The sequence below is a fragment of the Erinaceus europaeus genome, chromosome 14, assembly GCF_950295315.1.
Source record: "Erinaceus europaeus chromosome 14, mEriEur2.1, whole genome shotgun sequence".
Lineage (NCBI taxonomy): Eukaryota > Metazoa > Chordata > Mammalia > Eulipotyphla > Erinaceidae > Erinaceus > Erinaceus europaeus.
The window spans coordinates 60,746,415-60,890,593 of NC_080175.1; positions in this window are offsets into that span (position 1 = coordinate 60,746,415).

Consider the following 144,179-nt stretch of genomic DNA (forward strand, 5'->3'; position numbering starts at 1 on the left):
AACCACAGTTCCCCTCATCTGCAGGAGAACTTCATATGTGATGAAGCAGAACTGCAGGTGTCTCTCTGTCTCTCTACTTCTCCCTCACCTCTCAATTCTCTGTCTCTATCCCACAATAAAATATTTATTTGATTATTTTTAGAGACAGCCAGAAATCAAATAGGAAGGGGTAATAGGGAGAGAGACAGAGAGGCACCTGCAGCACTGCTTCACCACTCACAAAGTTTTCCCCTGTAGGTGGGGACCGGGGCCTTGAACCTGAGTCCTCTCACATTGTAATACGTGTTATCAACCAGGTGCACCACCACCCAGGCCACAAAATAAAAATATTTAAGAAAACAGCTTTGAAACACAGAGCTTTATTGCAGTGTTAACAAGCACCCTTACTCTAATAGAATGAAAAGGCTCACTCCTCAGAAAGGAGACGAGCCCTGAAGTACATGACAGAGTGTGCTTTCAAGTAAAACTTTAGGAGGATTTTTTTTTTTTTTTGAGATTATGTTAGTAACTGACAAGTTGGGGCTTGTATTGTCAACAATAAACTGTGTATGTGCTTACCAGTAATGCGTACAGAAAAACCCATGGGGATGGAGCAAAAACCACGAGGCTTATTTATTGAAATATTAGAGTAAAGAAAGATCGATAGCCTTCTGCCACCTCTTTTCTCTGACCCAGCTCCACCTGTGGTATTGACAAGTGGGTTTCATTCCATATCAACATGCCAGGTGACTTTTACTTATGCCTTGTTTTTTCCTAAGTATGACAGGTATGAGACAAAATAGGCGTTCTTGGCAGGACATACCCCACCATGAGTTGTGCCAACTCACATTTTGTTCCTATGGGCAGTTTCAACCTAGCTGGGCTAATTGAAGATGGTAGCATTTTTCTCTTTGTTAGATGAATTTGGAAAACCCGTCTAATTTTCACTAAAAGAATCAGTAATTGTCCTGCCTACTGGCCTAATGTAACACAAGTATGACTTGGATACTGACAAGTACAGGGATTTTATATGAAATTATTTTCATGAGAGGAAACGTACAGAAAATATTAAGTAAAGTTAAATAAATCCCATTATGCAAAAGAGAAAGATATTCAAATAGCAGTTGAATCACAATATTTTTATTTCAACATTCTATTTCCATTTGAAAATATAGTATTTTCTATGTTTACTTGAAATACATGTTAGGCTAAGTATGAGGCTTATTCTTGTACATTGATTATAAAACAGCAGCCAAAAATCTCAGAAAAATATTATCTCCACAGAAGATAAAGGAGGGAAATAGAAAAGTAAATTACTCTGATAATGTCTAATTAAAAGAACAATTACTTTCTATTTTAAATGTGAAGACAAATAAGAATCCATGATTTTACCACTTGTACCAATGTCTTTGGAAAGCGTCAATGAGCTAGACTGATGATTTGGTTCATTGGCAGTATAAGCTTTCCCAGAGTCCCCTCCCCCCCCAAAGATGGAAATATGGATGGACCTGTCAACACCCATGTTCAGAAGCCAGATCTCCCACCTTTTGCACCCCATAATGACCCTGGGTCCATACTCCCAGAGGGATAAAGAATAGGAAAGCTAACAGGGAGGGGATGAGATAGGGAGTTCTGTTGGTGGGAATTGTGTGGAACTGTACCTCTCTTATCCTATGGTCTTGTCAGTGTTTCCATTTTATAAATAAAAATCATTAAAAAAAGAATTAAAACCATACTAGGTTTTTCTAATATTTGTATGCATAAATATGTTTAAGATCACTTGAATAATTTTTCTCATGATTTTTATGTACTGTATGACTGAAGCAATCCTAAGTCATCAACAAAACTAATACTCTTGATGAAATTTTAGAAAATAACTGTCACCCTGTCATTTTTATTCTTCTATTATTACTCTTAGCACAAGTTATTTTCAATTTTCCAGCTGTTTCTATTCATTAACTATGAATTTTTGGGTCAGTTTATACATATACTTATAGGCATTTGATCCCTTAATCAATACTCATGTTTTCTTGTTACAAATCTGGATTGATGGAGTTGGGTGGTAGCACAGTGGGTTAAGCACATATGGCTCAATGAGTAAGGACCACTGTAAGGATCCCTGTTCCAGCCTCTGGCTCCCCACCTGCAGGAGAGTTGCTTCACAGGCAGTGAAGCAGATCTGCAGGTGTCTATCTTTCTTTCCCCCTCTCTGTCTTCCCCTCCTCTCTCCATTTCTCTCTGTCCTATACAACAACGACAACATCAATAACAACAACAATAATAACTACAACAACAATGAAAAACAAAAAGGGCAGCAAAAGGGAAAATAAATTTTCAAAAATCTGGAATGAATAATTTATCTATATTAGTGTATTGACACTTCTTATTAGGTAACTACTAAAAGGGAATAACTTTAAGTCCTGTATTTTCATTATGAGATCAATTTTATTTATTTACTTTTTCAAAATGGCGGGGTACTATGCTCAAAACTGAGTCTCACATTTGGTAAAGCAAAGCATGAATTAACAGAAAATTGGTTTTACATTTGTTTCTCATGAGATTTTTGAAATATCTTAATACATTTTGTGCTCAAAAACTGAAGTATTCAAATGAATAAAATAGCATTATATTTTTCCGCTTTTTTGGAGTGTTAATGAATTACAATACAATTGTTGACACATGAATACAGTTTCTCAGCTCCCTATATTAGGTGTCTGAAAAACCCTTTTACCTCAACTTAGGTCCTTTTCTACCATCATGTACCAGGACCCCAGCCCCCACTTCCCCAGGCTCCTTCCTTCTACTTTTCTCCCATCGCCCCATGCTTTGATGCAATACAACAAATCCAGTGCAATTTTTACTTTATGTGTTCCCTTTCTGTTCTTATTTCTTAAGTTTCACCTATGAATGAGATCATCTTCATTTTGGATGATCTTACTTCATGTGGTTCATTCAAACTCCATCAAAAATGAGTCAAAAGTAGCACCAAATTTAAAGTAATTGAGGACTGAAAAGCAACTCACCAATTAGGACATCTGTCTTGTCAGGCCCATAATCCAGGTTTCAGTCCTGGCACCATATGGGAGCTGTTGCCCTAGGAGATGCTGTTATGGTGTTTTTCCATGTATGTTTCTCTTTGTGTGTGGCTCTCTCTATATATATACATATACATACACGTACACAAACACATACATTCGTGTGTGTGTGTGTGTGTGTGTGTGTGTGTAGAATGAAAGAAAAGCAATATGGCAGCATAAATTATTCATGTGATTTCTAAGAATATTTTCTGGAAGAATACACTTAGAATTTTCATAGGTATGTACAATTTTTCTAAATTGTGCCATGTTATTATGAATAACCAACTGCTCTGTTGTGAATTTATGACTCTGTCTAAGAAGACTCAAAAGAATGTTGTATTAGCTCTTGAGTGTTTTATACACATTTTGGCTGTTTTACTTACTGAATTACTAATAAGAAACATGATTGATACATTTTCAAAAGTATTTGTTGAATCAAAAGTTTCAGTCAAAATCATGTGTTTGGAATGTACAGGCACCACAGGAAAAAAAATAAAAGATTCTAATCTATCCTAGATAGTCATTAGCAGATTTTTCTCAATTTTATTATCACCATAAATGTCAAGTGCTAATTATCTTGATTTATAGTGGGCAGAACACAATGTACTGGCATTAATAAAATTTGGAAAATCAAATGAAAAATTGAATCCATTTTAAAAATTAAATGATATTTTTGTATAATACACTATTGTAAGCCTTGATATGAGTGAGATATGCACTGAATGCTTAGTGGTGACCTGACTTTGAAATTTTATTTATTCAGAAATATAATTTCCCTTTACAGTGATCAGTAACCGTTGTAACTCTATAGTAACTGGAAAACATTTTAAACAAGAACTATAACCATGACAGTAACAAAAATAAATTAATTTACCTTGATGTTTGTACTAAATATTACTAAATAATATTTTAAATATGAAAATAATACATATACACTTTTAAAACATATAAAATGACAGGGAAATGACAACTGATGTTTTTCTTCTTTAGAAAAACCCATTTTACTTGGCTTCCAATAAGTTAAATGTGTGTATGTGTGTTTAATTGTAACTTCATTGCTTGGATGTCCCTCCTAGTTCTTTCTTGATGACTTTTTCTTATATTCCTGACTTCACAATACCCAAATGATCCAAGAGGCAGTTTGTTAACCCTTCTTATTTCTATTAGTATTCACTTTTTAATGACTTTGCCTAATTTAAAAGCTTTAATTATTGTCTATTCATTGACTGTTCCCAAACTTTCCTCAATTTTCTTTAACTTGTATATTTCAGTTGCTATCAATAACTCCATTTCGACAAATGATAGACAACTCAGAAAGAAAATATCACTTTCTCATAAAGATTATTTCTCTTCTCATAGTTTTCATCATCTCAGTTCATCAAAATTATTTTTTTAGGTTCTTAGGTCAAAATTTTAATCATCATTGATTCATAAACTTTATCTAAAATGCAAAGGTTATATAAATTATTATGGTTATGAGACATCATATGCTAAAATAAGTATAATTACTCAGCAGTTTAAAAAGATGACATTGTGTCTATTTGAACAAAATGGGTGAAACTGGAGGTGATTGTGCTCAGGGAAGTAAGGAAGTGAAGGAGAACTACTAGATGATTTCAGAAATACATTCAATATAGAGAACTGAATTAGAGGAATTCGAAACAATATTTAGTTAAACCCATATCTAAGACCATGGGAATACTGTGGTGATTATTGTTGGGGGATTGAAGGATCTAGTACTTTTCATATGAGAATTTTGTGGAACTATAATTATAACATCTAATAAATTTGTAAGTCAATAATAAAATCAAATTAAATAACAAAACCAATTTTTTTTCAAAAATATAAAAAAACTCTAATTGTATTTTTTTATTTTTGAAAAAATATATACTCATCCAAAACTTTATTTAGTGAAGTTCTACCACCTAATAAAACTCTGAGACTTAGGGTCTTTATAGAAATAGGTAATGTGGGATGATATCATAAGCATGAGATCTTGTTTTAATAAAAACTTCTTAGACATATACCCTCTAGAATTGGTGAAAAAATATATTAGCCTCAAGGTCTGTAATATTTGGCTATGGATACACTCAATAGATAATACACTAGTTTTTACAGAATTTCTTTAGCTTATTATCTCTTTGTTTCAAGCCTGCTCAGAATTACATTTCTTGCTCATCTATATCTTTGCAAATAAGTCACATTTCTTACTTCCTTCTCTTTTTCTATTTCAAAAATCTTTGCATAGAATGCACAGTGAGTGAGAATCATTCCTTCTTATAGTTCTCTTATTTTCAAAGCAGAGTACAAGCCAAAGTGTGTACACTAAATTTGATCACCACTTATTTCTTAGAACTCATATATCCCTATTATTATTTTTATCAGTTACACAATTTTGTAACTCTGAAATCACAATAAATTATTGAGTATGACAGCTCTTTTCTTACATCAACGTTCTCTTATGCTGGGAAATTTTCAGAAGACATTTGTACCAATTTGCCTCTAATCTGCTTTACGCAAACTATGTTTTCTCTACATTTTTTTGCCTGCATTCTGCCTTGTGGACATGCTCTGTCTATGTAACCTTGCTCTACTCAATAACTCCATTCACCTTTGTCCTGATTTTGTTTTTCTTCAGGGCACTTATTCTCACCTAAATTACTGTATGTAATACTTATTTGCTTCTTTTTGTAGATTTTTGAGATCAAAAGTCCAGGTATAACATACGTCAGCTGGGTTCTTTGTGTACAGTCTTACAAGGGTGAGATCTGTGTATCAGTAGGGCTGAATTTCTTTTTGGGAACTCTAGGTATGACTCTGTTTCTAAATACATTAAGTTGTTGAGTTCAGTGTCCTACATTTGTCAAGTTAGAGTCTTTTGCTTTGTTGATTGTCAGTAAGCAAAGATTCACTGTTTCTGACAGCCACCCCAATACTCTGGTTCATAGTCATGTTCATTTTCAATGCTAGCAATGTTCATCATGCTTCTAGTCATTCTGACCTCTCCTTCTGCCTCTTATCTCCTACTTCCAGTGAGAGAAAATTCTCTTATTTCAGAGTTCATGTCACTAGATTAAGCCCATCCTACTGATCCAGTGTAATCTCCTTATTTTAAAGCCCATAAACTTAATCACATCTGCAAAATTACCTCTGGCATATAATTAACATATGCAGATCTTGGAATCAAGTTCTGGACATGTCTAGGAGACATTCTTCTATCTCATACCTTATGAAATTGTGCTTTTTCCCCCCACATAGGCTTCTGTTGCTATGAATATAAACTAATATTATTTAAGCATTTTGAGTATTCAACTTTAGAATGTTTTTAGATGTATACTGAGACATCTATTTAAAACATTTTGGTACTGCCTAAAATAACACTGAAAATTAAATAGTCACATTCTAACTTACTGCACACATATTTTAATGCTATTATTTGTCTTAGAAATCCTCAGAATTATAATCAAATATAGTGCTCAGTACTACTACCAAAGAATTTATAACTACGTAAGGCATAAAATTAACTATAAAGCAATAGTGATGTGATATAATATGAAAGGATTAATTCCTCTTGGGTATTAGAAGAAAAAGTAACCACAGTGGAATGAATAGTTAGGAAAAGTGACCTGCAGAATTAAAATAATTTCAAGAAAATATGATGTCTGGAAACTATTCTTAGAACAAAGTACTTCAAAGATGTCAAAGTTCTGGGATTATTTTAGGAAGAACAAAAATGATCTGAAATTGAATATATGTATACAAACACACACACACACACACACACACACACATATATATATATATGGAATAAACATACAAGCATATGTTGATTATATATAATATACAGAATATATTATATATATATCACATATGGAATGATAGAGATAGAGATGAACCTGCCAACAGTAGCACTGATCATATCAATTTGTTGGCCATTTATGAAGATTATACACTTTTCAAAAGGTATACAGTAAAGGCAAAAAACAAAGTTACAATGAATAAACACAAAACCAGATGTAAATAGATAAATCATTAGTTGATGACATTCTACCCATTGTACAGAAAATAAGGTCAATACAAAAGCTTGGGATTGTCAGAAGGGTCATCCTGACTGGCATAAAGCAGTAAGAGAAGGCCTTTGAATAGAAAACAAGTAAAGCTATCTAAAGAAATGTGATGCACTGAGTCAAACTTATCTTTGAAGGAATATTTTGTAGGAAATGAAAGAAAATGTTTGAGAATATACCAAGAGTTTAAAGATGGAGAGAAGAATGATTAGAGTTGCAGCCATGAATCCCTTTGCCGCCTTGTTATGAAGGACTGTTACAGTGAGTCACTACTAAGTCACATAGAAATAATTTTGAGGCCAGCATTACCATGCATAAGAAAATGGATTCAAAGGGAGTCAGACGGTAGCGCAGCGGGTTAAGTGCACGTGGCGCAAAGCACAAGGACCGGCTAAGGATCCCGGTTCAAGCCCCTGGCTCCCCACCTACAGGGGCATCGCTTCACAGGCGGTGAAGCAGGTCTGTAGGTATCTATCTTTCTCTCCTTCTCTCTGTCTTCCCCATCTCTCTCCATTTCTCTCTGTCCTATCCAACAACGACGACAACAATAATAACTACAACAATAAAACAACTAGGGCAACAAAAGGGAATAAATAAATATTTTTAAAAAAGAAAATGGATTCAAGCCCCCATTTCTCACCTGCAGAGGGGAAGCTTCAGGAATGGTGAAGCCATTCTGCAGTTGTCTATTTTTCTCTTTTCCGCTGTCCCTCACCCCTCTCCATTTTTCTGTCCTATCAAATAAAACAAAATAGAAGGTAAAATGACTATCAGGAGTGGTGGATTCATCATGCAGGAAGAGAGAGAGGTAGAGGGAGGACTTGGAAGCAGGTGTCTATTTTTCTCTCTTCCTCTCTCCCTCACCTCTCTCCTTTTTCTTCTTTTTTTTTCTGTCCCATCAAATAAAACAAACAGAAAGTAAAATGATCATCAGGAGTGCTGGATTCATCATTCAGGAGGAAAGAAAGAAAGCGACAGAGGGAGGACTTGGAACTCCTTCTCCTCTTGCACCTCCTCCTCCTCCTCTTCCTCCTCCTTCTTCTCTAAGGACAACTGGAGTCAGATAGATAGTTTAACATGCTGGACCACAATACTTTTCATAACTGAAAGCCCAGATTTAATCTTTTATACCACCATAAGTCAGAGCTGAGTAGTGCTATAGTCTTTCTCTCTTTCTTGTTCATGAAAATAAATAAGTGATCCTTAAAATATGGGCAGAAACAATATGAAGTATGAAGTCAAACTGGAAGGAACTAGAATTAGGAGACTATTGTGATATTCAGACGGAGAAGCAAAACTCCTACATTTTCTTTATATATTTATTTTTTCTTGTCATTATTTATTTACTGGATACGGTTAGAAATCAAGAGAAGATGAGGAGAGAGAGAGAGAGAGAGAGAGAAAGAGAGAGACTTGCAGCCTGCTTCTCCACTCATGAAGCTTTCCTCCTGCAGGTGGGGATTGGAGGCCTGACCTGGGTCCTTGTGCATGTTAATAACCTCTACATTTTCTGAGGTAGGGATGATGCTGAAGCTGAACAGGAAGTAAGACATTATAAAATGAGAGTTGAGGGGAGATTTTATCTTAGAAGAAGCAGGAAAGAAAACAAATTTTCTAAACTTAAGTAAATGGATATGTTAGGATATAACATACACTTAGGGGAAATAAAGTATACTTTGACTAAATGTATCTTATGGAGCACTAAGAGGTGATGTACCTGGTGGGGCACATCTGTTACCATGCCTAAGGAACCAGGTTCAAGCCCTCAATCCACACCTGCAGGGAGAAAGATTCATGAGTGATAAAACAGTACTACAGCTGTCTCATTTTCTCTCTGTCTCCCTCTCCCCTCTCAACATCTCTTTGTCTCTATGCAATCAACAAACAAACTTTTAAAATGAATGAAAATTATATTTTATGTAAACTGCTGTTTGGTTACTATATCTGACACCATGTAATAGATACCCCAGATTCTTCTTGCCTATAATGACATTGTCCTGGGTGAAATGTACATCGAATCAGATGCAGCAGCTTGCTCATTTTGTCAGAATTCCACTGTTTTAACAGTTATTCCAAGTCCCCAGTTTGAGTGGAGAGTTTCAATCATCTACTTTTTTTTATTTAGTGATTAAAAAGTAAATCAATCACTACCCCAATTTTATGTCATAGTGATTGAGTGGCCAGGCTTAACAGTGAACAGAACAGACTATCCCCCAAAGCAACAAATATCTACAACTATAGAACAAATATCTATAGAATGTAACAAACTTCATCAACTACAACCAGGACATCCACAGAAGCAATGCAGGCTCACATGATTGTGTCTGCATGCATGGTTAGTATGATAAGGGGTGTAGAATAAAAAAAGAACACGCTGAAGAGCTCCAGAAGAGGATGGCACTATTTTCTCAATACTCAATACACAGTCCTGGTTGTGAGAGAGGGGAGCCTCTGAGCTTTTTAATCCATGACCTTGGGTGTGTTAGCCTACTGAACTACTGGCAAGGACACAGGGCATTTCTGACCAAAAGCAATTTGGTCTGCCTCCAAATTAATGTAGACATACATAAAGGAAATTTACTGCAGCTGCCCTGTTTCTCTGAACATAGCAGCTGCCTCAAAGCAAACCCCTGGCACTTGGCTTTCAAATGAAAGCATACAGAAAAATTATATATACATGCCACACTTAGTACAAAATAGCTCAATGTACCAAGAAGACACAGTCCCCAACCCTCACCACCCACCATATAAACAAAGACCAGTGGTCACAACACTAGCACAATAAATCCACAAACAAAATGGAAAAAAAAAACTTCTCTGAAATTATTTCCAAGATATATATATATATTTTTTTTCCTGTATCAGTTTTACATCAGTGACATTGGGAAGCATATAGTACAATAACCTCAACCACATTTTCTCAACAAATGCAACTGCTTTTTTTTTTACAATGATTTTTCACAGGTCATTAGGAAAATAGGAGATTGTAACACAAAAGTAAATCCAGACAAACTTGACAGATTAAGTCAAGTTAAGATGAAGAAAGACTGAAGTTGAGGATGAGAGGATTTTGCAGATAGCTATCATGGGAAGAAGTACAATTGTACCCATATGTCAACAACTCTACTATAAACCATTAAATTCCCAATTAAATGATAAAGAAAAAAAAAAGGGGAGGCTGGGTGATGACACATCTGTTTAAGTGCACATCTTACAATGTACAAGGACCCATTACTCGGGTGAGACCTTTCTTATTCTTTATCCCTCTGGGAGTGTGGACCCAGGGTCATGCCCTCAATGTGGATCAACAATGGTAGAGAATGTTCCATCTTCTGTAGCGTGGGTTAGATAACATACTCTATCTACCACCTGAAGAAGATGGTTCCTGAAATTAGTGCAATTCTGAATGTTCCTATTCATGAACACAGAATGCAAGTTTGAACCTGTAGGAATGTAGAGGTTACATAGGCTCCTATGCTGAATGTGGCCCCAGAGCAAATTAATGGGGTACAGTCAATAAAACTTATATACTTTTCCCATATTTGAGAGCCACTCTCTTCCCTGATCCAGCTCTCTAGCCCTTTTTTTCAGCATGTCATCATCTCCTTTAATTTTTAAAGTGTGTAAAATATGATCCTTTACTATTTTCAGGATGTCTGTATAAGTAACTAATCAAGTCTTCATTCTCTCTGAACAAAGAAAAGTAAATTTTAAGTTTCTGATTACCTATACATTTCACTTATCATGTATGAAGCTACATGTATGAATATTTATCTATCATTCATCATGTATCTACCATCTGTTAATTCTCTATAGACAAAATTCAAAAATAATAAAGATAGGTATGATAGGAAAAATATGGATTCTTGAGTTAAACAAAATCAGTCAGTTATATCCTCTTGACCACATGAGAATAGTCACTTAATTGGAAAGAAAATATAAATACAACCACTCTTTAGAATTTTTACTTGCAAAAGAAATTCTGGAGAATCAAAAAAGAAACAAACTTTTGAGCTTATGGCAAAAAACATTAAAACTAAAATTAAAATGAGAAATAAGCTAGGTATTTTCATCCTGGGGGAGAGACAACCTGGGACTACTTGGATATAGATCATTAGAACATGTTTTATCTGTGGAAAATGTTACTTCACAGGATAACTTCATGTAACTTGACATTATATTTTTCTACCAGATTAAGATCTGTTAATGCTCCCCAGAACATTGATGAGAGTCATTCCAGCTGTCATTATGTAGATAACACATTTTTAACAATCCAGTAACACAATTTTTCACAATAACTAAATTAAGTGTTGATGTATTAGAACAAAGGCACCGTTGAAGAAAATGTCTAGGCATTAATGTCAAGCTGAATTGTATGGTGGCAAAATCCTTCCCCAAATAAGTCATTGCTTCCATTCAATTTTGTATTTTTAATTTTTACTTTAAAGTCTCTATCCTTCATTAGTCAAAACATTGAATTTATGTTTAAAAAATGGTAAAACATCTCAAAGAGAAAATACTGAGCTTTTCTGTTCAAATCACACAGAAGAGTTTACAAGAAATTTAGCATTACTTGTACATTCAGAGTACGAAATGAAATTTTGAGTTCATACTTCTAATGTAACCTCCATCCCAAAATAGATAGTAATAGTGGACTGAAAAAGAAGCATATCAGTTTGGAAATCATAATTAATATCCTTCAAAATAAGAAATAAAGGTTAGGAGCTTAGCATACTGGCCTGCTGGATATGTGGTTCAGAGATTTCTCTAATTTGATATTTTTTAGTTAGTAAGATTACAGTTAGTCTGGAATTATGATCTTAAAGAAAGCATGCCTTCTCAAATTAAACTACAAAAATAAATTAAGATCTTGATTTTATAAGAATAGTTATGACTATTAATAAGACAATGTTGAACTTCACAGTGATAAAAGACATACTAAAATAAATTTCAATACACAAACAGTAAGAAATGTAAGAACCACACCATTTGACAGAATAAATACAAAGGAAAGTATATCAGCAAGAAGCACAATGAACCAATAGCAAGTAATTATAGAGAAAGAAAAACATAGAAATGAATAAAGTAATTGTTAATCTTGCTAGTTTGTATTTGCAGATGTGAGAGATATTTAAGGAAATGGATTTTTAGTCAGAAAAACAAGACTGATAATGTAAAGTGACAATGAATTTGTCAGTTTGGAAGACAGAGGCTGAATATTATTGGCTATCTGTCCTACACAGTTAAGTATAATAGTAGCAGCCATGGGGTGACATATTCAGACACCAATGAAAAATAATAGACCAAAAAGTCTATGCCCAACATGATAATAGCAGTAGCCATATTGATCTATTATAATTTGCTTATTTCACTAGAATGAAATAATTCCTACTATAAGAATGCTATAAACTTACATGCTAGTTGTAATTCTACTTTGGATTTTCTGTCAGGGTAATGGTAAATTCATTTTTATTTTTTAAATTATATTATATTTATTTATTTATTGGATAGAGATAGCCAGAAATTGAGAGGGGAAGGAGTGATAGGGGAAAAGACACCTGCAGCACTGCTTCACCACTTTCAAAATTTTCCCCCTTCAAGTGGGGACCGGGGGTTAGAACCTGGGCATTGTGCATTGTAAGATGTATACTTAACCAGATGTGTCATCACCCAGCCTCCCCTTTTTTTTTTCTTTATCATTTCATTGGGAATTTAATGGTTTACAGTAGAGTTGTTGACATATGGGTACAATTGTACTTCTTCCCATGATAGCTATCTGCAAAATCCTCTCATCCTCAACTTCAGTCTTTCTTCATCATAACTTGACTTAATCTGTCAAGTTTGTCTGGATTTACTTTTTCCTAATGACCTGTGAAAAATCATTGTAAAAAAAAAAAAGCAGTTGCATTTGTTGAGAAAATGTGGTGAAGGTTATTGTACTATATGCTTCCCAATGTCACTGATGTAAAACTGATACAGGAAAAAATATATATATGTTGGAAATAATCCCGGAGAAGTTTTTTTTTTCCATTTTGTTTGTGGATTTATTTTGCTTGTTATTTATGGCCATCAGGGGGTGCTAGTGTTGTGACCACTGGTCTTTGTTTATATGGTGGGTGGTGAGGGTTGGGGACTGGGGTTATGTGTCTCTTGGTACATTGAGCTATTTTGTACTAAGTGTGGTATGTATATATAATTTTTCTGTATGCTTTCATTTGAAAGCCAAGTGTCAGGGGTTTGCTTTGAGGCAGCTACTATGTTCAAAGAAACAGGGCAGCTACAGTAAATTTTCTTTATGTATGTCTACATTAATTTGGAGGCAGACCTCTCTGGACATATTCTGAAGTGAAGCATTCTGAGGTGATACTCGTTGTTTTGATTAGGTTGGGATCAGCAGATGCAGTATAATTTGGTATGAATTTAGAGAGGCTTCAGGAAAGTGAGCCCCTCCACCAGAAATCCAGGACTGGGGGAAATATAGGCTCTATAGAGGAAGCAGGAGGTCCCTGCTGTCTTAGGGTTTAAGAAGGCAGTGGATAGTTATTGTAATCAAATTATTTGGGAATTGTGTTAACTTTGAAAATCCCTTTATTAGGATTTGCTGTATCATACACAACATCACCATAATTTATGTCCTTTGGCATTTTTTGTGTATAGCTGTGTCTTATAGAGTAATGCCACTGATTTTTTTCTTTTCTCCCTGGTCTAAGATTTTAAGAGGGTCAACATTTTGAAGTGAGTTAAAAAGTTTGAGACTTTCAATCAATTTTTACCCTCCCATATTAATTAACTAGTGATTTATATGACTACAAGTTAAGAGGAGTGTACATAAACACCGTTCCCACCACCAAAAGACTGTGCCCCATTCCACCCCCACCCCACCCCCAACTCCCCCACCCCCTGTGAAGCTGAACATCTACCCTCACCCTCCACCTAGAGATTTTTACTTTGGTGCCCTACTCCAAACATAGTCAAATACTGCTTTTAGCTTGGTTCACTTCCTAACAAACTCCCAAAACCTAGAGATAGACCAGGTCCCAGGAGATAGGGCATATGTTCATATGTATCCATAAATTAGCTAAAAGCAAAAGTGCACAATAGTCTGCAGTGAGTCAGTATATGCAGCAAGCAAGTAGAAAGACCTAAAAAATACCATAAAGTTCATAATGAAATAATGTCTACTTAGACTTAGTCTCCTTCAGGTACTTCCCATTATACTTCCTTCACTCACTCCAAAGCTAACCTTATCAAAGTAAAGACTAAAAAAGTTCAATAAGGGCAAAAAACTGGCATATTTTAATGATGACTCTTTAGTCACTATCAGGCCACCCCATCAGCTGGGGCCCTAGTTAGGGAGACCTGAGATTCCCACACAGTCCATGATGGGCCTAGACCTGGAATAGAACCCTCTCTCCATTGTTACTGGTCATCTATATCAGGAACAACACAATAGAGCCCTTTGTGGGCCCCCATATGACCTTGCCCCCAACGTTGATCAACAACAATAGAGAATGTGCCATCCTCCGAAGGGAGGCTGAACAACATATTCTTATGTTCCTCCTGAGGAAGGTGGGTCCTGAAATTGGGGCAGCTTGGAACCTTCCTACTCATGACCACAGAATGTGAGCTCAGATCTGTAGGGATGCAGAGGTCACATAGGCTCCTAAGCTGAATATGGGCCCCAGATCAGATCAAATTGATGGGGTTTACAGTCAACAAAATTTATACACCTTTCCCATGTTTGGGAGCTACTCTCCTTCCTAAGCCAGCTTTCTAGCCATTTTTCCAGGCATGACATCATCTCCCCAGACAATAGCTTGGGTCCATCTGCATATCAGATGTCAGGCTCAGGAAAAAAAAAAAAAGAAAAGAAAAGAAAAGAAAAGAAAAGAAAAGAAAAACAAAACTAGTATAGATTCTTTGGAAAATAAGTAAAATAGGACTACTAACTACAAAATGGAGACTCCCAAACTCTTCATCTGAACTATTCCATCCTTTAGGTTCATGATTAGTCAACAATTTGTTTGGTTCTATATGTTAACACTTTTTTTTAGCCACCAGGTTCCAGATGCTAACATGATGCCAACCAAACTTCCCTGGGCAGATGACCCTACCAATGTGTCCTGGAGATCCTCCTCCCAGGTCCCTGCCACACTAGATAAAGATAGAGACAGGCTGGGAGTATGGATCTACCTGCCCATGTTCAGCTGGGAAGAAATTACAGAAGCCAGACCTTCCACCTTCTGCACCCCATAATTATCCTGTGTTCATTTCCCCAGAAGGATAAAGTATAGGAAAGCTATCAGGCGAGTGGATGGGATACAGATTTCTGGTGGTGGAAATTATGTGGAGTTGTACCCTTCTTATCCTATGGCTTTGTCAGGGTTTCCTTTTTATAAATAAAAATTAAAAAAGAATAACAATAAAGTAAAAGGGATAAAAGTTTCAAGAAAAAAGGATGGGATGGGGAGAAAAATAAAATATAAAATATAACAATGAAAAAAAAGAATAGAAAGCTATCAGGGGAGGAGGTGGGTTGGGATATGGAGCTCTTATGATGGGAATTGTACCCTTCTTATCCTACGGTCTTGCCAGTGTTTCCACTTTATAAATAAATTAAAAATAAAAATAAACTTAAAGAAGTTCTCACATTGTTTTTTTTTTGTCTGTTTTTATCACATTCCTTCATTTAATACAGCTCTACCTAAAACAGATCTAGAACATCTTTTCTTTTAAATTAGATCAAATGCATCAGCCTCTTTGCAGATTCAGCAGGATTTGCAGCATTTACCACACTCTGCTTATGAGCTTCACATAGATCCTTTATATTTTGGAAGATTTCCAATATCACTACTTACCTGAATGACATTTGAGGTGGTGGCACTTAATGAGGTACATGCAGTAGAGTACTTACCTCAAGACATCTACCAGGCAGAAATACTTTATTAGCTGATCCTGTCCTATGAATATAAATTGATTTTTCCCCCATGGTTAAGAAAATTGGCTCCTCCACTATACTTAAAGATAGAGTTAACTGGGTCCATCTAGTAAATTAGAGTAGGTTTCCTTGCATAAATGATGGCATAAATGGGAAAGGGTACTTAAGTCTAGTGATCTTTGTCCCAAGGCATCATGCTTATCGATTGCCCTACATTTAGGTCAGGAAGAAGGGTTTTACCTTACAGTTTGTAGAGACCTTGGAGTTTAATCACTTTGCTACAGAGCATTAGGTAATTCTTTCTTGTTTGAATAATAAATTTCTTAACTATTAAAGTGTTAGTATTAATGGCTAGGAAACTGAAGAATGATTCTTTCCCCCAGATTATTTTTTTTCTTTCTAAATCCATACTTTTAAAAAAATCTCTAAACCAATATATTATTATTATTATCATCATCATCACTATATTTGCTATTATCATTTGGGTGAAGGATTATGTTGCTTAACATGGAGATGGTGAAAAAATATTATTTTGCTCTCTGTATTTTAAAATATTCCAAAAAGGAAAACAATAGAGAAAGAAGTAGAGGTGAAGCAAAAGAGTAGAGAGAGAAAAAAATAGAAGAAAAGATAAGGAGGGTGAGAAGAGACAAGAACTGAAAGCCAGAGAAGAGAGAAAAGGAAATAATAAATCCAGATAATTAAGATTCTTCTTAATGTTACAAAGAATAATCTCAATAAAAGGATCAATGTCTGTATTATAAATATTATACATTAATAGAAGAAATTGAATTTGAACACATTGTTTAGTAACATGTTGGATTTATTTAATTGGAGAGGAAATAAAACATGCCTAATTTTTACAGTGTTTAAGTGAGCTTTCTGAGACATAAAAAAGAAAGAATTAATGAACAGAAATGAAAGTTACCAGTCTGATGTGGAAGTAAGATAGGGTACTGCTAAGTTGTTAATTGTCAAATGTATTATGCGCCAGTTTTAACTTCATTACACTGAACAATGTAAACTGTATTTCAGATGCAGAATAGTGAGTTGGATCTAAAATTATGGTGTATAGTGAAAGAAAATAAATGAAGTGATCGTTGTAAAACCCATTTTTAAATTATATTACCAAATTGTTCTGCACATTCAATTTTATTTACAATGTGAATAACTTTCCCAGAAAGACAAAAATAAGAAGAAATATATAACTTGCCTTTTACTATATGAAGTACTGTCATTTAAGAAAAAGATTGGGGTGTGGTGTAAATGACAAAGAGCAAAGTCTAAACAAGTAGAAACAAATGACATGCAATGTGGAGTTGTGGTCTAACAAAATAAATAATATTTCACATAGAACTAAATATTAGAAATAGCATAATTATAAGGAAATAATATCCCACTACTTAATGTATTTCAAATGCAACTAATGATTTTTAGGCAATGAGTACTATAAACGTAGCATGTATATTCTACATAGCAGCTAGATTATCATCCCTAAAACACTGAATATTGGGCTGGCAACTAGCTCACTTAGATAGTGAACTGCTTTGGCATGTGTGAGACCTGAGTAAAAGCCTGGTTCCATACATACTGAAGAAAGATTCTGTGTTGTGGTTTCTTTCCTTTCTCCCCCTCTGCTTCTTGGTTTCTCTGTCTCTATCTAAGCAAATTTAATATTTTTATAAGTGAAGTTTCTGTATTAAGTAATGTGAAATTTTAGAAGTCTGGAGAACACATACTGAAAATTTTAGTTTTGCTGCTATTGTCACTAGGGAAAGAATCTTAGCTTGAAGGATACAGAGTGGTTTCAGTGGTTTAGTGGATTTTAATTCAGTAATAATGTAAGATAAGAAACAAAACATCCTGTGGGTATTTTTATTAAATTATCTGAAATACATATTATTGTTTACTTTCAGTTATGAAGTATATCGCTTTAGTGTAGAAGAGTGTAAATGATCATAAAATAACATCTCAATACTGTTTACTAGTAAACTATATTGCCCACTAAATATCTCTCTATATCTATCTATTAATGTCAGAAGGAATATATATCTCTTTGGAAGAAAAAAAACCTCAAGGGCCAGGTAGTAGCTCAGTGGGTTAATCATAAGATAAAAGGGGTACAATTCCACACATTTCCCACCACTAGAGTTCCATATCCCATCCCTTTCCTTGAAAGCTTCCCTGTTCTTTATCCCTCTGGGAGTATGGACCCAGGGTCATTATGGGGTGCAGAAGGTGGAAGGTCTGGCTTCTGTAATTGCTTCCCCACTGAACATGGGCATTGGCAAGTCAATACAGCTTGGAATGCTCTAGGCTGCATTCATGTCAGGGAAAGTCTTCCTCAAGTGGTGGAGTAGGCTGATTCAGCCTCCCTTTGGAGAGTGGGGCAATCTCTACCATTACTATTATATAAGGAGAACAAGTTCTTCCAGGACATTACTTCCTCCATTTTTGCTTATGCAGAATTTATGTTCATAAGCAAAACTCGAGCCAAAAAAAAGGGAGACAATTCTCAAAAGTCTAGCACATAGATAAGTGCACAGTGATTGAAATCAAGGACCAACCTGGTTTTCCAAGGTGCTGAATAAATATGTACCCCCAGACCAAGTGAGCCATCTGTGTATGCTTGCCACAGGTCAGCCCTTCTGTGAGTGATGAGCTAGCAGATGCAGCCCAGTGAAAGGGCACTCCAAAGGCACAGTCTGGCTGGCACAATGCATGCGGGACAGCTTTCAGCAGTGAGACCTCCTCTGGGGAGGCAGCCTCATGAAGCAGCCAAGGTTGCTGTAAATTAGAAACCAGGGAGCTGTCGCGTCATTGTTGAAAGCACAAGAACAACACTCACTTGTCACTTGTAACAAAATTTTCTAAGATCTCCATACTATTTACTTTGCTTTTTAGGCATCTTATCAGCATCATCTGTCTTCAAAAATGTTCTTTCTTTCTTAGGCTCACATGTTCAGTATTAGTGTGAGTTCTGTGATATTTTCCATTGTGATTGCAATATACCTCATGAAAACATGACAAGGACTGAAGCAAGACACAATAATGTATACTCCCTTTAAGCTATTTAAGAATATCAACAACAACAAAAACTTTTTTTATCATCCTCCCTCACATCTCATCAGACAGAAAATGATAGCCTGATCATTCATAGTACTGTTACCTTTAAGAAAATAGTGCTACCAAGATAATCTTAAATAGATTTGCCCTTGTAGCATGTGTGTAATGCAGATATTGGAATGAATTTAGTCTTTTCCAGTAAGATAGAAAAAAAAGGTGCTACAGAAAAATATGATGGTAGTTAATCTCTTATAAGTAGACAGGAGAGAGAGAATTTTTTAATTCTATAATTGCAAATAGTTTCTTGCTGAGTCAAAATCTTTGAATTAAAAATACAAGAATTATGAAACAGAACAACACTTAAACTTATTGCTGCTATAATCAAAGCAATTTGCTTTGGTAAATGAAACTAAAAATAAACATACTGCAATGGACGCATGCTTTTGCCTTCTTTTTGGATGTTAGTAGGAAAACAATTCCACAATTCTTTAAGTATTGCATATATGAAAATATTTATTGGGGTCGGGAAGATTGTGAAACAGTAGCACATAGTATTGCATGCAAGAGGTCACAAATTAAATATCTGGCATTAATACCACAGTTATTTCCAGTCTAAAACACACACACACACACACACTACAAATATATACATTAATTGCCATTTCATTATCAAATGGTCAACTATCTTACATATCTATTTCTAGTTGGCAGTGGATCTTTGAAAAATAAATTGCAATTGACTAAAATGCATATATTTAAAACAATGAGATATGATATACCACAGCACATGCTTTTATATGAGATTTGTACATTTCAAATTATAGAACTTGAAAAATAGGGAAACGTTTCCTTGCTTATTGGAGATATGATATGCTCAAGCTATTAAGAAAAATAGAAATTTGATCTACTCTTATTTAATGTGTCTTTCAGTGTGAGCAAACTCATGGATTTTAAGGAATTTATGTCAGTCATTAGTGTTTACTTTTATGCTACTACTCAATATAATTTATGGCTATATAATTTTGACTATATAAATTTTAACTACAGATTATAAGTTTTTAAATAGGATATAAAATTTGTTTAATGCAGATTGTCCTATCATTGTTTCTGAATGACAAGTGAACTCCCTTTGTTTATATATTTAGTGTTTAATAGCCTCACACACTTTATACTAGTCTATTAAGCTTGAATTTATCTTGTCTGTATATTTTTTGAATTCATAACTATGTCATACTTCACATATTCCATGTCTATAACTTTCATATTCTATGAATATTGCTCTAGATATTTAGTTTTATATGTTAAGCTTCCTTATCAAGAGTGATCTAGAAAATTTTTAAACTTTGGGGTAGCTACTAATTACTAAATTTTGCTTTTAAAAAATGAGCATTAATTTTCTTTTTTTTCATCTGGGAACATTGTAGGATATCATCATTTCAGAAGTAGTTTCCCTTCAGAAATTGGGGCTGTCCCTACCATTGCTAGTTTGTAATGAGAGTATGGTCATAAAGAAGCTGCCAGAAAGACATTCTTGGTGGAAATGATCAGTGATGGAGGAGAGATGGGGTCTATTAGAGGTCTAGAACCATTGAATCTAATTTTTTAAAAAAATTAAAAATAATGCTTTTTTAAAAATTAATATGTTTTTATGTGAATAAATCAGATAATCTGAGCTAGGCTTTTTTTTTTTTTTTTTTTTGAGACCAATTAAGAGAGGGGAAGTGGAAGACAGAAAAGAAGCAACACTGTTTCACTGCTCTGCTTCCACCCTGTAGGTAGAAGCTTGAATTTGGAATCTGGAATCTGGAATCTGGAATCTGGAATCTGGAATCTGGAATCTGGAATGCAGGCATTTACTCACAGTTAACAGTTAACTTTCTAGGTGTGCTCTAGCAAGCACACAAAGACTGAATTTAACTTCTTTCTATCCAAAATTTTCTATTTTCTCTTTTAGTTTGTTTTCTAGTGATAAACCATAGTATTGTTTATATATTATTTTAACATTTGTTTTAACTCTTCTTACTTTTTGCACCTATTTGTTTATATCACTCTTTAAAATTTGTATGGATGATTTAATATTGAATTACAAAATTATAAAATAACAAGCATACAGTTCTACACCCTTTTACCACCACCAGAGTTTTGTGTCCCCATTCTCTCCACTGGAAACTGCAATAGTTCTCCCAAGGTTGCATATAATAAGCTTGACTAATTATATATATATATATATTCATTTTTCTATTACCCTGCCTTCTCTTCCTAAGTCACACCTATTATTTCTAAATGTAATTTTTTTTCTTTTTTCTCATCTGGGAACATTCTAGGCTATAATCATTTCAGAACTAGTTGCCCTTCAGAAATTGGGGCTGTCCCTACCATTGCTAGTTTGTAATGAGGGTATGGTCATAAAGAAGCTGCCAGGATGACATTCTTGGTGGAAGTGATCAGTGATGGTGGAGAGAGGGTTCTATTAGAGGTCTAGGACCACTGAATATAAAATGTTCAACCAATTTGAAATATAACTGTTTTTGTTGTTGTTTTTAATACTAGGTTTCCTACAACTTTAGACAAGATGGACCAGGATCATTTGGTCCTGTAACTATCTAAGATGTTGTTTTAGTAGATATTATAAAATAACATAAATCACGTGAGATCAAGTATAGAAAGTTCAATCCCAACCATGAGATTTTTGAAGAAAAATGAGCTCCCAATTAACTTGGTTATAGTAATAATTATCTATTGACTTTTATATGTCCTAAGACTACAAGGAAACATCCTCATTCTCTTTAAAATCTGAATTTCTCCCAGTCCTGGAACCTCTAGGACTTTACTTATATTTTATTTGATGCCTCTCCTCTTGACCCCTTATCCTGTTATACAACGTCTGTTAACTTCAACTAAGTCAGTGAAACTAGTGCCACCATGCCATGTTACGCCACTACTACCTTCTGCTTTGGACTGTATCCAGAGATACCTAAGCCAGAGTTGTCAACCTTCCAATCCAAATTATCTGGTGAGACCTTTCCTAACACATGGAACTGCCTAGTTACACTTCAGATGGTGCTTTCGCTAGCAAATATTTATCAACTAAAGGACAATTATTATTTTTTCATCTAGTTCTCTATGATATACTGGTCATTTATTTCAAAGATATTTTTCTTTTTTCTTTTACTTTTTTATTTTTTTATAATTATTTTTTAATTTATAAAAAGGAAATATTGACACAAAACACAGGTTAAGAAAGGTACAACTTCACACAATTCCCACCACCAGGACTCCTTATCCCATCCCCTCCTTTGATAGCTTTCCTGTTCTTTAACCCTCAGGGAATATGGACCCAGGATCATTATGGGGTGCAGAAGGTGGAAGGTCTGGCTTCTGTAATTGCTTTCCCACTGAACATGGGAGTTGGCAGGTTGATCCATACTCCCAGGCTGTCTCTTCCTTTTCCCTAGTGGGGTGGGCCTCAGGGGAAGCAGGGCTCCAGGACACATTGGTGGAGTCCACTGTTCTGGAAAGTCCGATTGGCAACATTGTAGAATCTGGAACCTGGTGGCTGAAAGAAGAGTTAACATAAAAAGCCAAACAAAATTTTGACTAGTCATGAAGGCTAGAATAGTGCAGATGAAGATTGGGGGGGGGGGGGGTCTCTGTTTAGTAGATAGTTAGTAGACCTATTTTAGTCATATTCCAAAGGGCCCATGACTATACTAGTTTTCTTTTCTTTTTTCTTCTTTCTTCCTTTTTTTTTTTTTTTTGTGATCCTGACATGATATGCAAATGGACAGAAGTTATTGTCTGGGGAGATGATGTCATGGCTGGAGAAAGGACTAGAATGCTGGATCAGGGAAGAAAGTAGCTTCCAAATATGGGAAAAGTGTATAAATATTGCTGACTATAACCCTCATTGATCTGATGTGATCTGGGACCCCAAAGGACAATTATTGTCTCAAGGTTATCTTAGACCACACTAACATTCGAGATGCATTTCCTTCCTAATTTAGAATAGGGCCTATAATCTTAATGCCAGTTTGGACACAACCGGTGACACTCAGTGCTTTACTATTTTGAGAAAGCCTAAACCTGTCAGGTAAAGAAGGGACTACAAAATCTGGAAGAGTCAAGAGATGGGCTCTCTTAATGATGGCCTTCTTGGTTACTGATATTTTCCTCTTGGGTAACAAAGCCATGGTATTTAATTGGGTAATGTTTGTATATACAGTATTTTTGATAAATTATATAAGTTAAGTATTAGTTGCCTATAGATAGCTTAAAAATCTTTCCATAGAATTATTGCTGATGGTATTTCCGTTTTGAAACTATTTCAATTATTCTAATAGGTAGTTACTCTAATTCTCTACCACTTCAACAAATTTGGCAAGTTAAATATTCTGAGATGTTATTTATGAATGTAATAATCTTTTAGAAAAATATATATCATTTTCTTTTATATTACATTCATTTTTAATATCAAAACCTTCTATGTAGTCATTCTAAAAGCTTTGTCTTTATGAATTATATTGCCTACTTTTTTCCATTTCACTTTTGAAGTCTATTGGAACAAAATGTTTCATTCTTCCTATTTTTTTTCAGAGAGAGAAAGAGAATGAAAGAAACTGAGAGGGGAAAGAGGAAGATAAAAAAGAAAAACACCATAGCACCACCCAAATATCCAAAGAGGTCCTCCCAATGTTGTCCATGTTACTCTCATGTAGTTCTTGGGTCAAATCTGAAGTCTTAAACATGTTATGTCACTCACCATACCAAATTAAATATCTCCTATTTCATATATTAGTTGGACTTTTTGTCTTATAGACATTATTTTACTATTTCATTTGAAAATCTGGTGTTTACAGTATGTGGTGGGCATTGTATTAATCACGGTAAATCCAAAATAAGCAATGAGATATCTTTTGCTTTGGATAATAATCACAACACTTTATAGGAGAATTAAATTTATAGCAGGAGGAGTAAGCTTTAAAAATTCAATATTATAGATATACTAGTTCTCTCTCTGCAAGTGATAATGAATTTCATTGTCACTAGAAAATAACCCTTACTAATGTAACTGGGTGGTACACAAGCATGTCTAACTTCAGTCTAGCTTACCTAGAGTCTCAGATGATGCTCTAAGAGTGTTATCTCTATGTGTTCTGATAAATTTCATTTATTTTTTTCAATTAGCAGTCCTGCTTTTAAATGAAAGAAAATATTTCCATTCTAAAAATATCACTTGCCACAGTCAAGTCACACAACTTCATATCAATTTATTCAAATGCTACCTCTGAAAGAATGTTCCAAGGAAAATTTATAAATACATGCCTTAGGTTGGATGACCATCAGTGATGCAATGATATGTCTAAGTACATAACAATTTACATGAAATGTTGATAAATTTTCTATAATTCACCACAACATGCACATTGGTACAGAGCAATCTCAAAAGGGAATAATCTCAAAGGAGAAACATTTCTTGTGAAATAAGGAACATTTCAGAAAACATAAGATTAAAACTATCATTAAGATTTATGATATATTAAAAATATAATGATGTCAGGCATGGTGTTGGACACTTGCTATCTCCACCAAAAGTTTCCCAGTTTGAATCCTGGTATTATATGTGGCAGAGTGATATGCTAACTTCTCTCTCTTACATAAAATTCTCTCTGCCTCTTCATAAATACAAAAATACATAAATACAAAATATTTAAAGGAATTATAGTATTTTCTTAGAAATAGATTAATGAAACAGACTTGTTTGCTGATTCTTAATTGAATGTTTTATGTCTGTGGGTTATGTGAACTTTGAAAATATCAACTTTCAAAAGGTAATCAAGGAATGTGAGTACATACTTGACTTCTATTTATGTTTGACAACATAGAGGCTATTTTGGATCATCTTTTTGAACTAATAAATGAATTCTATGGAAAAATTAGAAAATTCTATAAAAAGTTCCCTAATCAACACTTTCATCTAACTTTGATTTGATAATATTACATTTTGCTAATGAGATGAAATACCACAGTATTTTAGCTTTTCTTTTGACACTAGGGTTGTCACTGGAGCTTTCTGCCTAGCACTAAGATTCTACCAGTCCTGGTGGTTTTATTTGTTTATTTATTTATATTTTTATTTTTTTTTTGTAATATTATTTATTTTTATTGGTAATTTCTTCCTCTAGCGTTTGCCCTTCTTCCGTAGCCAGTCAACAGCGTCAGGTTGAGCCTGATGTAAAGTTTCGAGACCTCCTTTGAATCTGGAGAGGTGGCAGTCGTTGACTATGTGGGTCATAGTCTGTCTGGAGCCGCAGGGGCAGTTCGGGTCGTCTCTGGCTCCCCAGCGATGGAACATAGCGGCGCACTGGCCATGCATGGCCTGTTCGATAGCAATTGAGGAGGGCCCAATCATAACGTGCTAGGTCAAAGCCGGGTTGATGCTTGCAGGGGTCTGTGATGAGGTGTTTGTTCTTTACCTCAACTGACTGCCAACTCTGTTTCCAAGAGTCTGGAACAGAGAAGTTCAGTGTAGGTGTAGGAGACCAGATTGGATGACGAGACGTCAAGCATTGGACAGGGTGAGCGAAGATATCCGAGTATATTGGCAGGTCCAGTCGAGCGTAGACGTGGGAAATGAACTTAGATGATGCCGCATCCCGACGAATATCTGGTGGGGCGATGTTGCTAAGAACTGGCAGCCATGGAACCGGGGTGGAACGGATGGTTCCAGAAATTATCCTCATGGAGGAATATAATTTGGAATTGACCAAGTGGACATGGGGGTTACAGAACCATACTGGGGCACAGTATTCTGCAGTGGAATAGCATAATGCCAGAGATGATGATCATAGTGTGGAAGCGCTCGCGCCCCATGAGGAGCTGCCCAGTCTTGCAATGATGTTATTCCTCGCGCCCACCTTTGCTGCAGTTTTTATGAGATGTTTGTGAAATGACAGAGTGCGATCCAGAGTAACGCCAAGATAGACTGGCTGGGCTTCATGCCGGATTCTCGTACCACCAAGGTGCACATTAAGCTCACGCGAGGCCGAGGCATGGTGTAGATGGAAAACAGATGATACCGTTTTTGTAGTGCTAGGGATTAGTCGCCATTTTTTACAGTAATCAGATATCAGAGACATGTCTTTCGTGAGTGTTTCCTCGAGGATGTCGAACTTGGATGCCTGAGTTGCACAGCAGATGTCATCGGCATAGATGAACTTCGTTGAAGAAGTTTCTGGAAGGTCATTGATGTAAATATTAAATAGCATAGGAGCCAGAACAGAGCCCTGGGGGAGGCCACTTGAGACAGGTCTCCATCTGCTAGACTTGTCACCCAGATGCACCTGGAATCTTCTGTTTTGGAGAAGAAACGATATAGTGTTGGCCACCCATGGAGGCAGGCATCTTGAGATCTTGACTAGTAGACCACGGTGCCAGACCGTGTCATAGGCTGCTGTGAGATCAACAAAGACAGCACCCGTCTTTAAATTCTTCTGGAATCCATTTTCAATGTAAGTTGAGAGGGCCAGGGCTTGTTCGCAAATAATTAATAGTGAGTTACAAGATTATAAGATTCCAGGGTATCCCCATCTCCCTTAAAATGACCTCCATATTTCTTACAATCTCACAGTCTCAGAAACAGTGTGCTTCTTTTTTTTTCCCTCTCATTTTTTAGGGTTTTGTTTGCAAGTACATGTGTGTCAGTTCTCTAGATTTCACATATGAGTGAAACCATCTGGTAGTCTTTTATCTCTACTTATTTCATTAAACATAATCACCTCTTGTTCTATCCACTTTGTTCTTTTTTTGTATTTTGTACAATTTTGTATTTATGTATTTTTGTATTCATGAAGAGGCAGAGAGAATTTTATGTAAGAGAGAGAAGTTAGCATATCACTCTGTCACGTATAATACCAAGATTAAAACTGGGAAACTTTTGGTGGAGATAGCGGTGCCCAACACCATGCCCGACATCATTATATTTTAATATAATATAAATCTTAATGATAGTTTTAATCTTATGTTTTCTGAAATGTTTCTTACTTCACAAGAGAGACATACTAAGAGAGAGAAAAATGTACACCTGTAGACCTACTTCACTGCTCTTAAAGTGTCCCTGCTGTGCGTGGGGAGTAGGGGTGCAACCCAGTTCTTTGTGTATAGTATTGTATGTACTCAGCTGGGCACCACCAGCAGACCTTGTAGCTGCACTTTCTGTAGAAATGTAAACTAATTAGCAATGGAAAGAAATATCCAGTTATATTTTTATTTTAACTAAGGAACTTGATGGATATATGTTGAGAATTTATACCATACCAATAAACACTTATATTTAAAATCACAAAGCTAAACATATATATGAAAACATATGGAAGTTTCTTTTACAGTTTTATATTCTTTAATTACATTTTCACCATATGTACTAAAACGTCATACTGAGATTGTTGGCAATTTAGCTTTACAATTATGGGTTGTAAAATGACATCTAGTTTGCACTGAGGTTCCAAGTGGCTGAAGAGAAAATGAGGAATAAATGGATTCTTACATTGTTAGGCTATCATGGTAATTCTATTTAAATTGTCATAAAATAACAAAAGTCAGAAATCAAACTAAATTTTGGAATAGACATGTCAAATTTGATTTGGGATATAGGCTACAACACAAAAGTATCTCATACAGGTGAATATATGTAATTATGATAATATGTAGAATATAAAGAATTTTTATTCACATTACATTCTCAATTTTTGCTATTGCAATTTGCAATCTTTATGAATATAGCTATATTTTTCTTTTATATTTCAATATTTGTCTTTAATTTATAATTTGATCTTTCTATTATATTTCAAAGCATGCATATGTATATTTCATATAGTTGTCATTCATGCAACATAATATTTCCTAGTTCTTTCAAACATTAAAAATAGAGCAGAAAAGTAAGTTCTTTTTGCAATTATTTCCTTGCTATATTATCTATTCACACTAGTTAGTTCTTACTAATTGATTTCTATTTACCATATACTCACAAAGCACAAAGTTTGAGAATTTTAATGATTAGAGTACAATGTAGTATAGAATTCCTTAAATGACAGCCTAGAGTATTGTTCTTTATTGAAATGTTTATTCGAGCCTGATATACATATTTTTGACTGGAAGTCTTTGTTGAAGTTGTTCTTTACTCACAGGGAAACCAACAGAATAATTATGTCTATACGGTTCATTATGCTCTATTCTGCTGGTTCCCCTGTGAATAGAGATCAATTATTGTCATTTCCAGATAATTATGGTTTAGGAAATGAAGAATGGAGGCTAGATAGCATAATGGTTACGAAAAGAAACTCTCATACCTGCGGTTTCAAGGTCTCATGTTCAATTTCCCCACAATACCATAAGCCAGAGCTGAGTAGAGCAGTGATGAAAGAAAATGAGAAAGAAAGAAAGGAAGGAAGGAAGGAAGGAAGGAAGGAAGGAAGGAAGGAAGGGAGAGAGAGAGAGAGAGAGAGAGAGAGAGAGAGGGAAAGAAAGAAAGAAAGAAAGAAAGAAAGAAAGAAAGAAAGAAAGAAAGAAAGAAAAGAAAGGGGGAAAGAAATAAAAAGAAGAAAGAGGAAAAAGGTAGGGAGGGAGAGAGAAAGAATGAAGGAGAGAAAGAAGGAAAGAAAAAGAAAGAGATAGGATAACAGTGTTCCATGTCTATTTCAGTATTTGGTTTCTATCTGGTTCAATAATCCATAATTTATTTTCCTTAAAATTATCATTTTGGGTATGCTAAAGAGATAGGTCTCACAATTAGAAGACCAAATTGTATGCCCCACCATACATGTCCTAGGTCCAGTCACTATGCCACCTATGCCAGAGTAAAGCAATTTTCCAGTCCCCCCCTTCTCCTCTCTCTCCACTCCCTCTTAATCAGTTTCCATTTTTCTTAATAAACACATCTTTATAAAAATGCCATTTAGGGGAGTTGGGCTGTAGCACAGTGGGTTAAGCGCAGGTGGCGCAAAGCACAAGGACCGGCATAAGGATCCCGGTTCGAACCCAGCTCCCCACCTGCAGGGGAGTCGCTTCACAGGCGGTGAAGCAGGTGTCTATCTTTCTCTCCTCCTCTCTGTCTTCCCCTCCTCTCTCCATTTCTCTCTGTCCTATCCAACAATGACAATAACAATAATAACTACAACAATAAAACAACAAGGGGACCAAAAGGGAACAACAAGGGCAACAAAAGGGAATAAATAAATAAAATAAATATTTTTTAAAAATGCCATTTTAATGTGTCATAAAAGAACATGAGATAATTATCAATACTCTCTGATATTGAAAGTGTCATTGTATACATAATCAAACTCAAGCAAAATGTCAAGCCCAAACAAATAATTTTTTTGCGGTATTATACTATCACTTCTTAGTATTTTATTTGTCCCTTAGGGAAAGAATGAAAAAATGACTTCCAGATTGTTTTATTTAAATCAAATTAGAATATAATTATAGTTTTAAAATATTGAATTTGTTGTTATGGAATTATAGAAAAATGTTAGAAGACAATAGTAATCACTTCCTTTACTGAACATCATTTATGTGAAATAAAGCAAGCATTATATGAAATTGTGTATTTTCTCTCAAACAAGAACAAAGAGTGATAAGTTTACAGTGAGGAAAACACTAAAAAACAAAGGCTGCTCCAATTCTCTACCACTGTATATACATGCTTGGATGTTGAAGCTTATAACACTAATCCAATACATAATGGATCAAGCATCATATACTTTACAGATTCTTTGTAACCAGAATATACACATTAATTCTTCAGTGAAATAAATTACTATGAGTAAGTATACACACATATACACACATATACTTGTTTAAGAAATGGATCTGTGAACAGAACATTCACTACAGAAGATATACAAAAGGCTAACAAACATATGAAAAATTGCTCCAGGTCACTCATTGTCAGAGAAATGCAAATAAAGGCAACATTGAGATAGATACCACCTCACTCCTGTGAGAATGGCATACATCAAAAAGGACAGCAGCAACAAATGTTGGAGAGGCTGTGGGGACAGAGGAACTCTTCTGCACTGCTGGTGGGAATGTAATTTGATTGGTCCAACCTCTAGGGAAAGCAGTCTGGAGAACTCTCACAAGGCTAGACATGGACTTTCCATATGATCCAGTAATTCCTCTCCAGGGGATATAGCCCAAGGACTCCATAACACCCAATCAAAAAGATATGGGTAAACCTATGTTCATAGCACAATTTTTAATAGCTAAAACCTGAAAGCAACTCAGGTGCCCAATAACAGATGAGTGACTGAGAAAGCTGTGGTACATATACACAACGGAATACTATGCAGCTATTCAGAATAACGAACCCACCTTCTCTGACCCATCTTGTATGGAGCTAGAAGGAATTATGTTAAGTGAGCTAAGTCAGAAGGGTAAAGATGAGTATGGGATGATCCCACTCATCAACAGAAGTGGAGAAAGAATAACAGAAAGGTAAACTCAAAGCAGGATCTGACTAAATTTGGAGTAGGGCACCAAAGTAAAAACCCTGGGTAGAGGGTCAAGGTGGATGTTCAGCTTCATGGGGTGGAGTGGAGGGGGGGAGGATGGGATTGAACACAGTCTTTTGGTGATGGGAATGGTATTTATGTACACTCCTAACAATTTGTAGACATATAAATCATTATTTAAGTAATGTGAGAGGGGAAACATTTATTGAATGTCTCAAAAATTTTAAAGCACAAACTGAGTCTTTTTAATACATAGGCTGAGTCATTGATATGTTGACCCTCTTAAAAGCTTAGTCCAGGGAGAACAGAAGCAACGGTGGCATAGGTATATACAAATAATGTCAAAGGACATTAAATATGGTAATGGTGTATATGATACAGCAAATCCTAACAAAGGGATTTTTTCAGAGTTAACCCAATTTCCAAACAATGTGATTATAGCAATAACTATCTGTTGTCTTCTTAGACCCTAAGACAGCAGGAACATCCTGCTTCCTCTATAAAGCCTGTATTTCCCCCAGTCCTGGAATCCCTGGGGTAGGGCTCAAATTCCTGCATGCTTCATTCAAGTCATACAAAATGTTACTGCATCGCTGATCCCAACCTAATCAATGCCCTGAGTACCATCTCAGCATGCTTCACTTCAGACTGTGTCCAGAGACATCAGCTGTGGAATGTCAATGCTTCACCCTGATTAATCGGGTGAAACCTTTCCTTTGATGGTATTCTCTAATTCCATTCCAGTAGGTTCACTTCCTAACAAAGCCCCAAAACCTATATATAGACCATATCCTGTGAGCTAAAACATAGGTTCACATGTATCCATAAATTAGGGCAAAATATATACATGAAAGCAAAAATACACAATAGTCTGTAGTGAGCCAGTATCAAGTTCATAATGAAATAGTGTCCACTTAGAATTAGATACCCTCCTCACCTACTTCCTATTACAGTTCTCTCACTCACTCCAAAGCTAATGTTATTAAAGCAAGGACTGCAAAAGCTGAGAAAGGGCAAGAGACTTGCATACTTTAACCATGACTCTGTAGTCACTATCAGGCCACCCCATCATCTGGGGCCCTAGTCAAGGAGTCCTGAGATTCTCAAACAGACATTATGGGTGTAGACCTAGAATAAATCCCTCTCTCCATTATTACCAGTGATTTCTATCAGGAACAACAAAAAAAGACCCCTTTGTGGGCCCCATAGGACCTTGTCCTAACTTGGCTCAACAACAGTAGAGAATGTCCCATCCTCTAAAGGGAGGATGGACAACAAATTCTATGCTACACCTGAGGAAAATGAGTCAATACTGGGGAAGCATGGAATTTTCCTACTCATGACGACAGAATGTGAGTTCAAATCTAGAGTGATGTAGAGCTCACATAGGCTCCTAAGCTGATTATGGGCCCCAGATCACATCAAATTGATGGGGTTCACAGTCAACAATATTTCTACCCCTTCCCCATATTAGGGAACTACTGATCAAGCTTTCTGGTCCTTTTTCGAGGCATGGCATCATCTCCTCAGACAATAACTTGGATTCACATGCATATCAGGTTTCAGGCTCAGGGACAAAAAGAAAAAAGGAAAAAAAAAACTAGTATAGCCACAGGCACTTTGGAAATTAAGTAAAATATGCCTACTAGCTATCTACAAAATAGAGACCCCCCCCAAACTCTTCATCTGCACTACTCCAGCCCTTAGGTCCATGATTGGCCAACAATTTGTTTGGCTTTGTATGTCAACTCTCTTTTCAGCCACCAGGTTCCAGATGCTAGCATGATGCCACCAGACTTCCCTGGAGAGACAACCCCGCCAATGTGTCCTGGAGCTCTGATTCCCCAGAGCCTTTCCCCACTAGGGAAAGAGAGAAGCAGGCTGGGGATATGGATCAACCTGTCAATGCCCATGTTCAGCGGAGAAGCAATTACAGAAGCCAGACCTTCCATCTTGTGTTTCCCACAATGACCTTGGGTCCATACTCCCAGAGGGTTAAAGAATAGGAAAGCTACAGGGGAGGGGATGGAATACAGACCTCTGGTGGTGAGAATTGTATGGCGTTGTACCCCTCTTATCCTATGGTTTTGTCAATCTTTCCGTTTTATGAATAAAAATAAAAAATAAAATAAAATAAATGGACCTGTGAATGAACTATTGGAAACCTCCACATTTTTCTTTTTATTAAATACTATTTACTACAATTTTTTTCTTCTACCTGAATAAATATTTATTCACATCTTAGCTGAATGTTTGCAGAAGTTGAATGACATGAAAGTGAGGTTTCAGAATGGCTATTTAGTACTGCAATTATCATGGAGTTGAGTTATCAGTTTGGATTTTAATTACATAGATTTATATTTGTGTATTTGTACAGATACACACTCTGTCTCCCTAGAGTATATGAAATTAGCCACAACATAATAGTACTGACTCTACCTGCTACCCATATCTTAACTTCTTACACCACTTTCTATTAAAGGGAAAGTTCCTGAGGAAACGATTGATTCACAGCCTATATAAGTATCTGAAGATGCTATTAAAAATATTTTGTACCAGAAAACAAGAACAGATTAAAATAAATGGATGAAAATTTAGGAGAATGTATAAACTACTTGAAAAGTTTACCTCTGTTCACACTGAAGACTTCAGTTTTGAGATAACTGCTGTCATAAATTATAACCCCAATAATATTATATAAAGCAATGTGCCCATGAAGAATGGAAGGAAGGATAGAAAAAAGACATGATGTGAGGGAGGGAAGAAGGAAGGGAAGAGAAGGAAACTTTCATGAGAAAAATGATATTTGCATAATTTGAACTATTCTTACATAAAAAAAATATTATTAAGATCTAGTAACAGTGCTAAACTGAGAGGGTGCCAGCTTTGTTATTCATATAATCTAGGTTCAAATACAGCCTCCACCACACTGGAAATACCTTTTTCCAAAACAGAGACTGAAAATCTTCATCTGCAATAGTCTTGCCTTTAGATTCATGACTAGTCAACAATTTGTTCTACTTTATATATTAACTCTTTTTCAGCCACCAGGTTACAGGTGCTACCACGATGCCAACCTGACTTCCCTGGACAGAGAATCCTACCAATGTGTCTGGAGCCCCGCGGGCTTCCCAGAGGCCTGCCCCACTAGGGAAAGAGTGAAACAGATCTGGAGTATGAATTGACCTGCCAATGCCCACATTCAGTGGGGGAGCAATTACAGAAGCAAGACCTTCCACCTTCTGCACCCCATAATGACCCTGAGTCCATGCTTCCAGAGAGATAAAGAATAGGAAGATACCAAGGGAGGGGACTTGATACAGAGTTATGGTGGTGTGGAATTGTATCCCTCTTATCCTATAGTCTTATCAATATTTCCATTTTATAAATGAAAATTAAAAATAACACAGAAAGAAACTTTAGTAAGTGCTATTATGTCTTTTCCTTTTTCTTTCTGTCTAGTTATTTTACTGTTTGAAAAAGAAAGACTGAGACAGTGAAGATCCACAAACAATGCAAAATTATTATTATAAATTGACAAAGGGAATAGCAACTCTATACAGAAAAATGATGAGAGACATTTGAAAGTAAGTTGGAGATTTGGTATCTTGAATATATCATTAGGAATTTGCATGCCAAAGTATATGTTCCTATGTATGTGAACATATATGCTATATGATTAGCAAAGACAAAAATGTAATCCTAATTAGCTTGACTGTTCTCACAATAATATCTGAATATCAAAAGAACCCGATTTTAAATCTTGTCACTGCATTGCTTTCATTCTTTGGTATATAAGAATTCCTTAAACTAACCTTGGTGTTCATTATTTTCAATCTCTTAGTTTGTTTTGGTAGAATATTCCTTAAGTACTTTTTTGTGAGTGATTTCACACAAAAAATCTTTGTATGGTTATCCCAGAAGTAGCGCTGGATTCATTTGTGTATGTTATGTTTTATAGTATATATTCTGTTATTGAAGTTATTTACTCAAATCACTGGGTTATGAAAAGGTGATATGTACAAAAATATTAGTAATTCATTAAGTAGCTTGAAACAGATAGTTAGAATGTCAAAGTAGCTCACTTGGACAGCTGTACTGCTTTGCCATGTGTGCCCCCACTTTACTGAAGGAAGCTTCTGTGCCGGGATCTCGAAAAAAAGTTGGAACTTGACCATAAAGAGTATATTATATTAGCAAGAAAACAAACCATTAGAAAAATTGCAATTAGAAAAACTCTATATATACACAATGGTATATATACACAATGGAATACTATGCAGCTATCAAGAACAATGAACCCACCTTCTCTGACCCATCTTGGACAGAGCTAGAAGGAATTATGTTAAGTGAACTAAGTCAGAAAGATAAAGATGAGTATGGGATGATCCCACTCATCAACAGAAGCTGACTAAGAAGATCTGAAAGGGAAACTAAAAGCAGAACCTGATCAAATTGTAAGTAGGGCACCAAAGTAAAAACCCAGTGGTGAGGGGTAGACATGTAGCTTCCTGGGCCAGTGGGGGGTGGGAGTGGGCGGGAGGGATGGGTCACAGTCCTTTGGTGGTGGGAATGGTGTTTATGTACACTCCTAGCAAAATGTAGACATATAAATCAGTAGTTAATTAATATGAGAGGGGAAAATCAATTGTATGCCTCAAAGTTTCTCAAAACACAAACTGAATCTTTTTAATATATAGGCTATGTATTTGATATGCGGACTCTCTCAAAAGCCTAGACCAAGTAGATTAGAAGCATCCAATAACACAGCTATATACAAGATACTGGGTACTGTACAGCAAACCATAACAAATGGACTTTTCAAAGTTAACCCAATTAACAAATAATGTGATGATAATATTAACTATTGATTGTCTTTTTGAACCCTAAGATAGCAGGAACCTCACATCTTCACTATAGAGCCCCTACTTCCCCCAGTCCTGAAACCCTTGGATAGGGCCCACTTTCCCGTATGCATCTCCCAATCCAAACCAAATAATATTGCATCCGCCGATCACAACCTAACCAAAGCAATGATTGCCACCTCAACATGCTTCACCTCAGACTGTATCCAGAGACTTCACGTGTGGAATGACAACCCTTCAACTTCATTACTCAGGTGAGACCTTTCCTTTTATAGTACACTCTAATTTCATCTCAGGTAGTTCACTTTCTAACAAAGTCCCATAATCTAGATATACACCAGTTTCTGTGAGAGAGAGCTTATGTGCACACGTATCCATAAACTACTGCAAAATATATACCTGAAAGCAGAAGTACACTAGAGTTTGCAGTGAGTACCTCCCTAACACTTCCTCTCCACTATTCCCAGCTTGGGATCCATGATTGCTCAACAAATTGTTTGGCTTCATATGTTAACTCTCTTTTCAATCACCAGGTTCCAGATGCCACCAGGATGCTGGCTAGGCTTCCCTGGATTGAAGACCCCACCAATGTGTCCTGGAGCTCAGCTTCCCCAGAGACACACCTTACTAGGGAAAGAGAGAGGCAGACTGGGAGTATGGACTGACCAGTCAACACCCATGTTCAGCGGGAAGCAATTACAGAAGCCAGACCTTCTACCTTCTGCAACCCTCAACGACCCTTGGTCCATGCTCCCAGAGGGCTAGAGAATGGGAAAGCTACCATGGGAGGGGGTGGGTTATGGGGATTGGGTGGTGGGAATTGTGTGGAGTTGTACCCCTCCTAACTTATGTTTTTGTTCACTAATCCTTTCTTCAATAAAGAATTAAAAAAAAAAGAAAAACTCTAGAGATAATATTGCAAATAAAATTTTAGAGTATACAGTTGAACAAAATCTGAACATTCTGTGCTAGACACAAGATATGATCTATCTCCAAATGTAGAAAACAGACTGAATTGGAAAGAACACTGATTCATCAAAAATATTAGAGATGCTTAGAAATAATAGAACATCATCAACTGTAATGTGTGCACTTAACCTTGTGTGCCATCTCATGCCCCTATAAAATGACAACTGTAAAATAAAATTATTTCCTTAAGTCAAGGAGTTTCCATGTTGCTGAAAGCTTTGACATAGTTTATCCCATGAAAATAGAAGTTAAAGATAAATTTGCTAAACGGAAATTTTATTTTGCTGCTAAGAGCTACAACTGCTTCAAGACTGAGTCATAAAGATATTTTTCTTAATACAAGTCTACCTCGAGGAGGGAAAATGATGGAACTGTATCAATTAAAAGATTGATATTTAACTTTTTTCTAGTCTTTAATAGCTCAATAAAAACGTTTCTAAAAATCTTATTTAGATTTTTACATATCACATCATTTTTATCACTTTATAAACTTAAAATGTAACTGTTCATTTGTTTTTCCTAATTCACTTAGGAAGGAATTTTTTTTCTTTATAAAGTTCCATTCTTACAAAACTTTAAATAAACAAACTATTTAAACAAGTTTTACAACTTACTAGGTTATGGATGCTTATTTCATTCAGCTGAGTTATTTACCTCAATACTTAAATTTGAGACATTCTTTATCTTACTCATAGCAATGGCTATGTAGTCTAGACAGTAGCCTTGATTGATTTGATTTTCTTTGACTGAATGATTGGGAGTAACCTATTATAAGTTCTCAAAATCAAGTAAACAAATCATAGGCCAATGCAGAGACCTCCCATCAACTAGGAATAAAAATATGAGGTGGAGGGGAGGTAATATGGCGACGGCCTGAGAAGTCGCTAACAGCGAGTGCTCTGATAGCATCGTCGGCAAAGGTAGGATTTTCTGCCTTTAGCAGGCCAGTCAATAAGGGGGGGGGGCACCAAGGAAGTTATTACAGTTTAATTTGGGTTAACAATTAGAGCAAAGGTGACACGGACTAGCGGGGCGCCAGAATTCCCAGGCGGCGCCAGGCAAGGCGAGTGCGCCGGGCATTGTCCTCCGCCCGCCCGGGAAGGCGGCTCCTCCACCGGTTGCAGAGCGCGGCGGGCAGAGGACCCGGAGAGAGCACTTTAGCTCGGGGGCTGCCTTTTGGGAGTTGCCAGGGTCCACCTCGACCCTGAGGGTGGATCCAAAGACTTCTTGAGTATAGCTCTCATTGGATCAAAGGACTTGGAGCTAGTTTTCATTTTTGAGAAATCCTTTAAAAAAGTCTGGAGGGCGGGGTTTCCCGGAAAATGGCGCCCGGAGAAGCAGAAGCGGCCAGCCTTTGAGCTCCGGACACATCTCGTGTAAACAATAGGATTTTCTGCCTTTAGCAGGCCATCCAATAAGGGGCCATAACGGTCATACCAAGGATGTTTCTATAACTTAATTTGGGTTAAGAATTAGAGTTGGGGGAAAAAATTCTTTTTTCTTCCTTTTAATTTTCAAGCATACATCCTTCCCGCCGCCCCCCCTCCCCCCATAAGCAGTGCCTGGGACCAGCTACTAGCAGGATACCCCATACCACCAAACAGGGTTTTTTTTTTTTTTTTTTTTTTTTTTTTTTTGTTAATTCACTGATACACATTTGGGAAGTTCCTCGCACTGCTCTTTAATTACAACTCTTCTTCCTATCTTCTCCCTTTTCTCTCTCTTATCTCTCTCAATCTCTCTCTCTTTTTTTTTTTTAATCTTGTCATACACTTCTTTCTTCTTTGCCTTTCTGAATTTGTGAACTACTTTGGGGAAGAAATCTGACCCAGAGTGGACTCTCTATGTGTGTATCTCTGCTCTAGTTCCCTTTACACTCTTGTTACCCTTAGAATATACACTGGATAGTAAATTTGCATAACTGTCTATTCTTGCTATCCTCTCTTCCTTTTCTCTTTCTTCACTGGGATTTGGTTACTATTTTTTCACGGACTGGAGAAATTGTTTGGCTAACTGGTAACGATTAAACTCCTTCAATACTTACTTCAGTTGCTACGGTTATTCCGGAGGTTGGTGAGTGCAATTGTCATAAAGGTATTTAGTACAGTGTTACTTGTGCTCAAAACACAACAACTGAGGAACAACAGAACATTAAAAAAAAAAAACAGAGAGAAACACATAAATTAAAAAAAAATGGGTAGATTAAAAACAAATAAAACTGCTACCCCAATGAATGAAGACAAGAGCCCAGAAGAAACCACAAATCAGTCAGAAGTAACCATAGATAAGAAAAGTATGCAAGCAATAATAAACTTATTAATCACAGAAATGAAAACAACATTGGAGGAAAGAAATGGCAGTATTAGGGAAACAACAGTTGAGACCCCCAAGGAAAATACTGATTATCTTGAGACAATTAGAGAACTGAAAGCTGAAATAGCTGTAATGAAGAAAGAAGCTGAGGCAAGGGAAAGCAGACTAACAGAAGCAGAAAACAGAATTAGTCAGACAGAGGATGAGTTAGAGAAAACTAAGAAAGAGGTGAAAGAGCTTAAAAAGAGATTGAGAGACACTGAAAACAACAACAGAGACATATGGGATGATCTCAAAAGAAGTAACATTCGTATAATTGGCCTGCCAGAGGAAGAAAGAGAGGAAGGGGAAGCAAACATCCTAGAGGAAATAATACAAGAAAATTTCCCAGACCTGAATAACAGAAAGGATATCAAGGTGCAAGAGGCCCAGAGAGTACCAAACAGAATCAACCCAGACCTGAAAACACCAAGACACATCATAGTCACAATGAGAAGAAGTAAGGATAAAGAAAGGATCCTAAAGGCTGCAAGAGAGAAACAAAAAGTCACATACAGGGGAAAACCCATAAGACTTTCTGCAGATTTTTCAACTCAAACTCTAAAAGCCAGAAGGGAGTGGCAAGATATCTATCGAGCCCTGAATGAAAAAGGGTTTCAACCAAGGATTATATATCCTGCTAGACTTTCATTCAAGCTAGATGGAGGGATCAAAACCTTCTTAGACAAACAACAGTTAAAGGAGGCAACTATCACCAAGCCGGCCCTGAAAGAGGTATTAAAAGACCTCTTATAAACAAGAACATCACTATAATACTTGTAATATATCAGAGCAAACAAATTGTTTTTTAGAACAATGGCACTACAATACATTAAATCCATAATATCAATAAATGTCAATGGCTTAAACTCACCCATCAAAAGGCACAGGGTGGGGGGATGGATCAGAAAACATAACCCAACCATATGCTGCTTGCAAGAATCCCATCTGTCACAACAAGATAAACACAGACTTAAAGTGAAAGGATGGAAAACTATCATACAGGCTAACGGTCCACAAAAAAGGGCAGGAACAGCCATTCTCATCTCAGACACGATAGATTTTAAATTAAATAAAGTAATAAAAGATAGGCAAGGACATTACATAATGATTAGAGGATCAATCAGCCAAGAAGACTTAACAATTATTAACATCTATGCACCCAACGAGGGACCATCTAAATACATTAAACACCTATTGAAAGAATTTCAAAAATACATCAATAGTAATACAATAATAGTGGGAGACTTCAATACCCCACTCTCACACTTAGACAGATCAACAAAGCACAGAACCAATAAAGATACAAGAGAATTGAATGAAGAGATTGACAGACTAGACCTCTTGGACATTTTCAGACTCCTCCACCCCAAAAAACTGGAATACACCTTCTTTTCAAATCCACACAACACATACTCAAGGATAGACCACATGTTAGGCCACAAAGACAGCATCAATAAATTCAAGAGCATTGAAATCATCCCAAGTATCTTCTCAGACCACAGTGGAGTAAAACTAACTTTTAACAACAAACGGAAAATTATTAAAAGACATAGAATTTGGAAACTAAACAACATGCTCCTTAAGAACCACTGGGTCAGACACTCACTCAAACAGGAAATTCAAATATTCCTGGAAACTAATGAAAATGAAGACACAACCTATCAAAATATTTGGGACACAGCTAAAGCAGTACTGAGAGGGAAACTTATAGCTATACAATCACATATTAAACACCAAGAAGAAGCCCAAATGAACGAACTTACTACACACCTCAAGGACTTAGAGGAAGAGGAATAAAGGAACCCTAAAGCAACCAGAAGGACAGAAATCACTAAAGTTAGAGCAGAAATAAACAACATCGAAAATAAAAGAACCATACAAAAGATCAATGAAGCCAAATGTTGGTTCTTTGAAAGATTAAACAAAATTGACAAACCCCTAGCCAGACTCACCAAACAAAAAAGAGAGAAGACTCAAATTAATAGAATTGTCAACGATACAGGAGATATCACAACTGACACCACAGAAATCCAGAGAATTCTGCGAAACTTCTATAAAGAACTATATGCCACCAAGCTAGAGAATCTGGAAGAAATGGAACAATTCCTAGAAACCTATGCACTTCCAAAACTGAACCAAGAAGAACTACAAAATCTAAATGCACCAATCACAGACAAAGAAATTGAAACCGTTATTAAGAATCTCCCCAACAACAAAAGTCCTGGACCAGATGGCTTCACAAACGAATTCTACAAAACTTTCAGGAAACAGTTAATACCCATACTTCTTAAGCTATTCCATAAGATTGAAGAAACAGGAATACTCCCTTCCACCTTTTATGAAGCCAACATCACCCTGATACCAAAAGCTGATAGGGACAGAACAAAAAAGGAAAACTACAGACCAATATCTCTGATGAACATAGATGCCAAAATATTAAACAAGATCTTGGCCAACCGGATACAGCAACACATCAAAAAGATTGTTCATCATGACCAAGTGGGATTCATCCGAGGAATGCAAGGCTGGTTCAACATCCGTAAATCAATCAATGTCATTCATCACATCAATAAAAGCAAAGCCAAAAACCACATGATTATCTCAATAGATGCAGAGAAAGCCTTTGACAAAATCCACACCCATTCATGCTCAAAACTCTACAAAAAATGGGAATAGATGGGAAATTCCTCAAGATAGTGGAGTCTATATATAGCAAACCTACAGCCAACATCATACTCAATGGAGAGAAGCTGAAAGCATTCCCCCTCAGATCAGGGACTAGACAGGGCTGCCCACTGTCACCGTTACTCTTCAACATAGTATTGGAAGTTCTTGCCATAGCAATCAGGCAAGAGAAAGAAATCAAAGGGATACAGATTGGAAGGGAAGAAGTCAAGCTCTCACTATTTGCAGATGATATGATAGTATACATAGAAAGACCTAAAGAATCCAGTAGAAAATTACTGGAAGTTGTTAGGCAATATAGCAAGGTATCAGGCTACAAAATCAATGTACAAAAATCAGTGGCATTTCTTTATGCAAACACTAAATCTGAAGAAGAAGACATCCAGAAATCACTCCCATTCACTGTTTCAGCAAAATCAATCAAATACCTAGGAATAAAGTTGACCAAAGAAGTGAAAGACTTGTATGCTGAAAACTATGAGTCGCTACTCAAGGAGATAGAAACTGATACCAAGAAATGGAAAGATATCCCATGCTCATGGATTGGAAGAATAAATATCATCAAAATGAACATTCTCCCCAGATCCATATACAAATTTAATGCAATACCCATCAAAGTTCCACCAAGCTTCTTTAAGAGAATAGAACAAACACTACAATCATTTATCTGGAACCTGAAAACACCTAGAATTGCCAAAACCATCTTGAGGAAAAGAAACAGAAATGGAGGCATCACACTCCCAGACCTTAAACTATATTATAAAGCCATCATCATCAAAACAGCATGGTACTGGAACAAAAATAGGCACACAGACCAGTGGAACAGAATTGAAAGCCCAGAAGTAAATCCCAACACCTATGGGCATCTAATCTTTGATAAGGGGGCCCAAAGGATTAAATGGAAGAAGGAGGCTCTCTTCAATAAATGGTGCTGGGAAAACTGGGTTGAAACATGCAGAAGAATGAAATTGAACCACTTTATGTCACCAGAAACAAAAATCAACTCCAAATGGATCAAAGACCTAGATGTCAGACCAGAAACAATCAAATACTTAGAGGAAAACATTGGTAAAACACTTTCCCATCTACACCTCAAGGATATCTTTGATGAATCAAACCCAATTGCAAGGAAGACCAAAGTAGAAACAAACCAATGGGACTACATCAAATTGAAAAGCTTCTGCACATCCAAAGAAACAATTAAACAAACAGAGAGACCCCTCACAGAATGGGAGAAGATCTTCACATGCCAGACATCAGACAAGAAACTAATCACCAAAATATATAAAGAGCTCAGCAAACTTAGCCGCAAAAAAGCAAATGACCCCATCCAAAAATGGGCAGAGGAAATGAACAAAACACTCACCACAGAGGAGATCCAAAAGGCTAACAAACATATGAAAAACTGCTCTAGGTCACTGATTGTCAGAGAAATGCAAATTAAGACAACACTAAGATACCACCTCACTCCTGTAAGAATGGCATACATCAAAAAGGACAGCAGCAACAAATGCTGGAGAGGATGTGGGGACAGAGGAACCCTTTTACATTGCTGGTGGGAATGTAAATTGGTACAGCCTCTGTGGAGAGCAGTCTGGAAAACCCTCAGAAGGCTAGACATGGACCTTCCATATGACCCAATAATTCCTCTCCTGGGGTTATACCCCAAGGACTCCATAACACCCAACCAAAAAGAGGTGTGTACTCCTATGTTCATAGCAGCACAATTCATAATAGCTAAAACCTGGAAGCAACCCAGGTGCCCAACAACAGATGAATGGCTGAGAAAGCTGTGGTATATATACACAATGGAATACTATGCAGCTATCAAGAACAATGAACCCACCTTCTCTGACCCATCTTGGACAGAGCTAGAAGGAATTATGTTAAGTGAACTGAGTCAGAAAGTTAAAGATGAGTATGGGATGATCCCACTCATCAACAGAAGCTGACTTAGAAGATCTGAAAGGGAAACTAAAAGCAGGACCTGATCAAATTGTAAGTAGGGCACCAAAGAAAAAACCCAGTGGTGAGGGGTAGACATGTAGCTTTCTGGGCCAGTGGGGGGTGGGAATGGGCGGGAGGGATGGGTCACGGTCCTTTGGTGATGGGAATGGTGTTTATGTACACTCCTAGCAAAATGTAGACATATAAATCAGTAGTTAATTAATATGAGAGGGGGAAATCAATTGTATGTCTCAAAGGTTCTCAGGAGACAAACTGAATCTTTTTAATAGATAGGCTACGTATTTGATATGCGGACTCTCTCAAAAGCCTAGACCAAGTAGATTGGAGGCTTCCAATAGCACAGCTATATACAAGATACTGGGTACTGTACAGCAAACCATAACAAAGGGACTTTTCAAAGTTAACCCAATTAACAAATAATGTGATGATAATATTAACTATTGATTGTCTTTTTGAACCCTAAGACAGCAGGAACCTCACATCTTCACTATAGAGCCCCTACTTCCCCCAGTCCTGGCACCCATGGATAGGGCTCACTTTCCCGTATGCTTCTCCCAATCCATACCAAATAATATTGCATCCGCCGATCACAACCTAACCAAAGCAACGATTGCCATCACAACATGCTTCACCTCAGAGTGTATCCAGAGACTTCACGTGTGGAATGACAACCCTTCAGCTTCATTACTCGGGTGAGACCTTTCCTTTTTATAGTACACTCTAATTTCATCTCAGGTAGTTCACTTTCTAACAAAGTCCCATAACCTAGACATACACCAGTTTCTGTGAGAGAGAGCGTATGCGCACACGTATCCATAAACTACTGCAAAATATATACCTGAAAGCAGGATTACACTAGAGTTTGCAGTGAGTACCTCCCCAACACTTCCTCTCCACTATTCCAATCTTGGGATCCATGTTTGCTCAACAAATTGTTTGGCTTTGTATGTTAACTCTCTTTTCAATCACCAGGTTCCAGATGCCACCAGGATGCTGGCTAGGCTTCCCTGGATTGAAGACCCCACCAATGTGTCCTGGAGCTCAGCTTCCCCAGAGACACACCTTACTAGGGAAAGAGAGAGGCAGACTGGGAGTATGGACCGACCAGTCAACGCCCATGTTCAGCGGGGAAGCAATTACAGAAGCCAGACCCTCTACCTTCTGCAACCCTCAACGACCCTGGGTCCATGCTCCCAGAGGGCTAGAGAATGGGAAGGCTATCATGGGAGAGGGTGGGTTATGGGGATTGGGTGGTGGGAATTGTGTGGAGTTGTACCCCTCCTACCTTATGCTTTTGTTCACTAATCCTTTCTTAAATTAAAAATTTAAATAAAAAAAAAAAAGGGAAAAAAAAAATATGAGGTGGTTGAAACACAAGCTATTATAACAAATTATTTACTTCACCTTATAAGCAGTGGTATTTAATTTAAGTTTTTTTAGTTTAGTTTTTTTTTTTTGGTTTATTTGATTATCTGTTAAATTCCCGAGCTTCATTATATTATAGATGATAAATCCAGTTCTTGGTTTATCAGTGCAGAGGTATTAATTCTCTATGATAAGAATTTAAAAAGTTTATCTCCTTTATAAAGATTTATGTAGACTTTCCCTTAATTTCCCTATATATTACATTAATCTTTTATATGAAATAATGTTTTCCCTCTTTCAATCAATTGTAAGCAATAAACTTAAATTTTTAAAAATGTAATGAAGATATTTGCACTTTTTTTCCCATGGGGTTATTGATGTCTGTATAATGAAGAAACCCAAATTCCCCATGATTTCTCTTTTCTTCCTTTCTCCTTCACTCCCTTCCTTTCTCTCTCTCTCTCTGTCTCTTATTGCTATAAGATAGAAATAAAATAGGAGAAAGAAGAGAGGGAGAATGCTGCAACAATGCTCACCCTCTTCTTTTAAATTCACAAATTTCACTTTTGTAATGAATTTAGAGGGGACAGGTGATGGTGGCTTACAAGGTTATGCACACATAATATGAAGGGTCCCTGGTTCCAGCCCCTGCTTCCCACGTGCAGGGTGTGAGGGGTCACTTCACAAGTGGTGAAGCAGATCTTCAGGTGTCTCTCTTCCTCTCCACCTCCCCTCCCCTCCCCTCCCCTATCCTCTCATTTTCTTCCTGTCCTATCCAATTAAAATGGCATAAAAGGTGGAGAGAGGGATCTACTAGGGGTCTAGCTTCATCATCGTATCTACGTGGGAATCCACATATTCCCTGGCTAGAGCTCCAGATAATGAGGTGGCCTGGTATTCACCAAAAAGGCCATCATTAAGTGAACCAGGCTCTTGCCGTTATTCAGCTTTTATGGTTCTTTATTTGCCTGACAAGGTCAGACTTTCTTCCACTTGTTAAATACTTGAATGTCATTTTTTGTCTCTGAACCTGTATTGTATTTATGGGGTCTGGCCTCAAGTTATGGAGGGAATAGACACTGTTTGAAGGTTCTAATAGAAGTTTTCATAGGACAATAATTGTTCTTTTAAAAAATTTTTATTATCTTTATTTATTTATTGGATAGAGACAGCCAGAAATCAAGAGGGGAGGGGGGATAGAGAGGAAAAGAGACAGAGAGACACCTGCAGCACTGCTTTACCACTCGAGAAGCTTTCCCCCTGCAAGTGGGGACCGGGAACTCAAACATGGATTGTAATATATGCATTGTAATATATGCTTTGTAATATGTGCGCTCAGCCAGGTGTGCCACCTCCCGGCCCCACAATATTTGTTCTTTAGTTGATATATAAGGTTCTTCATATATATATATATATATATATATATATATATATATATATATATATATTTGGCTGGTTGTATACAATGTTTCTTCTAAAGGTTATTCAGGGAGTAACATTAATGCTTGTTGCTGTCAGAATCACTTAGGAGACATCTCTTACTTTCTTTTGTGTAGTTAATTGAGTAGATGCATTGACTGAGGGAAGTGACATAGCATATAATAGAGGAAAGTATCTAAGCCTAAGTAGAAAATATTTGATTAGACATTTTATGGTGTTTTCTTTAGGTCTTTCTACTTGTTCTCTAAGCTTATTAAGTCAAACTACTTAGCAGACTACTAAGCACTTTTATTTTGAAGTATATAGTTGACCCTAATTTATGGATACATGTGCACATGTACCATGTCACCTAGCTCCTGGAGTGAATATGCCATTTGAAATGGAACTAGGTAGTCCCATGTGTCAGGAAAGGTATCACCAGATAATTGGAGCTGGAAAGTTGACATCTCAGGTTTGGCTTCTCTGGATACAGGTCAAAGTGAAATGTGGCATGGTGGTACTGGTTGCATTGATTTAGTTGAGGTCAGCAAAGGCAGTAGTATTACAGGGTAGGGGATGAAGAGGAGAAGCATCAAGAAATACTATCAAAATCCCAGATGTTCTAGGACTGGGAAAAATATGGATTTTTTAAAAATTTATTTTATTTATTTATTCCCTTTTATTGCCCTTGTTGTTTTATTGTTGTGGTTATTATTGTTGCTGTCGTTGTTGGATAGGACAGAGAGAAATGGAGAGAGGAGGGGAAGACAGAGAGGAGGAGAGAAAGATAGACACCTGCAGACCTGCTTCACCGCCTGTGAAGCGACTCCCCTGCAGGTGGGGAGCCGGGCTTCAAACCGGGATCCTTATGCCGGTCCTTGTGCTTTGCGCCACCTGCGCTTAACCCGCTGCGCTACAGCCCAACTCCCAAAATATGGATTTTTAAGAAAATGAGAGGGCATAATGGTTATACAAAGAGACTTTCATGCCTGAGGCTCTCAAGTCTCAGGTTCAATTTCCTACACCATAAACAGTGCTCTGGAGAGAGAGAGAGAGAGAGAGAGAGAGAGAGAGGTTCCTCACTATCTTAAAATTTAAAAGTCAGTAGATAATTATTATTATAACCAAGTCGCTTGAGAGTTTGGTTTACTTTGAAATTACATGGTTATGATTTATTGTATCATACTTGACCTCACCATGATTTATGTCATATATTACTATCTACAAATAATTATATCTTAGATACTGAAAGGAGCAGTTGATTCTGATCTACCTAGTCTAAGATTGTAAGTAACACATCATTTATTATTTTTAAATGGCTATTACAAATTATACATAATTATGCTGCTATGAACATAAATATAGACAGATCTTTCTGAATGGGTGTGCTTGGTTCCTTAGAGTCCATTCCTTAGGAGATGAATTTCTGGTCATAAGACAGAACCATTTCTAAGCTTCTGGGAGTTCTCCTGACTGTTTTCCACAGGGGTTGGACCAGTTTACTAACCAGCAGTTCCAACAACCACTTCAGCATTTGTTGTTGCTATTGTTTCTGATGTATGCCATTCTCACAAGAATGAAATGGTATCTCTATGAAATGTTATCTTTACTTGCATTATCTGACAATGACTTGGAGCATTTTTTCATATGTTTCTTGGCCTTCTGGATTTCTTCATTGGTGAATATTGTACTAATATCTGCTTCCCATTTTTGAATAGAGTCGTTTCTTGCTAAGTTTTGTGAGCTTGTTATATATTTCAGTTATTAGCTTTATGTATTATATATGGCATGTAAAGATCTTCTACCATTCTATAAGGAAAGTCTCCCTTTGGGTGGTGGTTTCTTTTGCTGTACAGAAGCTTTTTAATTTGGTATAGTCCCAATGATTTTTTTTTTTAGTTTGTCTTCCTGCAACTGGATTTGTATCATTGAAGATGCCTATAAAATTTAGATGAAAAAGAGTTCTAGCAATATTTTCCTCTAAGTACTTTATAGTTTCTGGTCTAAAGTCCTAGTCCTTTATCTATTTGGAATTTTCTTTTGTGTGTGGTAGAATGTAGTGGTTCAGATTTATTCTTCAGCATGTTTCAACCCAAATTTCCCAGTACTATTTGTTGCAGTCTTTCATTATTCATTTAATAGTTAGGGTCCCTCTGTCAAAAATTAGATGTCTGTAGGTGTGGGGTCATATATCTGGGCCCTCAATTCTGGTTACTATATTTATTTTTGTTCCAGCACCAGGCAGTTTTTATTACAATGGTTCTGTAAGATAGTTTGAGATCTGAGGGTGTGATGTCTCCAGTTCTGTTCCTATTCTCAAGATTTTTTTTTTTTTTGGCAATTCTAGGTATTTCCTTGTTTCAGATAAAAAAAATTGTAGCTTTTATTCAATTCTCTTTAAAAAAAGTTGATGGGACACTGGTGGAGCTTGGGGGAGGTGGTGATTGCAAAAGGCCAGTAACTTCCCTGTTCCTGTTTCATAAGAAGACTGAAGATGTGTTCAGAGCCCAGTGAGAGGCTCAGAGTGCTTCTCCAACAGTGTCAGTGGTGGCTGCAGTGGTGGTAGTGTTGTCATTGGGTGGTGGGCAGCAGTGATAGCAGGAGGTATCAAGCCAGGAAAGTATTTTTTTCTCCACAACTGATGATGCTCCTCACTTCACCAGAAATCCCAGTTGTTCTCAGGTGAAATCCAGTATTTTTTTATAAAACTTGTATTTTTGGAGAGAGCCAACTTTCCATGCTTTAGTCTCCAAAGCTGTGCCCCTTAAGTCTTGCTTCACTGCTCTTGAAGCTTATCCCCTGCAGGTGGGGACCTGAGGATTGAGCCTGGATCTCCATGCTTGGTAATGTGTACACTATGCCTGATACAACATCACCCAGATCCAAATATTAGCACTGTAAAACCTCTTTAGATTTCAAATAATTCTAGACTATCCTTTCTTACTTTTAAGTTTATAAAGTCTATACATTTTCTGTAAGAAACAGAACACAGTGGTCTTATGCTTTGTTTATAGTTTAAGTTCAGTTGTAATAAAAGGAAAGCATCCAGTTGTTATGCTTACTGTAAGTAGCACTAAAATAACTAGTATGATTGGGTCTATAGCAAAGCATAGGATAGTTACTTGGTGTTAAAATGTACCTTTCAGGAGGCGGAGCTAAGATGGTGACATGAAAGTAGCAGCACCCGTGGGCTCTGACATCAACTGCTAGAAAGCCTTGAAATCCCGGCCTTCAGCGGGACAAGCAAGGAGGCATCCTAAAGGTGGACCAAGGAGGTGATTATAATTCAATTTGGGTTAAAAATTAGAGCAAAAAGAAAGGAAATTTCTTGATTATTTCTCTCAGCCCTGCTCTCCCCATAACCAGACCCCAGTGATAGACAGCTGCTGCTAGCAGGCTTCCCAATGAGCTCCTTTACCAAGATTCCTGGCCCACCGGGGCTCCATTAAACCCTGCTTCCAAATTTCTAGGCTATTTTTCTTTTTCCTCTGAGTTGAGGACTTAGACCCATTCAAGTGACAATTAGCTAATCAAGCAAGCCTCACCCAGCCTGGGAAAGATTGCTTGAAAGTTTTTTTTTTTCTTTTTTTCCTGTTTGTTTTGTACTGTGTTTTCTTTCTCAATTAGTTGTCTAGACTCAATGTACATAGGCTAACAGGAAGCTGTCCAAGCTGTAGACCCACTGCTCGGGCTTTTTACTCTGTTCTATTTTACAAATACTATTATATATACACGCATATCATTTCCCCCCGGCCAGGGTGACCAAAATTAACTCTTAGTATACTTTCCATTGCTAGGCAACAAGAATTATCACCCACTGTGAGAGAAACTTATCTTACATTTCATACCTCCTCTATACACTATCGCCCTTCTTCCACCTCCAAGCCAATTAAATATATATATATATATACAAGTCTCCTTTCACTGCTTTTTTTTTCTGTTTCCTTATTTTCTTTTTTCTTTTTCTCTCTTTTTTTCCATTGTCTTCCTTTCTCCCTTCCACCTCCCTCTGCCTTCTGAATTCACTGATACTTATTTGTGAACTATTTCAGGGAAGAAGTCTGACTCAGAGCAGACTCTCTTTGTGTGTGTCTCTGCTCTACTTCCCCTTCCCATCTTGCTACCCCTAGAATCTACAATGGACAGTAGATTTGCATAGTTGTGTATTCCTGCTATCCCTTTTTTCTTTTTCATTTAGATTTCGTTGCTATTTTTTCTTGAACTGGAGACATCGTGGGACTAACTGGTATTGGTTAAACTGCTTCAGTCATTGCTTTAGTTACTATTGTAATTTATGAGGGTGGTGATTGCATTTGTCATAAAGGTATTTAGTATAATGTGGTTTGTACATAAAAAAACAACTGAGGAAAAACAGAACATAAAAATAAAAAACACAGGGAGTCGGGCTGTAGCGCAGCGGGTTAAGCGCAGGTGGCGCAAAGCACAAGGACTGGAATAAGGATCCCGGTTCGAACCCCGGCTCCCCACCTGCAGGGGAGTTGCTTCACAGGCGGTAAAGCAGGTCTGCAGGTGTCTATCTTTCTCTCCTCCTCTCTGTCTTCCCCTCCTCTCTCCATTTCTCTCTGTCCTATCCAACAACGACAACAACAATAATAACTACAACAATAAAACAACAAGGGCAACAAAAGGGAATAAATAAATAAAATAAATAAATAAATAAAATAAAAATAAATAAAATAAAAATGAGGAGTTCAAGAGCAAATAAACTGCTAATACAATGAATGAAGGCAAGAGCCTAGAAGTAACTACAAATAAGCTAGAAGTAACCATAGATAAGAAAAGCATGTGAGCAATAATGAATTTATTAATCAAAGAAATGAAAACAACTTTGGAGGAAAGGAATAGCAATCTTAGGGAAAAAATAGATGAGACCCTCAAGGAAAATACTAACTACTTTGAGGCAATTAGAGAACTGAAAGCTAAATTAGCTGAAACGAGGAAAGAAGCTGAGGGAAGGAAAAGCAGACTAGCAGAAGCAGAAAACAGAATTAGCCAGACAGAAGATGAGCTACAGAAAACTAAGAAAGAGGTGAAAGAGCTCAAAAAAAGATTGTGAGACACTGAAAACAACAGCAGAGACATATGGGATGATCTCAAAAGAAGTAACATTCGTATAATTGGCCTGCTAGAGGAAGAAAGAGAGGAAGGGGAAGCAAGCATTCTAGAGGAAATTATAGAAGAAAACTTCCCAGATTGAACAACAGAAAGTACATTAAGATCCAAGAGGCTCAGAGAGTCCCAAACAGAATCAACCCAGACCTGAAGACACTTAGACACATCATAGTCACAATGAAAAGAAGTAAGGATAAAGAAAGGATCCTAATGGCTGCAAAAGAAAAACAAAAAATCACATACAGGGGAAAACCCAACCATATGATGCTTACAAGAATTGCACTTGACCCAACAAGACAAACACAGGCTTAAAGTGAAAGGATGGAAAACTAACTTGCAGGCTAATAGACCACAAAAAAGGCAGGAACAACTATTCTCATCTCTGACACAATATATTTTAAATTAAATAAAGTAATGAAAGATAGGCAACATCATTACATAATGATTAAAGGATCAATCAGCCAAGAAGATATAACAAATATTAACATCTATGCACCAAATGAGGGACCACCTAAATTCATCAAGCACCTTCTCAAAGAACTACAAAAATACATCAATAGTAATACAATAATAGTGGGAGACTTTAACACCCCATTTTCACAGATCAACAAAATACAGAATCAACAAAGAAACAAGATAATTAAATGAAAAGATATACAGACTAGACCATTTGGACATTTTCAGAGCTCTTCACCCCCCCAAATTGGAATACACATTCTTTTCAAATCCACACAACACATACTCAAGGATAGACCACATGTTAGGCCACAAAGACAGCATCAATAAATTCCAGAGCATTGAAATCATCCCAAGTATCTTCTCAGACAACAGTGGAATAAAACTAACATTTAACAACAAACAGAAAACTATTAAAAGTCACAGAATTTGGAAACTAAACAACATACTGCTTAAGAACCACTTGGTCAGAGAGACACTCAAGCAGAAAATACAACTGTTCCTGGAAACAAATGAAAAGGGAGACACAAGCTATCAAAATATTTGGGACACATCTAAAGCAGTACTGAGAGGGAAACTCATAGCCATACAATCACATATTAAAATAAAAAAACCAAATAAAGAACCTTACTGCACACCTTAAGGACTTAGAGGAAAAGGAACAAAGGAACCCTAAAGCAACCAGAAGGATATAAATCACTAAAATTAGAGCAGAAATAAACAACATAAAAAATTAGAGAACCATACAGAAGGCAAATGTTGGTTCTTTGAAAAATTAAACAAGATTGCCAAACCCTTAGCCAGACTCACTAAACAAAAAAGGGAGAAGACTCAAATTCATAGAATTATAAATGATAGAGGAGATATCACAACTGACACCACAGAAATTCAGAAAATCATGTGAGACTTCTATGAAGAACTATATGCCACCAAGCTAGAAAATCTGGAAGAAATAGAAGAATTCCTAAAAGCATATGTCCTTCCAAAACTGAACCAAAAAGTACTACAAAACCTAAATGCACCAATCACAGACAAAGAAATCAAAACTGTTACTAAGAATCTCCCCAACAACAAAAGTCCTGGACCAGATGGCTTCACAAGCGAATTCTACAAAACCTTCAGGAAACAGTTAGTACCCATACTTCTTAAGCTTTTCCATAAGATCGAAGAAACAAGGATACTCCCTTCCACCTTCCTTGAAGCCAACATCACTCTGATACCAAAAGCAGATAAGGACACAACAAAAAAGGAAAACTACAGACCAATATCACTGATGAACATAGATGCCAAAATATTAAACAAGATCGTGGCCAACTGGATACAGCAGCATATCAAAAAGATTGTTCATCACGACCAAGTGGGATTCATCCCAGGAATGCAAGGCTGCTTCAATATATGTAAGTCTACCAATGTCATTCACCACATCAATAAAAGCAAAGCCAAAAATCACATGATTATCTCAATAGATGCAGAGAAAGCCTTTGACAAAATCCAACACCCATTCATGCTCAAAACTCTACAAAAAATGGGAATAGACAGGAATTTCCTCAAGATAGTGGAATCCATATATAGCAAACCAACAGCCAACATCATATTCAATGGACAGAAGTTGAAAGCATTTCCCCTCAGACCAGGGATTAGACAGGGCTGCCCACTATCATCTTTACTCTTCAACATAGTATTGGAAGTTCTTGCCATAGCAATCAGGCAAGAGAAAGGAATCAAAGGAATACAGACTGGAAGGGAAGTAGTCAAACTCTCACTATTTGCAGAAGAAATGATAGTATACATAAAAAAGCCTAAAGAATGCAGCAGAAAACTACTGGAAGTTATTAGGCAATATAGCAAGGTATCAGGATACAAAACCAATGTACAAAAATCAGTGGCATTTCTCTATGCAAACACTAAATCTGAAGAAGAAGAAATCCACAAATCACCCCCATTCACTGTTGTAGCAAAAACAATAAAATACCTAGGAGTAAAGCTGAACAAAGAAGTGAAAGACTTGTATACTGAAAACTATGAGTCACTCTTCAAGGAAATAGAAACTGATACCAAGAAACAGAAAGACATCCCATGCTCATGGATCTAAAGAATAAATATCATCAAAATGAATATTCTCCCCAGTGCCATATACAAATTTAATGCAACACCCATCAAAGTTCCACCAAGCTTCTTTAAGAAAATAGAACAAAAACTACATTCATTTATCTGGAACTTGAAAACACCTAGAATTGCCAAAATCATCTTGAAGAAAAGAAATAGAAATGGAGGCATCACACTCTCAGATCTCAAACTATATTATAATGCCATTATCATCAAAACAGCCTGATACGGGGACAAAAATAGGCACACACATCAGTGGAACAGAATTGAAAGTCCAGATCTAAACCCCCACACATATGGACATCTAATCTTTGATAAGGGGGCCCAAAGTATTAAATGAAAGAAGGAGGCTCTCTTCAATGAATGGTGCTGAGAAAACTGGGTTGTAACATGCAGAAGAATGAAACTGAACCACCTTATCTCACCAGAAACAAAAATAAACTCCAAATGGATCAAAGACCTGGATGTCAGACCGGAAACTATCAAATACTTAGAGGGAAACATTGGTGAAACACTTTCCCACCTAAACCTCAAGTGCATCTTTGATGAAACAAACCCAATCGCAAGGAAGACTAAAGCAGAAATAATCCAATGGGACTACATCAAATTGAAAAGCTTCTGCACAACCAAAGAAACGATCACACAGAGAGACCCCTCATAGAATTGGAGGGGTCATGCCAAACATCAGACAAGAGACTAATCACCAAAATATACAGAGAACTCAGCAAACTAAGCAACAAAAAAGCAAATGACCCCATCCAAAAATGTTCAGAGGATATGAACAAGACATTCACTTCAGAGGAGATCCAAAAGGCTAACAAACATATGAAAAACTGCTGTAGGTCACTGATTGTCAGAGAAATGTAAATTAAGACAACAATGAGATACCACCTCACTCCTGTGAGAATGGCATACATCAAAAATGACAGCAGCAACAAATATTCAAGAGGCTGTGGGGACAGAGGAACCCTTCTACACTGCTGGTGGGAATGTAAATTGGTGCAGCCTCTGTGGAGAGCAGTCTGGAGAACTCTCACAAGGCTAGACATAGACCTTCCACATGACCCAGTAATTTCTCTCCTGGAGATATACCCCAAGGATTCCATAAAGCCCAACCAAAAAGATGTGTGTACATCTATGTTCATGGCAGCACAATTCATAATACCTAAAACCTGGAAGGAACCCAGGTGCCCAACAGCAGATGAGTGGCTGAGAAAGTGTGGTAAATATACACAATGGAATACTATGCAGCTATTAAGAACAATGAGCCCACCTTATCTGACCCATCTTGGACAGAGCTAGAAGGAATTATGTTAAGTGATCTAAGTCAGAAAGATAAAGATGAGTATGGGATGTCCCCACTCATCAACAGAAGTTGAGAAAGAAGAACAGAAAGGGAAACTAAGAGAGGATCTGATTAATTCAAGAGCAGGGCACCAATGTAAAAACCCTGTGGTGAAGGGGAGGGTGGCCATTGGGCTTCCTGGCACAGCAGGGGGTGGAGCAGTGGGGTTGGGTGGTGGGAATGGGAAGGCTATCAGGTGAGGGGTTGGGATATGGAGATCGGCTTATGGGAATTATACGGAATTATACCCCTCTTATTCTATGGTTTTGTTAATGTCTCCTTTATTAAATAAACAAAAAAAAATATTTTTTTCTAGTACTGTTTTATCTGTCCCTTGAATGTATAGTTTGTCTTCTTTTTCCATGAGTCATGCCAACTAAATGGTTTTATTTTAGGACCTATGGGCTAGAGACAGAGATTCTTGCCTCCACCACTTTCCATACTGTGTTTCCAAAACAAAAGTGGTTTCACTGTAAAGTACCAAAGTTCATACTGGTATCTCAATTATTGCAAGTACTTTAGAAATAAAATAATAGCTTTCATTTATAGGCCAATCATTGCCCCCCCTTTCTTTATAATTACTTAGAAGTTTGGAATACCCACCTTATTTATTGCACTTGCTACCTCCAAGACTGGGGTGTTTCCAAAGTTCAAAAGAGAAGAAATATGTCCACATCTATTGGTTTTTCCTCACTATTGGCTCCTATTGTGGCTAATTATGCTTTGTTGACTCACTCAGAATGACTGCAAATACTTTAGACCCTTAAAAAATGAGGCAAGAGCTGGGGAGATAGCAAGATATGCAAACAGCTTTCAGGCCTGATACTCTGAGTTCCCAGATTCAGTCCCCAGCAGTACCATGAGCCAGAATTGAGCAGTACTCTGCTAGAAAATAGTGAGGGAGGGAGAGAAGAGAGAGAGAGAAAGAGAGAGAGAGAGAGAAGAAAAGGAAACAAAAGAGAAGAAAAAGAAAGGAATAGGAAGATCAAAAAGAAAAAAAGAAGAAAATGTTAAATTCTTTGGTCTACCACTGTCACAATTCTCACAGAAATCTAAGAACTGCTTTTTATTATTTGTATTGAACTCTGAGTTTTAGAAGTAAAACTCAAAAAAAAAAGAAGTAAAATTATATTTTTATGGACAGAAATAAATAAATGTATATCTTAGTTTTATAATCAAAATTTAATTAATTAATTTGATAGAGGCAGAAATCAAGAGGGAAGTGGAAAATTGAGAGAGATAAAGAGACACCTGCAGCATTGCTTCACCACCTGCTAAACTTTCACCCTGCAGGTTGGAATCAGTGATTGAACCTTGGTCCTTAAGCATTGTAACAATTATACTCAACCAGGCACATCACCTCTCTCTCCCCAATCAGTCCTTAGAGATAATGTTAAACCTATGGAGAACTTCATTAATAAAATTTGAATAAAGACAATATTTTTTTCAGGATTAGAATGTGAGCACAATCAACAGCCCAGGAAATATATGTTACAAATCATCTTTGAAACAAAGAGGCAAACAAGTCTCTTGGGAAGTAAAATATTTAGTAGCTATTTTATCAGCTAAAACTTATGGAACAATGGAGGAAAATGGAATTAGATGCCAATCATATATATATATATATATATATATATATATATATATATATTACATAATTTACTTGAAGGCGATATATATTTTCTATGTTCTCAAGAAATAAAACTCTGAAATAAATCTCATGTGCCTTGTGGGTGATGACACATATTTCTACAGGAAGCCTCAGATAAATCATAGATACTCAGTGGGTGATAATATGCATGATGCTGAAAAGAACAAATTTGGATAAGCTACAGAGCTTAAAAACATGTGGTTAGATAGCTATTTCTCCCTGAAGAACTGTGTGAACTTAAACCAGTTGCTTGAACTCTGAGTTTCTGCTCTTCATCTAAGAAATGAAGAACAAAATAATTTCCTTGAAGGATTTTAGAGGGACAAGAATTGATGTTATAGTTAGCTGGTATTTATACATAACAAATTTTAAGTAATGTTGAACACATCATCATCATCATCAACATCATCATTTGCTCCCTAACATGTGAAGTTCTGAAAATCGAGTCCCAATTTCTAAATTTATTTTTAGAGTTCCAGAACAGATTATATGTACCCTTTTCCTCTGAGGCTATAGTTGTCTTAAGTCCAACCATATACATATGTCCATTTCTTTCTTTCGAGATAATTGGTGGTTGTTTGAGTTACGGTACGATAGTGATAGCACCCAGTTTCATTGTAAGTAAATATATTTGAATGAGTTATGGTACTTAAACTCTATTGTAACAGGTACTTTGTTATAGGAAGTTAAGTAGCTGGCCTAATGTTAGCTTTTGGGAATAGATACAAATTTAAGATTTATTATTCCAGTGGCTTAGCAACAAAGCATGGATTTCCAAGACTGAACTCCCAGGCCATACTTCTATACTGACCCCTGGCTCATCACTATCTCTTGATATATATAAATTTAAGTCTTTTTAAAATAAAAGTTTTAGCACTCCACATTTCAGCACTTGTCATTCTTGTCCACAAGCCTCTCTATTTATTCTTTGTTTTTTTTTTTTTTAATAACTCAGTGCCCTTCTCCCTTCTCATCATTAATACATTAGAGAAATATTAAAAGGAGGCATGTACTCAGGTGTTGGGGTATATAAGAGACATGAAGATTGGTGCATAAGAGCAACCAGAATTAAGAAAGCCCCAACTTCACCAGTATCAGGTAAGTCAATTAATTACAAAGGCAGGTCAAGAGTGCTAATGTTGGGGCTGGGTGATGGTGCACCTGGTTGAGTGCACATGCTGCAGTGCCCAAAGAGCTGGGATTGAGCCCCTGGTCCCTACCTACAGGGGAAAGCTTCGCAAGTGATGAAGCAGTGCTGCAGTTGTCTCTCTCTTTCCCTCTCTGTCTCCCCCTTCCTCTCCACTTCTGGCTTTCTCTATCAAATAAATAAAGAAAGATAATAAAAAAAATTTAAAAGACTGCTAATGCAATCTGATCAATTATAGGGATGAGGGAGTGGTGGGTCTAAAAAGATAAGGCTGAAAAAATTGTAATTCAGGAGGTGGCACATGCGAATGGGTGTTAAACTCTCGAGTACAGTGTAATGAATTTGGTCCCTACCATTGCACTGGCCAGAATGATGCTCTAGTTCACTCTCTTTCTCATCAATAAATCTTTATAACAAAATTAAGAAAAGAAAAACTGAGAAAGTTGTCTATCCCCAACATTTTTTTTAAATTTCTTTATTGAGGAATTAATGTTTTACATTTGACAGTAAATGCAATAGTTTGTACATGCATAACATTTCTCAGTTTTCCATATAACATTACACCCCAACATTTTTTACATGAGCTTTCCATAGTATGTGTGTGTGTGTGTGTGTGTGTGTGTGTGTGTGTGTGTGTGTGTGCGCGCGCGCACCATTTTCAGAATAAACTTACTTTTAACTCTTTTTTTTTTTCCAGAGCACTGATCAGCTCTGGCTTATGGTGGTATGGGGGGGATTGAACCTGGGACTTTGAGTCTCAGGAATGACGGTCTCTTTGCATGACCATTATGCTATCTACCTCTGCCCCTCTTAATTACTTATTTTTCTCATCAGGGTTACCCCTGGAGCTCAGTGTCTACAGGTAAAAGCCACCACTTCTAGTGGACTCTTTTTTCTTTTTTTATAATAGTATAACGAGATGAGGACTACAGAGGGAGAGAGACAACCTTGGCTCTGGGACTTGAGCCTATGACCTTGCACATGTTAATGTTGTTCTCAAGTGAATGTACTACCCTCAAATCTCTAGTCCTTATTTTCTTAAGAATAAACTTCTTTGATATGCTAATAGGTCTTGTACTTACTGGCCTTTATTATGTTTTGGCTAATTCTTCCCTAACTGGGGAAAGAAACTGGATACACCCAAAGGGGTCCTGAATAATCTAGTAACAATTAGGAGTCTAGGACTTTTCTTTTCCTACAAGTCCTCTTATATTGTGGATAATCAGTTCCATTAATTATATAAGTGCTATAAAAATTAAACAATAAACCCAAAATAGTGTCATGCTGGGTTTCATCTGCTATACCTAACTTAATTGCAGTTTAAACTATTTCTGCCAAAAAAAAAATTTTTTTTTTACTTTACTTATAAAACGGAAATACTGACAAAAGCATAGGATAAGAGGGGTACAACTCCACGCAATTCCCACCACCTGAACTCCTTATTCCATCCCCTCCCTTGATAGATTTCTTATTTTTTAACCCTCTGGGAGTATGGACCCAAGGTCATTGTGGGATGCAGAAGGTGGAAGGTCTGGATTTCTGTAATTGCTTCCCAGCTGAACATGGGTATTATCAATCCATACTCCCAGCCTGCCTCTCTCTTTCCCTACTGGGGTGGGGTTTTGGGGAATTGAAGCTCCAGGACACATTGGTGGGGTTGTCTGTCCAGGGAAGTCTGGTTGGCATCGTGTTAGCATCTGGAACATGATGGCTGAAACGAGTAAACATGTGAAGCCAAACAAATTGTGGATTAATCATGAAGCTTAAGGCTGGAATAGTGCAGATAAAAAGTTGGGAGTTTCTCCATTTTGTAGATAGCTAGTAGGCATATTTTAGTTATATTCCAAAGGGCCTGTGGCTGTACTGGGTTTGTTTTTTTCCCTGAGTCTGAAATCTGATATGCATGTGACTCCAAGTTATTGTCTGGGGAGATGATCTCATGGCTGGAAAAAGGACCAGAAAGCTGGATCAGGGAAGAGAGTCGCTCCCAAATATGAGAAAGGTGTACAAATTATGTGTAAACCTATGTTCATTGCATCACAATTCATAATAGCTAAAACCTGGAAGCAACCCAGGTGCCCAACAACAGATGAACTGTTGAGAATGCTGTGGTATATATACACAATGAAATACTATGCAGCTATTCAGAACAATGAACCCACCTTCTCTGACACATCTTGAATGCAGCTAGAAGGTATTATGTTAAGTGAGCTGAGTAAGAAAGATAAAGACTAGTATGAGATGATCCCACTCATAAACAGAAGTTGAGAAAAAGAACAGAAAGGGAAACTCAAAGGACTTGACTGAATTTGGAGCAAGTACCAAAGTAAAAACTCTGGGTTAAGGGTGAGGGTGGATGTTCAGCTTCATGGGACAGATGGGGAGTGGGGGTGGGGGAATGGGATAGAGTCTTCTAGTGGTGGGAATGGTGTTTATGTACACTCTTATTAATTTGTAGTCATATAAATCACTATTCAATTAATATGAGAGGGGAAAAATTGATTGAATGTCTCAAACATTTTAATGCACAGATCATAGGCTAAGTCAATTAAAAGCTTAGACCAGGGAGAACAGAAGCAACCAGTGGCACAACTATATACAAATACTGTCAAATGACATAAATTATGGTGATGTTGTCTATGATACAGCAAATCCTAACAAAAGGACATTTCAAAGTTAACCCAATTGCCAAACAATGTGATTATAGCAATAACTATCTATTGCTTTTTTAAATCTTAAGAGCAGGGACCTCCCACTTCCTCTATAAAGCCTATATTCCCCCCAGTCCTAGAATCTCTAGGGTGGGGCTCACTTTCCTGCATGCTTCATTCAAGTCATACAAAATGATATTGCATCTGCTGATCCCAACCTAATCAATGCAGTGAGTACAACCTCAGCATGCTTCACTTCAGACTGTGTCCAGAGACATCAGGCATGGAATGTCAACACTTCAGCCTTATTAATCGGATGAGACCTTTCCTTTCATAGTATTCTCTAATTCCATTCCAGGAGGTTCACTTCCTAACAAAGTCCCAAAACCTAGATATAGATCAGATCCCATGAGTCAGAACATATATTCACAGTATCCATAAATTGGGGCAAATTATATACCTGACAGTAAAAGTACACAATAGTCTGCAGTGAGTCAGTATAAAGTCCACAATGAAATAGTGTCTATTTAGACTTAGATACCCTCCTCACCTATTTCCTGTTGTACTTCCCTCGCTTACTCCAAAGCTAACCTTATCAAAGCAAGAACAGCAAAAGCTGAGTAAGGGCAAGAGACTGGCATACTTTAACTATGACTCTTTAGTCACTATCAGGCCACCCCATCAGCTGGGGTCCTAGTCAAGGAGTCCTGAGATTTCTAAACAGACATGATGGGCCTAGACCTCGAATAAATCCTTCTCTCCATTGTTACTGATCATCTCTATCAAGAACAACATAATAGACCCCTTTGTGGGCCCCCATAGGACTTTGACCTCAACTTGGATGAACAGTAGAGTGTTCCATCCTCCAAAGGGAGTCTGGACAACATACTCTATGCTACACCTGAGGAAGATGGGTCCTGATATTGGGGCAGCTTGGAACATTCCTACTCATGACCATAGAGTGTGAGCTCGGATCTACAGAGATACAGAGGCCACATAAGCTCCTAAGGTGAATATGGGCCCCAGATCATATCAAATTGATGGGGGTTTACAGTCAACAATATTTATACACACAAAAAAATTAATTTTAAACTACCGAATTTGGAGATTGTTAGGTCACCAGTACTGCAGTAATGTGCATAAGAAATTCCCTTCTTTCACCTGAGGCAAGCTCTTTCTTTTGTTTTGCTACTAATATTAGTCTAAGTACATCTGACTAAAAACCTTCCACAATCAGGGCCAGGTAGTTGCGCACACATCTTATAATGTGCAAAGAATCGGGTAGGAGTGGTGGTGTGTTAAGATCTACTACCATTGTGTTGCCATTAATGGCTCTCAAGTTTAGTAAGGGGAGCTGGGTAGTAGCGCAGTGGGTTAAGCGGACGTGGCACAAAGCGCAAGGACCAGCATAAGAATCCTGGTTCGAGCCCCCAGCTCCCCACCTGCAGGGAAGTCACTTCACAGGTGGTGAAGCAGGTCTGCAGGTATCTGTCTTTCTCCCCCACCTCTTTCTTCCCCTCCTTTCTCCATTTCTCTCTGTCCTATCTAACAATTATGACATCAACAACAACATCAATAATGACTACAACAATGAAAAACAACAAGGGCAACAAAAAGGAAAATAAATAAAAATAAGTTTAGTAAGTACTTGTTTTATTTATTTGGGTGCATCTGAGTTTGAAGCATATATAGTTAGAATAATTATGTCTCTTGCTGGAGTAATCCTTTGACCATTATGCACTGTCCTTCTGTTTCACTTTCTTTATCTGAACGTCTATATTATCTGAGAAAAGCTATCTCTGTGTTTTATTTTCCTGAATTATTTGCTTAGAACATCTTGCTCCAACCTCTTACATTGAGCTTCTGTTTGTCTTTTCTTTGGATGTGTGTTTCCTGAAGACATATAAAATATGTCTTTTATTCATTTAGCTACTCTTAGTATTTTGACAGGTGAATTTAGGCCAGTCACATTTATGGTGATTATTAATATATTTACTTATATCCATTCTGATTTTTGTTTTGAGGTTTTTTTTTTTTTTAATTGTTGACTTTTTGCCCATTTGTCCTTTTGTGTAGATAGGTTTCTGTGATGAGTTCCTCACTGATTTCTCTTGTACTTTCTATAAATATCTGTTTCTTTTTTCTTCTTTTTTCTGTTCTTTGTGTTGTCTTGTGGTTACCATAAGTATAATAATTCATGGAGCTCATCTAAAAAATTTTTAGGTTGGTCTTGATTAACTAGCATTTGATAAAACTGCTTTGTCCATTAATTCCCTTCTCTTTTCTATTATATTGCTTTTTCCAAGAGAAGGAACCATGTCATACTATGGAGGATCACTAGTTTTGGTCAGGAGACAGAAAGAGAGGAAAACATGGTATTGTTGTAGTTTCTATCTGTGACTTTCTTTCTTTTTTAAATTTTTATTTATTTAATTTTCCCTTTTGTTGCCCTTGTTGTCTTTTTATTGTTTTTGTAGTTATTATTGTTGTTGTTATTGATATTATCATTGTTGGATAGGACAGAGAGAAATGGCGAGAGAAGGGACAGACAGAGAGAGGGAGAGAAAGATAGACACCTGAAGACCTGCTTCACCACCTGTGAAGCAACTCCCCTGCAGATAGGGAGTCAGGGGCTCCTATGGAATCCTTCTGCTGGTCCTTGTGCTTTGCGCCACATGGGCTTAACCCATTTCACTACTGCCGGACTCCCTGTGACTTTCACTCTATCTACCTCTATCTGAATAAAAAAGCAGTCTGAGGCAGTGAAATTACACCTGTGCAAGGTCCAAGTTAAAAAATAATAATAATGATATTTATTGCTTATGATTTTGAAAATTATTTATCAAAATAATATAAATTAAAGGAAATGAAATAAAGTACATAAGTTCGCAAGTAAATTGATCCGACTTAATAACTGCTCATTGAAATGTGTCAAACCATATGCTAAGTGTGTGATTACTCACTTGATTTCCTTAGACTGTGAGAAAAATCTCCCCTTTATTTCTCAGCTCATACCATTCTGGTATCATAAAGTGAATGACTGCTGGGTCCTTGATTTCAATTTATTCTGACTTAAGAGTTTAGGTTCTTAATTAGGACTCTAGTCATTACTTTTTGACTTAAATTTTAATTCAGACTTTTCTAACTATACAATGGAAAGAAGTTAAGCAATGAAGTAAAATATATCAGTAGTTATTTACCACCAGAAAAAAAAATTATGTTTAAAAAAATATATGCACTGAAAAATTTGTTTTGAAGAGATGTGACTAAATACAATCAAGGTAATTATTTCAAAGGACTAAAGGCTCCTAAATGATTTCTTTGTTCCAGCCTGGATGTAAAATAAATTTTTAAACTACAAAACATGATTATTCAACTATAATAATAAGTGAGAACATTACTTTTGCTACAGCATGGATGAAACTGGAGGGTATCCAACTAAGTGAAATAAATCAGGAGAAAGACAAATACAAAAAATTTTCATTCATATATGGAATTTAAGAAACAAAGAACAAAAGAAAGAAAAGCCAGAAACAGAATGACAAATACCAGATAATCAGTGGAATTTAGAGGAAATAAGCAAAGGAAATGCAGGGTGAAATTTCAATAATTCATGTTTTTTTTTTTTTTTTTAGTAGATTAAGGGCCCAAGAGAAGTCCAGAGGAGCTTGAGAAGGGGCTGGGGACACCCTTGTGCCCCTTGGTGAAGGAAAACAACAGTTTTTTGGTGGATGAGGTACATTGTTACCTATCCTGGACACATGTGAAATAGTATACCTGTGATGAGTCTTGCAATTCTACATTTCCTCAATAAATTGATTTTGGAAAAAAATAAAACAAAGCAAGGGAAAAGGTAATGTATAACACTGCTAAGCCTTTAGTCATCACCAGTATATCTGAGTACATACAATAATAGGAAATAGGGGCTTAAGAGAGAGCAAGGGACTTGGCTGACGTGATATCATATCCCTAAGATAATTGTCTTCTAAGGCAACTTATCCTCAATAAAAAATATAAAGTAAATTTAAAGCATAGCTTAGGGTCCAGTGACATATTTTAACCTGAGTCAATAGAAATTTTGTATCATGGTGTGTTTCACCAAAGTAAGGAACTTTGGGGCACAAAGGAAATGTGGGGGGTGGTGTTCAGGTCCTGGAACATGATGGTAGAGGAGGAAGGGGGGGTTAGAGTGTTCTACAGAAAACTGAGGAATGTTACATATGGACAAAGTACTGTATTTTACTGTTTACTGTAAACCATTAATCCCCCAATAAAGAAAAAAAAGGAATTTTTTATCACATAATATGGTGAGAAATATAGTCATCTTAAAATGAACTATCAAGTACGACCACTAGCTACTAATTTCTGAGATTTTTCCTGGCTCCTGAGCAGAATAGTATTATTTTCCAGAAAAATCATAACCAGGTCAAGAATAATAGCAGGAGCCTAGGTGTTAAGGTTTTCTACTTTTGAACCAAAATATGGTGTGTGTGTGTGTGTGTGTGTGTGTGTGTGTGTGTTACTATTTTTTCTTTTCTAGCAATGAAGCAGCTGACTCTAGGAATATGAACAGGCTTTGCCCTAGTTTTCTTTCTATATACTCCTTGTGGAGATTAGCTTTGAAAGTTACTTCAAGTCACAAAAGCTATAGGAAAGAGAACATGATCATTGAAGTCACACAAAACTGTATTTGGGGATTTACTCGATTTTTTGACTCATGGTCATTTGGACTGGGTACTCAGTATATCTGAATCTGTTTCCACAGCTGTTAGGTGCATGTGTGTTGGGAATGTAGGTATAGAAAGAGAAAATCACTTACGGGAAAAAAAAATGGAAGCACTAAGGAGATATTGAATAGAAGCTTCCTGGCACATAGTGCATCCCATAAAGTATGGGCTTTTGTTGGAACTCACTCTAATAGGTTATGGCGTGCTTTATACCTCATAGACTCTCCTCTGGTTGATTATTCCCTGAGTTAGCAAAAAGTTCTCTAATGTTCTTTTGAAAGCTTTACCCCTCTCCCTTTTGCCTTCTTTTTCATTTCACTTTTCTTTCAACTTATGTATATAATTTTACATCTTCACTACTCCCTGATATCTTCTTAAAAAATAGACACATAGAGAAGAAACCTCTCAATCTGTCAGACCATTTTTAGAAATCTGCTCCTCTGTAAGAAAGTTCTGCTAAGCTGATCATGTTCAACTGGATCTATCCCTGCCCTTAGCCAAATTCCTTTCTCTATGTCTTCTTTGTAAAACAATCTTTTCCACCAAAACTTTTTGAATCGTAATAATGGTCTGTTGTTAATTGAAAGGCCACCTTGAGAATTTGGTTATCTGAAAAGTTGTCTTCATTGTACATTTAATAATAGCAACTCAGTCCTATTTTATTATAAATGTCAATTTAAAAAATAAATATTTAATTATCACAGACATATGTAACTTACAATGATTTCAGTAATTAATTTTTTAAAGATTTTATATACTTATTAATTAGAAAGATAGGAGGAGAGAGAGAAAGAACCAAACATCACTCTGGTACATGTGCTGCTGGGGATTGGACTCAGGACCTCATGCTTGAGAGTCCTATGATTTATCTACTGGGCCACCTCCCAGACCACAAATTCAGTGATTATATATGCAACTATTATGACTAGGTACATAGTTAGATTTATAGATAATTACAATGTTTTTCCTATAGAGATTTTTTTTTCTTTTTTTTTTTCCCCTCCAGGTTTATTGCTGGGCTCAGTGCCTGCACCATGAATCCACCGCTCCTGGAGGCCATTTTTCCCCCTTTTGTTGCCCTTGTTGTAGCCTCGTTGTGGTTATTATTATTGCCATTGTTGATGCTATTCGTTGTTGGATAGGACAGAGAGAAATGGAGAGAGGAGGGGAAGACAGAGAGGGGGAGAGAAAGATAGACACCTGCAGACCTGCTTCACCGCCTGTGAAGCGACTCCCCTGCAGGTGGGGAGCCGGGGGCTCGAACCGGGATCCTTACTCCGGTCCCTGCGCTTTGCGCCACATGCGCTTAACCCACTGCGCCACCGCCCCACCCCCCCAATAGAGATTTTTATGTATAACTCGCTATTACCTTTTTAAATACTTTTTATTAATAATCATTTATTTACTTATTTTATTTATTATTGGACAGAAAGAGAAATTGAGATAGGAGGAGGAGATAGAGAGGGAAAGAGAAAGAGGGACACATGCAGCCCTGCATCACAACTTAGGAAGCTTTCCATCTACAGTTGGGGACCAGGGTTTGTACCTGGGTCCTTACCCATTGTAATGTACATAACCTGGTCTCTCTACCATTTTTCAGATACATTTTTCATTTCTTTTCTTTCTTTCTTTCTTTCTTTCTTTCTTTCTTTCTTTCTTTCCTTCTCCCTTTTCTCCCTTCCTTTCTTCCTTCCTTCCTTCCTTCCTTTCTTCTTTTCTTTGTTTTTTTATTCCTTTTCTCAGTCTTATACAGGTGGATAATCGTGGAGGCTGGCATTTTATTCTGAATAAGAGCTTAGAACTTCCAATTAATTGTGTATGTTCTGGGGCTGGGCAGTGGTTTATCGAGTTTAGTGCATATTTTACAATTCACATAGACCTATATCGAAGCCTCCCATTCCTCACTTGCAGGGAGGAAAAAATATAAATAGTGAAGCAGTGCTGCAGATGTCTCTTTCCCTCTCCCTTTCTGTATCCTTCTTCCTTCTTGATGTCTGCCTGTCTCTATTCTCTAAACAAACAAACAAACCATTGTAAAAGAATATATCTATTCTGAATCTTATTTGGATAATCTCTGCTAAAGTGCCTTTAGGTTGCCCTCATAGTTGGGGCTACTGTAAAGGAAGCTGCTTTGAACGTAGGGTGCCTTTATCTTCACAAATTAGTGCTTTCATTTTCTTTCTTTTTTAAAAATTTGTTTATATTTATTTATTTTCTCTTTGGTTGTCCTTGTTGTTTTTTTAATTGTTGTTGTAGTTATTGATGTCATCATTGCTAGATAGGACAGAGAGAAATGTAAAGAGAAGGGGAAGACAGAAAGGGGGTGAGATAGACACCTGTAGACATGCTTCACTGCCTGTGCAACAACCCCCCCCCCAAACACAGGTGGGGAGTCGGGGGCTTGAACAGGGATCCTTATGTCAGAACCTGCGCTTGGCACCGTGTGTGCTTAATCCTCTGTGCTACTGCCCGACTCCAGTGCTTTCATTTTCTTTGGATATACACCTACCAGTGGTATTGCTGGATCGTAAGATATTTCCATTTTGTGTTTAAAACTCTCAAACTGTTTTCCATAGGAGTTGCACCAGTTTGCATTCCCACCAGCAGAGAATAAGGTTTCCTACTTCTTCACATCCTTGTCAACATTTGTCATCTCTTGTTTTGTTGACTGGGCCCATCTCACAGGTCTGAAGTGGTATTTCATTCTGTATAGCTAGACGTCTTCTCAATTATTAAACATCCCTAAATAACAAATACCCTGACCAAAAAGTAAACTTTAACGGTCTAGAATGTGGTGTAGTGTATAAAATACTGGACTCTCAAGGATGAGATACAAGTTCTATCCCCAGCATTGCATATGCCAGAACATTTTCTTTTTTTAAACTTTTTTTTAATATTTATTTTATTTATTTATTCCCTTTTGTTGCCCTTGTTGTTTTATTGTTGTAGTTATTATTGTTGTTGTTGTTGTTGGCTAGGACAGAGAGAAATGGAGAGAGGAGGGGAAGACAGAGAGGAGGAGAGAAAGACACCTGCAGACCTGCTTCACCGCCTGTGAAGCGACTCCCCTGCAGGTGGGGAGCCGGGGTTCGAACCAGGATCCTTATTCCGGTCCTTGTGCTTTGCGCCACCTGCGCTTAACCCGCTGTGCTACAGCCTGACTCCCGCCAGAACATTTTCTATCTCAGTGATCAATAAGTATTTTATAAAAAATAATAACATCAACAAAGAAACAAACGACCAATTCATCTGATAGTGTGGTATCAGATGTATTAAATAATCTATTACAGGGAGCTGACCTTTTCCCATTATCTTAATGCCTGATGTCTGAATTTGCTATCCACAGAGCACAGGTGGTCAAGAATGGAAGACAGATATAAAGTGAATGAGAGCTCTGGCAGCCTGAAACCCACAAAGGTCTGCAAGGATCAGTATGAATTCTTAATCTCTTTAACTTCATGTTGGGGATGGCTGAGGTTATGTTGCATGGGAAGTTGATACCCTTTCTTCTAGAAACTAGCTAATTATTGGGAAATCTGGGGAATAATGTGGGAGAGAAGGGGAGCAGTTGCTGGTCAAGCTGTTGTTCCATGTCAGTGTCAATAAGGTGTGCCAGAAGACAGCAAGAACCCATGTGAGAGGCAAGCACTCTGGAGGATAAAGCAGAATGGCTGGTCCTCCACTTCTGACTCTAATACTTTGTGTAGTCTGCCATAAGCATAAATGCAGAGAAAAGAGCTTTCTGAGAAACTTACTTCAGCTCAACTCAATGGACATTTTACAGTCATCATAACCAGTATCTCCAAAGCACTCCTTGGGCATTCTTTCTATAACTTCCATGCATGTAATCATGATTCAAATTTTATTCAAATATTGCTTGTTTCTATATTATGTACAAATCGAATAATATTACAACACTCTTTTGCATCTAGTTTTTGTACTCTATGTTTTACCACTTAAGTTCTTATATTTTGAGGCTGGGTGGTGTTGCACCCTTTAGAGTGCTCATGTTATAGATTCAAGCTCCCAGTTCCCAACTACAGGGAGGAAGCTGTATACATGGTGAAGCAGTATCACAAATACCTTTCTCCCTCTCAACATTCCTATCCCCTCTCAATTTCTGTATCAAAGATAAACAAATAAGTATATTTTAAAAAATCATATTGACTATTGGTTTTAGGAAGATAGTTATTCTTGCTGAATAGATTTTCATTGTGTAAATCTTACACAACTGACTTGTTTTTTCTTTTATTTCTTGACAAAACGGTGAGTTCCAGAACAGGACCATAATGAGTAATGTCTACATTAGCATGTTATTTTGTGAACATGTATATGCATGTCTATATTTAATAACTAAGAGAAGAAATACAGAATACTATGATATGCATATATACAACTCTAGAAAGTAATGCAAAAAAAAAATCAAAAATTGTCACTTGTAGCAGCGGCGGAACGCAGAAAAATGAGGTTTGGAGCAGAAAGGGAACACAACCCTTTATTTGTGCTGGCACTTCAGAGTTGGGTGAGAGAGCAGCAGTTTGGGCCACGTGGAGGTAGCAAAAATGGCCACCTCCTGCAACAACCTTCGTTGCCTCTAATCACCAAAGTGAAAGGCGGGCCAGAGAACGAGAGGAGGAAGAAGAAGGGCTTTTATGGGAATAGCTATAGTGAGAATGAGAAGGGGAAGGAGTAACCAAAGCACTCCAACTATCCCCGGGAATTGACCATGCCCTCAGGGCACAACATGGCCCATCTCTCGTGGGAACTAGCAATAGCCTGAGGTGACAACATGGCAGATGTGACTGCATCTGCACAATTTCCCAGCAAAAAATAGGTCACAAACTGAGTTTAAATTGCTTGCTAGTCTTGCCAAACTTCAGTGACATGTATCTTCTAGTCATTTTGTGCAACTAAAATGGCAGCATATCTTTGTGGCTTTAATTTCCATTTTTTGTTATGATCACATTGGATACATTTTGCTTTCATTGACCATTCTGATACTCTTTTTTCTTTCTTTCTTTCTTTCTTTCTTTCTTTCTTTCTTTCTTTCTTTCATTTATTTATTCTATTATTTATTTATTTATTATTCTTTCTTTCTTTATTCCCTTCTTTATTCCTTTCTTTCTTTTTTTCTTTCTTCCCTTTTTATTGCCCTTGTTTTATTGTTGTTGTAGTTATTATTATTGTTTATGTCATCATTGTTGGATAGGACAGAGAGATATGGAGAGAGGAGGGGAAGGCAGAGAGGGGGAGAGAAAGATAGACATCTGCAGACCTGTTTCACCGCCTGTGAAGTGACTCCCGTACAGGTGGGGGCTCCAACTGGGATCCTTACGCTGGTTCTTGCGCTTTGTGCCACCATGCTTAACCTGCTGCACTACCACCCAACTCCTTCTAATACTCTTTTTTCTACTGGGTGGGTAATAACTAGTCTTTTTTGTATTATGAGTTTACAGCTTTCTATAAACATATTATATATATATAAATTCCATTTGCTAAAGATTAAATATATTAGATGTATTATGTATTACACTAATACATCTAATATATTTAATATATTAAAGTGCCTATTTATTATATTGTATCTCAAGTGCCTATTTTTTCCTCTTAAGAGACATACATGAAGGGGCTGGGCAGTGGCATACCTGGTTGAGCACACAGCTACAATGCTCAAGGGCCCAGCCTCAAGCCCCCATTCTTCATCTGCAACGAGGAGGCTTCAGGAGTGGTGGAATTGGGCTGCAGGTCTTTCTCTTTCTTATTTATTTATTTTAATATTTATTTATTTATTGGATAAAGACAGCCAGAAATGTGTGAAGGGAGTGGGAAGGGGCAGGGAGAGAGGGAGAGAAACACCTGCAGCCCGGCTTCATCTCTTGCAAAGCTTTCTCTCTACTGGTAGGGACTGGGGTCTTGAACCCTGTGCATTGTAGCGTGTATGTTCAACCAGGTGTGCCACCACCCAACCCCACTATCTCTATTTATCTTTCCCTTCCCTTTTAATTTATCTGACCTATCAAACTAAAAAAAAAAAAAAAAAAAAAGCCTCCAGGATCAGTGGATTCTTCCTGTAGGTATGAGCCCTAGTAACTCTCTGGAGGCAATTAAAATTAAAACAAAACAAACAACATCAACAAAAATAAGTATGATATTTTTAATTTATGTAACAAGAAGCTCTAAGTGGAATATATGGTTAAGCTTTTCAGCATAATATATTTTAAAATTCCCTAATCACATGTATTAACTAAGTAATAGTTTTAATCTAGATATCCACAGTCAAATGTATATGCATTAAAAGGTAATATATGGGGGGGGTGGTAGCACAGCAGGTTAAGCGCACATGGCAGGAAGTGCAAGGACTGGCTTAAGGATCCAGGTTCGAGACCCCGGCTCCCCATCTGTAGGGGGGTCGTTTCACAAGCGGTGAAGCAGGTCTTCAGGTGTCTGTCGTTCTCTCCCCCTCTATATCTTCCCCAACTCTCTTGATTTCTCTATCCTATCCAACAACAACGACATCAATAATAATAACATTAACAATGACTATAAACAACAAGGGCAACAAATAGAGAAAAATAGCTTCCAGGAGCCGTGGATTCGCAGTATAGGCACCAAGTCCCAGTGATAACCCTGGAGGCATTTTTTTTTTTGTTTTAAAGTAGTATACTGAGCTACAAAATAGGTCACCTAGGAAAATACTTATTTTGCCACTGATCCCACCTAGCTTTGAGCCTGGCCCCCTCCACTGGGGAAAGCTTCGGTACTGTAGCAAATTTCCTCGTCCTCCTACTTCTTTTTTTTTTCTCCCATCCACAGTTATTGCTGGGGCTTGGTGCCTGCTCCTGGAGGCTATGTTTTTCCCTTTTCTTGCCCTGGTTGTTTTGTCACTGTAGTCATTATTATTGTTACTTTGATGTCATTGTTGTTGGATAGGACAGAGAGAAATGGATGGAGGAGGGGGAGACAGAGAGGAGAAGAGAAAGACACCTGTAGACCTGCTTCACCACTTGTGATGTGACTCCCCTACAGGTGGGGAGCGGGGCTGGAACCAGAATCCTTATACAGGTCATTGAGATTCTCGCCATGTGCACTTAACCTGCTGCACTACCACCTGACCCCAAGCAACCTTCCTTCCTCACCTTTATCTGAACACTGTAGCCTGAAAGCTCTTTAGCCTAGTATTGATAAGGGAAAACTGGTAATACTCTCATTTGTTTTCATTTATATAAAGTTTCACTTCTTTTCTCACTCATGAATTTTGCAGTCCAATTCTCTTCCCTCCTCCCTTCATCACCCTTCCCCTTACTTAGGTAGAAGCATCTAGGGATTTCTCCTGGCCTGAAGTAAAATCCATTACTTAAACAAGCTTCATCAGGCACTTAGTGTAAAACTCCATTAGTTTTACATAGCACATGGTAATTAGCCCTGGGCAGTCTCCTCCAATTCAGTACTTATGAATACCTCATGACTGAACTTCAGTATTCTGAAAGCACCAGGAACTTTTCCCTATTCACTAATAGAATACATATGACAACTCATAAAAGCCATCTTTTGCTTATTCCAGTTACTTTTGTATTTAAAGATGATCTCCACAATCTATTTGCCATTCTTCTGCATTCTAATCTACTACCTGAGGACAAGAATAAGAATGCAGACTGTTTCTTGTGGCAACTTTCCTGTAAGATGAGTGTTTCAAATGTGTTTTAAGTATGAACATAATGCATTTATTTCCTCAAGGAATTAATTTCTCTTTATTATGGGTTGTAGGTTTAGACTGAGAAAATTGTTTTCTTTTTTTTTTTTTAATCTGTCTGAAATGAAATAGGTCTGCTGAAAGATTGTATACTACTGAGACTAGTAGGGAAATGAAAGTAACAACATTTTCACAATCAGAAGAGCAAAACAGATTGGGGAGATTGCTCTGCGATGATGCAAAATGACTTACAAGCCTGAGTCTTCAAGACCTGAGGCTGAATCCCCAGCCCCTCTACCAGCCAGAGGTGAGCTGGTAGAAAAAAAAAATCTCTAACATTGTTTGCAAATAACAATAATATGCTTCCTATCAAAACTTTATCACCGTCAAGTACTTTTCTTCGTAGTAGCATTATATCCATTCTAGTCAACTAAATCTATGGGGCTTTTCAGTCAACAATGTTTATTGACCTTTCCCATATTTGGGAGCTACTCTCTTTCCTGATCCAGCTTTGTAGCCTTTTTTCCAGCCATCTCCCCAGAAAATAATTTGGGTCTACCTGAATATCACATGTTAGGCTCAGGAAAAAAACAGTATATTCATGGGACCTTTGGAATATAACTAAAATAGACCTACTAGCTATCTACAAAACGGAGGACCACCACCCCCCCACACACACACACACTCTTCATCTGCACTATTCCAGCCTTTAGGTTCATGATTAGTCAACAATTTGTTTGACTTTATATTTTAACTCCTCTTTCAGCCACCAGGTTCCAGATGCTACCATGATGCCAGCCGGACTTCCCTGGGCAGACGACCTCACCAATATGTCCTGGAACCCCACTTCCCCAGAGCCCTGCCACACTAGGGAAAGAGAGACAGGCTGGGAATATGGATCAACTTGCCAAAGCCCATGTTCATCAGGGAAGCAATTACAGAAGTTAGACCTTCAACCTTCTGCAACCCATAATGACCCATAATGGGTCCATACTCCCAGAGGGATAAAGAATAGGAAAGCTATCAGGAGAGGGGACAGGATACAGAGTTCTGGTGGTGGGAATTGTGTGGAGTTGTACCCCTCTTATCCTATGGATTTTGTCATTGTTTCCTTTTTATAAATAAAATTTTAAAAAATAAAAAGTAAAAAAAAATAGTAAAGATTGTGCAGAATGAAAGAAAAGGTAACTCAATTTGCTACAAGTTGAATCATTAATAAATGTTGTTAAATGCTTGGTCTCAACTATTTGCCAAAGTTCAGCTGTATTCTCTAGGCAGAGCCTAATGATTAACAATCTATTATGTTTTCTCCAGACAAAATAGATTAGATAGTCTTTTCCAACACTAGTCATTTGTTGGTGTTTGTGCTTGAGACAAACACTTAGGACTATTGTTATTTTCCCCAAAGGCAATCCTTTGGGGAAGTGAGCTGCTACAACTTTTCCTGACAACATTTGCATCCTTTCCCCATTTTTTAAATCATATTCTTCCGTGTCACATTACAATTATTTAAATAAATATCTTTCTTCTACCAATGGAGAAACCAACTTGGAAACACTAACCAGTAAGCAGTATTGCCCATGTCATGACTCTTTCCTTCACCCAGTTTTTCCCATCATGTCATAGGATTCAATAGGTAAAATTTTTGAGACTGTCCCTGACAGTTTGGTAACACAACCACTTCACAATTAGCATTAGGTTAACAATATAGAATGGGAGTGGATGCATATCCAAGGCTTCAATTATACTATTTGCAGGCAAATTCTGTGGTGTAGTGAACAAATTGTATGAAGTGATGCTTTACCTGTAAGCCTCAAATAAAGCAGATAGAAGAAGATGAAGAGTCAAACTGATACTAAAAAAAAAAAAAAAAAAAAAAGTAGATGTGTGTAGTTTTAACATCTTCCACCTCGTTCTTCATCCCACCTTTCAATTCACAATAATAGTTCAAGTGGTCTCCCCTAGAGCATTCTCTTATGCAATGTGATATATACTCAATCTCAAGACATCTCTATTTTAGGAAATCGTTGCTTATTTGCATACTCCAATTTAGTAAATACATTAGACAATTACTTGATTGGCTATAAGAGATACATGCCCTTGTATTTTTTGTGTCTACTTTTTGTTTTATCAGGAATGAAAATGACTGTTAAGCAGAATATGCAATTTACATTTAAGGAGATTTCTAGAGATGTAAAAATGAAAGAAATATGCTTACATAAGAGTGACTTGAACAAAATCTATAGGGTAAAAATCTTGGAGTAAGTCCCAGAAGGAACAAGCTAGCAAATATGTCAAGAGTTTTACACCAAGAAGATGAACAACTATGTTCCCCTGTCCCAGGGGAACATTTGGCAAAGTCTCCAAGGTTTTTGTTTTTGTTTTTGTTTTAGCTGTTATTGACTAGTCAGGGAAGGCCAGTGCTACTGGAACCTAGAGAATAGAGATTAGGAATGATACTCAATTAAATCCATAGGGTTTTCAGTCAACAATATAGATATACTTTTTCTATATTTGGGAGCTACTCTCTTCCCTGATCCGGCTCTGGTTCTTTTTCCAGCCATGACATCATCTCCCCAGACAATAACTTGGATTCACCTGCATATCAGAGTTCAGGCTCAGGGAGAAAAAAAAAAACTAGTATAGCCACAGGCCCTTTGGAATATAACTAAACTATGACTACTAGCTATCTACAAAATGGAGAACCTCCCAACTATTCATCTGCACTATCCCAGCCTTAAGGTTCATGATTAATCCACAATTTGTTTGGCTTTGTTTGTTAACTCTCTTTTCAGCCACCAGATTCCAGATGTTGCCATGATGCCAACCAGACTTCCTTTGCCAGACAACCCCACCAATGTGTCCTGGAGCTCTGAATCCCAAGAACCCCGCCAGACTAAGGAGAGAGAGATGCAGGCTGGGATTATGGATCAACCTGTCAATGCCCATGTTTAGCAGGGAAGCAGTTATAGAAGCCAGACCTTTCACATTCTGCACCCCATATGACCCTGGGTTCATACTCCCAGAGGGATAAAGAATAGGAAAATTATCAAGGGAGGGGAGGGGATAGGGAGTTCTGGTGGTGGGAATTGTGTGGAGTTGTACCCCTCTTATCCTATGATTTTGTCAGTGTTTCCTTTTTATAAATAAAATAAAAGGAATGGTGCTGAATATCCTATAGTATACAACATAACTAATAACAAAAGACTATTTAGCTCATAATGACAATAGTACTGATATTGTAGTTGATGATCCTTCTATACATATACATGCACACATAATAAAGCCTCTTTCAAACCATTAGTGAAATGTACATTTTTAACATCTCTAACTAAAAACTAAACATAAAACACCAAAGGGAAGAAATGTAAAAAATAAATAAGATGATCATAAAATACATATTATAATAATAAGCAGAATCCATTTGAGATGATACTTGATAAATTGTAGAAGAATGTTTCAATTCCAAAAGGAAAAAAAATAGAATTAATGTAAAGAGGCTTAGAAGTTACTAAAAAGATAAAGTAGAACTGTAAAGAACATTTGATTTAGCAGAGCAAGGGAAGAGATAAGTTAAAAAAAAAAAAAAAAAGCAAGTGTGGGCCTTAAGAATCAAGCAAGTGAACATAAATTCAAGTATAGCTTATAATATAAGACAATTGACTAGAAGTCCTAAAAAAAAAAAGATAGAGATTGAGGCTGGGAGATATAGCACCTGTCAGAGAACTTCACCAACAAGGACCTGGGTTTGAGCCTTCAGTGTTATAAAGGAGCACTATGCTCGCAACTGAGGGGAAGTTCCATGAATAATACTGTGCTTATCTCCTCTCTCTCTCTCTCTCTCTCTCTCTCTCTGTCTCTCTCTCTCTCCCACATTTTATTGTCTCTCTGAAATGAAAATAAAATAGTAGAATTGAGCAGGAAGAAGGATGTGGATGGGAAAAAAATGCCCATCACCAGTTTACAAGTAAGATTGAGCATATTAATTGTAAACAAAAGGAAAATAAGAGCAATTGGCATAGAAGATACAAATTGAAAGTATGAGTAGGGGGGAGTTGGGTGGTAGTGCAGTGAGTGAGGCACACATGGCACAAAGCACAAGGACTGACATAAGGATTCCTGTTCAAGCCCCTGGCTCCCCACCTGCAGGGGGGTTGCTTCACAAGTGGTGAAGTGGGTCTGCAGGTGTCTTTCTTTCTCTCCTCCTCTCTGTTGTCCCCTTCTCTCTCCATTGCTCTCTGTCCTATCTAACAACAACATCAATAACAACAACAATAATAACTAATACAGCAATGAAAAATAGGAAGGGTAACAAAAGGGAAAATAGATACATATATAAAAAAGTAACTATAAATAATATATTTATTAACATGCAGAAAATAAATAGGAATGCTGGTATAAGTTTGCTTATCTTGAATTTCAAGATAAGGTCCATTACTAGAGTTGCAAAGGACAGTGCATGATGTCCAAAGTACCAGAATTTAAAACCTATCTACATTTTTCTATATGTTAACAATAAATTAGAATAAAGAAATTTCATTTACAATCACATGAGAAAGTGTAAAAGCCTAGTAATAAAATTAACAAAGATGATGAAAGACATTTACACCTGAAACTAAAAAAATATTATTTCAAGAAATTCAAGCCACAAATGATTGGATCAATGTTCCATGTTCATAAATCTGAACAACTGTCACTACAGTAATGGTATTATCGGGGGCCAGGTTGTAGCACAGTGGGTTTAGTGCACATGGTGTGACACGCAACAACTGACATAAGGTTACCAGCTCTAGCCCCGGCTCCCTATCTACATGGGCAGGGGTCTGCAGGTGTCTATCTTTCTCTTCCTCTCTCTATCTTCCCCTCTTCTCTTGATTTCTCTCTGTCCTATCCAACAACAACTGTTGGGAAATTTTGCAGATGTGGTTGAACATTGGCAGGGCCCACAAACCACTATATTTCCATGCAACTATTATTTACAGATCTCCACCACGTTATCCACTCAGGGTATTGCTTATTCAGTTAAAATCATTGCAACAGTTACTAAGGACACTTAGATTTTTCAGGCATGCCTTTTGTCTCTCTCCACCCTCTTTCCAAGCCAATCCCATCCCGACTTTCCACTTCCAGAGTTCTCCTATAAAAATCGCTCCTGTTTGTGCTTCCCCTTCTCTTCCCCTCTCTTCCCCCCTCTCCTTCCCCTCTCTTTTTCTCTTCTGTATCCCTACTCAGAGAAGGGCTCGTGTATATAGCGGGAGGCAGCCATTTTGCTAGCACCACATGGCCTACACTGCTGTGCTCACACCCAACTCTGGGACGTCCATGTGAATAAAGAATTGTGTTCCCGCTACACCACAAGTTCCTGGTCTCTTCTCTCTCCTGCGATTTGCAACCCGACAAACAACAATAATAATTACAAAAACAACAATAAACTACAAGGGCAACAAAAAGGAAAAAATAGCCTCCAGGAGCAGTGGATGTGTAAGGCAGGCACTGAGCCTAGCAATAACTCTAGAGGAAAATAACAATAATAATAATAATAGTATTATCCATAGCAATATTCAAATATAAACTGGTAAAATATACATCAACTGATAAAGCTTCATGTTATTTTCACAGAAATAGACTAAACATTTAATTTTACATAGGATAGCAAATATATAAAATAGTGCAATGCTAATAAAAAATCAATAAAAAGATATAGGTTATATTCTCGGCATTCAAGTATGCTTAAAAACTAATTTAACTAAAATAGCTTGCTATTGGAATAAAAAAAAGGTGTCTGTGAATTCAAATTGAGAAATCTAGAAATGAACCCAGGCATACATTTGAAAAAATATCTAAGTGTATGCCCCAGGGAATGAAAATGTTCTTCATTAGATGTTTGGAATATTGAACAGTCACAAGTAAAAAATTTTTAGAATGCTACTTTACACCAGACACAAAAATCTAGTTTAAAATGAAATACAAACTTAAATATCTGAAATAAAACCATCATATCTAACGAACAAAAGGGGGGGAACTCCATGATAGCCAAAGTGTATCTTTGCTGATATTTTTTTCCCAATTACAAGGGAAAACAATGTGAAAATAAACAAATAGGTCATATCAAAATTAAAAAAAAAAAACTTCAGTATGGCAAAAGAAACCATAATTAAACCATAAAATTAAACCATAAAATTAAAAGGAAATCTACATAATGAGTAAAGTTATTCACAAATATATATCAGAGAGGGGTTAAGAGTCAAACTAAATATAGAGCTCACATAACTCAAGAACAAAAATTCAAGCAACCTGACTTAAAAAGCAGTTAGCAGACCCTAACTGACACTTCTTGGAAAAAAAAAAAAGAAACAATTAAGATAGCCCCTCATACAAATCATGAGAATGCATATTAATAAGATAAACGACTGCCACCTCTCCAGATTCAAAGGAGGTCTCGAAACTTTACATCAGGCTCAACCTGATGCTGTTGACTGGCTACGGAAGAAGAGCAAACACTAGAAGAAGAAGTAAGATAAAACAAACAAATGTTGGAGAGAATGTGAGGAGAAATTCTACTGATGGAATCATAAATATATTCCTTCTTTATAGACCACAGCATGGTGATTTTTTTTTTTTAATAAAAAAGAAACATTGACTAAATCATAGGATAAGAGGGGTACAATTCCACACAATTCCCACCACCAGACCTCCGTATCCCATCCCCTCCCCTGATTGCTTTCCTATTCTTTAACCCTCTGGGAATATGGACCCAAGGTCATTGTGGGTTGCAGAAGGTGGAAGGTCTGCTTCTATAATTGCTTTCCAGCTTTACATGGGCATTGACAGGTGGATTCATACTCCCAGCCTGCCTCTCTCTTTCCCTAGTAGGGTGTGGCTCTGAGGAAGCGGAAATATGGAGATTTCTTAATAAACTAAAGCTAAAAGTACCATGAGGTCCAGCTAATTCCACATCTGTTCATTGAAAAATTATAAAAATGCCAATTCAAATAAATATAGTTCCTATATGTTAACTGTTGCACTGTTTTTGACAACCAACATTTGAGAACAACCTAAATGTACACTGACAAATTAATGAAGAATGAAGACATGGCACATATGCTCAATGTAATATTACTCTGTATAAAAATGATGGGGAAGGGAGTTGGGAGGTAGCACAAAGGGTTAAGCACATGTGGAATAGAAGTAAACTTTTATATTATAAATGGGAAATGGTGATTACTGGAAGGAGAAATAAATGATGAAATATGTCAATTGTATTGCATAATGAAGAATGAAAACCAGACATTTGAAGGAAACACACACATACACACAAGTTAAAGTACTGTATATTTTATCATCTGTAGAGTTGTAAAGCTAATCATACATCAATAAAAAAGTACTTGTCATGGATCGGCAACTTTTAATTTTATTAATTGCATTGTAGCCATGAAAAACTAAACTAAAGCTTCTGTAGAGTCATAAATTTTTCAATATTTGATATCAGAGATAAATAACATCTTAAACCGTAATTAGTGGCAATAAGATAAGATTATTTTGAAGTCAATTATTTTTCAATTAAAATGAAGATTTAAAGAGAGAATAAAGCCAGAGCAAATGTCTTCACTCCTCTTTATAGAAAATATCTGTCAATAATAAAAGGGGCATTTTATCATTTTGGGCATAAGCCTTCCACATGACTGTTATCAATGATGTTTAAATATGTCACTTTTCTAAATCTTGCTTCTAAATACTTTATCAGTGAAGCAAATACTTCAAAATATTTATATGCATATATTAAATTTATTCTATGTCTATTCTATAACATCTATATATTATAGAATCAGGACATAACCTGAAGTCTTTAGAAATTATATGTGCTAGTCCTTTCATGTTTCTTTTATTTTTTTTAAATTTTTATTTATAACAAAGAAACATTGACAAAAACCGTAGGATAAGAGGGGAACAACTGTACACAGTTCCCACCACCAGAACTCCATATCCCATCCCCTCCCCTGATATCTTTCCTTATTCTTTATCCCTTCTTTCCTTATTCTTTATCCCTCTAGGAGTATGGACCCATGGTCATAATGGGGTGCAAAAGGTGGAAGGTCCAGCTTCTGTAATTGTTTCCCTGCTGAACTAACAGAGGAACCTGAGGTACAAAAGAACAGAAATGCTGTATCCAAGGTCAGAAAGCTAACCTAGGCCAGAGCAAGAGACCATATACAAACAAAAAACAAACAAACAAACAAAAAACTAGTCCCTTTTTTATGGGAAAAGAGCTGTGTAGAATTTTCTAGGCATGCACGATTGGTTTTCAAACTGGTAATTTTGTCATAAACTACAAGAACATTGTCAACACTAAGTTGTTACAGTTTTCATATAGCGTGTTTATCACAGTTCATTAGTTATTTCTTTCCATTGTGGATTGAAAATATAATTAAACATTGATAGTCATTATCAGGACTAAACACATGGTATATGCATTTCTGCTGGTAAAGTCAGCATATGAGCTGTGCTGATGATAAAAGAGGAAAGAACAAATAAAGTGAAGAGTTGACATCCATGTGCTGCTGAAAATATTACATTAGAGAGCTGGCAGGATATCTGAAAGTCACAGGCCTAGATTCTGCTTCTGAGCTAAAGCAGCAGCTGGTTGAGGAAGGGTGGACAAAGAGAATGATAAATGAAGTCAGGGATTGATGTGGAGCAGACTATGAGGAACAAACAGTTTTGTTCTGCTGTGGAAAGCTTTATTTCCTCCAGATTTAAAAAAAAAAAAAAACCTGCATCAGAATACTATACACACTTTTCTATCCTCTCCACTAATTTCTCTCTTTTTCTCTTATTTACTTCCTGTGATAGGATAATTTTGTAGTCTTTAGACAGTACTCATGCACACTCTAGTTATTCTATATTCTCCATAGTGCCAGTAGGGAATATTTGTAGGAAATGAGAAAGATACCATTTCCTTCTCTAATTTCACTGAAAAACACCAGGAAAACTTTTACTTGTTTACTCACAAATCTATTTTCTAAGAAATTGTATTTCATCATTTTGGGATTATTTGTTGATCGTTTTAAACATAAGGGCAATGCCAAATGTAAGAGTACTGTCGTAATCATCCTTGAATTTGTTTCTTCAGTCATTATTATAGCTGGAAATTAAGTTAAGAACTAGAGACTATGAAGCTACTAGGTGGCATCTGACATCATTTTGCAATTTATAACAAACATTTTATAGCAGGAAAAGTAGTCAGAGATCAGCAAGATAGTTCTGCTAGGAGAGTATGTGCTTTAGCCTTATGTGTTTTATGGCTCTCAGAAGAGATTCCATGCTACAGTCTCTCTTTTCTCTATCTCTGTGTCTCTAATTGAAGAAGTCTGTCTCAAGCACTGAAGCACTGAAGGCAACACACACACACAAACACTAAAAAAAAAAATGAATGAATGAATGAATGAATGGATGGATGCATGGATGCGTGAATGAAAAGTATTTAAGGAAAGAGGTTCTAAAATCTTTTTTATATATGTCTTATTTCTTTCAAATTCAAATATTATTGTCCATAAAGTTTAATTAATAATGGAATACATTTATCTGATGGTTTTACCAATGTTTATCATAGTTCTTGTTTCAGGAAACTGTTTCGTTAACCTACATAGTCTTATTTTGCGTTTTATGATGTTATCATCCTTATATACCAAACAGTATTATGTAAATATGAATGCAACACCATTGAACAAAACATATATTCTTGAAAAAAAGTGAGCAAAACAAATTCACATATGTGTAGTTGCTTATCCGAGTCATTGCCATCAGCAAATTCAGACTGTCAACAGTAGGTGAGTCATATGCACACAGGGCAATTTATTAAAAGGTTAAGTCAACAGAATGCAGTTAACATGTCATTCAAGTATTTGAATATTTTTTATTTTTCATTAATATATTTATTTACTCCCTAGTCTCCTTACCTGTAGGGGGGTTGGTTCATGGGTGGTGAAACAGGTCTGCATGTGTCTGTCTCTCCCCTTCTCTGTCTTCCCCTCCTTTCTCAATTTCTCTCTGTCCTATTCAACAACAACAACAATAACAGCAACAACAACAACAACAGCTGCAATAACAACAATAATGACAAGGGCAACAAAAATGGGAAAAAATGGCCTCCAGGAGCAGTGAATTCCCTAGTGCAGGCACCAAGCACCAGAAACAACCATGGAAGAAAAAAAAAAAGTATTTATTTACTTACTTATTTTATAGGACATTGAGAAATTAAGAGGGGGAAGTTGAAATATACAAGAAGAAAAAGAGACACACCTGCAGCACTACTTCACCACTTGTGAATCTTCCCCTTGCAGGTTGGAAAACGAGGTCCTGAATCTGGGTCTTTGCACATTGTAATATGTGCACTCAACCAGATGCGCCATCACCTGGTTTCTTATCACTTTAAGTAAAAAGAACTAGAAATATATATAATATATATTATAGCTATATAACACTATATAACAATAATATTTAATGACTTTTCTTTAAAATAATTAAGAATCTAATCATGATATTTCTATGATATTTCTACTATATGATTTCTGTTAATCTAAAAAATAAAATTTTTGATTTACAGGTAATTGGGGCAGCAAGATTCCTAATCTAGGAAGGCAACTCTACTATAATGTTTGTGACCCAGGTTTCAGCTCTTGGTCAACACAGCCCTGGGAGAAGCATTGGTGCTATAATGTTTTCTTCCTTCCTCCTGTCTCTCTCTATCTCTTTCTCTCTATATCTAACAATGTCAACCTGAAACAATGAAGTCCTGATATTGACAAAAATAGGGGAGATTTTAAAAGAAACTTCTAGATTTACTGAGAGAACTTAAATCAGAGTTGACAGATGATAGATGATTGTGGATATTTGTTTTTATTACCCTCAACTAAGAACTTAGACTATAACACATCTTCAATACAGAGTTGCTACACTTGTTATTATACTTCTTATTTTTATTCCACTTTATATTACTTTTATTCTATTATTTTAAATAAGTTAGTAACTGGTATTTATTGCATGCAATGATCTAGTATTTAATGTATTTTCAAAAGTGATAAGTTCAGACTAACTTCTCACAGTTCTATACTACCTAAGTATGTATTCTATTAATTGACCATTTTACTAGAGAAAGAGTCTGTAGGATATTTATAGTTATTTATAGGATATTTATAGTTCTAAATTTGCCAAATAAGTGCATTTTAATTTGCTGATTCATAAATTAATGGATTATGAATATGGATTTTTATTTTCTCTGTTACAAAAATGATCAATTAAACATTGCTGATTGTATGTTTACTTAGAAAATCTTGTAAATTTTTACTTGAATAAGACACTATGTTAATTGGAGATTTAGTGACTTTTTCTATGGGGTGTTTGTACTTTTACATTTTTATGATTAATGGGAAGGAATATATTTTGGTCAAATGAGATAACTTAATCAATTAGAAAATTTGAATTAAAAGGTGATTCATTTTATTTTAATTTTCTCTGAAGTTAATTTTGACTTATGATTTTCTTCTATAATTTGTTCAAGTAGCTTTTGTTGAACACCCTTCTAATTATAGTAATCAATCATAAAACTTTAATAGAAAAATATACAATTCTTAGGAGTGAGCTTTTATGTCAAATTAATGATTTATATATATATTTTATTATGTATGCAGTTTTGATAATAACAGAAATTAGAAAATTTAAATCTATATATATTGATTTTGATTTCTGAGTTTGTGTGAATTATACTTAACATTTAAATTCTGCTTTTTAGAATGCTCAGTCATATTAAAAAGATATTCTTATTTTTAGTTTTTTATAGAAACTATTTCAGAATAGCTAGGTCAGCAAAGCTGTAAACTGTAATTGATTCCATCTGTAAATTTTTACTACAAATAGGTTATTCCTATTTAATACTTAAAGAGAAGGCAGTATTTAAAATTATTTTTATATTTATTTATTTTCCTTTTTGTTGCCCTTGTTTTTTATTGTTGTTGTAGTTATTATTGTTGTTATTGATGTCGTCATTGTTAGACAGGATAGAGAGAAATAGAGAGAGGAGAGGAAGAAAGAGAGGAGGAGAAAAAGACAACTGCAGACCTGCTTCCACTTCCTGACTCCACTGCAGGTGGGGAGGAGGGGGGGCTGGAACAGGTATCCTTATCTCTGGTAATTGCGCTTCATGCCATGTACACTTAACCCGCTGGGATACCGCCCGACTCCCTAAAATTATTTATTTATTTTGTTTTTAAAATATTTATTTATTCCCTTTTGTTGTCCTTGTTCTTTATTGTTGTAGTTATTCTTATTGTTGTCATTGTTGGATAGGACAGAGAGAAATGGAGAGAGGAGGGAAAGACACAGAGGGGGAGAGAAAGACACCTGCAGACTTGCTTCATCACCTGTGAAGCTACTCCCCTGCAAGTGGGGAGCCGGGGGCTCAAACCAGGATCCTTACTGTGATCCTTGCCTTTTGCACCACGTGCTCTTAACCCGATGCGCTGCAGCTTGACTCCACCCTAAAATTATTTTTTAATCTCAAAAGTAATACATTGAATTCCAGGTATTGTTACAGGGATGAAATTAAACAAATATAAAAATCATCTGTGAATCAGTGTGTTTAATGTGAATAAAATAAAATAATAACAAGAGGAAAAAAAAAACCTGTTTTACTGTAGAAGACTACTAACACATGACATAAAGTAGAACCGAGTGTCGAGCTGAAAAGATTTCAAGTATTTACTACTACTGCCAATACTGTTAACCTCTGGGGTCATTTTCTCATATATTTTCATTTCTTAGTCATTATGTAGAAGAAACATTTACTAGGAAGAGACAGGTAAAGTAAATGAAAATTTGGGATGGATTCTATAAAAGTATTATTAAAACACCAGGTGTCTATATTGATTTAAACAAATCTGAAGACAGGAAATGATAACAAGTCTTTCTTATTATTTGAAAGGGTGTCAGCAAGGCCAAGTAATCTAAGTTGCCAGATCAAGTTCAGTTTCCCCACTTTCTTTATTATCTGGAAAATAACTTTTTTTGTGTGTGTACAGAGAAGTTTACAAATCATCAGAGGAAAGAACAGAAACAAAATATGTCAAAAATTACTTATACAAACTTAGTTGACTTATTCGCTATTTCCAGGACATGGAAAAGTGATTTAGAAATCTCAAACTGTAACTGAGAGTTTGAAATTTCATAAAATATGACATGATGTAACTAAATGAAGGTAGATTTTAAAATAATAGACAATTTGTTAAAAATAGATAATGTCAAGCATAATATAATATAGTTAGACAAGTACAAAATGAAATAATTGACATGTAAAGTAGTGTAAAGTATTTGTTTTGGGGGTAATAGCACTTTCGATTTTTTATTTATTTTGCAGATTTAATGTTAAATTATTTTAAATGAAGCAAAGCTTAAATAAGAGCTCTACAGTAAGTAATTAGCAAGTGATTGATATGAAAGATACACTGGTTATTTTAAGCAGTATGTTGGGGGTAGGGTGGAGGTGGGGCTGGAAGATGATTTACCTGGTAGAATGAATATTTCAGCATAAGTGAGGCCCTGAGTAAGAGCCTTGAATTACACAGGAGCAGCCTGAAAATGGGAAATTTCACAAGCAGTGAATTTGAGCTGTAGTGTCTCTTCTCTTTCTCCCTTTGTCTTTTCCTCTCTGTCTTTCACCTGTTAACTGGAAACAAACAAACAAACAAAAGACAATCCAATGGAATGACTTAATCTTGAAGGCCCAAAGTCCAAGTAAAGTCCTGGTGTCAAAAAAGAAAAAGAAAAAAACAGAATACAGAAAAAAATTGAGAAACCAAAACAGAATCATTACTGGAAAATAAATGACAATTCAAAACTAAAAATTATTTTAGTCAATGGAAAAAAATTGGAATAACTTAACAAGTAGATGATTATTTTATGATTTATCATATGTATTTTATTAGAATGATAAGAGTGCTACAGGTACAGGTACATGTCAAAATAATGTTCAATATTTGAATAAATACACCTGTAAGTAAATCAATCAATAACTTCCACATAGGCTATAACTGGGTTCAGTCATAAATAGACATTCAAGACAATCTCAGTATATTACTATCTAATGCTATTTCCTTCCTTCTTTCCATCCTTCCTTCTTTCTTTCCTTCCTTCCTTCCTTCCTTCCTTCCTTCCTTCCTTCCTTCCTTCCTTTTTTCCTTTTTCTTTTTTATGGCCACTATGTGGAGCTTGATGCCTGCAGAACAAACTCACCACTTCTAGTGACCTTTTTTTTTTTCTTTTTCTTTTATTATATAGAACAGAGAGGAATCCTGTGGGGTGAGGGGAGTAAGAGGTGAAAGAGAGAGACACCTGCAAACTTGCTTCTCTGCTCTGAAAGCTCTCTCCACTGTCAGTGGAGAGGAGGACTCCAATAGAGTGTGCCACTACTGCCAGGCCCACTCAATGCTATATTCTGTAAACAGATCTGTGAGCACAGAAGGCGACTGAGTGCACATTTCAAGAGGCAGAGGGATTTGGATCCTCTGGTATATTGTTCAGATCCTATTCAAAGATCAGCAGGCAATCACATAGTCTAGATGATCTCCCTGAACATAGGTAAAGATTTCACCACAGCTGATGGTTGACAGAGGGAGAAATAAACACTAGATGATTATGTTTGTTTTTCATAGCTTTCTTGACCCCAAAATAACACAAAATAATTTCCCAAATTTTTTTTCCTAGCCATCACCAGACATTTACTACTCTGGGATGACTTTTTTCCCTATCAGATAGATATCAGAGAGAGAGAGAGAGAGAGAGAAAGAAAGCCTCCAAAACTTCCTCCAGTGAACTTGGCTTGCACACATGCCAAAGGACACTCTTCAAGTGTTCTATTTTTTCTGGTTCTTTCCATAAAATTCTAAGGGGAAGAATAAAGTGAGAATATTACTTACATTGTTTAAATAATAATCATACTTCCTCAAGTACAGAATAACTCATGCTTGGGAAGAGGGATTATTGAACTAGATCTTACCAGCCAAGAGAGGTGGTATAATTTTGAAATTTTCTGAGTTTCTCTTCTAAATAATATCATCCTTATTACTTATCTATTTGTGCATAATAAAGTATCCTGTAGTTTAATAGCTTAAACCTATCAAATATATGTGTAGATAGATATAGATGTATTTTTTTCTGTATGTCAAAAAATTATGAATGACTCAAAGGGGTCCTCATTTTCAGCACTTTTTATAGAGTTCTTGTCATCTCTATCTTTGACTGGGCATAGTTCCATTTCTAAACTTACTCATATGGTTTTGGCAAGATTTGATTCCCCAGAGACTTTTGGACCAAGGCTCTCAATTCATCATTATTGGTATGCTCTTCTTCAATTTCTCACTATATGCTTATATCCAATAAGAAAGTAGCCAAGCCAAGAGACAAACAATAAAGTATGAGATAAGTGATAATCACTTATGACTTCATCTCAGAAATTGCATCCTTTCACTTACTTGTTAAGTATTTTGTTTGAAGAGGCTCACAGGGTCTAATGCACTAACAAAGTAAGGACATTATTTAAGGAAGATGATGCTATGTATTATGAAACACTGGGAGAAGTTTCATAAGAAGTATCATACAAACAGTTTGATACAAGTTAACAATTCCATTAAGAACCACTAGAAAACTTAGTACAAGTATATATATAAATCGGGAGTCAGGCGGTAGTGCAGTGGGTTAAGTGCAGGTGGCGCAAAGCACAAGGATCACCAAAAGGGTCCAGGTTCTAGCCCCCACTCCTCACCTGCAGGGGCGTCCTTCACAAGTGGTGAAGCAGGTCTGCAGGTGTCTTTCTCTCCCGCTCTCTGTCTTCGCCTCCTCTCTTCATTTCTATCTGTCCTATCTAATAATAATGACATCATCAACAACAACAATATAACTACAATACAACAAGGGCAACAAAAGGGAATAAATAAATAAATATTAAAAAATCTTTTTTAAGACACTGGTGAACTTTTAAGAAATTAAGGAACTGTAGGACATAAGATTGCAAATAGAAAAATGATTGCAGATTGAGTTCAATATTTGCTTAAGTCAAGTACAGAGCCTACCTATATAGGTTTTTAATTTGAATTCCACAGAACTAAATTCTAGGAATAAGAGGAAAACTACGTGTGGAATAGCTCCATGTTATAAAATTATAGGACATTTAGAGGAATACTAATTCAAGTTGAAAGCTCTCAAAGAAAGCAAACTTGTAATATGGAAATCCTAGAATTATAGGTAAAAGGATTTTTATTACAACACAAGTTACTTTGCCTCAGTCAAAATATTTAACTTCATGCACAAAGTGACACTTATTCTATATATTTCATGTTGAAATGTAGGCCAAATTAATCACCTAAAATTTGTCTACAAAAGTTTAGTTAGAATGAAATACTTTGTATAAAAGTAAATTTCTGAGTAATAGTGAAAATCACCACATAGGCCAAATAAACCAGGAAATGCCCATCATTTTTTGTAATTCATTATCATAGAAGTTCATCTGCATACTATGGCTGGGTAATTATTTATTCAAATATTTTCTATAAGAGTCTAATAATAGTTGTTTGAATTCTGTTTCATACATTTATGTGGTTTAGTTTAAATGTTCAGATTACAAATGCTTCTATATGTAGGTGCATTTATATAGCACACATAAAGTACAAATGCATTCTGTAATACATAATTATGCCACTACATCTTAGTAGAGTACATCTAACAAGTCTTAGAGAAAGGAGGGTGTTATTCTGTGTGCTATTAACATAACATACAAGTCAGAGTTTTATGATATTAAAAAAAGTCTAATTATATCAAAAAGGACTGTTCAACTTTTATATTTTCTACACAGATTTTATAATTTTTTCACCAAAACTAATCTCAGCGATGTCTCAAATATGTGTCTCTGAATTACCAGTTTACATTTCTTCTACTTATAACACCTTATATTTAAAATTTTCATGTGGCACTATTATGAGTCAGACAGATTCCATCTTGTCTCTAAGAACCACTATTACAGACAGTCACCTCCAATCAGACTAATTAGTAAAAAAATCAGTAACCTTGTAATTGAATTTGTATCACTGAAGATACCTATGAAATTTAGATGGAAAAGAGTTCTGCCATTATTTTCCTGTAAGTATTTGATAATTTCTGGTCTAATATCCAAGTCCTTGATCCATTTAGAGTTTACTTTTGTGTGTAGTGAAATTTACTGGTTCAGTTTCAATCTTCTGTTCTTGTAAACTCAATTTTCTCGACACCATTTATTGAAGAGACTTTTCTTTCTCCATTTAATAGTTTACCTCCCACCCATAAAAAATTAAATGTCCATACATGCAGGGGCTTATTTCTGGGCTTTCAGTTCTATTCCAATTTTCAGTGTTTTTATTGTTGTTCCAATACTAGGTAGTTTTGATTATGATGGCCCTTTGTGATCTTGGAATGTGATGCCTCCCATTACATTCTCTTTTCTAAAGATTGCTTTGGCAATTTTAGGTATTTTTCTGGTTTCAGATAAACTTTTGTAGCTTTTGTTCTATTCTCTTTTTAAAAAATAGTGGGTCCTTGATGGATTGCATTAAAATTGTATATGGCTCTGGATAGAATATTCATTATGATGACGTTAATTCTTCCAATTAGTGAAAATGGAATATCTTTCCACTTTTTTATATCTTTTTCTATTTCCTTGAATAGTGACTCTTGCTTTTCAGTATACAAGACTTTCACAACTCTTGTTAAGTTTTTTCCAGATATTTCATTGCTTTTTGCTGTTATAATGGATAGAACTGATTTCTGACTTTATGTTTCTTCTGACTTAGAGTTTGCATAACAAAGTGCCACTAACTTTGTATATTAATTTTGTAGCCTGACAACTTACTATATTGTCTGATGATTTCCAAGAGCTTCTTGCTAGATTATTTGAGTTTTTCTTTGTATATTATAATATCATCTGCAAATAGTGCTAGTTTGACTTCTACTCTTCCAAACAGTATCCCTTTACTCCCTTCTTTTACCTGATTGTCATGGCAAGAACTTCCAACACTGTGTTGGATAGTAATGGTGATAGTGAACAGCCCTGTCTGATCAGTAGCTGATCTTGGAATACTTCTAATTTCTCACCACTGAGTATGATACTGGCTGTAGGTCTGCTATATTTGGACTTCTCTCTTAATGCATTTTCCATCTGTACCTAGTTTTGTAGTATATTGAAGGAATGTTGAATTTTGTCAAAGGCTTTCTCTGCATCTACTGAGATAATTATGTGGCTTTTTTTTTCCTTTATCGATATGGTGGATCACATTTACTGACATACATATATTGATCCAGACCTGCATTCCTGGGATAAGTTCCACTTAGCCGCCATGCACAACCTTTTAAATATAAAGGATTCCGTACAGCAAAAGAAGCCAACTCCCAGATAGAGAGACCACTTAACAGAATAGGAGATCTTTATGTGCCGTACATCAGACAAAATACATAAATAGCTCACCAAACACAGCAACAACAAAATGACTCCATCAAAAAATGAGGATAGTAAATGAGAAAAAAAAATCACCAAAAAAGAGATTCAAAAGCCAACATACATATGAAAAAAATGATCCAAGTCACTGATTGTCAGAGAAATGCAAATAAAGACAACAATGACCACTTCACTCTTGTGAGAATGTCATACATCAGAAACAACACCATCAACAAATGCTAGAGAGGTTGTGAAGGTCAAAAGAACCCTCTTGCTCTGCTGGTAGGAATGTAAATTGGCCCAATGCCAGGAGACAGCCCTGACAAAAGTATTTAAGAGTCCCTGAAAGAAAGGGAGGGGGGGGTTGGCTAGATGAATTAAGTGACAAGACAGCTGCTTTAGGTGCAGGAGAGAAATGTCTCTGTCACCTCTCTGCAGAGCTTTATTTTTAAAATATTTTTAAAAATCTTTTTATACTTATTTATTTTCCCTTTTGCTGCCCTTGTTTTATTGCTGTAGTTATTATTGTTGTTGATGTTGTCATTGTTGGATAGGACAGAGAGAAGTGGAGAGAGGAGGAGAAGACAGAGAAGGGGAGAGAAAGATAGACACCTGCAGACCTGCTTCACCACTTGTGGAGTGACTCCCCTGCAGGTGGGGAGCTGGGGTTCGAACCGGATCTTTTCTCCGGTCCTTGCGCTTCGTGCCATGTGCGCTTAACCCACTGCACTACCACACGACTCCCTGCAGAGCTTTACTTTAAACACTTTTTTCCTGGATATAGTTGACATCATGTAAGATTGTTTCCATTAACATCAAGGATATATATGGGATCATGTATAATTGTTTTCGTTAACATCAGGAATAAACTCAAACAACATTATTATTAAAGGTATGTATTTCTTTAAAAAGTCCCCTAGGTCTGGGGCATCCTAATCTACCACTGGAAGTTTCCTTGGTCGAGAACAGCCTAAAATTTCCCTTGAAAATTCCCTTGAAATGAGCATCTGTGTTTTGAGCATCTCCCTGTTCTGACCTTCTATATGAATAAACATTTCTCCCTGGAACTAAATCTAATAGCTTTTCTTTGTAATCCATTCTTAGATGGGTCTAACTAGATCATAAACCAAGTTTTTTGTAATATAGTAAACTGTCCACCTAAATAAATCTTCTGCTGTAAAGTAAGCACACACCATGGGGGCTCTCTTCTGGCTAACCTTTGCATATATGAAAGTTCACTAGCTTTTAGCTATATGAAAGTTTACCAACTTCTATCCATATATCCTAACATTAGCTATGTATCTACACAACCTCCATATTCATCATGGATGCCTATTAGTGGAATCAGGGTGTTTGTGGGTGAGGGTAAGCAATAAGGCCTCTTTATATTTAGGTGGAGATCACAGTCTGCCATCCATGCTACAAGCCACCCATAGTTCTGGTTTTTGGGCCAAGTCCAACTAATAGAGAAGCTATAGTAGTGACAAATATCTCTTTTTCTGAAACCTCCCAATGGGTACAGTAGCTTCTTCTCCTAGGCCATTTTTATCCTTGTTACACTAACTGCCATAATTGTTGTCACAATATACTTCCCACAGGGATCTCCTTTTGTTGTCCCCAGGTATTATTTGTGCATATCCAATATAGCCAATAGGTCTTTAAATTATCAATATAAGGAAAAATGGCTTCAGTTTAGTCTTAGGACTCCTTGCTTTGCAGTTTGCCCTAGCCTGCTAGCTGTGCCATACAGCAGGCCTGACTTGCCTCTGCCATTGTCCTCAGGTAATATTTGTGTATTTTCAATAGCCAATAAGTCTCCAAATTATCAATGTAAGAAAAAAATGTCTTCAGTTTAGTCCAGGACTTTCTGCTTTGCAGTTAGCCCTAATCTGCTGGGGCTGTGTCATACAGCAGTTCTGACTCTGCTCCCACCAGTCCAACCTCTGTGGAGATCAGTCTGGAGAACTCTCAGAAGGCTATAAATGGGCCTTTCCTATGACCATGAAATACCCCTCCTGGGAATATATCTTAAGGAACCAAACATACTCATCCAAAAATATATGTGTAAACCTATGTTTATAGAGGCACATTTTGTAATAACCCAAACCTAGAAACAACCTAGGTGTCCAGCAACAGATAAGTGACTGAGAAAATTATGATTTATGGGGTATTACTCAGATATTTAAAATGATGAGTTTGGTAGTCAGGCAGTATAGCACAGCGGGTTAAGCATAGGTGGAGCAAAGCACAAGGATCTGCCTAAGGATCCTGGTTGGAGCCTCCCCTCCCCCTGGCCCCACCTGCACGGGAGTCACTTCACAAGCAGTGAAGCAGGTCTGCAGGTGTCTATCTTTCTCTCCCCTTCCCTATTTTCCCCTCCTCTTTCCATTTCTCTGTCTTATCCAACAATGACAACATTAGTAACAACAACAATAATAACTACAACAATAAAAAAACAAGGGCAACAAAAGAGAGTAAATAAATATTTTTTAAAAAATGGTAAGTTTATCTTCTTCACTCGTCTTGGATGGAGCTTAAAGGAATCATGTGATAAGTCAGAAAGAGAAGGATGAATACGAGTTGATCTCACTCATAGACAGAAGGTGAGAAATAAGAATGTTGGGTTGGGGGAGAGGTGAGTTTCAGGTCCTAGAACATAACCCCTACATGTAGAGTTAGAGTGTTCTGTAGAAAACAGAAATTTTACACATGTACCATAGTTACTATTTTGAATAATATCCCATTGTACAACTATGCCAAAGTTATGTATAAAGGTAAAAAAAAATGGAAACATGATTGAGTCTGAGTCTTCAGACCATGAAATCATCTTGATTTCTGGATAAATGTCAGGTAGCCCTATTGGGGCCACAGTTTTAAAAGTAACAAGGCCTCTGAACACCTGTATCTTATCATCAGGAATAGGAAAGAAAATCTTACTTCTCATTCACGGACATGCTCTTTCTCTGACATCTGGATCAATAGTGGAGATGATATCATCTTTCCTTTAGTAAAATGAAAGTTAACCCTCCTGCACCTCTGTCAGCTCAAAGTGAGTATGGTCCCCATGTTTCAGGTGTGACATTTTTATAGACTATGAACATCTTTCACAAACTATCTTATTCTTGCTTACAGACTATTTGCTGGAAAAAAAAGAGTCTAATACCACTCTTCTCCACTGTTCTGCTGTGTTTCCTCTGTCATTTATGCCATGGAGCTGAAAACTCTGACATTGTGTGTCTTCCAATTTGGAATAGAGCAGACGATAGCAGATATCTTGGGCTAGAAAGAAGTGAGGAAATCTATTTTAAATTTGTTCCTAGGAGCTTATATGACTTTTGCAGTTTTCCCTTGAGTTTGGTAACATGGAGCTAGACAAAAATATTACCTGAAAAGATGGCTTCATAGTTGAGAATAGGGCTAGAGATTTGTATTAGAGAGCAACTCCCAATCTTGAAGAAAAATTATGAATAAAATTAATTGTTTGCTCTCATCAACCTAACTCAGGGTCCATATATATTTATATTTAGCACAGGACCTTGTGTAACTTCTGAGACCCTGTCAGTCTGAACTATCAGTCCATGGCCACAACTGGGAACATTCTAGGCTGCACTTATATTTCAGGGACAGTCGTCCTGGTAGGATAGTGTAGGATAACCTAGACCCCTCTGGAGAGTGGGATAATCCTGCTGTTGCTACTCTATGTATCATTTTTATGGTACTTGATTGGGTCAAGAGATAAGATAATCCTATTTTTCAATCTGGTCCTATCCTTTCTTTGCTCGGATACTTTGGTGAAAAATCAACTCCCTCCAAGTTAGGACACTAATCTATGCTGATGCATTAAAATCAGAATTTATAAAAACACCTGTGTTCAGTATGAATGAAACTATTTGCCAAATATCACTCTAATGACTACATTATCCATAACCACCAATGTATTCCTTTATCCAGTTTCCAGGAGGCAAGTGTGTATAATGGTATAATTAGGGGTGTTGTTGATATGTATAAAGGAATAGAAGATGCCAGTACAGTTCTGCTTGTATATCCCTCAGGACAAAAAACTTTTCCTTCTGGAATAATCTAATTAGTTTCTAACCTTGTCTTAAGCATATATATATATATATATGCATATATATATATTTCAGTTTCCTGGACTTTTATGTTTTATTTTCAATTTGAAAACAAATAATTATGACTCTGCCTTGAAGGATATGGAAATAAAGTATTTTATTACAAAACATAACTTGGTTACCATCTTCATAGTGGGTAATGAAAGCAAAAAGTCAAAATTTACTTCTGATCTGATTTCTCCTCTCAGTCAGAGGGGGAAAATTCAGAATATGTAATAGACTATTTTCTAGGTGTGGGGACATGGAGTGGCAGCACCTTGAGGAATTCAAAAGTTTCTTCTTTCTTCTCTAGTTGTGAGTTTTTGTTCACTGGGCAAAGAGTGATAGCTCTAGTTACCAATGTTAACCGTACTGGAGGTGGATAAAATATAAAAATGCATTTATAATTATTCTAAGGAAACTCAAGTAACTAAAAAAAATAATTTTTCAATAAAATTTCTTTATATACATACAATTGATATTACTCTGGTACTGGGTTTTTAAAATCTTTTTTAAAAAACAATGATTTTACACTTAATATCCCCTTTGTATTATTTGTCTGCATACTAAAAATCTGATGAAACAAAATTATACCTTTGGGAGATAGTTATTGTTCTAGTTATTAAAGGTGAAGCAAACATATAATTTAGTATGTTTCATGTACTGTCTGAGGAAATATGTTTGAATTATTTTTTTAATATAAGCAGTATAAAATCACAATAGGCTTTTGATTTAGTAGAGAAACTCATTAATTACCACAAATAAAACCATTTAGGAATCCTTAAGTAATTGCATACGAATTTCATAACTTTTAAAACCAAAATAATTTGAAAGACTTTCCATTACAATTTTTCTTTAAAATTTATAATTGGCAGCATGGGAGTTGGGTCAGAGATTAGTGTGTTGAACTTGCATGCATGAATCCTTGAGTTTGATTCCCAGTATCATATACAACGTATTCTTTCTCTTTCTCATAAACAAATCTTTTAAAATTATTAAATGAGATAACATAGAATTACAAACATTATGTAAGTTTCAGGTATCCATCATTACAAGTTCAGCACCAAAAATGCAATTCTTCTGTATGTAATAAAGTCAAAGCAGTAGTTAGAAAACAATTTAGAGAAAAATAAAGGAGAAGAATAAAGGTTTTTTAATAAATATTTATTTATTTTCCCTTTTGTTGCCCTTGTTTTTTATTTTATTAATGTTGTACTTATTATTGTTGTTTTTAGATAGGACAGAGCGAAGTGGAGAGAGGAGGGGAAGACAGAGAGGGGGAGAGAAAGATACCTGCAGATCTACTGCACCACCTCTGAAGCGTCTCCATGCAGGTGGGAGCCCGGGGCTGGAACCGGGATCCTTACTCCTGTCCTTGTGCTTAGTGCCACATGCGTCTAACCTGCTGCGCTACCACCGACTCCCCAGAATAAAGTTTTGAATTAAACTATATAAGTGACTGGAGAGGTTGTGGGGGCAAATGAACTCTCTTGCACTGCTGGTGGGCATGTGAACTGGTCCATCCCCTGTAAAAAACAGTCTGGAGAACTCTCAGAAGGTTAGAAGTGGACCTACCCTATGATCCGGAAATTCCTCTCTGACATATATATCCTAAAGAGTCAAATACACCCCTTCAAAAGGATCTGTGTATACCTATCACAGCCGCACAATTTGTAATAGCCAAAACCTGGAGGCAACTCAGATATGGTATCCAACAACAGATGAGTGGGTGAGAAAAGTTGTGGTATATAAACATATATATATGTGTTTATATATATGTTTATATATATATATCTATCTCACTTTTTCATTTCACCTTAGAATAATATTGAAACAATCATGGTGAGGTAAGCCAGAAAGAGAAGGATGAATATGGGATGATCTCATTGAGAAAGAAGTTGAGAAATAAGAACAGAAAGGGAAACACTAAGGAGAACTTGGACTGGGTTTGGTGTATTGGATCAAAGTAAAGGACTCTGTGGGGAGGTGGGGTGGGAGCTTGCAGATCCTGGAGTACAATGGTAAAGGAGGACCTAGGAGGAGTACTAGAAAGTTTTAGGGAGAACTGAGAAATTTTACACTTGTACCAACCACTGTTATTTACTGCTTATCTTCCCCAATAAATAATTAAACACACACACACACACAAATGAACAATGAAAAATGGTAATGATTTGATGAGCAAAGTCAATGTTTTAACTTCCTGATATTTACTTTTGCCATCCTTTTATCTTTTTCTTACACTCTTATACACTCCAGTTTATAATGGTTAACTACTTATGTAAGGGATTTTCCTCATAGGATTTCATTGCAGTGTCATGAATTAGAACTCCTCGGATAAACAGTAACATATGTCATCCCTAAAATCCAAAATGTAATCTTCATAATTATTGAAAAATGCTTCCTAAATTTTAATTGAGAAGGAACTATGACAAACTACACGTATAAAATAAACCAAATTTTTAGTAAGCTTTAAGAATTCACTTTTCGGGAGTCAGAGGATAGCACAACGGGTTAAGCTCACGTGGTACAAAGCTTAAGGATCTCGGTTCTAGACCTCAGCTCCCCACCTGCAGGGGAGTCGCTTCACAGGCAGTGAAGCAGATCTGCAGGTGTCTATCTTTCTCTCCCCCATCTCTCTCCATTTTTCTCTGTCATATCTAACAATGAGGACATCAATAACTATAACAATAAAAAAGGACAACCAAAATGGAAAATAAATTAATATTAAAACATAAGAATTCACTTTTCCTAAAGGCTGAAATACTACAAATGAATATTTGGGGTTTCCGTTTAGGAAATAGAAATTAGGTTTATTTAGGTATATTCCAAAGAGCCCATGACATTAGTAATCTTTGCCTGAGCCTGACTTTTGATATGTAGGTAGACCCAAGTTATTGTCTGGGGCGATGATGCCATGGCTGAAAAAAATGGCTAAAAAGCTGGATCAGATGCTACCATGATGCCAGCTGGACTTTCCTGGGGAGACAACCCCACCAATGTGTCCTGGAGCCCCACTTTCTCAGAGCCCTGTCACAGTAGGGAAATAGAGACAGGGTGGGAGTATGGATCGACCAGTCAATGCCCATGTTCATCGGGGAAGCAATTACAGAAGCCAGAGCTTCCGCCTTCTGCACCCCATAATGACCCTGGGTCCATACTCCCAGAGGGATAAAGCATAGGAAAGCTATCAGGGGAGTGGAGGGGATATGGAGAACTGGTGGTGGGAATTTTACCACTCTTATGGTTTTGTCATTGTTTCCATTTTATAAATAAATAAATAAATATAAAAATTACAAAAAAGAATTCACTTGTCTTTACACATCTCAGCAAAAAACTGAAATTTTATTATTCCTTCTTTCTTAATCAAACTGTATTTATTAATCATAATTTTCTGGTATAATATATCTTCTCTTATCTCCTCCTTCAAATTAAATCATCTTTCAATTTTTACATGCTATGCATGGGAACATGTGATAACCCTATGCTATATTTATCTTATCAAAAGATACTGGCTAACATATAAAGTGAATAGTTTCTTATAAGTGCAGCACTTCTCAGTCAGGTTATGGGAGTTAATTAAAACTTTAGTTACTGTCCTTGAGATAACTGGATAAATAGTACACATAGAAATCATTTTAATCTACCCTTAAAAAGAGTTTGCATCATTTCCACTCCAATTCTAAAGCTTATCTTTCAAGTTTCTCCTTCTTTTAAGTTTCAGACTTCAGAACATCAATCATTCACAGATGAGAACAGTCTCTCACTACTCTGAGATATTTGTTCTTTTTCTGTTTTCTAGGAAAGAACCTGTGGGGCAGGGGGAGGACTTAGAAATGGGTCTTTCCTGTTTCTGAAGAGAAGGAAGTTCCCTTTTAACATATCTTGTTTTATCTTAATTTTGTTCCACTGTAAAAGTTCTATGAAGTATTCTCATCTTTTTTCTTGATGTACTGATGAGTGCAAAGTCTCTTTTCAAAAGTCTTTTAAAATTGTGTCAGTTGGGCAAGAGGAACTAGGTAGAAAGACTCAGGCAAAAATTCAAGCCAGGAACCCCTTGGAATATACCTAAAATAGACCGACTAGCTTTTTTCAAAATGGAGACCCCAAATCTTCACCTGTGATATTCTTGCCTTTAGGCTCATGATTAGTCAACAATTTGTTCTAAAATGTATAGCCCAACTTTTTGAGTTCTGGCACCACATGGGAGCACCATAGAACTAGACTTGGCTCTGATAGCTCTCCATTTCTTTCTCTTTCTTCATCTAAATGAAAACCTCTACCAGAAGCATTGAGATCAGTTGCATATACCAGATTCCAGATCATAAAAATTGACAGAATGTGAGCTCAGACCTACAGGGATGTAGAGGTTGCATAGGCTCCTGTGCTGAATATGGGCCCCAGTTCAAATAGTGATACGGGGCCCAGATTAGATCAAATCAATGGGGTTTACAGTTAATAATATTTATACACCTTTCCCATATTTGGAAGCTACTTTCTTCCCTGATCCAGCTTTTTAGTCCTTTTTTCCAACTATGACACCGTCTCCCCAGAAAATAACCTTGGTCCACCTGCACATTAGCTGTTAGACTCAGGCAAAAACTCAAGCCAGGAACCCCTTGGAATATACCTAAAATAGACTGACTAGCTTTTTCCAAAATGGAGACCCCAAATCTTCACCTGTGATATTCTTGCCTTTAGGCTCATGATTAGTCAACAATTTGTTCTGCTTTATATGTTAACTCTTTCAGCCACCAGGTTCCAGATACTACCATGATGCCAATCTGACTTACCTGGGCTGACGACCCTACCAATATGTCCTGGAGCCCAGCCTCCCCAGAGCTCTGCCTCAGTAGGGAAAGAGAGACAGGCTGTGAATATGAATCGACCTGCCAATGCCCATGTTTAGCAGGGAAGCAGTTACAGAGGCCAGACCTTCCACTTTCTGCACTCCATAATGATACTGGGTCCATACTCCCAGAGGGATAAAGAATAGGAAAGTTTTCAATGGGAGGGTGGGGGGTGGTATAGAGAGCTCTGGTAGTGGGAACTGTATGGAAATGTACCCCTCTTATCCTATATCCTCTTATTCTTGTCAATATCTCCATTTTATAAATTAAAAATATATATATAAAATATATAAGAGAGTTGAAATATTTATAAACTCTGAACTAAGACAAAAAGGAAAACAAAAATAACCTTTTTCTCAACATCATTCTTTTTTTTTACATACCCTCTGTACTTTTTAAATTTTGAACATTATAAGTTACAAACTCTCCATCCTATGAATTTCATGATGTTACTCATAAGTCTGGGTTTCTATAAATCATAGGAATAGTCTAAATGAACATTTCTCAAAGATAAGTAGTGGAAGGAACGCTGCTAAAAAGAAATGAGGCTTTTTTGGAGGGAGAATATTCAGATCCTGGAACATGATAGCAGAGGATGACCTATGGTGGGAGGTAGTTAGATTATTATGTGGAAAACTGAAATGTTACAGATACACAAGCTACTTACTATAACTGTCAAATGTAAACCATTAATCCCCACAATAAATAAATAAAGAAATGAGTTTTTCATCAAATTTAAGAAGTCCCAGTTTATTTTCATTTTATTAAAATAAAAATATGTTCAGACATAACCCAGATATAAACTTCTGTTTAAGTTGGTTTGTATATATAAAAAATTCCATTGACAGCTACATATAGTTACAAAACCAATGGTGATCTATAAATAACATGTGAGCAACTTTTAAAAGGCAATAAAGTTAATGGTTTCTCACAATGGCAGAGGAGGACTTAGTGACAGTTGAATGGAAATGCAAACTGCAAGAATATTAGATATGTACAGACGGTTATAGTTTACTGTTGACTGTATTATTGTTATTATTATTATTATTATTACACCTCCAGGATTATTGCTGGGGCTCGGTGCCTGCACTACGAATCCAATGCTCCTGGAGGCCATTTTTCTCCTTTTGTTGCTCTTGTTGTCTATAGTTGTTGTGGTTATTGTTGTTGTTGTTATTGTTATTGCCATAGTTGTTGGATAGGACAGAAAGAAATGGAGAGAGGAGGGGAGGGGAAGACAGAGAGGGGGAGAGAAAGATAGACACCTGCAGACATGCTTCACCGCCTGTGAAGCAACTCCCCTGCAGGTGGGGAACCCGGGGCTCGAACCTGGATCCCTATGCCGGTCCTTGCATTTTGCTCCATGTGCACTTAACCACTATTGTCTGTAAACCACTAATACCCCAATAAAGAAATTTCAAAAAAATGATTTAAGTTCAATATCATCTATCTAATCTCAAATATTCTCTAAGGAGAGGAATTTTAACAGTCTGTATACTTTATCTCAAATACAATCCAAGTTATAAATCAGTTCCCATTGTTTAGAGGAAGCTTTGTTGCTGTGATGTCTTTCCTTTTCTCTGTCCCTTGTCTCTCTGTCTCTCTCCATCTCTCAATATATATATAGGGTAAGCAGTGACTTATTTTTCTTCTCTGCATTGCTATTCTCCCAATCACAATTTTTTCTGAGGTAGGTGGATGTTTCACTTTGAGATTTTGGATCTAAATCTCTGTTCCATCACCTGAAACACTTGTGACCAAGAACCTTTTTTTTTTTTTTGCCTCCAGGGTTATTGCTGGGGCATGGTGCCTGCACCATGAATCAGAACGCTCCTGGAGGCTATTGTTTCCCCTTTTATTGCCCTTGTTGTTTTTCATCATTGTTGTGGTTATTATTATTGCCATTATCGATGTCATCATTGTTGGATTTGACATAGAGAAATGGAGAGAGGAAGGGAAGTCAGAGATGAGGAGAGAAAGATAGACACCTACAGACCTGCTTCACCGCTTGTGAAGCGACTGTCCTGCAGGTGGGGAGCCAGGGGCCTCTAATTCAGATCCTTACACTGGTCCCTGTGCTTAGCTCCATGTGTGTTTACCCTGCTGCTCTACCACCCCACCCCCAGAACCTCTGTTTTTATGCCATCACTGAGAAGGAGGAGAATCTGGGGAACACCTGATGAAGCCAATGCTTATAACTTGTTTTTGTGAAAATAGAGCTCTTTCTTCTTCTTCTAGCGTTTGCCCTTCTTCCGTAGCCAGTCAACAGTGTCAGGTTGAGCCTGATGTAAAGTTTCGAGACCTCCTTTGAATCTGGAGAGGTGGTAGTCCTTGACTATGTGGGTCATAGTCTGTCTGTAGCCACAGGGGCAGTTCGGGTCATCTCTGGCTCCCCAGCGATGGAACATAGCGGCACACCAGCCATGGCCTGTTCGATAGTGATTGAGGAGGGCCCAATCATAATGTGCTAGGTCAAAGCCGGGTTGATGCTTGCAGGGGTCTGTGATGAGGTGTTTGTTCTTTACCTCAGCTGACAGCCAACTCTGTTTCCAAGAGTCTGGAACAGAGAAGTTCAGTGTAGGCGTAGGGGACCAGATTGGGTGACGAGACATCAAGCGTTGAACAGGGTGGGCGAAGATATCCATGTATATTGGCAGGTCCGGTCAAGCATAGTCGTGGGAAATGAACTTAGATGATGCCGCATCCCGACGAATATCTGGCGGGGCAATGTTGCTAAGAACTGGCAGCCATGGAACCAGGGTGGAACAGATGGTTCCAGAAATTATCCTCATGGAGGAATATAATTTGGAATCGACCAAGTGGACATGGGGGCTACGGAACCATACTGGGGCACAGTATTCTGCAGTGGAATAGCATAATGCCAGAGATGATGATCGTAGTGTGGAAGCGCTTGCGCCCCATGAGGAGCTGGCCAGTCTTGCAATGATGTTATTCCTCGTGCCCACCTTTGCTGCAGTTTTTATGAGATGTTCGTGAAATGACAAGGTGCAATCGAGAATAACGCCGTGATAGACTGGCTGGGCTTCATGCCAGATTCTCGTATCGTCAAGCTGCACATTAGAGCTCTTTAATAAGTAGCAATGAAATCTCATTTTTCTTCCAATGGCATCTAAAACTGAAAAAAAAATATATGTTACAACAAAAACCTATATTTTAGAATATAGATGTTTTAGAATCTAGAGAATTAATATTTTATTTTTACGTAATTATATTTATTTACTTTTTAGATACAGAGAAAGCAGAGAAGGGTGGGGGGGAAGGGGAAGAGAGAGGGAGGAAAAGAGAAAGAGAATAAGAGACAATAGTACCAAAGCTTCCTTCAAAGCAGTGGGGGCCAGGATTGAACTATGGCAAAGTAATGCACTATCTAAAGAAGTTATTCACCATACCTAGAATTAGTGTGTCAGAGTTAATATTACAGAAACTGCACATGGATAGTTCTGAACAATTCCAACTTCTGTGTTGTTCATGCAAACCCTAGGGAAAAAAGCTTAAGATCAAAGAGCATTATAATTTAAACTGAAACTATTAACCCACTTAATTACAAATAAAATTTTTATACCCTGATGTACACTTCCACTTCAAATGATGTATGATCTTATAATGCTTATTCACAAAAATAGCCCTATTCCAATTATGATGCAAGTAAATTCTTGAATAGGGAATTCAAGATGTGAGTTTGTTGTTATAGGTAATTTAAATTCTGCAAATTGTGTGAGTTTCTCTTTTGCCAAGTCCCACATGGGAGAATTTAATTTTAAGGCTTGAAATTAAAAAAATGTAGAATAATGTCCTGATTGTACAAAGTGCTGGCTTTTTCTTCTATTTTCTATGGCAAATGATGAAATATAACATTATAAGTAAAAAAAAAGTCTTCCATCTTAGGTGTCACAAAAGATGTCTGTTATTGATGGTAACTAAATGGAATACAACCTGATAAAAATTATTTATTTATGGGAATATATTTAAGGACATGATACACATTACAATAACATGTATCATCCACTTAGTTCTATGTAATCTAGCTAACAATTAGTTAAATCCTTGAGAATTTTAGATAATTTTGTAAGCTTCAATTTTCTTCAGAGTTGGGTGACATTATTAGTAATCTAATTATAGACAACTTTTAAATAATAAACATTATTAACCAGTGTTAGGGAGAAGATAATTTCATGGTTCAGAAGGTAGCGCAGTGGATAAAGCACTAACTCTCAAGCATGAGGTTCTGACTTCAATCCCAGGCAGCACATGTACCAGAGTGATGTCTGGTTCTTTCTCTCCTATATTTCTCATAAATAAATAAATAAAATGTTTTTTTTTTCAAAAAAGAAAAGGAGGGCCAGATGGTGGCATACCTCGTTGAGTGCACATGTTACAATGCTCAAGGACCCAGGTCCGAGTCCCGGTCTCCACCTGCAGGGGGAAAGCTTCATGAGTGGTGAAGCAGTGCTGCAAGTGTCTCTCTGTCTCTCTTCCTCTCTATTCCTCCCCCTTCCTTCTTGATTTCTGGCTGTCTTTATCCAATAAATAAATAAAGATAATAAAAAAACATTTAAAAAAAAGACGGAGTCAGGCGGTAGTGAAGTGGGTTAAGCGCATGTGGTATTTTTGTCCTATCCAACAACAACGACATCAATGATACAAAAAAAAAACAATAAATCAAAAAAGGCAACAAAAGGGAATAAATAAATAAATATTAAGAAAAATATTTTTAAAAAGCAGAATATTTCCTTTCTGAAATAATTTAAATGTCATCAAAGACTGTGTAGAAGAAAAAATAGAAAAAGATGTAGTTGTTGATTTGAAAATTAATCATAGAAGAAAATTAAATTAAAAAATCACTGGCCTTGAAAATGGAAAACTTTAGTTCAGGTTCTCTTTCATTAGTCTACGTGCTTTTATTTAGTGAGTTTTGTTCAATTCTGTGACATGTATAATGTAATTAACTTACATCATAGATATTTCTCTGTGTAAAATTATATTTGTGAATCTGTAATTGTGTACATACATATTATCATATATACATATATTTATATCATCTCTCAGTTCTTTGAATTTTTCTTATAGTATATTTGGTAGTATTTTCTGTGTCTGTAAATAGATATAATAATCTTATTTAAATATCGTATATAAGATCATACATCATTTGAAGTGGAAGTGTACATCAGGGTATAAAAATTTTATTTGTAATTAAGTGGGTTAATAGTTTCAGTTTAAATTATAATGCTCTTTGATCTTAAGCTTTTTCCCCTAGGGTTTGCATGAACAACACAGAAGTTGGAATTGTTCAGAACTATCCATGTGCAGTTTCTGTAATATTAACTCTGACATAATAATTCTAGGTATGGTGAATAACTTCTTTAGATAACGCATTACTTTGCCATAGTTCAATCCTGGCCCCCACTGCTTTGAAGGAAGCTTTGGTCTCTTATTCTCTTTCTCTTTTCCTCCCTCTCTCTTCCCCTTCCCCCCCCACCCTTCTCTGCTTTCTCTGTATCTAAAAAGTAAATAAATATAATTATGTAAAAAAATATTAATTCTCTAGATTCTAAAACATCAATATTCTTATTTAAATATATTACAGTACTGAAATTTCAATTATATTCATTGAAGTTTTTTCTTTGATCTTATGTGGAAAGTGCAAGTTACAATCTTGGAATTCTGTTTCTTTTTTCTTCCCTCCAGGGTTATTGCTGGGTTCGGTGCCTGCACCATGAATCCACCGTTCCTGGAGGCCATCCCCCCCCCTTTTTGTGCCCTTGTTGTTGTAGCCTCGTTGTGGTTATTATTATTGCCATTGTTGATGTTGTTCGTTTTTGGATAGGACAGAGAGAAATGGATAGAGGAGGGGAAGAAAGAGAGGGGGAGAGAAAGATAGACACCTGCAGACCTGCCCCACCGCCTGTGAAGTGACTCCCCTGCAGGTGGGGAGCCGGGGGCTCAAACCTGCATCCTCACGCTGGTCCCTGGGCTTTGCGCCACATGTGCCTAACCCACTATGCCACTGCCTGACCCCCGGAATTCTGTTTGTAATTTTCGCATATAAAGTAAAATTTGATTGCCTTAAATTTAAGTTGTTTTTAAGCAGAACTTTTACACAGCTATATATGAAAATATAATTATTTGGAGCACTTACTCTCCTTTTTTGTTAGAAATATGAGACAGCTTTGTTTTATATTTTAAATATTTTATTGAACAGTTAATGACTTACAGTACAGTTATTGAGACATGGATATATTTTCTAATCTCTCCATGAAATTTCTTTGCAGAACACTCTCACCTACAACTTAGACCTTTTACATCATTATGCAGCAGGTCCCTAAATTTCTCACCACCTTTTCTTTCTCCTTCTTTCCCCAAAGTCCTTTGCTTTCTCTTTTTTTGCATTTTTTTCTCCAGTCCAGGGAATTCTGTTATCTTAAAAATGGAATACATATTTTTTAATGTGGATTCCAATTTTTATGATAAACATGAAACATTTTCCAGCAATGTTCATTATTTGGATAAGGAATGGTTATACAAGAATCAACTAGGAATTATACATAAAGTGATCATTATCTTCAGGAAATACATTCAGAAACCTGTTACTCTCACTAGATGCCTAACACCAATCCTATGCATGCTATTTTTTTCAAACATGCAAACTTATGATTAATGTCAATAAATTACACACAAGACTAACATAAGCTAATAAAAATCATGTAAATATAATAACATACTATAATAAAAGTAGACTAACTGCACCAGAATATCAGGTGTTTTGAATAATCAGTTTGCTAGTTCCCTTTCATCAATCATCTTAATTCAACTTTCGCTTCATTACTGTTTGCAATGGCAGTGAATATCAGAATTTAATCTATCTCTTGAAATCCAATTTAAGATTATATATTATCCTGACATTAATTTTTTATTTTTTATCTGAATACTCTTCCTCAGATTCTAATCTTGATTGTTCCATCATATTTCCAATTGTTAACTCAAGCTATAAAGTCCCCAAGCTATATTCAGTGTATATGTAATTGATTTGGTAGAAAGACTGTTTGCGGTCCAGATAGACAGCTCACTTGGTAGTGCATTTGCTTCCCCATATGTGTCACCCAGGTTTCTGTCTGACCCCCACCACAGTAAAGGATACTTCAGTGTTGTGCTTTCTCCTTATCATCATCTCTGTTTCTGTCTTTAACTTTGTCTGAAAAGTTGAACTGGTATAGTGAAGCTCTGGCAATGACAAATAAACAACAGAAATATAGTTTTAAATTAAAAGTTGTCACCAGTTTTATAGAATTACATTGATAGCTTAGAAAGTGAAATTAAGAACAAGTACAGCATTATGACTTTATTAATGCTCAGATATGCCATGAAATTTACATTATTTCATCAATTTAAATTTGGTGGTATCCATATTTAATGTTTATTTTTTAAAAATTATATACTAAATATGGATACAAAAGTATGCATACATATATATATACTAAATTTTAGATACACAAATTTTATAATTTGGTCAAATTTTTGCAAGTTATTTCTTATAACAATGGCAGAAAAAACAGTATATTTAAATTGTGCAGGTTTTTTCTATGTAAAGCAAAAATTAAGATGACATTTTAGAATTTCACTATCTCCACAACTGATAAATTCCCTAAAGACTTAAAATTTATAATCAAATCATTTCCACAAGCACTCCTGAGGTTTCTTTTCATATGCTAACATGTAATATTCTCAATCCAAATTCTTTTTTCACAACATGATTATAGCAGAGGAAGAAATTCTCATGGGTCCTATAAGATATCTCCATGATAAACAAAGCTTTTATGCAAGATGAATTATTAAAAATAGAGATCACTAACAGTAGTCTAAGTAAGAAGCAGGCAATTTAGAAAATAGAAAGTTCTACTAAAAAAACTAGGTTCATATATTTAACTAGGTTAAAACAAATTCATGAAAGAACAAAATCTAGTGAAGGGAGATTTCTAACACATCCCCTAAGTACACTTCTGGATCTAAAATAACCTCTCTCACAACTGCAGACAATAATGCTAAGAGCCCTCAGTTTTCTGGAGTCTATAGGAATTTTCTTATACTAAAGAGAGTCACTGAACTGAGAATCATGCCTTCTCATTGGGGCAACCTACAGAGTCTGTCTCCTTATCCAAACTCAGAGCATCTCTGAAGAACTATCACCAGTTTCTACAAATTCTAGAGACTTTTGCTATGACTATAATTAAATCCCATTTTTCTCTCTCTCCAGTACCATAACACTCCCCATATGGTGCAAGGACTTGAACCTGGATCATTTACAAGTCAGGCATCCTTATCAGGTAAGCTATCTTTCCTCTTTCTTTCTTTCTTTCTTTCTTTCTTTCTTTCTTTCTTTCTTTCTTTCTTTCTTTCTTTCTTTCTTCTTTCTTCCTTTCTTCCTTTCTTCCTTTCTTCCTTTCTTCCTTTCTTCCTTTCTCTCTCTCTCTCCCTTCCTTTCTCTCTCTCTCTCTCCCCCTTTCTTTCTCTCTCTCTCTTTCTTTCTTTTGCTGGGTTGCTTGTTGTTTCTTTTTCTTTAAACCCCCAGTATTGCCAAAGCAATCTTTTTAAAAAATATACTTATTTATTTATTCCCTTTTGTTGCCCTTGTTGTTTTATTGTTGTAATTATTATTGTTGTCATTGTTGTTGTACAGGATAGAGAGAAATGGAGAGTGGAGGGGAAGACAGAGATAGGGAGAGAAAGATAGACACCTGCAGACCTGCTTCACCGCTTGTGAAGCAACCCCCACCTGCTGTGGGGAGCCAAGGGTTTGAACAGATCCTCATGGGAGTCCTTGTGCTTTATGCCGGGGGCACTTAACCAGCTGCACTACCTCCCCCCATTCCTTGTTGTTTCTTTCTTTCTTTCTTTCTTTCTTTCTTTCTTTCTTTCTTTCTTTCTTTCTTTCTATTTTTATTTCTTTCTTCCTTTTCTTCCTTTCTTTCTTTCTTTTTCTTTCTTTCTTTTTTTTCCACCAGAGTACTGCTCATTTCTGGTTTATGGTGGTACAGGCCATTGAACTTGAGACTTCTAAGCCACAGGAATATGAGTCTCCTAGCAACCATCATGCTATCTACCCCCATCCCCATTTCTGTTAATAGAATCTGCTCACATTATTCTTTTTAAGAATTTATTTATTTATTCATGAGAAAGATAGGAGAGAAAGAACCAGACGTCGCTCTGGTACATGTGATTCCGGGGATCGAACTCTGGACTTCATGGCTGAGAATCCAATGCTTCATCCACTGTGCCACCTCACGGACCACGAATTTGCTTACATTCTTTAGTTCATGACTTATTAACTTCATCTTTAACCCAACAATGCTATCCCTCCCAAACTTATTTACCCACTACTTCTTCCTCTAGGCACAAATCGAAGTCCATAACCATGTCTGGAAAACACTTATCCCATATATAGCAAAATAACCACAAGTTTAGAATTAGCTCATGAATATTTTAAGGAGTATGTGCTAGTGTCTGTTGTGCTGTTCTTTGGGTTGAAACGTATAAATGTAATAGTTTGTCCTTTTACTTCAATGAAAGTACACAGACACAAACCCTAGACTTAATCAGATCAAATGTTAAAAAACCAAAATATCAAGTGACTTTGTGGTCTTGACAAGACACATGCACTCAATTTTGCATGAGACAAATACCATGAAGATTCAGAACAGGTTAAACTCCATGATCAAGGAAGAGAAAGTCCAAACTTGGTTCATTAGTGGGAATGGGTTCAGTTCAATATTCATGCTAAAGAAGAAATAAATGGAGGCTTTTTATAACCTTATTCAAGAATCGAAAGTTAGCAAAAGGAAAATCCTCTCCCTTGGCAGAGCAGTTGGTAGGATATGCAATGTAATTTGTGTTTAATGGAAGATGGCCAGATTCCAGTCCTGTGATAGATGGCAAAATCTACTGTACTGCAATCTATATCTACTGCTGATTATAATGAACACTCTGACAACTAAGTGAAAACTCTGAAAATGTTAAACAAAAATAGACATATTATGAAAAAAAAAAGAATTTCCACACACAAATAATATAACTTCCACAACTTGTCCTGAACATGTTTTCTAGCAACTTTGATGTTTAGAAAAATCGAGAGCAGTGTAATGTCCTTGCCTAACTTTTATTACTTTATTTAATTTAAAATCTATTGTGTCTGAGATGAGAATGGCTGTTCCTGCCTGTTTTTGTGTTCCACTAGCCTGTATGATAGTTTTCCATCCTTTCACTTTAAGTCTGTGTTTATCTTGTTGTGTCAGATGGGATTCTTGCATGCATCATATGGTTGGGTTATGTTTTCTGATCCATCCTCCCACTGTGTCTTTTGGTGGGTGTGTTTAAGCCATTGACATTTATTGATATTATGGATTAAATGTATTGTAGTGCCACTGTTCAACAAATTTTTGTTTTCTCTGATATATTGCAAGTTTTATAGTGATGTTCTTGTTTATAAGAGGTCTTATAGAACCTCTTTCCGGGCCGGTTTGGTGATGGTTGCCTCTTTTAACTGTTGTTTGTCTAAGAAGGATTTGATCCCTCCATCTAGTTTGAATGAAAGTCTAGCAGGATATATTATCCTTGGTTGAAACCCTTTTTCATTCAGGGCTCGATAGATATCTTGTCATTCTCTTCTGGCTTTTAGAGTTTGAGTGGAGAAATCTGCTGATAGTCTTATGGGTTTTCCCCCGTATGTGACTTTTTATTTCTCGCTTGCAGCCTTTAGGATACTTTCTTTATCTTTATTTCTTCTCATTGTGACAATGATGTGTCTTGGTGTCTTCAGGTGTGGGTTGATTCTGTTTGGAACGCTCCAGGCCTCTTGAATCTTGATGTCCTTTCTGTTATTCAGGTCTGGGAAGTTTTCTTCTATTATTTCCTGTAGAATGGTTGCTTCCCCTTCCTCTCTTCCTTCCTCTGGCAGGCCAATTATATGAATGTTACTTCCTATGAGATCATCCAATATGTCTCTGTTGTTGTTTTCAGTGTCTCTCAACCTCTTTTGGAGCTCTTTCACGTCTTCCTTAGTTTTCTCTAACTCATCCTATGTCTGACTAATTCTGTTTTCTGCTTCTGTTAGTCTGCTTTCTCTTCCCTCAGCTTCTTTCCTCAGTTCAGCTATTTCAGCTTTCAGTTCTCTAATTGCCTCAAGATAATCAGTATTTTCCTTGGGGGTCTCAACTGTTGTTTTCCTAATACTGCCATTCCTTTCCTCCAAAGTTGTTTTCATTTCTGTGATTAATAAGTTTGTTATTGCTTGCATACTTTTCTTTTCTATGGTTACTTCTGGCTGATTTGTAGTTTCTTCTGGGCTCTTGTCTTCATTCATTGGAGTAGCAGTTTTATTTGTTTGTGATCTACCCATTTTTTTTGAGCTAAGTCAGAAAGATAAAGATGAGTATGGGATTATCCAACTCATCAACAGAAGATGAGAAAGAAGATCTGAAAGGGAAACTAAAAGCAGGTTCTTACTAAATTGAAAGTAGGGCACCAAAGTAAAACCCTTTGGTGAGGGGTAAACATGCAGCTTCCTGGGCCAGCAGGAGTGGGGGTGGGTGGGGGTGCGTGGGTGTGGGTGGGGGTGGGTGGGTGGGATTGGACACTGTCTTTTGGTGGTGGGAATGGTGTTTATGTACACTCCTCGTAAGTGTAGTCATATCAATTACTAGTTAATTAATATGAGAAGGGGAAAATTAATTGTATGTCTCGAAGTTTTTAAAACATAGACTGAGTCTTTTTAATATATAGGCTGTGTATTTGATATGCTGACTCTCTCAAAAGCCTAGACCAAGTAGATCAGAAGCAACCAGTGGCACAACTATATACAAGATACTGGGCACTATACAGCAAACCCTAACAAAAAGACTTTTCAGAGTTAACACAATTACCAAATAATGTGATGATAACATTAAATATCCATTTTCTTTTTGAACCCTAAGACAGCAGGAACCTCACATATCCACTATAGAGCCTATATTTCTCCCAGTCCTGGAACCTTAGGATAGGGCCCACTTTTCTGTGTGCCTCTCCCAATCCATATCAAATAATATTGCATCTGCTGATCGCAACCTAACCAACACAATGATTGCCACCTCAGCATGCTTCAGCTCAGACTGTGTCCAGAAACTTCAGGTGTGGAATGACAACCCTTCAGCTTCATTACTGGTGTGAGACCTTTCCTTTCATAGTATTCTCTAATTCCATCCCAGGTGGTTCACTTTCTAACAAAGTCCCAAAACCTAGATATAGAACAGGTTCTGTGAGAGAGAGCATATATTCACACGTATCCATAAACTACTACAAAATATATACCTGAAAGCAGAAGTACACTAGAGTTTGCAGTGAATACCCCCCCCCCAACAGTTCCTCTCCACTATTCCAGGCTTTGGGTCCATGATTGCTCAACAATTTGTTTGGCTTTGTATGTTAACTCTCTTTTCAGCCACCAGGTTCCAGCTGCCACCAGGATGCTGGCCAGGCTTCCCTGGACTTAAGACCCCACCAATGTGTCCTGGAGCTCTGCTTCCCCAGAGACCCACCCTACTTAGGAAAGAGAGAGGCAGACTGGGAGTATGGACTGACCAGTCAAGGTCCATGTTCAGTGGGGAAGCAATTTCAGACGCCAGACCTTCCACCTTCTGCAACCCACAATGACCGTGGGTCCATGCTCCCAGAGAGATAGAGAATGGGAAAGCTATCAGGGGAGGGGGTGGGATATATGGAGATTGGGTGGTAGGAATTGTATGGAGTTGTACCCCTCCTATCCTATGGTTTTGTTAATTTATCCTTTCTTAAAAAAATTAATTAAAAAAAGAAAAATTGACAGCATAAATGATTAACATAGAGATAACATAGAGCTTAGATTTCTGGACTATATATGTACACATATATACTTGTGAATATGTGTGTGTGTTCTACTTGGTGGCTCTAACAGTGGAAGAGTAGGATCCTTGAGAAGACACAGTTCAGTTGGTTTGTGAAGTTCTTTAATCCTATATTTAATGTACATCAGTCAGAAAAAAATAACTAGAGTCTGAAGTTTATACTTTAATTGTGCTTGTACTTACAGAAGAAATGAAAGAAAGAGAGAAGAATGTATTACAGTCCTTCCTCTCCACTGTGTGCTGTGACTTTTATGGCTTTGCTCTATTGCGGTTTTTCTCAAATTTGTTCACTAAAAACGGATTGAGAAAGTGAAAATTATACAGCGCATACTTGGCATCTGAGACAATTATACACCCCTGTATTACAATTAAAATGATAATCACTGTCCGTATGGACTCTAAGACTTTGTGTTTGAGCACTCCCACAAATCCTTCAATGCCAGGTGCAGCTGCTCAGCCACTTAGTGTATGTTTGAAATAGTGTGGTGAAACCAAGCCAATCATAGCGTGTTTCTCTCATACATGCTTCTACATCGCTGTGCATCTCAAGCATCTTTGCTCCTATAAGTGTTTTCAATATCTGAGAACCTTTATCTAAGTCCCACAATGGCTCGTAAACATGCTACATCTTCTAAACCTTTTGAGGATAAGACTAATCGCCGCAGGAAATCTCTCACCCAGGAGAAAATGAAACTCTAGGATATGGTCAGAGATGGCAAGAAAATCATGGAGGTTGCCTTCCACTATGACTTCAATCAGTTTACTGTTCACTCTATTCGTAAAGATGAAAATAAAATCCATGCAATGGCTACTGTCTCTTTCAACAAGGAAGCAAAGCTACAGGGGTATTATTTCATGTCTAGAGGGATTTAATCATGTTAAAACCCATATTTAGAAGGTTGTAAACAGGTTTTCTATGTTCTAACTATGAACATAATTTATAAATAAAGAATCCTACTTTGCAGAAATTCACTTATTGTGGTAGAGTATGTAATTGATTAACCATGATCAAAGAGAGACAACTGTATTTGACAATAAATATTAGGTATGACCTACTCTGAGGAACACAGATTTAAAAAATGATAAAGCAATTTCAAGAATCTATAGGAAAACATGAAATAGTGTTAAAGAAGTTTATGTTCCTAGACTTCCTTTTATTTGTTATTAGAAATGGAACCCCCACCTCTCCAGAGCCTTGCCCACTAGGGAATTACAGAAACAGGTTGGTAATATGGATTGGCCTATCAATGCCCATATCCAGTGGAGAAGCAATTACAGAAGCCAGACTTTCCACCTTCTGCATCACATAATGATCCTGGTTCCATACTCCCAGAGAACTAAAGAATAGGAAAGCTTCTAATGAAGGAGATGGAGATGGGATTATGGAACTCTGGTGGAGGAAATTGTGTGGAATAGTACCCCTCTTATCCAATGGTCTGGTCAATCACTATTAAATCAAGTGATCAATAAAATAATTCGGATTTGAAAAAAAATAAATCTTACTGATTACTACATTCACATCTATGTTTGGAAATTATGGTGTTTTTTTTTTTTTAATCTCCTTTCCTTTGACAAATAACACCATGAACTCTGTTCAGATTGTGTCCTTTAGTACAAGAATTCTACTTTAGAGCAAAGTCAGAGATTTTTTTTCTTTTAGCCCACAGGCTAAGTAAAAGAGTGTATTGTCATATGCAAACATCCATGACTCTGATATCTGGCTGCTGCCCTGAGGGTCTAAAGATGGTGCATGGGATAACTGGAATAAACTCACTACCATATGGCATCAAAGGAAAACACTTGATGAAATGACATTCAGATAACAGCAGTTTTAAACACCTCTACCTGTGTCCACCACCATGAAAATATGTCAAATATATGACCATTTGATACTGCTGTTTAAGGACTGATCATTTGTGCCTTGATATTTACCCCTGATATATGGTTTTCTTGAAAAAAACGTCTTTGATTTTCCTCATTACTCTGTGATGTAATGCATATGCTTATCAGTGAATACTCTGGGAGAAGCTTTGAACATCAGCTCACACTTGGCACTGCCAAGGCTCAGCTCAGGGTCGCACTGTGTGTGTCTCTCCACATCTCTTCAGATCCTGTACATTGGACTAAAGTGAATTTCTGCCGAACCTGAGATGCATCGATTCACAAGGTCTTGGCAACTGGCAAAGGTTGTCCACCCACATATCAGCTATAAAATAGTGTAATGTATTAAGTTTGCTACAAAAGAGCAGAGACAAAAATAAAGTGATTGTGGCAGAAAAAGATATTTGTGGAAATATTAGTCAAAGGTTTGAAAACTTACTGAAATATTTTAATACTGTCTGGAGTGTGATAACTGTTACAAAATTCAAAAATCTATATTGTTTAGAACCTACATATAATTGAATCACCATTTTTTTCTTTGTCAGTGTTTGGGTCTATCTGATTTTTTATCACTGTATATCTAAATATGAAGCTATTTATTGTTTTCCATAGTTTTTTTGCATGAGTCATAATTTAAATATTTTATATTACTCATAGCTTATTAAATAGAATACATTTAATATTTGCCAGAGTAGCTACTATAAATTAACTAAAATGTTATGAATAGAAACCAAATAGTTGAAAATCTATGAAATATTGTTTATATGTACACTATTGCCAATTTCACTATAAAAATAAATGTTTTGTCTAAAATCACTTTGGTAGACTTGAAAAAATAACTTCATATTTTATGAAGCCATTATAGAACAGGTTTTTGAAAATGGAGAACTAAATTTCTTAATTGAGAAATCATCTTAAATAATTGGTGAACAAATTTTCTTTTTCTTTTTTCTCATTTAATTCTCACAAACATAATAGATATCATAAAACTCATAATTTTATGTAGATTATTTATGTTTCTAGTTTGTCTTCTGACTTTATTTTCTTAATATTATTATTAAGTTAATATTAAGTTACTATTATTTTAGTAAAATCATGGCATAATGCGTTTCATGCATAATTTTAATCTTGATTTATTTATTTTAAAGACTTCTTTCTTATTTATTTGTTTATTGCCAGAGTACTACTCAACTCTGGTTTATGGTGGTACAGGAGACTGAGTGTAAAAACTTGGACTGTTAGGCATGAGAGTCTTTTTGCCTAAAAGTCATATCGTTTGTCTAATACTGGACAGAACTTAAAGGAATCATGTTAAGTGAGATAAACAGAGGACAAATACTGGATTATGTCAATATAGGTGGAACTTAAATAAAAAGGAAAGAAAGGGAAAAAACAAAGTGAAACTTGCATTGGGCATGGTATATTCATCAAAACAAAAGACTCTGAGGAAGAAGGGAAAAGAAGGAGGGGGCGTGGGAGGCATGGTGTCCTGGTTCATGGTGGTGTTAAAAAATTTAAGTTAGCTGTGAGAGATTTTTGAAGATGTCTGTCATGTGAAGATGAGAAATTGTACCCGTTTCAACAACTGTACTGTGAACCATTAGCCCCTATCCCTACAAATGTGTGGGTTGGGTAACTTTCCTAATACTAATATTTACATAGTTCTAGAGTTAAGTTCTATGAAAAGCCACATTGATGAGCTAAGAAAAACCTAGATTGATAAATTGTGAAAGAATACAAACCTGCGAATAAACTGGAACAACAAAAATGCTTCACGACTAAAATTTCCCATGTAAATTGGTTATTTAATTAAATGAAAAAGAAACATGTTCCTTAATTATTAGCATGTATTCATGCATTAAATTGAATTGTCTTAGCACCCTGGTCAAAAATCAATTGACTGTAAATGTAAGGGTTTATTTCTGGATTCTCAATTCTCTCCCTTTGATCTATCCTTAGGCTATCCACACATCGTCTTGGTTAACAGATTACTGAATTCTGACTGTTGAAGTCAGAAAGTCTTAAGTTTTTCACGTTCTATTTTCTTTTTTAAAGATTGTCTTAAGCACTCCACTATCCTTAAATTATTATGTGAATATTCAGTATTAGCTTATCGATTTCTAAAACTAAGTCTTATAGTATTTTGATAAAGATTATTGATCCTGAGGTTTAAATTTTAATAAGCATTATCATTTTTTAATATTCATTTATTTATTCCCCTTTGTTGCCCTTGTTGTTTTATTGTTATAGTTATTGTTGTTTTTGTCTTTGTTGGATAGGACAGAGAGAAATGGAGAGAGGAGGGGAAGATAGAGAGGGGGAGAGAAAGACACATGCAGACCTGCTTCAAAGAGTATGAAGTGACTCCCCTGCAGGTGGGGATCCTGGGGCTCGAACTGGAATCCTTAAGCCACCCCTTGTGATTTGAGCCACATATGTTTAACCCGCTGTGCTACCACCAGACTCCCAGCATTACCATTTTAACATTGTGTTTTCTTTTTTAAAAACTTTTTCTGTTAATATTTTTATTTATTTATTATTTGACAGAAACAGGCAGAAATTCTGAGGGGGAGGAAAGAGACAGACACTTGCAGTCCAGCTTCACCACTCATGAAGTTTTATCCTTGCAAGTAGAGGCCAGGAACTTAAAGCTGCGTTGTTGCACACTGTAATGTGCATGCTTAATCAAGTATGCTACCACCTGCCCCCTCCTTCTTTTCTTTTTAAACTTAATTATTTTTTCCAGAAGCACTGCTCAGCTCTTGCTTATGGTGATGCAGGGGACTGAACTTGGGACTTGGGGACCTCAGGCATATGAGAGTCTGTTTGCATAATCATTACGCTATCTACCCCCACCCATTTTTTAAAAAAAATAATAATAATTTCAGTAGGGACAGAGGTATTTAGAGGGAAGGGGGAGGTAGAGATTTCTTTTTTGTCTTTATATTTTTTCTGCTTTCCAAAATATCATATATTTGGAATCAGACAGTAAGCTTTTTAGATTGACTCTTTTTAATAATATATTCATTATTTGTGGTTTATTTTCATGGTTTTAAAAAATATTTCTTCATTGTTCTGAATAATGTTCCGTAGTTTAGACATAGTAGAGTTTATTCACTGACTAGAAGACATTGTTTTTACTTCTAACCTTTGACAAGTATAAATAAGCTGATGTAACATTCATATGTATATTTTCAAGAAAGTTCTCAAGACATCTGGGTAACACTAAGGAGAGTCATTTCTTTTTTTTAATATTTATTTTATTTATTTATTCCCTTTTGTTGCCCTTGTTGTTTTATTGTTGTAGTTATTATTGTTGTTGTCATTGTTGGATAGGACAGAGAGAAATGGAGAGAGGAGGGGAAGACAGAGAGGAGGAGAGAAAGATAGACACCTGCAGACCTGCTTCACCGCCTGTGAAGCGACTCCCCTGCAGGTGGGGAGCCGGGGTTCGAACTGGGATCCTTATGCTGGTCCTTGTGCTTTGTGCCACCTGCGCTTAACCTGCTGCGCTACAGCCCGACTCCCCTAAAGAAGAGTCATTTCTAATTTACAGGCAATGTTACATATTTTTTCAAACTCATATCACTTTATTGACAGAACACTGACTTACAGGATTGATGTAGACATGTAGGTGGTATAGTTCCATGTCTCCCAAAATTTCAGAACATCTCACTTGCTACTGAGCAAGCATCTTGTCCCCTCATCATGTCTTAGATTCCCTAGACCTCCCTTAACACTCCTTCCCCCATGTATGTCCCCAGAACTACTGCTTGAATACCTATGTTCATGACAGCAGTATTTGTAATAGCTAATATTTGGAAACAACCCAAGGTATACTAGCATGTGTGACTAAGTAAGCTCTGGTATAAATATCCAGTGAAAAAGTACCTAGTTGTAAGTAAAATTATACATTATCCTTTACTACAAGATGAATGGAACTGAAGATGAATGAAATATATCTGAAGAAGGATAAGTACTGGATGACCTTTTCTGTAGAATGAATTCTAAGAAGCAAATCCAGGCTAATGCAGAGTGAAATTTGAATGGACAGTAAATTTTGTTTTGGAAGAAACTACCAAATTGTCTTCCAAAGTAGCTCTGCTGTTATTGTTGTTGTTTGTTTTATTTGCTTTTGTTCTTGTTTGTTTGTTTTGTTTTGCTTGTATCTCCCCCACCCCCACTTGCAATAAATGAAAGTCCATTACTGTTCTACACCCTCACCAGGTTTAGGTGGTGGTGTGGGTCTGGGCCACTCTAAACGGTGGTTACTTTTATTTGTGGTTCCTTCATACCACTCACCGGTTAACATCTTAATTTTTTTTTATTTAAGAAAGGATTAATTAACAAAACCATAGGGTAGGAGGGGTACAACTCCACACAATTCCCACCACCCAATCTCCATATCCTACCCCCTCCCCTGATAGCTTTCCCATTCTCCATCCCTCTGGGAGCTTGGACCCAGGGTCATTGAGGGTTGCAGAAGGTAGAAGGTCTGGCTTCTGTAATTGCTTCCCCGCTGAATATGGGCTTTGACTGGTCAGTCCATACTCCCAGTCTGCCTCTCTCTTTCCCTAGTAGGGTGTGTCTCTGGGGAAGCTGAGCTCCAGGACACATTGGTGAGGTCTTCAATCTAGGGAAGTCTGGCTAGCATCCTGATGGGATCTGGAACCTGGTGATTGAAAAGAGAGTTAACATACGAAGACAAACAAATTGTTGAGCAATCATGGACCCAAAGCTTGGAATAGTGGAGAGGAAGTGTTAGGGAGGTACTCACTGCAAACTCTAGTGTACTTCTGCTTTCAGGTATATATTTTGCAGTAGTTTATGGATACGTGTGAACATAAGCTCTCTCTCACAGAAACTGGTGTATATCTAGGTTATGGGACTTTGTTAGAAAGTGAACCACCTGAGATGAAATTAGAGTGTACTATAAAAGGAAAGGTCTCACCCGAGTAATGAAGCTGAAGGGTTGTCATTCCACATGTGAAGTCTCTGGACACAGTCTGAGGTGAAGCATGTTGAGGTGGCAATCGTTGTGTTGGTTAGGTTGTGATTGGGGGATGCAATATTATTTGATACGGATTGGGAGAGGTATATGAGAAAGTGGGCCATATCCAAGGGTTCCAGGACTGGGAGAAGTAGGGGCTCTATAGTGGATATGTGAGGTTCCTGCTGTCTTAGGATTCAAAAAGACAATCGATAGTTAATGTTATCATCACATTATTTGGTTAACATCTTTTTAAATGCTTGTTTTCCACCACTAGATTTTTTTTTTCCATGAGGTGTCTGTTAAGGGTTTTAATCTATATTTGAAATCTGGTTGTTCATCTTCTTACTGTTTTAAGAATTCTGTGCTCTTTTGAAAAGCAGATCTTAATTGTATGTCTTTTGTAAATATTTTCTCAGTCTTTGATTTTTTAAAAAATTTCTCCATAGTGTCTACTACAAAGGAGTTTATTTTCATTTAAATGAAGTCTACCATATCCATCAATTCCCTGGTGGATCATCATTCTAAACTTTTTAATTTATTTATTTATTTATTTATTTATTTATTTATTTACTTATTTTTGCCTCCAGGCTTGTTGCTGGTGCTCAGTACCTGCACTACGAATCCACTGCTCCTGAAGGCTATTTTTTTCCTTTTGTTGCCCTTGTTGTTGTTTTTTATTGTTGTTGCTATTATTATTGTTGTTATTGATGTTATTGTTGTTGGACAGGACGATGAGAAATGGAGAGAAGAGGGGAAAACAGTGAGGGGGAGAGAAAGACAGACACTTGGAGACCTGCTTCACCTCCTGTGAAGCAAATCCTGGCAGGTGGGGAGCCTGGGGCTTGAACCAGTATCCTTACGTTGGTCCTTGCACTTTGTGCCACCTGCGTTTAACCTACCTCGCTATCACCCTAAAATTATTGTTATTGATGTATAGGTGATAACTCCTCTCACTAAGTAGTCGATCCTATCTGTGGTTTAATATCTAAAAAGTGATTGCAGAACACAATGCCATGTAGAGTTTTTTACTAGGTTATCATATAGAAATTGCAGTTTGGGGGCCAGGCAATAGCACACCTGATTAAGCACACATTTTACAGTATGTATTGACCTGGGTTCAAGCCCCTGTCCCCACCTGCAGGGGGAAAGTTTTAGGCGAAGCAGGGCTGTAGGTGTTTTTCTATCTCTTTCCCTCTCTGTCTCCCTCTTTCCTCTCAATTTCTCTGCTTCTAATAAATAATGAATTTAAAGAAAGAAATTATAGTTTATATTTTACATTTAGACTTATGATCCACTGTGCACGTACTCTTGTGAACATTATAATATCTCTATATCTATATCTATATCATCTCTTTTTTGTTATCTTGATGACTGGTTACTCCAATAGAGAAGTTTAAAATTGTTTCATTAATTTGTGTTTACTCCTTTGCCAAAGAAAAGTACACTTTATTTATGTAGGTATATTTCTGGTCTCTAGTCTGTTCTATGAACCTACCTCTTTTTTCATCACCACCACATGTCTTCATTGCTAGAGCATTATGGTAAGTATCAGAGACTAGTTAATGTTAGTCCTAATATGTTTGCCTTAAATATTTGGCAGTTGAATTTCAGAAACATTTGCAATGCCGTGTAAACTTCAGAATATTTTTGTCATAATTTATAAATAACTTGCTTTATTTGCTTTTGCTACTTTGATAAAGATCAACTGTCAATGTTCCTGATAGTCTATTTGGTGGTTATTTATTTAGTTCCTCCAATCTATTCCTTTGCAACTATCACATAATATTAACAGCTGTAGGTCATGGTAGTTGTTAAAACATAGTCCCTTAACTGTGTTTTTCTTCTTCAACATTGTATTGTCTGTTCTGTCTTTTTTATCCTCCTATAAATTTTGGAATGGATTTGTCTAAAATGCAGTGCAACTTACTGGGGTTTTGATTAAAATTGCACTGAATTTAAAGACAAATTCAAAACAATAGACATCCTGACATTATTTGGTCTACCTGTGATCATGGTCTATTTTTTTTCTTTACCCTTTTCAGTTATGTAGTATTCTTTACATACTGAACATATTCTTATAAATTTATAAGTATGTATTTTGGTGCCAATGTCAATGAGACAGCAGTTAACTTTTATTAAGCATGTATCTTTCAACCTTGCTACAGTCATTTATTAGTTCCAGGAGAACTTTGACAAATTTTCATAGTTTATAGTAGATGAAGTCATCTGCAGACAATGCTATTTTGTCCTTCTCAATCTGTATATCTTTATTTCAATTTATCATAGAATTAATTATATATTTTTGCAGACAATACTATTTTCTCCTTTTCAATGTGTATATACTTCAATTTTCATTCATCATTGAATTAGTTATGATTTCTAGTACAATATTCAGCAGAATGTTGTAAAGGGACATCCTTGTCCTCATATTAATGAGAAAATACTAGCTCTTTCACAATTAAGAATGAAGTCAGATGCAGGATTTTGGCAAATTAAAAAATATATATTTTTATTATTTTGGAGAGAGACATAGAGAAGTTGAAAGAGGGGAAGAGAGAGAGAGAGACCTGCAATACTATTTCATTGTTCCTCAAGCTTCCTCCTTGAATCCAGGTCCTTGTGTACTATAACGTGTGCATTCAATGAGGTGCGCCTAATATCCATTTCTGCTAATGGTGATAACCAGTGCTGAGCAGCGTGAGAAAAAAACACATGAGTGAAAAATTCTGAAAGCATGGTGTAATTTCACATAAAAAATGGTAGAATTCATGCATGTCATGTGTGAGGACCCCTATTCAAGCTTCTGATCAACCATACACATTGCAGAAGTTTCAAGAGCTGTGAAGCTAAGCTACTAATGTCTCTCTTCATAACCCCTCCCTCTTATCCATATGTTTCAAAACAAAGAAACAATCACCAGGCACCAGGAGTGGTAGAGTATTCCTCAGGCACTGATACTCAGAAATAAATATAAATAAATTTTTATAGTAAAAAAAAAAAAAAAAGGAAATAATGCTATTGTGACTTTAGAGACAAAGAAGTCTCCCAATTGCTAAAGTTAAAACAATTCAAGGAACAATAATTACAGCACATTGGATTACAACCCTAAGTACAAAATATACATATATGACTCCATTAAAGGTGGTGAGATAAAGGAAGGGGTCTGTGTGAATAATAAATACATTTGATATTGTGTGATGAGTTTGTGATTTTAACAGTGTTACAAACTATACCAGCACAAATCATTGGATAACAGACCAATATAATTGGTGAGCAGTCTTAAAAATTACTTGTCAGTGTTTCTTCTAACTCCCAAGGTAACCAAAAACATGAAAAATCTCAGAACTCATTCCAACCTAGAGAACCTAAGGGAACACAATTAATTACTTTAGTATATTGTCCTGAAGACATTTTGAAAAAGTAGCAAGCCATTAAGTAAAATAAAAGTTGAATAAAATGTGATTTTTAATAAAAATATTATCAATGCATAAAAAATGTCATCAAAACCAAAATGTTATCTGCATATTATCAACTACCTACACACTTTGAGGTATGGGGTGGAGAAAAAACAGCACTATGGGAAAATGAGGTAAGAAAGCGTCAAAAATATCCTGTAATAAGTCCTAAAGACCGAAGGAGAATGTTTATATAGTATACTTTGTATGATTTATCACATAAGTAGTCACTTAAAAGTAATGCAATTACAAAGTGGATAACAGATCTGCCAAAAAAAAAAAAATCCAAAGAAGACTTGTAAATTGTCAAAAACACATGAAAAATAGCCAATATCACTAGTTTCCAAGACAAAGAATCATTCCATACGTGTTAAGATGTCTGTTCTCAAAAACATAAGACATAACAAACACCGAAGGGCTGTGGAATATAGAGAACTCTAGTACCATATTGTTCTAAATGAAAATGAGTTCAGCTCCTATGGAAAAGAGTATGGAGACTCCTTTAAATACTAAAAATGGAACTGCCACATGTCTCAGCAAACTCATTTCTGTGTACACATCCAAATGGGATGATCTGTCTTGAGGAAATCTGTACTTCCACATTCACTGCAGCACTGATTAAAATAGGAAAGGCACAAAAATAATTTAGTTGTGTACTGACTTATAAAAGCATAGAAAATATATGGTGCAAACCTGTGTTTAAAATAAAATCCTATTTATTAGTTAAGAAACAAGCAAATATTATTCCTTACAATAGTATAGGTGAACTTGAAGGAAGTTGCCCTAAATTAAAAATACAGAGAAATAATGATTTTAAAAGTGAAATTATAACACACAAAAATACAGTGATTTATAGGGGCTGAGATTTTATTGTAAAATGGCAGTCTTTGTAAAAAGTCACTTTTTTTGTCACTAGAAGTCCAGTGTACTATATATTGTACCACAGAGTTAAGTATAAAAGTCACTTCATTTTTCAGTCACAAGATTAACAGGTTCTTCAAGTAATCTATAACTTGGAGACAACAGCTCATGGATGCTGTGTTTTGTAGCTGAAATTTGCTGAGAAGTTAGGTATTAGATGATGCGCTAATTAACCTGATGGCAAGATCTTTTGCCATGTTTATGTATACCTACCATATCATCATCTGTACAGTTAAATGTCTTGTTATTTTGTCAATATTTCCTTTAAAAGTAAATTTGAGATAAAACTGAGTCTCAAAAATTAGCATGTAGAAGCCGCCTGTCCTCACAAAAGCTGCTGGGAGCAGTTATATTCTAAACATCAAGTTAGCAATATTTTTGCTTTCACATACACACTGGGATAAGGCTCAACACACAGAAATAGTCAGGTTACAACATAAGATTTCATAGCAGAATGTGTGTACAGTTATGCTAGAAAATGATGCTTTGACCTAATAAAGTATTACATCAACAATTAGTAACAGATATTCTGGGGTTAGTATTTTGCAATAAATATAGCTGCAACCTTTTCTGAAAAGGTTTCCCCAGTCTTTATGAGCTAGTCTCCCAATGACAAATACTGGCTTCTATACAAAGATTGTATGGCTGCAGATGGATTCTTTTTCAGTAATGTAAATGTTCTCATTGTTAATTACACTAGCATCTATTATTTATTGGTAGTTAACAGCATAGTTGTTGACACATGGGTATAATCTCTCATCTTCCTATGGAAAGTGTCTATAAAACACTATCACCCTCACCTTGAGTCCTTTTTAATGATCATGTACCAGAACCACAGATGCTCTCTCCACCTCCCCTCAGTCATGAACTACTCATTTGAGGTTGATAGAGCATTTTTGCTTTTACCTTGTTCTCTCTTTTTGGACACTTCTCATCTTTTTTTTTTAAAAAAAATTCTTTTGTTGCCCTTGTTGTTTTATTGTTGTAGTTATCATTGATGACTTTGTTGGATACGACAAAGAGAAATGGAGGGAGGAGGGGAAGACAGAGAGGGGGAGAGAAAGATAGACACCTGCAGACTTGCTTCACTGCCTGTGAAGTGACTCCCCTGCAGGTGGGGAGCCGGGTCTCGAACTAGGATCCTTCCGCTGGTCCTTGCGCTTTGCACCACATGCACTTAACCAGTTGCGCTACCACCCGACACCCTGACACTTCTCATCTTAACACAATTCTTCTTATCCTTAAATATTCAACTCAACTACTATCTAGTTGGATACCTTCCTTTAGCCTTTGTGAAGTCATATCATTTCATTTTGTTCTCATGTACATTACTGACAGTTCTATTACAACACAGCGTATTTTCTGGCAATGATCTGTTTATAGTATGTCTAGTTTATAGTTTATAGTATGTCTCACCCACAAGATTATTAGTTTACAGAGCAGTAATCAAGTTTTTAAGAATATTACTAAGTAGTCTCAGTAAAGATCGCTCTATAAAATTGGTTAAAATAAACATTGCTTATGACATCCCAGCTGCAATAATATCACAGCAATTCAATGTCATGGCACTGTGATTTTCAGACAATACCAGCTTCACTTCCTTGCATTGGTTTTTGGCAGCAATACCACTTAAAGGGCAATTTTGAGAAAACTCAGCTAATATTCTTGGCAGATATTTAACCTTATGAAAGGAAATCACTTATCCAGGACTTCAGTATTTTCATTTCAGTGACATTTAAAATGGAAATGAGACCATTCTCTTTTCAGATATTTTGAATTTGCTTTGGTTCAAAATTAAATTCATTCAGTCAGTTCTTCAAGTAGCATGAAATCATACTGTAAGGGAGTTGGAAAAGCAGACTTTTGTTTCCAATAGGATTCTTGTATCTGATACATCCTATGCTGTGTATACATTGATTATTCAGCAGATAAAATATACCAATTAATATTCAGTAGAATGGACCAATGATTTATAGTGCTTGAAGAGTTAATCTGTTTATTCATCATTTTAAACACTCAAGATAACTGATCATTTTAACAAATGTTGTCTGATTTTAATCATATCAGATAAGTGAGATATGTGAATTTTTTTAGATTTTATTTAGAGATCAGTACTGGTTAATAATAATGCATTTAAGTCTTACCCAAGCTGTTCTGTTTTAACTCTTACCCAAGCTGTTCTGGCACCTGTCAGAAAAACTGAATTGGGCCTGGAGCTTTGGAACCTTGGGGCATGGGAATCTCTTTGCATAACTGTGATAACTCTCCCCCACTCAGTTTTATCTCTAAGTTAGGAGTGAGTAATTAAGCTAAAATATCTACATATAGTTAAAAGAAGCCAGAAAGATCCCATATCTTAAAGAAAATATAAAGAACAAAAGAGGGCTTAACAGCCACCTCAAGGATTGAGACAGCATTGAAGCAACTGTTAATTTCCATAACTGTGAACTCTTTAAGTACCTTACTTAGACACAAGTTAATCCAGGCAAGTGTGATCAGTGCATTGAATAGTACTGAGAGAGTGACCTCATAAAACACTATATACAATGGTTAAACCAAGAGCAAACACTGGAGAAACGAACCAGAACAAAAGCCCAGATTAAAAAAAAACAAAAAAAACTCAAAGCTGGAAGCATATAAAAATGAGGACAACATCCACACACTAATTGAGACATTAGTCTCAGCAGTGAGGAAAGAGTTTTAAATAAATTTCATCAGAAATGGGGAAACAACAAATGAGACTCTCAAAAAAAAAAAAAAAAGAAAGAAAGAAAAAACTGTCTCAAGGTAATTAGAGAGCTGAAAGATGAAATAGCATAGCTAAGAGCACAACTAGCTGAACAAGTTAATACAGTGTCAGACCATGGTAACAAAATAGCTAAGTTACAGAAAACAACAGATAGAAAAGAGAATAGAATAAGTGAGGTAATTAGCAATATTGAAGATGAATTAGAGAAAACTAAGAAAGAAGTAAGAGATCACAAAAAGAGATTAAGACATACTGAAAACAACAACAGAGACATAAAGAATGACTTCAAAAGAAGGAATATAGGCATTATTTCTTTGCCAGAGGAGGAAAAAGTGTGAGGGAAAGAAAGCATTCTACAGGACATAATAGGTGAGAACTACCCTAGTCTAGACAAGTGTTGGTATGCTTCTAATTCTGCTTCTAAAAACCCCTTCTGTTTCACTTGGTTTAATCCCCCCCACTTAACACTGTATTTTATTAACCACTGTTAACTAAGCACCCACATGCCTTCATGGCATTGGTTTGATCCCACTTAAAACTGCGGTCTATTTACATAAACCACTGTTAACTAAGCATCACCCTCTCTCCAGGGCATTGGTGGTTCAGTGGTAGAATTCTCACCTGCTCCGCCCCCTCTTCCTTGTCACACCCTGATTTGCACCAGTCCCTTTTCGCTCCACCCTCTCTATATCACATCCTGTTTCACCCTACTTGGCAAGTATATATATAAGGACAGGATTGTGATTTTAGTTTAGTTTAGTTTGGCTTAGATTGTGCTGCATTCTGCATGAATAAAGAGATACTGCATACAGCTCAACCATGAGTCCCTGGTCGTCTGTCTCCCGTCAGTAAAGCTCAGCCCGGCAGACAACGAAAAAGACATAAAGGTTCCAGAAGCTCAGAGGGTACCAAATAGAATAAATTCAGACTTAAAGACATCAAGACACACCATATTTAGAAATAAAAGGAATAAGAATAAAGAAAGGATCTTGAGAGGCCAGGTGGTGGCACACCTGGTTGAACACATGTTATAGTGCCTAAGGACTGTGGTTTGAGACCCCGGTCCCCACTTGCAGGAGGGCGAATAAGGATTGCAGGTGTCTCTCTATCTTTCTCTCCCCTCTCCATTTATGACTATCTCTATCCAATAAATAAATAAAGATAATATATTTTTTTAAGAAAATAAAGGATCTTGAATGCTGCAAGAGAACAAAGAGTCATTTTCAGAGGAAAATCCATAAGATTAGCAGTAGATTTCTCCACACAAACACTAAAGACCAGAAAAGAGTGTCAAGATACGTATCAAGCTCTCAATGAGAAAGGCTTTCGACCCAGACTACTGCCTCCAGCTAGGCTTTTATTCAAACTAGATGGAGGCATAAAGCCCTTCTTAGACAAGCAATAGTTGAAGGAATTAACTACCATCAAGCCTGTCCTGCAAAACTTTCTGAAAGGTCTCTTATGAACAATTAGTTCATCATGAACATGCCATATATCAGAATGTAAGGGCTTGACCTGAGCTGCTCTATCTTGGCCCCCCAGTGACCCTGCCAATATCAGTCAGTTCCAGGAAAGTTCTTGCACCAATAGAGTTCCAGTATATTTATGAAATTCTCTTAAGAAAGAGGGATTAGCGGGTATGGATTTCTCTGAAAAGAAGGTGTGGAGGATCAAAAGGGGGAGCTCTAAAATTAATCAAAATTCTAAAATTAACTGCATATATTAGTTTCTGTACCCTGCTTGCTTGCTAAATTTGTGATTTTTGCCTATATAACCATCTGTTTAACAAGGTCCAGGGCTGCTTTCTCTTGACAGCTTTTTTTGCTGTGAGACAGCCCCCAGCCGGGAAATAAAGACTCTCATAATTAGACTTTTTGTCTCGAGTTGTCTTATTTGCCTTGACCCTACAACAACACTCTAAAAATTTAGAATAATGACATTAAAATATCTTCATTCTATAATATCAATAAATGTCAATGGCCTGAATTCACCTGCTAAAATGCACAGAGTAGGAAGATGGATCAGAAAACACAACAGAACCATATGTTATTTGCTAGAATCCCATCTAACTCTATATGACAGATACAGATTCAAAGTGAAAGAGTGGAAAACTACCAACAAAGGTCCAGGGTTTATAGTGCTAGTTTGCATTTTTTTTTCCTATGTTAGCATGCATTTTTTTATGGGCCCTTATGAGACATATTTAAGTTAATTCTGCTGCATGTTTTAAAAGCATTATGTAGGCATGAGATTTAAGTTTTATTATTTTTTTCTTTTCATTATCTTTATTTATTGATTGGATAGAGACAGTCAGAAATCAAGAGGGAAGGGAGTAATAGAGAGGATAAGAGACAGAGAGACACCCGCAGCACTGCTTTATATCTTGTGAAGCTTTCCCCCTACAGATGGGGATTGGGTGCTCAAACCCAGGTCCTTGAGCATTGTAAAATGTGCACTCAACCAGGTGTGCCACCACCAGGCACCTAAGTTTTACTTTTTACTGGAATTATGTGAAATTGAATTACAAGAGCATAGATCTCTGCACACTCATTTCACACTGCAAATACATTTTAGCCAGTTCCTATAATAGGTATGAGAACTTTTTAATGAAGAAAATACTTATCAATATATAGATTAGGCGTTTTCTACAAAGGAATAGGAGAGAGAAAAGAGAATATCCCGTGAGCACATCATAAATAAATATTCTCAATATTTTCCAATCAGTACTTAGCAAATTATTCAGCTAATTAACACTTACAAATCATGAACAGACAGGTAATGAAGTGGGATCAGAATGCAGAACTTCATACTGCCTGTTTGAAATCAGTAAATTTAAAATATATATATATATATATATATTAGAGGACTAATGGTTTATAGTCAACAGTAAAATGCAATAGTTTGCTCATGCATAACGTTTTCCAGTTTTCCACAGAACAATACAAGCCCCACAAAGTCCTCATCATATTTCAGGACCTGAACCCTGCCCCCTTTTTACCCCATAGTCTTTTACTCTGGTGAAATAAACCAACTCCAGTCCAAGTTCTGATCTCGTTTTTCAACTTCTGCCTATGACTGAGATGATTCCATATTTATCCTTCTGTTTCAAAATCAGTAAATTCTTAGATTCTCATAACGCATGGAAAGTATTTATTGGATTTATTGTAGTAAACCTGCTACTTGACACAGGATCTTTGTGGTTCGCGCCATCTTTTTTTTTTAAGCTTAAAATCCTTTATTCCTATCAATTCAAGACATGCATACATTAAGCCTCATACCTCTGAGGAGCTAGCCAAATGTCAAAGTAGGTTTGATCACAGATTACACAGATGGTGATAATCTTATTAGGAAATCCTTCATCAGTAATCTCTTAAGAGATATGTGTTCCTTTCCTCTTCTGTAGTTTGACCAATTGTATTGAATGGTATTTTGATAAAAATATATCTTGTTCAATACAGTAGTGATAGACAGCTTTTGGTTTTTAAATTCAATATTGATTTATCTTGTTTTCGCCATAAAATTATTGATCCTGTCTCTTTCATTTTAGTTTGTATCAGAGTATTATTTCAATATGATAATTTATAATTACAATCTACTTTTGCATAAGAAAATTTTAATGCATATCTGCTGAGAGTGATGAAATTATACTGATGTCAATATAGACATAAATCTTCTAGGTGTAGACATAATGGAGAAAGACAGTGGGAGAGATAGCATGATGGTATAGAAACAGACTCTAATGTCAGAGGCTATGGTTATGCCACCATAACTCAGAACTGAACAGTGCATTTCTGGTAAAACGACCTCACCAATGTATCCTGAGACCCTACCTCCCCAGAGCCCTGCCAAACTAGGGAAAGACAAAAACAGGTTGGAAGTATGGATAAACCTGGCAAAGCCCATGTCCAGAGGAGAAGCAATTACAGAAGCCAGGCCTACCACCTTCTGCACCCCATAATGATCGTGGGTTCATACTCCCAGAGAGATAGGAAACCTTCCAATGGAGGGGATGGTATATGAATCTCTGGTGGTGGTAATTGTGTGAAATTGTACCCCTCTTATCCAATGGACTTGTTGCTCATTATTTAATCAATAAAAAGAAAAAAGTTTGAGAAAGTGAAAATAAACGACAAGAAGAAAATAAAACATTACACTTTAAATTCATGGTATTTCACAAAGAAATGGATTCAACTCATTAGAAATTACCAGAAAACTTCCACTTCCAAACAAGTATCCTATGGCGCAAAGTGCAAGGACCTCCATAAGGATCCAGGTTAGAACCCCCTACTCCCCACCTGCAGGGGAGTCACTTCACCAACAGGGAAGCAGGTCTGCAAGTGTCTTTCTCTCCTCCTCTCTATCTTACCCTCCTCTCACCATTTCTCCCTGTCCTATCCAACAATGACGACATCAATAACAATAATTACTACAGCAATAAACAACAAGGGCAACACAAGGGAAAAATTAAATATTTTTAAAAAACTGTTGCTGAGGAGTTATTCTGATGCAGTCTCCGCCCCCAGGTTTTTCTATGCCCCGCTAAATCCTAGAGTGCCCCCTTTCAACCAATCCTGGCCCTACACGTCACCCCTGGTTGTCGCCCAATAAAAAGCCCCCTCACCCCTCCCCTCTCTCTCTCTGGGCTCTCGGCTCTCCCTCTCTGAGGTCTCGCTCCCTGCTCTCCCCCCGTGGTCGGCCATTGCCGGCTGGCTCCACGTGGTCTGAAGCAAACCTCCCCCCCATCCTATAATAAAGATTTGTGTACCCTTTTGCTCTGGACATCCGCTCTCTTCTCCGTGGTGCAGCCCGACACCAGACCACCGCAACAACATCTCGCGCCCAACGTGGGGCACAAACCCACGACCCTGAGATTAAGAGTCTCATGCTCTACCGACTGAGCTAGCCATCCTATAATAAAGATTTGTGTACCCCTTTGCTCTGGACGTCCGCTCTCTTCTCCGTGGTGCAGCCCGACACCAGACCGCCGCAACAACATCTGGCGCTCAACGTGTCCCGCACTCACGCCCAGCCTGAGGTCCAGAAAAGCCGCCCAGACACAGGTAAGTGGCATCCGCCCGCCTCTGTGGCCCTGCGTTTCCCTCCACCATGGGATTTTTTTCGTTTTATGAGGAGGTGTCCCAGACATTCTATCCTTCTCTCCTGGGACAGGCTTTCGATCTCAGAGACGCTTTAATTTTTGCTACACCATGGGTTCTCATGGCTATATTTACTATTTTCAGGATATGTACAAGGCCTCCTGCCAAAAGGTTAAGTGACCTTGAGGCTGAGATACAGGACTTAAAGGATATTTGCTTAGGACTTAAACACCCTAAGCAATCTGCAGTCAGCCCCAAAACCGCTGCGTCCGGAGATACGTGTTCGGTTTCTCCTGCGGCAGCTTCCGCTTCCACGACCCCTCCCCCCACTGCCCCTGAAGACACGTGTTTGGCCACTCCTTTGACCCCTGCCCCAGCTGTCCCCACAGACACGTGTTTGGCCGCTCCTTTGACCCCTGCCCCAGCTGTCCCCACAGACACGTGTTTGGTTGCTCCTTTGACCCCTCCCCCAGCTGTCCCCACAGACACGTGTTCGGCTCCTTCTGCAGACAGTGTTCGGTCCCTTCTGTGGCAGACACGTGTTCAGTTCCTTCTGCTTCTCTGGCCCCACCCCCTGCTTCCCCTGAGGCTTCTGGTTCTCTAGCCCCTCCTCCTACCATCCCGGTTTCAGCTCCGCCTGCAGCTTCTGCGTTTCTGAACCCCGCCCCTGCCCCTGCTGCCCCGGTTTCAGCTCTGCCCCCGGCCACTGCCGCCGCGGTTTCAGCTCCGCCTGCAGCTTCCGTTTTCCTGACCCCACCCCCAGCCCCTGCTGCCGCGGTTTCAGCTCCGCCTGAGGCTTCCTCGTCCCTGACCCCGCCCCGTGCTGATACGTCACCATTAAGGGACCTAGTGGCTGAGATACGAGAGCTAAAGGATATTTTTTCAGCATTTAAGGATTTTAAACCATGTGCAGTCCACCCCGGGAGCTCCGTCCCCGTAGATATGTGTTTAGTCTCCCCTGCAGCCACTACAGCAGTTTCTACGGAACTTTCCACTTCTGTAGCTCCCTCTCCCTTGCCATCGGACCAAATCCACACATTCCCGGTAAACTTGGCCCCTTCTAAACAAAACCCTTAGCCGTGGCAGCCATATTCCTCTATAGAATTTGGAACACTCAGACAGGCAGTCAGGGAGGACGGAATGCATTCTCAATGGACCAAGTCCGTCTTGAGAAGCTTTTACCAGCATTTAAATACACCACAAGACTGGAAAGATCTGGCTCGTGCTGCACTCCCAGACCCACTCTATCTTCAGTGGCAGGCATGTTTCCGCAATGAGTGCTCTAGGCAATCGCAGGAAAATAGTAACAAACAGGTAGAATGGAATTCTGATGCTTTGTTTGGAGCAGGAGCTTATGAATCTGGAGCTCAGCAGGCAGAAGCCAGGTTTCCAACCGGTTATTTTGAACAGGTACGCATCTGTGCAACACAAGCATGGGAAAGGGTGACCACACCTGATGTAGATCCATCAGCTCCCATTAACTCTTTTCACCAAGGCTTTGATGAGTCATTGGCAAGCTTCATCTCAAGGGTGAAGAGAAGCTTAGAGAGAAAGGTTTATAATCCTGACATCCGCAAACTACTCCTGCGCTCTATTGTCTGGGAAGGCATGACACCACAATTCCGTCAGGTATGCCTTAATCTTAAACACCTACACCCAGATAATTGGATTCTAGCAACACAGGAACTTACATCAGGCAATTATGGGGCACCCGCTATGACGCAGGTCTATGCAGTTCCCCCACGTAAGCAAAACGGGGCCTGCTTTCAGTGCGGTCGCCAAGGACATTGGCGTAACCAATGTACTGATAAGTTGCGACCACGCCTCCAGTCAGGGAAACCACGCCTCCAGCCAGAGAAACCCTGCTTTCAGTCAGGGAGCCAGAGACCACGTACTGTTTGTCCAAAATGTCGTAAGGGGTTTCATTGGAAGAGAGATTGTTGGTCCCAATTTCATAAAGATGGTTCGCCCCTGAATGGTACAAATTCGGGGCCTGAGATTTTGTGGACCACTCCTGTTTTAGAACAAGGTCACCCTTCTATGACAGTAAAGATTGGCAATATTCCTTTTAAATTTTTGATTGACACGGGGGCATCAAAGACGATTTTAAGGCAAGAAGAGGTTCCCCAAGATTGGGAACTCATCCCTGGACCCAGTTTACATGGAATAGGAGGGATGACGAGAGCATTTTGCACAGGAGATTCGCTTATGTGGGAAGACCCAGAAGGTTCTACCGGACACTTCCGCCCTTTGGTAGCTAATATTAGCACCAACTTACTGGGCAGGGATCTTCTGGAATGTCTTAATGTTAGGATATCCACAGACACCTCTGCAGAGTGTAAAACTCATTCCCGCGATACCAGGTCTATTCAGCACCCCCAATACTAAATGCCACTGTTCGTAGCCAAACACCCCGCTTAAGCTGGCTTTCTAATGAGCCTGTCTGGGTGGAACAGTGGCCTTTACCTAGGGATAAACTAGAAATTTTAAAAGAGCTCATCCAAGAGCAGTTGTCCTTGGGACACATTCGTCATTCTCGAAGCCCATGGAATACTCCTGTCTTTGTGATTAAAAAGCGCTCAGGAAAATGGCGCCTCCTTCAAGATCTCCGTGCAGTAAATAAAACCATGCAGGTCTGGGGCTCCCCCCAAAGGGGTTTGCCTCTTGGTTCTGCAATTCCCACGGGAATTCCAATCATAGCTATTGATATACAAGATTGTTTTTTCTCTATCCCCTTGCATCCACGAGATTGTAAACGTTTTGCCTTCTCTGTTCCTTTTATTAATAATGCCAGCCCTGCTGATAGATTTGAATGGGTGGTGCTGCCCCAGGGTATGGCCAATAGTCCTACAATTTGTCAGGAGGCTGTTAAATCTGCCCTTGTCCCATATATTCATAAGGGCCTTAATATTTTTCATTATACAGATGATATTTTAATATGGGGAAAATCAGATACAGATCTCTATGCCTTACGTGATTTTCTCATTCCTGCATTAAAGAAAAGCAGCCTTAATGTAGCCCCTGAGAAGATACAGCTAATCCCTCCAATATCCTTCCTAGGTTCAGAGATTTCTCTAACACAAATCCGTCCCTTAAAACCTAATGTTACCTTCCCTTCTAACCTTACTCTTGCTTCTTTACAAAGTTTTCTAGGAAATTTAAATTGGCTTAGGCAGTATCTCTATCTGCCCACAAGCTGCCTCCAACCACTGTATGACCTGTTGAAAGGAAACAAACAGCCCTCTTCAAAATGTAAGTTAACTCCTGAGGCCTCCTTGGCACTGGAAAGGGTTAACCAGGCCCTCCAGGACATGCACCTTGTTCGATTCTCCCCCTCCTCTCCGGTAAACCTTCTAATCTTCAACTCCACCCCCACAGTAGTAGGGGCACTGTGGCAAGACCATGGGGTTCTCGAATGGCTTCACACGCCAGTAGGAGGAGCTCCAAGACTCCTCACTGAGATAGAAGCGTTAGCATTCATGGTTCGCCAAGGGAGAAATAGGTCTGTGCAGGTCTTAGGGAAAGAACCGGATTTAATCATTCTGCCCTTTTCTCTCACAGATACAGAGTGGCTTATACGCCATCATTCCCACTTTGCCATAAGCTTCGTGGGGTTTCCAGGACAAATAGATAACCATTTTCCTTCTAACAAATTGATAGCTTCTTTATCTCTTCTGCCTCTACTAGCACCTAAACTTTTCTCTCGGGATCCCATTCCCTCTGCTCCTACAATCTTTACTGATGGTGGAAAAAGGGGAGCTGCTGCCCTTATATATTACCCAGACAAACAATCTCCTAAACCTCTCTTTACTGAGCTTCCTGATAATTCCCCTCAGTACAAAGAACTTTATGCTGTTTTTCTTGTACTAAAAGCTGTACCAGAATCCTTCAACCTTTTTTCTGACAGTGTGTATACTGTTAACTTACTTCCATGGCTTGCTCGTTCGTATGTGAAAATTGATGACAACCCACTTTCCCCTCTCTTGATTCAAATCGCCTCTATGCTCTGTTCTCGAACCCAACCACTTTATATTCAACACCTTCATTCCCACAGCCCTCTTCCTGGTTCCCTGTCCAAAGGGAATGCCGCAGTTGACCACCTTGCCTCCACAGGAACTTTCCTAGTCTCTGTTTCTGATCCTGCTAATTTTCATTCTCTAACCCATGTTAATCTTAAAGGCCTTCAAGCTCGATTCCCTGATGTTCCTGTACCACAGTTAAAACATATCCTTGCTACATGCTCTTCTTGTGCAAGTCTCATAAAGACACCTGCTATCCAGACCCTTGGGGTTAACCCCCGAGGTTTAAAAGCTAATGCTATTTGGCAAATTGATGTTACCCACATACCAAACTTTGGCAAACAAAAATATGTGTTTGTCTCAATTGATACCTTTTCTAAATTTATGTGGGCTACAGCTCAGACAGGAAAAAGTGCTAAAAAGCTTGTAAGCCATATGCTCTCTTGTTTTGCCGTTATGGGGGTCCCATTATTTTTGAAAACAGACAATGCAGCTATGTTTACAAGCAAACAATTTAAAGATTTTTGTTCCCTCTGGAATATTACTCATACCACGGGCATTCCCTACAATCCACAGGGACAAGGCATTGTTGAGAGGGATCAAACACTGAAGGCTCAACTAAATAAAGATAAAGGAGGAACATATCCCCCCAATATCCAGCTAGCAAAAGCCTTAACTACGTTAAATCTCTTTAATATTTACAATAACTCGGCCTTACCCCCTATTATTCTTCACTGGCAAACACCATCTACCCTCCCATCTATTAAGGTCAAATGGAGAGACCCACTCGATAAAGTTTGGAAAGGGCCTGACCCATTATTGACCATGGGAAGGGGTTTCGCATGCATTTTCCCTCAAAATTTCTCTAAACCTGTCTGGGTTCCTGCCCGCCATGTCCGACAATACCCGCAGGATGGCGCTGTTATTCCTGAAGAACAAGAAATACTACAAGAGGACCAGATGCAGGATACATCCCAGGACCCGTAATACGACATGGCAGAACCTACAAAATCTGGCTCACAAGAGACCTCTCTCCTACCTTTTCCCTGTATGTCTTATGTTATAACTGACCAGTTGTTTTTGTGAGTGAGTGTGTTGAATGACACATTTTTTTGCATGACCCATCTGCTTGGAGTATTCTAAAAGGTTATTGGCCTTATATAAAAATGCTGGACGCAGCCAAAGTTTCTGGAGATGTCCAGAAACATTCCAAATTTTTTTTCTTTCTCCCTCTTTTGAATTTTATATATAGTTTTGGTATATATGTAAGTGTTTAGTCTTAAACTGTGTGACTAATGACAGATTTAAAATTGTTTTTAAATAATGTGTTTTTATAACAAAAGTTCTTTATCCTCCAGTTTGTTATAACTAAATGTTTATGGGTATGTCTCAAGTTTGGTAACACTAACTTAACGGTCAGAAATGTAACCCTACAGCTACACTTTTACCAGACAAGGTAAAAATTAATTGTTAAGGTAACTTACTATTTAGGTAAAAGTCTAAATGTTCAACGTGACTATTCATTCCCAAAACTAAACTATATAAATTTTATATACAGGACACCTTTGAAGGGCCCCCAAAGGTGCCCTGTAAACTATCTTGTGGAAATTAATCCACAACAGATCTGGCATCAATCTGGCACTGTGAACGTTAAAATCACTGTCACGAATATGCGTTAACTCTCTAAGCAATTTGAGTCTGTTTAAAATACATATTTTAGCTAAAATTGGTCTCAAGATCCTGCGGTAGAGGCTGCTACAGGAGGTCACATTAGATGACCTTTAAATAAAATCATAAAAAGATTCTAAACCAATTATAATCATCGAGGTATCAACTATAACAAACCTATAACTTGTTACAAGTTCAAATTAACCACGAGAAGCAGATTGTTTGTGATTCTTTCACAGGAATCCCGGAAAAACCATCTGAACCCCTGCACACCCTGACGTCACTCACTAGATGGCACGACGACCGTGGCACACCCCCCGAAACCCTAGATGTCACTCAACGCGATCTGAAGAACCTGATACACAAACTCCAAGGACAGAACTTTCTTCATGCCTGGTTACCGTTCCTGCTTCTGACCTGCTTGTTATGTGTTGGCAGTTCCAGCTAGCTATCTACAAAAGAGCAACATTCCAGCGGCTGACCTCCCTCATGCAGCGTTGCATCCCCTGCCAATTCTTCCCCTAGCCATCTACTTCAGACTGAGACTTGTATCGGACTTTCTGACATACCCTATATACATTTTACACAATTTTGAAGCAGCTTATTTCCCTTCACGCTGCTGGTTTTTCAAAGACTGATCGTGAGTAATTCATAGACTTTACAGACTGTTGCCTTGAGGACTATACAATGCCAAATAGCCCCTCTGTTTGGTGGGTCATGCCTCCCGCCTCCCCCTCATTATGTACCCTTGCCCCTTTCCCCACCCAAACAGGGAATGTTCCTTTACACACCAATCCTTCCCTTCACACCACACTGGCTTTTACTTCTCCCCTACTTGTCCCTTCCTATTTTGTTATATCATTTAGGCTTATGCCCAAAAGGTTTCTGCCCTATGATAGTCTTTTATAGACTTTGTACATCTTATGCAATTACTAGATAGAAAGATAGAAAAGATGTAGAGATATTGTGAAGAGATGGTTGAGCAGGCTGCGCTTAAACCTATGAGATGAGTCTCTCCAGGTAAATCTCTCTCTCTAAAGAGGGGTTGAGCACAGGAGGACGCATAAATCTCACAAGGTTGGCAGCCATTTAAGCCTTCCCTCCTCCACAGAATGTCCTACATCTTCCCACCTGAGCATGGCATTCCTCTAAAACATTTAAGCCTGCTCCATTCCATTTTTCTTTACTGTGTCCATTTAGATATAAAGGGATAGGAGGAGATGTTGCTGAGGAGTTATTCTGATGCAGTCTCCGCCCCCAGGTTTTTCTATGCCCCGCTAAATCCTAGAGTGCCCCCTTTCAACCAATCCTGGCCCTACACGTCACCCCTGGTTGTCGCCCAATAAAAAGCCCCCTCACCCCTCCCCTCTCTCTCTCTGGGCTCTCGGCTCTCCCTCTCTGAGGTCTCGCTCCCTGCTCTCCCCCCATGGTCGGCCATTGCTGGCTGGCTCCACGTGGTCTGAAGCAAACCTCCCCGCCCCCATCCTATAATAAAGATTTGTGTACCCTTTTGCTCTGGACATCCGCTCTCTTCTCCGTGGTGCAGCCCGACACCAGACCGCCGCAACAACAAAAAACATGATTCCTTCCAGCTCCATCTAAGATGAGGCAAAGAGGCTGACCATCAGCTCTACAGCTATCTATTATACTATTGTGCATATTTTCCTCTTGCTTTTGGCACCAGAGTTCACTCTCAGCTCTTAATATTTCTACTTGATTATTCATATTATAGAAGCCATTTCCAGTCCAGAAAGAGTTTCTTCTCATTACAAACATCATGATAGCTTGCAACATAAAATGTATACTGGATTATATATATGCTATTGCTTTTGCTATGCTCTTTTGGACATGCAAGTCAAACCATAGACCTGGTACATGAAAGGGTGAGAGGCAAACAAATCATCAAATCTACCTAGGTCCCATCTCTTACAGATAGCCTCATTCCCAAAAGTCTGTTGAAAAAAATCCTATTATTTGACTACATCACTTTATCTTCAAATTTTCTCACGTTACAGCTCTTTGCACCTCAGTTGTCTTTATTCCGGTAAGCTTCTATACAAGCCTACAAAAAAAAAAAAGGGATAGACTATAACTTCACACACCTGACATGCAGACTGTATTATGGTATGAAATGACTCCTATTATGATATTCTTCTAAAATATATTTATTTTTATTCTAGTCATTCTTATAGTAGACAGACAATAGGATATACCTGTGGAGACAGACTGAGACCAATGATTTATACCTTTTAAGTTAGTTTTTTTTTTTCCCCCCCATTTTGGAAACAGATGTGAACCATCTGTTTTTAATCAAAAATACATATTAAATTGTACCTTTACTTCTAGTGATAAGTAGGAAAACGTCTTAAATGGGATTTGACTTGTGTATATGATTTCTTCATTAAATTTACTCCTTTTAGATATGTCAAAAAACCTCATTAGTTTGAATTCTGGTGATGTAATGAAGGGATTAAGAATTCATACACCATCTAATCTATGAAAAACTACAGGAACACATCTGAATTACACAAGCATATGCTGAGAGGATCATTAAGCAAATCGGATCATTTAACATTATATGCCCATGTGCCTCTCTTGTAATTTGAAGCAAGAATAAATTTAAGATAACTTTTTGAATTTTTTATTCATTTATCACACTCAATTCCATTGATGTAAGACATCTACAGAATATTTAAATGCAGACTTTAAAAAAGATGATGTTTGTGCATAATATGGAGGATTTTACATTATTTTTATAGTTTTGTTACTGCTTGGGCTTCATTGCTCTGAGCTGAATTTTTCAAATAGAGAACAGATATGGGGGCCAGGCGGTGGTGCACATGGTTAAACACACACTAAACAGTACACAAAGATCCAAGTTCAAACCATGATCCCTACCTGCAGGGGAAAGCTTCACGAGTGGTGAAGTAAGTCTTCAGGTGTCTCTCTGTCTCTTTCCCTCTCTATCTCCCCCTCAATTCTCAATTTATATCTGTCTCTATCCAAATAAGAAAGAACATTGTAAAAAGAAAGTGAAGAAAAAAGAGAGTAAGATACTACAGTACCTGAATTTTCTCCAATGTAGTAGAGGTGGGATTTCAATTTGGGTCAACCACATGGCAAAGCAAGTGCACTGTCCATGTGATCTATTTTGATGGCATAACATTTTTATTTCTTTATAATTTGTTGTTGTTAATGGGGTTTCACCCAGTTTAGGCTGACTTTTTCAAGCAGAAAGAGAAACACAGAGAGAGCAGTGAGATACATTTCATTACCAATCTCCTGCTAGTGCTGCATTTATTTTCCTGTGGTCTACCTGGGCCCCAGACCTGGGTAGCACTCATTCACATGGCAAATCAGATGTCCTCCCAACTGAAATATTTTGCCAACCCATTATTTTCAGATTTTAGAGACAAGTTCATAATCATGGAGGGAGAATTTACTCCGAATGATAGAACATTCCTGTCAAAGAAAGATCATACCCTCTACTTACACATAAATTAGAATAGTACACTGTTTTACCATAATAATATCTGCAACAGAGTGGAGATAAAAATGTAATGGTTAAAGAAAATATTTCCATGCCTGAGTTTCCAAGTCCCCGGCTCAGTCCATAGCACTTCTATAAGCCAGGGCTGTGCAATGCTCTGTTCTTTCATTGTCTTTTTTTCTCTCATTAAAATAAACTAAAATAACACACACACACACACACACACACACATTTTTTTTCCACCCACCAGGGTTATTTCTGGGGCTTGTTTCTGGCACCAGAAATCCACTGCTTTCAGTGACTATTTCTTTTTTATAATTTTTATTATTAGATAGAACAAAGGTAACTTAAGAGAGAATGCTGTAAAATTTTATTAGATTGTTTATGCCTCAGTATGGAAGTCAGTGAACAATCAGGTCTTATTCTGAGATGGGTCAATAATAAATACCAGTAGTCAGCTGACTTTTTCAACTTTATGGAAAAATAAATACAAATATATTTAATGTATACAAGATAGCTTTGTATTTTACATATTGTAAAGAAGCTCTTTAATTAAATAAATTAACAAATCTATCATCTCATACATTGACATGAGTAGGGGGGCTGGTAGTTGTAGTGAGTGTATTTGATTTTTTTCCCCAAATTTCAGTCATGTATAACAATGCTATCAACTATTGTCACTGTATTATTCATATTAAACTTCATTTAAGGCACAATTTAATTTTGTACTTCACTCCCCGCTTTTTAAAAAATATTTCTGTCATTTTCACCTCTTTCAAGACCTCTTAGCTATTTATCCAGTCAGTATCATAGGGCCAATAATGCAGGATCAGTCTCTGTAAAAGGTTAGATGAGACTAGAAAGCTGGATTAGGGCAGAAGTAACTCCCAAATATGAGGGAAGTATATAAATACTGTTAACTGGAAACCTCATGGTTTTCTAGCCCTATTCTCAACTCTGACACCATGTTCCCACACAAAACTCTTAGTCCACCTGAATGTTAGCTATCAGGCTCAGGCAAAAATTACTAAAGTCAAGGCCTACTTGCAACATACCTAAAGTAGAATTCTTAGTTTCATCCTGAAGATCCCTCATTTCATCTGCTCTATTCCTACCTATGGGATCCTGTTTAATCATTAACTAGTTTGTTCTGCTTTATATTTTACTGTTTTTCAGCCACCAATTTGCTACTATGATTCCATGCTGACTTCCCTGGGCAGATGGCCTCACCAGTGTCTTCTGGAACTTTACCTCCCAGAACCCTACCGCACTAGGGAAAGATAGAAACAGTCTTGGGGTATGAACTGACCTGCCAACATCCATGCTCAGCAGAGAAGCAGTTACAAAAACCAGACCTTCTATACCCCAAAAAGAATTTTGCTATATATTCCTAGAGGGATAAAGGATAGGGAAGTTTCTTATGGAAGGGATGGGGCATGGAACGTTGGTGGTGGGAAATGTATGGAATTTGTACCCCTGTTATCTTACAATCTTGTTAATCATTATGATTAACAATTAAAAATTCATTGTTTAAAATTAAAATTTTAAAAATGAAATAAAAGGTTAGGTAGGTTTTCACAGATGTTGTTTTCGCCGGGCTATGTTGTTTTCGCTGGGCTGGCTTCACGGGTGGGTAACAGACGACCAGGGACTCATGGTTGAGCTGTAGGCAGTATCTCTTTATTCATGCAGGACGCAGCACAATCTAAGCCGAGCTAAGCTAAACTCAAGTACTGTAAAACTCACAATGCTGTCTTTATATATACTTGCCAAGTAGGATGAAAACAGGATGTGGCAGAGAGGGTGGAGAGAAAAGTGACTGGTGAAAATCAGAGTGCGACAAGGAGAGGATCAGGGTGTGACAAGGAGGGGGCGGAGCAGGCGAGAATCCTATCACTGAACCACCAATGGGAGGGTGGTGCTTGTTAACAGTGGTTATGTAAATAGAATGCAGTGGTTATGTAAATAGAATAGTGTTAAGCAGGGGGGATTTAAACAAAATGAAACAGAAGGGGTCTCATGGATACCAACACACAGAGTATCAGGAATGAGAATTAAGCTCTTCAAATTTCCCCTTGGGATAGGGAATTATCAATCAAGTCCCTCTGAACCTCTAGAGAAACGGTTATCATTACAAAGAAAGACAAATTATTCTGAGTTAAGAGCAATGAAAAGAAGCAAATGAAAAGAGCAAATGAAAATTTCAATATTTTGCCCCTTTCCTAACAGAAAAAAGAAAGAAAGAAAAAGAATCACTGTCCCTCAGTAATTTAGATGTATCACCCATATTTACATCTATCAAAGAGCAAGTCCTCTGAGAAATGTGTTGTTTTATTCTCATAGTA